Raw genomic sequence first — 144,179 nt, forward strand, 5'->3', positions numbered from 1 at the left:
AAAATGCCATCCCTCAAGTACAATTTAGACCACATCATTCTGTAGTCCTCATATTCCTTCCTCATATTTTCTGCATGTCTAGAACTACTGGACAAACACATCCCGAGTTGTTTAAATACATCACCTTGCTCAATTGCTTGTTTCCACTCTTCCTCCTTTATCGCACCTACACATTATTCAGTCACATTTGCTACTAGACACTCCTTATTCCCATGCTCTTCCTTCCATTGCAATGGTAATCGAGATAAACAATCTGCATTCCTATTCCTATTACCAGGAACATATTTTAGTTCAAAATTATACCTTTTCAAGTGATAAATCCAGTTAGCAATTCTTAGGGTAGCTGTTTCAGCCCCTTGCGTGGTGAATATTTCAACCAAGGGTTTGTGGTTGGTATATAATTCAAAAACTGTTCCCCAAATATATGTTTCAAAATAGTTTATCCCCCACCAACAAGCCAATGCCTCTCTCTTGATTACTGAATATATTGTTTCAGCACCTTTTAATGTTTGTGACGCAAATGCTACCACTCGCTCGTGTCCATTCTTCTTTTACATCAATACAGCACCCAATCTGTATGCACTCGCGTCAACTACAACTATGGTTTTGTTTTTTAGGATCAAAAGGTTTTAGGGCCACCGCCTGCACGATTTCATTCTTAATTCCCTCAAATGCTAGCTGACATTCAGTTTTCATACCCTTTTTTATTACATTTCTTAAAACATGTATTTTGTCAGTGAAATTCTGTACAAACTTCAAATATTATGCTGCTAGACCAGGAAATGATTGAAGTTGCTCCTTATCCATTGGTGGGGGTGCACATTCAATTGCTTCAGTTAACTTAAGCTTGGGTTTCACTCCTTCCCTTGACAATGTCTATCCAAGATAATTCACTTGTGGCACTCCAAACTTGCAACAGTCAACCCAGCTTTTTCTAACTTAGCTAATACAGTATTCACTGTGGAATTGTAGTTTTTTGCATCTACAGCCCAGACCAAAATGTAATGCTGGAAGACTAGCACCCTTCAAAATGCTACTCATGACTATCTGGAACACAGCCGATGCTGACGCTAATCCGAACGGTTTACGTATAAATTGTAATGCACCCTCTGGTGTTATGAAAGATGTGAGTTGTTTAGACTCAGGATAGAGAAGTGTTGGATAAATCAATGGATGAAAAATACTTTGCATCCTTGACAGTAAAAAACATTTAATTTATGTGTGTTAGGGGATGCCGGTCGACCCATATGCATTGATTGAGGTCTCTCAAGTCAACGCACATGGGCAACTTCCCATTAGCTTTCTGCGCTAGTATAATGGGACTAAGCCAGTCCGAAGATTCTATGGGTTCTATTACACCAGCTGCACATAGACAATCCATTTCCTCCTTGAGCTGTGTTCTTAAAGCCAAAGGAATATTCCTTACTTTGTGTACTTTAGATAGACTATCAGATATTAGTACAATGCAATGCTCAATTTTTTCTAAGCAACCCCATTTTGTCAGCAAACATCTCGCTTTTCAGTTAGCTTTCTGTGCTTCTTCAGTAAGTAAAAAACCTGCTCGGGATGGTTAGGGTCAAGTATGATACCCAATGCTTTTTGGCCTTTCCACCCAGATAAAGCTCTCCCTTTTTGCAGCACATACACTCACCCATTCACATATCTGTCTTTGTACGCTAATTTACAATAAAATTAACCTAACAGGGGTAACACAATATTCTTCGGGCTAAGTATCAGGCAAACAGAAATTACATTTATCCAACTCCTCCCAAATATTTCTGTCAATTATAGTATATGGGGAGCATGAATCAGCCCATACATTGATATTGTTTCCATTGATTTTTTAAATGTTTTTTTGTAGGGCGATAGCCTTCCTTGATCTCCCCCCCAGTCTTCGTACACCGATAACACTTCTACTTTGCTGTTCCCTTCATCACTAGAATAATTATCACAGCATTCATTGACTACATTTACCACACGTTTGTTTCCCTTGCGATTATCAGATTTGCAGACCCAAGAGAGTGGTCTAATTTGTTTACATTTGAAACATTTTGCTCTTGTATCTAGACATGTCTCCGAATCTGCATTGTGTCTAGTACTTCCACACCTGCAATGTGTCCGTTTATCATTTAGTAAAATTGACTTATTATCCTCTGCAAAAACGTTTTTCCCTTTTGCTACATGTTTACTTTGTTGTGTTCACTATTCCCCTTGACTTGTTCCTCATTAAGTTCTTTGATATATCTCGTTGTGTTTTATATTCTTCATGCTATGTAAAGAGTTTTTTGTAAAGAGAGATCTTTTAATTCGAACAATCATTCTTGAATTTTTGTATTGAGGGTCCTGTTTATAAATTGATCTCTTAGAATTTCTTCATGTAAGTCCTTAAACTTACATGTAGAATCCAATGTCCTTAACACAGATACATATTGTTCTACACTTTCACCTGGCAATTGGGATCTAGAAAAAAACGCATGCCGCTCTACTACAATGCTAGTTTTTTTCCCAAGTTTATACTATAAAATGCTCATATTCATCTGTAATACCTTCCTCTGACACAGACACATCTTCTCCTTCACCATCTTGATTAGACGTGAGGGTGAGAGAAATGTTTTTCAAACCTTCCTTCCCTCAACGCACAAATTGTGTTTAAGAAGAGCTAACTTACATGATGCAATGTATGTTTTCCCCCAATAGCTTCTAGGTAAGTCTCAAAAGACTCTCGCCAATCCTCCCACAACAAAACTGGAGTACCTGGATTTTGTAGAAATTTTGGGGGTGCCATTATAGAAGTTATATATCCATAGTGGCACATGTACTAATATAGTATTAATATCATAAACTTACCAACTTAAATTACATAAACTTTTTGACCCACATTCATGTGTGACAAAATGTCATTACCACAGTACATTTTTTTTGAATAAAACAAACTAAAATAATTAAAGTAGTCATCGGTATCTGGAACTAGATGAAACGTTGTTTTCACGATGTTCACGCTGTCAGCAGTCATAAATGACGTGTTCGGTAATATGTTCCTTTATCGATGCGCAGAACATGAGTTCTACTTCCTGGTTTGTAAAGGGGAATCCAGCAACAGTTGCTAAGTGACAACTCATAACAATGTAACTACCACTGTGGTATCGCTCGTAGCCAATCACAATAGTTCCAAGATGGTGTGCGTACAATGTTCACTTCCTCGCGATGGGCCGCTTCACCCTCTGACTTCCTGAGCCATCCGATGAGTCTAACACAACAAGAAACACGCGCTCCTTTCGGCACACTGGCTTCATGAGTGAGCTTGTCACAATTACGAGTTATTCAATGCAGCGATTCTCAAGATGCGTACCGCACATTTCGAAAGCAGCATTACTGTGCGATGAATCTAACAATATATTGCGCGTAGAAGATAGCGTACAAATACACATGCTGCTTATTTTCACACAAGGCGTTGTTGAAACAGTCCTTGCGCATTAACACACGCGTTGCTTATCATAGAATTCAGCGTTGTCAAGACTCGCTGTTTACTTCCAAATGAAACATCATCGTGGCTCGTGGCTTCAGGCGCAGTGCACAGGCTTGTTTAATACGTTTACCCTGTTCTAAGTTGATGCTTCTTTCCTGCACTGTCACAAGCATACCATGCATAGTAATAATAAACTCACCACAGATCACGCTCCCTTAGTCTTCCATCAGGTTTTCAACATAGGTGTATCCTAACGATCCATCTGATACATGAAGTGAGAACCAAGGGTTGTCCGCAAAATGAAAATTCAAGAAATCCAGGCTAACTTGACAGTGTCCTTAATTCAGGATCCCATTCTCGTCACCACTTTTAAGACCTCTGGACACAGTAGATGAACAAGAATACTTTAATAGGATCTGCAGTAACAACCCCTGATACACGTCCTCTCTTCTCAGCAACTGCCTGCTTCTGCTACTGGAACCCACACTCTAGAATCCAACAAAGAAGCATTCAGTTGCAATTGCAAAAGAGCAATTGATTTGCCACATTTCACAGTTTACCTGAGGTGGGATAATACATTCCTCATGAACCATGAGAGTTACATGTGGACACACAACAGCCATGGAACCTCTCTCTTGCACACAGTTGCATTGCCCTGGATCTTTACACCATTTAAAGGCACACACAGTGGCTTTGCCTGTCTTAACAGGTGTGACTAGGGAGTTGCATTGCACATGTGCCATGATGTATGGTGCAAGTATGAGGCACAAGCCTCATACATATCGCCTTCTCTCAGTTGGCAGACACAGAGGTGGCTATTTTTGTCATATATTGTTAACTGTCAGTAGGTCTGTTATGTACCTCAGCTGTACTTACCAGCAAGTAGACCATTCCATATTGCCCATTTTAAAAGTGCTCATTGATGAGGGAGAACCTGAAGATGTAGGCATCATGAGCACTCCCAGGGTACTTGGCCCGCACATTTGTAAAACATCCCCAGATGGTTCACAATTGCCTGGACGTTGATGGGGTATGAGTGCTCTGTTCTACAAAACAGATGTGATGTTGCGGCATGAGGAACAAGTTGCACATGTGTGCAGTCCATAGCCCCCAAGACATGTGGAAACCCTGCAATGGCCTAAAAGCCTTGCTTGGTGTCCAGCTGCTGTTGTTGTGTCTTGGGGAAAAGGAGGTACTGGGTTGTGAGGCTGATTATTACATCCGGGTTGTAGGGTAGGAATGCAGAAAAAGATGGCTGCAATATTCCTGCTAGTCTGGCTGTTGTGTTCTGGAATGAACCAGATGGCAGCATGTGGAGGACTGCCATCAGCTTGACCTGTGGAGGGATGTTGGTTGGCTTGGCATTTGGAGGTTGCAGCCTTTGCTCAATCTGGTTGAGCTGTTGAATGATGGATTCCCTCCTGAGTCTATAATATGTGATGACCACATTCTCCTTGGGGTCAATGAGGGAAATCCGCTGGCGGAAGACATGCTCCCTTCTCCTGCGCTGCCTGCTTTGGGGTAGTGGTCTCCTCAGAACTCCCAGCTGAGAATGTGCACATCCACTGCATAGTTGAGCTTGTCAAACTGATTTGTGTGTGTTGTGTTTATGTACTAGAGCCACTGTTTAATTTCTGATGCCTGGGTTGCCGCTGTGCAGGAATTATGACGTATTTTAGGCTCTGTGTGCCACTTTCCGACGATGCATAACTTTTTCAGAAAACCATAAATATCACTACGTCAGTTTTACAATAGAATTTACAAGGGCATTCCTACCTTGTATATTTTAAGATCTGTGTGGGGCAGTGGTTCTGGTGCAGGTATTTTTCGACGCAGGCCTAGAAAACAGATGCATTGTGCTTCATGTGTTGCCTTGCAAATATGGAGTACTGCCTGCACTGCAGTCACATAAAAAATAATGATGCAACGGGTGTGCAAGGCTCTCATAAATATGCCCCTTAGTGTATCAAATGAAAAGTTGAAATTTGGGTATATACCTGGAATTGAGGTAGATTTGTGGCGGCATTGTGGCAGATCCATGGATCTATAAAATTAATATAAAAAAGAGACTGTATTGTATTTATAGGTTTACATAAGTCACCTTAATTGCTACTTTTAAAATGTATAAATGAATAAATGCGTTAATTAAATGTATTTATAAACTTGTAACAATGTATATGATAGGCCTGTCATCCTTAGAGTGGCCTTCCCCAAACTTTTTGCCCATTTGACTCATCTTTTTGCTGAATTTGTTTTTTGGCCTTAAGACTCTGAGCACTGTACTGAGGTGCATGTGCTTCTTGCCTAAACATGGTAACATTGATGTATACACAATTGGCTTATTTAATTTACTTATAAGTCCATTGTAAAGTGGTATGCCGGATACCCGGGGCCTGTACAATAAATGCTACTACTGGACCTGCACCACTGCTTGTGGCACCCGCACAAGTAGCCCTTTAAATGTATCTCAGGCCTGCCACTGCAGAGCCTATGTTGCAGTTTTACTGCCACTTCGACTTGACATTTATTACCCTTTGCCAAGCCTTAAGGTTCCCTTTCATTAAACATAAGTCACCCCTAAGGAATGCCCTAGGTAGCCCAGAGGGCAGTCTGATGTGTAAGTAAAAGGAAGGGCATGTACTTTTAAGTATTGAATGTCCTAGTAGTGAAAAGTACCTAAATTTGTTTTTCACACCATGAGGCCTACTCTTCTCATAGGTTAACATTGGGAATTCTCTCTAACACTTTTAAGCTGTAATTCCTGAATAAGAAGAAGTAGCAATGTCTTGCTTCATATCATTAGAATGGTAATGATAAATCCTCTGTACTGGTAAAGTTGGTTTTAACATTACTGTTTTAGAAATGCCACTTTTAGAAACTGGATAATTCTATGCTCTTACAGTTCTGTTTGCCTGCAGCCTGCCTCCATTACAAGTCTGGGGTGGGTGACAGCTACACTTTGTGCATTCCCTATAGACAGCTACAAACACAGGAAGGTTAGGTGTGTCTGAACACTTATCTGCATTCTTTTTTTTTTAATTCTCAGTTTTTATTTATTATCTTGAGTAGCAATCATATAAGCTTTAAAATGTTTTTGTTCAATAAATTTTATTGAGAAAATAAGCAGTTACAGAATATATAGTGAAGACACACTAAATGGCACATTGTGTAACCTTGTACGACCTCAAATATAAACATGTGAGATTTATCGTAGGTAAGTACAATAGTGCAAGAACTGCTTTTGGTATATCATTTGTCAAGCATGGTGGTAAAGTAGAGAGGTACTTTCAGAGTATATCTTAAAGTAGTTGGGAGCTGAGTGTGGGATCTCCTAATGAGATGAAAATTGAGGTCTTGAGTGTGCTCAAGATGAACTCAGGGGAAAGAGAAAGAGAGGCAACAGAAAAGATGGGGGAGAGGTTAAAGAGAGAAAGGCGATGGAGGGGGCTGAGTCAACAGGGTCTGCAGTAAGGGTAGGTCTACTAAGCGTATATTGGTGATTTAGTTCTGTCTTGGTGTGTGAGTGGGATTGTGCAAGTGAGAGGGATGTTGTGGCCATGGGGGATCCACTTTTTGTAGGAATAAGTGAAGTGCATTTCATAGGTAGCACATGTGTGATGTGTTATGTAGTTTCTTGTACATTACATGTCTGTGCTCCTAGTAGCAATATAGGCCCTCATTCTGACCCTGGCGGTCGGCGGAGAGACGGCGGTCGGACCGCGAACAGACCGGCGGTATTAAAAATGGCATTCTGACCGCGGCGGTCCCCGCCGCGACCGACCGCTACTTCTCCACTCCGACCGCCGCGGCGGTCATGACCGCGGGGCTGGAGTTTGCGCACTCCGTCCCGGCGGTCGTCCCAAGACCGCCAAGGGTATTATGACCCTGCCTACCGCCGCGGTTTCTTGCGGGCGGGAACCGCCGTGCGAACCATGGCGGTAAGCACTATCGGGGCCAGGGAATTCCTTCCCTGGCACTGATAGGGGTCTCCCCCACCCCCCACTACCCACCCGAGTCCTCCCCCCACACCCTCCACCCCCCTGCCACCCCCCAGAGGTGGTACGAACCCCCTCCCCACCCCCACCCCGACATGCACATACATGTACCGCGACATGCACACACCCCCAACATGCACATATACACACCCCCTACACACACATACACAACGGGGACACATACCCGCACACATACATGCCGACATGCGCACCTGCCGAACAGCACACATTACCCATAGACACAGCAGCACCCCCCGCCCGCATACACGCACTCACACACCCCCTCTACACACTCACACGCACACCCCCATGCACGCCCACATCACACAACACCCCCCCACCCCCTCCCCTCACGGACGATCAACTTACCTTGTGCGTTGGTCCTCCGGGAGGCGACGGGAGCCATAGGGACGTGACCGCCAACAGAAGACCGCCAACAGAAGACCGCCACACAGAAATGTGGGTCGTAATTCTGTGGGCGGTGTTCTGCTGGCGTGGCGGTGGAGGTTGACCAGTCTCCACTTTCCCGCCGACCGCCAGTGTGGCTGCTGGCGGTTTTCCGGCGGAACGCTCCCAGCGGTCAGAATGCGCACAGCGGCACACCGCCGCGGTCGGCGGTCTTCACCGCGGCGGTAACTCAGCGGTCTTGCGAAAAGACCGCCAAGGTCAGAATGAGGGCCATAGTGTCCTACCATTTGTTGAAGGAGATTTCTGTGGTGGATTTCCACTCTAACAGGACTGTTTTGGAGCCTTGGGGAAACATTCGATCTAGTAGCAGTGAATCATGTGTGGGAGATCGGTGTTAATTGGGTGTGCCGCAAGGCCTAGAGTCGAAGTTACAAAGGATGGTGTGAGTTGAATTTTAAAGATGACATGGATCATCTGGTGAATTTTGATTCAGAGAGGTTTAACCAAAACCATAAAAACATATGCTCCAGAGTGCCGGAGGAGTTCTCACAGGCCAGCAATTATCTGATTGTAAGATCCCAAGTTTGTGCAATCTGGATGGAGTCCAGTATGTTTTGTGAATCACCCAAAATCTAGACTGCCCTATTGCAGGTGTAATTTTAGCCAGAAAAGGTGAGTGCCAGATTCTATTCCAGGTAGCGTCCGAAAAGTGTGATGTGAGATCTTCTGATATGTACAGGGACCAGTTCTTTTCCAAATTCTTGAGTAGGTGTATTTTAGGGGTGGTCAAGTTATTTATAGATATGTAATGTGGAATGGCTCAGCCTTTTAAGATTTTCAAGTAGATCCGGAGTATGTGGTTTCAGTAACGGTCTAATGGCTCTTTTAATTTTTAGAGAATTATAGAATTTGATTGGGGAAAGGTTGTGTTGTGCACTCAGGCCAGAAAATGGAAAGGGGTTCATGGACGTGCTTGTCTCCAACATAGTTGATACCCCTTCGGACCACTGTTCCCAGAACACAGTTCTACCGTCTAGCTTGATTTCGTGGTTGTGCCATAAGGAGGCTAAAGTGGAGTCAGTGAGATGGTTGTTGAGAGAGTTATTGATTTGCAGGAGGGCTGAGACTGTGTCAGCGATTATGGGGAGCGAGTGAGCCGTGGGTAGTTTCTAAAGATTTCTGATGGTGAGGGTGGAGCTCACAGGGATGGGATGTAGTAAGTGGGATTTAATTTTGAGCCATGTTGGGGTGTGGTCGTCTGCCTCTCTGCACCACCAGTATCCCTGAGCCGATAAAAAATCTTGTTGCTGTTTGTAAAAATCAGGCATATTCAGGACTCCCCTGTTCTTGTTCAATTTAAGTGTTGGGCTAACAATATTAGCTCTTTTCCCTTTGAAAGGAAATCTGAAATATGCTTGTCCATGGCTTTAAATAAGGTGGTGGAGAGGTTAAGAGGAAGCATACTCAAGAGGAAGTTGATTAGCAGTGCGATCATCATTTTCAAGGTTTCGGTCCTAACCCTCCAAGTTATGTGTTTGGGGGACCACGAATTTAGCAGGTCTTTAGTTTTGGTAAGTGTTTTATTTTTGTTAATCATGAGGGAGGATTATAGATCCTTCCCAAACCAGATGGCAAGGTATTTAAGTGCAACTGTTTGCCATTTCAGATCAGAGTTGCCCAGAATCGAGGGGGTACAGAGAATGTTCATGGGGAAGATCTCTGTTTTGGCACGATTAAGTGTATAGCCAGAAACTCAAGAATATTTTAAGATTTCAGACATAATGTGAGGAATTGCTGTGTCTGTGTCCATATGGAAGAAATCATCACCTAGGTGGAATTTCCCTAGCACCTGACTAAGAAAATCCAGGAGACTTTATCAAGGTATTTTTCCATGTTGAGTGCCATCTCAGCAATTGGTAAGTGCGATGATCAAGCCTTTTCAAGAGCATGGCAGAAGACTTGGATGTTTTCTCATAGTTAATCTGCCTTTCAAGAATCCAGCTTAGGACATGGCGATAAGTTCTGAAATCACTTTCTCTAGTTTTCGTCCCGGAACTTTGGCGTATAATTAGCAGTCGATATTGATTAATGATGTCTTCTAGAGAAAGGAGTGGAAGGGTACAAGAATTCAGGTATGAAACACATTTCTCTGAGTTGACTGTTGCATTTTGGGTGTATAGATCAGAGTAAAATGTGTGAAAAACCTCCAGGATCTCCTCTGGGGCAGTGAGAGTTATGATGGATTTGTTTTTGATGGTTGATATGATGGTTCTGGTTTTAGAGTATTTCAGATAGTTAGCTAAGGCCTTTTCAGCTCTATTTCTATTGGTCAGTTTCTATGCATTGGATAGCTCCACCCACTTCTGCTCTCTTTTGCTTTGTATTTGATTATATTTGTATTGTACATTAAAGATATTGTGGAAGCAGCAAAGTGTTTGATGGATTATTTGAAGATTTTAATCTCTGATTCGTTTGAGTCAAGACGTTTATGCAGGGATTTACTCCTGGCTGCTAATATGTTAATCAGGGTGCCTTTCAAGACATCCCACCTGGTCATGTCTGAGGTATCCCCGGTTTGTTTTCTTCTAGAAAGTGGCATATTGCTATACTGATCTCGGTTTTGGAGTTCTCCTCCTCCAGGTCGAATTTGGGAGTTTTTCACTACCAGGGCATAAGTCGCCATATTTTCTACAAGAGTTTGGTATCTGTGAGGGTGAGATCTAGTGATATACAAGTGTGGTCACTGATTACTAAAGGTCTGATTTTTGGGGTTTAAGATGAGCGAACAAGGGATTTGTCTACTAGGATGTAATCAATTCCAGTAATGGTATGATGGGGAGAGGAGTAAAACATGTAGTTGCTACCAGAGGAGTTGAAAAACCTCCAGATGTCTACCAGTTTGTCGTTTTTGCCGAAAAGTTTCATTTGTTTATGAGATCTGCTGCCAGGGAATTTGTGGGAGGAGAGTTTATTGAAGATGCCATACACTGGTAGATCAACTCCTCTTCCCTCCCCCACAATGATGCCTATGTTCTCTGTGATTTCTGAGATATGTTTGTCTAGTCCTTTACAAAAGTTGACCGAATTATCTTTTGGTGCATAGATGTTCACAATGGCAAGTTCTCTGGCAGCCTTCTACTGGTAGGGTCTTCAAGCTCTGAGATTTCCTTTGCCATTTGCTTCATTGAATTATATGAGTGATCCATATGTTTTAGGGTTGAGGATTTACAGGGGCATATTTATACTCCGTCTGCGCCAACTGTGCGTCAAAATTTTTGACGCACAATCAGCGCAAATGTTGCCCCGTATTTAAACTTTGGCGCCTGAGCCCGCGGACGACAAAATTCCGCCGTGTGCGTCATTTTTTGGATTCGGCAACCCGCCTTGCGTTAATTATATGCAAAGTAGGCGTTCCCGTCCAAAAAATGGCTTAAACGGCCGTGCGCCGTATTTATGCTTTCGGGCAAAAACGACGCACGGCCGGGAGGCGGAGTCAGAAAATTACGCAAAGCCCGATTTGCGTCAAAAATTAACACCTGGGTCAGGGCAGCCGTTAAAACACACAGAACAAACAGCAGAGCAGCAGAGCAGCAACAGGGAGCCATCGAGGTGATTCTAATCCAGCATGCACGCAGACGCAGAGCCCAGTAACAACAACAGCAGCTACAACAACAACAGCAGGGACCCCAAAGGCAGCGCAGAAGGCAGGAGAGGATATTCCGCCCAAGAACAACCCTTCAGGGCCTCAGGGAACACAACATCATCCAGAGGTACCGGTTGAACTGGCAGGCCATTCAGCATCTGCTGCGAAACATTGAACAGCAGTTGGCCCCCACTTTGGTGACACCCCGCACCATCCCAACAGAAACAAAGCTGCTTGCCGTACTTCATATGCTGGCAAGTGGCTCTTTTCAAACAACTGGTGCCCTGGTTGGCGGAATATCACAACCATCATTCTCCGCCTTTTTGCCCAAAGTACTGGATGCCATCATTCGACTGACACCCCGCCACATCTGCTTCCCTAACACACTGCAGAAGCAGCAGGAAACTAAACAGGGGTTCTACGCAATCAGTGGCTTCCCACACGTCCTTGGTGCAATCGACTGCACACATGTACGCCTTGTGCCACCTGCTGCAACTGAACACCTCTACCGCAACAGGAAGCACACACATTCCATCAACGTGCAGGCCAAAGTCGATCACCAAGGATTGATCACCAACATCGTGGCTAAATATCCTGGGAGTGTACATGACTCCTTCATCTTCCGTCACTGCACCATCAATCAACACTTCCAGGATGGATGGTATGGCAATGGACTACTTGTTGGTAAGTACAAAAACCTACATATATATACACTGCACAGCAACCCTCTAGGACACACAACACATACACCACAACAGCAACATGTCAACAGGAACACACTGAGGTCCTGACATCACTAGCCATGTTTCTTAAGTCACCATTGAACCTGTCACACATCGGATTTCACTGTACAGCCTAATGTGAAGACATTAATGAGTGTGGTTACCTAAATGTCACCTTGCAAATTGTAAGTGTCCCAATGACCTTTACATTGATACATTGCCTAAGTCTAAAGGTATGGGATGTCCAAGGTACTTTGATATGAACGTGTTAACAACACTTTCAATTTTAACTCTGCATGGAACTATCATCTCACCCCGAGTGAAGACACACGGACACCTGTATCACAAGTCACAATGCTAGGGAGGGCACACTGTACTGAAAATCCCAAAACACACTGCTGATAAACGGTTAGCGGACAAACACTTGTTCAGCCAAGGAAACAACACAATGCAGATGGTATAGCCTACAAACATAGGATGTCACATTAGTACACAAAAAAAATATTGCCATCTACATCAACATGATCCCATTCATTTTCTCTTGCAGCTGATCAGGGGTATGGCATCCAGCCATGGATTATGACACCATTTGGCAACCCGAGTACAGCTGCAGAGCGTGCATACAACGAGGCCCATAGGAGGACACGCAGCATTGTCGAGCGGACCTTCGGCATCCTCAAGTCAAGGTTCCGCTGCCTCGACATCACTGGTGGTAGCCTCCTATATTCCCCCGAGATGGTCTGTAGGATCATCCTCACATGTGCAATATTGCACAACATTTGTGTCAGAAGAAACATTCCCCTCCTGGAACCAGAGCCACACATGCCTGAAGAGGAGGAAGAGGAGGATGATGGCCTGCAACAGGAGGGGGAGCTACAGAACACAGCTACTGGTATACGCAGGCGGCAACAGATTGTAAATAATTTCTTCTGAATATGATCACCTTCACCACTTTAGTTAACTAATGTAAATAAACACCTATTATAATCACCATATCATGGTCTGGCTATTCCTTTTTACACACCTTCATCTCTACTTATCAGAATAAGTGTTGCCTCATGGAGCATTGCTGAGATACTGAGTAGGACACGGAACATCCCAGAGCTTATGTGATGCCTAACATACAATGGTCACATACACACACACTCTTAATGATATATATCATGTACATATCTCCTTTGAAGGCCTGTAGCAGAGGACCGCAACTATTTCACACATACATGTTGAAAGCAAGGTTCAACGCAGCATATGGCACACAACTATGACACCATCACTCAATAAGGGGAAAACAAGCCTCATTCATGAGGCAGTCAATGTGCTTTGGCATCACTAACAGGAATGTCTGACAAGACCCTTGACAGCAGTTAGTCCAACTGCATCCAATATTTGCAAGGAATATCTGTGACTAGAGTTCCATAGAAGCAGAACATAGACAGCAACAGTGCCACACATATGACATGCATTGCGCACATGACATTCCATGTACATGTCAGCCCATTTCCGAACTCATCACACACCCATGCACCTGCTCACAACCCACCTGTCGGAAGAGGTCCCTGGAATACAAAGATATGTACCCTGATAATACCTCCTCTACAAACACAGACCAACATTAGCAAACCAGTGTGCTACACCCTTTACTAAGGTATGCCATTGTCAAAGAACATCTGCCTGCATGGACGTCAGGTCAATTTATACACTGTCTTCTAGTTTCAAAGCCCTGTTAGCACATGTAGATTACTTCCCCTTGTGAAACTGTCTGTTGGCCTTTAGAATGCAAGTCTCACCTACAGGACTGGTGAGAAACAGATGCAGCCCACACCTGTGAATACCTCCATGCACACCACCCATTACAAAAAGCACTGCCCCTGATGATGCCTGGAACAGCATAGTAGTAGCCATTATGTCAAATACATTGTCAACCATTGATAGTAATTAAGCCGTGTAACACAGCCCTTGGGTTCATTTGTCACCTTCAAAAACACAGGACATACACAGATTGACATGTCAACTGTCTAGTTTGTCCTGCAAACAGTCTCAGTCAGACCACTGATTATGTAACTTGTCCAGTAGCTGGCTCCTGAATCATCTTGCATTCTGTCAGCCTGACTGGCAACTGTCTGTGCGTCACACTAAAGTATCCCTGTGTCTACATATGTACCACACTTGCGTTGGCAAACCTGCCATTCATCAGGGGGCATTGGGCATGGGCTTCTACCATGCATACACAAATACATTGTATAGCATCATCTGCCTATTAACTGTACCATTTGAGTTAAATCCTCTTGGAAATGCAAAATTCATGGCCCATCCCTTTTCTGGGTTGCATTTATGCATGAATGACAAAGTGTGACAGTGTCCCAGGGTCATAGGCAGGGCTTGGGTACGGGGCTTTTAGCACAACCAGCAACCTCTGATAATGTACATGACTAATACACAAATGTCAGAACCATGACAGTTCACACACAGCATCACAGTGCGCACAACATAGTGATGGGCCGTGTGTGCTGAATAGCTGCTAGAATAAACAGCACAGAGCCTATGATGTTCCCAGGTGCAGTGGGAATTGCAGAGGCCAACCTGTGTACAAATGTTGTAATGACACCTGCCGGAACATGACAATTGAGACATTATCTCACTCAGCACACCAAGGTTGCCCTGTTGACTCTCTCATTACACGTCATTAGTGACAGGGTGGGACCATCCACATATTGGTTTACATGTCCACATCTACTTTACTCACATTGATCAACAAAGGATACTCAGTAGTTACAGGAATAGCTGCCACTGACTCATGATGAGTCCTGGTCCGAACTGTGACAAATTACATCCCAAAAAATCTACAGGATCATCATTGGAGCACACACATGAACAAGACACCTATGTGCAAATGATCACTGGAAATATGTGGACACGTGCTGTCTTGTATGCTGGTCCACCACAGCCACTTGATAGTTGGGGCTTACTTCTATGGCCTCAACTGTGGTGGCATCATACATATGGGATTGACCCTTGTCTGTCTGTGCAAACAACATGGTACCCACTTCCTCAATGCATGTGTATGGCTCACTGTGGGATTCATCAACTAGTGCTTAGGAAGCTCTTACCAATACTCTAGGACATAGGATGTAGAAATTGTGGACCTTTGACATGAACATGTGTCTGCCATCCATCTGGTGCCTGCTATGTCACATGTGGTGACCCTAAAACTTGGAAGTATACTTTGCGGGTGTTGTTACATGTATGACTAACACATGCCCTTGCTCATTCCAATTTTTACTTGCATCTTAGGGTTGGACACATGGACGTCACATTCATACAACCAAATGTACAATAATGCTTCATGTGATGTACACACACACCTGGTCAACCAACAAATTAGTTGTCAAAGCACACACTTTGAGCTAAAGGCAATTAGGTATTGTGCATATGTTCGTCACATTGCTATCCTCTCCTTATGGCAAACATGCACAATTTGTGCCATACATATATGTGGGCCACACATATGACCATCTATGACGTCAGCCAACTGTAAACATACTGTGAAGGGTGTAGTGGATGATGTTCCGCTGCAGTATGATGTCACACATGTCAACATACACCATCAACACCATACTGTCTTCAATTAGCCAATCTCTGATGTGTTCCAAATGTAAATTAACCAAAAAACATGTAAAAATGCCCCAAACCAGTTAATGCACTTAAATTTTGACGTCCCTAGCGGTGTGCGTCATTTTTTGTTGCACAAAACTGTATTTGCGTCGTTTTTTTTGACACACAGGAGTGAAATATAGCCCGCATCCAGATATTTGTACAGTCCATGTATCATTATGTGGATGCGGGTTAATATTCACGTCTGTGCGTAAAAAAAAATGACGCAAATACAGTTTTGTGCAACAAAAAATGACGCATAACGCAAAAAAGGCAGGACTTTTCATTCAGGAAGTGATGTAATAGGATATCCTGTTTACAGATCTTGTACAGTGGGTGTACTTTCACTTTCACTTTGCAGTCTATGATCCTTCTAGACTGTGTGGCTGTGTAGAGAGTGTTGTCCAGAGATTTTGTGCTGTATTTGTCCTGTGTGCTATCTGTAAAGTCCTTTTGTGAAATAAATTTTGTTTGTGTATACTGTAGTACTGTGTTTTGTCTACATTTGTCCATGTATCTTGTGTATTTCTTGTTTGTGGGAGTCTGTTGTGGGTAGTGTTAATTTGGGGATAGTTGGGCTCTTTTAGTGTTTAGGTTGACTTTTCTTTCAGTCTTTTTACCCATACTTTCACCCATTTCCCCTTTCTATTTCTTTTACCCTTATTCCTTCTCTTGAATTAGAAGTATGTCTGGTAGGCCACGTCTTGGCAGGATGGGGGAAGAGGAGTTGGGTGGCTTCATCTGGCTGGTGACACATTTCTTGCCGCTCATGATCCAGGCAGGGGGCAGGGTCATACAGGGCTACCCGACAGAGGCGCGCAGAATCCGGTGGGGAAAGGTTCTGCATCACCTGCAGCGTGTGTATGCCAGCCAGAGGAGTGACCACCAGCTGAAGCACCGGTGGGTTGACCTCATCACCAGGGAGCAGGATCTCTTGGACCACCTGGGAATCATGATTGGTGGCACTGTTGGTGAGTACGACTATTGTTATTGTGCACAAATGAATGCTGTGTTGTGACATCAGTGGATTAGTGCAATGTCTGCCAGCTAACTTGATGACTGTGTGTAATTTTGGGGACATATAAGGGGATCATTGATTCACTATGGCAAGGATCACAATTGCTAGCTGTCAGGTAACACGTTCTCAGCAAACTTACAGGTAACTTTACCATGAAGGAAATTGGTGTGGCCTTTCTATCAGCACAGCTAACAAAATAGGAGCCAATCATGTCTATATAGAGTATTATTGACAGAGAAGTACAGATGTACCAACATTTAGGCCAACTATGTTGACGCAAATTGCTGGACTGACTTTAGAATTACTACATGATGCTGAAAATGAGTGCTGCCTTCTCGACAATTTATAATAGCAAAGTGGCTCAAACATTGGTCTCATGTGAGTCTGGTGAGTGTGGAAGGAAAGCGTTCACAGAAGTACTATGAATGTGTGGGATTATTGTGTTTCTTAATCTTTTAGGATAAATGTCAGTTCATGATTTGAATACATCGTGTAAAGGTGTAAGGTGCCCTCAGCTAACATCGTAAGATGTTTGTTGGAATTGGTTGAGCCACAATCCAAATATGGATGGCAGACCAAGTGTATGCACATGGCTTTACATCTTCATGGTTGGTGCAAATCACCATAGCTGGGCCACATCAACTGACTATACTGTAACAACAGGATGGCTTACAGGAATCCCTGCCCCTCCCTCTGTACATTGGGCCTATGTGCACTAAATGTGTCATGGCCACAAGGCATGTTTGACTGGTAATGCAGTCCTCAAGTAACCAGGCGTTGGATGTTTCTCTTGGATGCACATGATGAGACGATTACACTCCATATTTTTTCGTGCTCACCAATTATGGGTCAAGTTTGCAACCACATGATAGTTAGGGCCAATGTATGAGTGCAGATATGACTGTAACTGTCACAAGGAGACCTATGCTATGTACAAGTTGGGCGTGAAATATCAGATGCAGTACCATCATGTCTGAATGGCTGCCTTTTACTTATTCAGCCTACACATTGTAAATGATACTGAAAATGTTGCACTGTGCACAGATTTTGAGCACATTTCTTCCTTCCATACCTTACAGGTGGACCGGTGCCCTACACTGTGGGAGAGGTGGCCACATTTGAGGACCCCGACCACTACAGTAAGTGTTGATATGTCTGTTATGTGTTGTGTTTGCTGGTTATGGACTCGTGTGAGTTGGACGCATAGCAAGGTGTGAAGCTGTGGGCAAGTTTTTCACTTGTTCCATGAGTGGGAATGCAGTTTTCACATGTTTTGAGTTAGCCAATGCGTATCCAATGGTATCATGTAGGGATTGTAGGACATCTCCGTAGGCCCCACTGTGAGTACAGGGGATAGTCATGTCTCTGACACTTGTATCACGAAGAGTCGCAATGGAAGTCAGCCCCTATTTAGTCAGCCTGTCAGACCCACATTCTCTAAGATTGGTGGAGCTAATAGCTTCCCAATAGATATCTGCTTCACTATTTACCTACGTAAGTTTGAAACAGTAGGTAGAACCTTTTAGCATCATGTACTTCCACATGTAGTGCATCAAGTCTGTGGAACCTGAGTGTAATGGCCTAGGTGTGCATGCAATTCATGATCATGGGTGTTCTAGCAACTCTGTGTCTGATGTAAGTCAGGCCTCACTGGAAGTATATGTTGTGTACTAAGTTCTGATTTTCCTGACATGTCTGACCCTATGAGTGCTCTAGGGTTTGCTGACTCCAAAATGTAGATAGACCTTACCTGTGGTGTGTCTGTAGAGACAAACATGTGTGGATTAGCCTATACACTCCTCAGTGTACATGTTGTTGGCAAATTATAGTTGTATATCCACCGCCCCCCCTCAAACACGGCCATGGGTTTGTGAATGGGGTACCTAGTATTGATGCTACCAGTATGTTACACATACCTGTGAATAAGTGACGGTTTGGTTGCATACTAGTATACACACTCAGGTTTGGCACTTGGTACCATATTGGAAAGTCCAGTTACAACTTGCAGACCATGTGGCTTTAGTTTTGCTTTCCGTACACTGACATTTGTAGCCCAGCTCTAGGTGGAGGATATGCAGCATGATTCTTAGATGTTAACTGTCAGAACTCAGATTGCAAGTCAAGGACAGTTGTTACCCATCTTGTGGGTTATGAATGTGCTTTGTGTGATGTGACCTTTGTTGTCTGGCCTGCCATGTACTTCCTCAGGGACATTCGATGCTCTGTATTGTGATATGAGCTGTTAGAAGTACAGTAGATGTAATGTCTGATTAACTTGCTGTGCTGTTTCACACAATGCAATTACTAATGTGGCATATCTGCATTTGTCTTCACAGCAGCTAACATGACTCCAGACCAGGTCCGTGAATTTCAGCGTCGGGCCATGCGATACCAGCACATCCTGCTGGTGGAGTCGGGGTTCCGGAGGATGGCCCGGCGATATCGCCATGAACGTGCCTCCGGGGCATGTCGAGCCTTCCCACAGGGTGGGCCTACTGTGCCCACCACAGCCAACACAGAAACAACCACCAATGAGAGCCAGGTGGCCCTACCCACAGCTGCCTCTGTTCAATCTACATCTGCTGGACTTCCTGGCCCCAGCATTGCCACCGGTGCAGGACAGCCCACACAGACCTCCTCCACCAGTACCCAGACTGCCACTGCTCCAGCTGTTGACCCTGCCACCTTCAATAGACTTGAAAACAAGATGGACAAAGTGCTGCGCAAGGTGAGCCACCTGAGCCGGGACGTGCAGCACATTAAACGGCGGGTCAAGGATATCAAGAGGACCCTCCGGAGGGCCAACCTCTAAACAGTTGAATAGATGGACATGATGCCCTCCTCTCCCTCCTCTTTCCTTGTTCTTATTCTTAGTGGGCTTAGGGGGCTTAGTGTTAGGTTAGTATAGGTTGTTAGTTTAGTCAGTGTTAGTGGGTGGGGGGTAGGGGGTCCTGCTTGTTTCTTTTTTGACTTATTACATGTGTGGGTGGGTGGGTGGGGTGCTATGTTGGGGTTCTTGTGTGTAAAAATAAATCAAAAAAAGCAAAAAACATAAAAAAACAATTTACCCAAAAAATATATATTTGTTTCGGATAGTTTAGTATGTGTTTAGGTTAGTATGTGTTGTCCTCAATGTGTCCCGTCTCATAAGGGGGGTGGGGGGTAGATGTTTAGAATGTTTCGTTACATGTGATAAGTAAGTGTAGCTTAGGTTAGTTAGGGACAGTTGTGGGTAATGAGTAGTCAGGCTAGATTAGGGTGGTAAGATTTTTCCCTCAGTTTCCTCATCTATGGTTAGCTTTTAATAAATATTTGGTTACCCCTTTATAGTATGTGTTGAATGGTACTTCGTGGGTTTGGATTCCGTGTACATCTCTTTTGTACTATAACATCTGTGTCCAATGCTACAAACAAATCCCAACTGAGCTGTACGATTCGCAGCTAACCCAGAGCTACCTTGCAAAGTGTCTACCCTTTGTTGCAACCACCAATCACAGTTAATATGGATGACAATGTGTTTCTGTTGATAAGTGTGTTTTCAAAGTCACTAACAGTGCTTCCAGACTTGATATTGGGGAAACAGTTTTAGGTCTGACTGCAGTGTGATGATCATGCACACCCTTATAAGATGAGTTCTCATTGGCAATCCTGTATTCTTGTCTTCATGACCCTCATACATCATTTGTGACACAGTTCGGCATGATTACCTATTTGTACGTTAACTCAGACACCTTCATTTGTGCAGTTTTTTTAGTGTTTACTTAGATTAGTATGGCATGTTTATTGTGTTATTTTTGCACGTTGACAACATTTAGCGGCCACTATTTGATGACTTAGTTATCCCCTGAGGAAGCATTCTTCTGTCCAACACAGCATGGTGGTCTATGGTTTCTCACTTCATCAGATTATTCCCTCAGGATGGGCAGAGTATGATGCAATCATGGTTACTGTGCAGATTTCTCTAACTACATAATATCTGGACAGTTGTATTGACAAGCTACGTTATTTGACAGTCGGGACATTTCCATTATTTATGGCGCAGTTGATATGTCACATTACCCAGAGACAGATTTGTTGTGTAAGTGCTATTTATTGAAAAGTGCTGTAGTGCTATATGTACATTGTCCATGGCTGTGAGTCCATTATAGTGATATCTTCCATTGTGATTCAACACAAGGGTTTACCAAAATGCTTTTGTCATGCTGGGGTTGCTGTTTCAGACAGTGCAGAGGGACAGACTTAGCCAATGAGTAGGAGAGAGACAATCACTGGGCTGGGTGACAAGATATACAGGGGCATATTTATACTCTGTTTGCACCGAATTAGTGTCATTTTTTTTTACTCTAATTCGGTGCAAAACTAACTCCATATTAGACCTATCTAGCACCAAGGCCCTGATTTAAAAAATTTTTGCACTGCATTAACGTCATTTTATGACACAAAAGTGGCACAAACTTACAAAATATTGGCCCTTATTTATACTTTTTGCTGCAAAACTGCACTAACTCAGTTTTGCACCAAAAAGTTTAGCACCGGCTTGCACCATTTCTGTGCACCAGCCGGGCACCATATTTATGGAATGGTGCAAGCTGGTGCAAAGGGTAGGCTAGAGTTTTAGAAAATGACTTTAGTCAGGTGGGGCTGGCAGTATAAAAGAAGAGGGTTTAGCACCAAAAAATGGCTTTAGGCAGGTTAGAGTAAAAAAAAATGACTCTTACCAGATTAGCGTCATTTTATGGTGCTAAACCTACTATGCCACATGACTCCTGCCTTAGAAAAGGCAGGAGTCATGCCCACCACCCCAGTGGCCAGCACAGAGGACAGGGGTCCCCTGGGCATGGCCATTGCACCCGGTGCCATGTATGGGGGCCCATTTCAGGGCCCCCTATGGCACTTTCAAAAATAAAATGCACTTACCTGTACTTACCTGGGATGGGGTCCCCCATCCTCGCAGTCCCTCTAGTGTGGGTGGGGGTGCCCCTAGGGCCTAGGGAGGGCACCTCTGGGCTTATTCCATGGTGTTCCACCATGGAAATAGGGCCACAGGTCCCCTAACACCTGCCCTGACCCAGGTCTTAAAAAATGGGGCAAAGCAAGCTTTGCCCCATTTTTTGGCCCCTCCTCCCTCCCTTGCACCATTTTTACATGGGAGTATAAATATGGTGTTAAGGCCATAGAGTAATTTTTTTGCACGGGAACGCCTACCTTGCATCTCATTAAGGCAAGGTAGGTTTCCACTTCCAAAAAATGACTTTAACTCCATAAATTTGGTGCTAGACGGGTCTAGCACCAAAGTATAAATATGGAGTTAGTTTTGCACCGAATTAGAGTAAAAAAAAAATGACGCTAATTCAGTGCAAACAGAGTATAAATATGCCCCTTAGCGTCAAAAAATGATGTTAATCTGGTCAGAATCATTTATTTTGACTCAAAACTGCCTAACGTCATTTTTTTTTAAGCTACCCTACCCTTTGCACCGGCTTGCACTATTCCATAAATATGGTGCCCAGCTGGTGCTAAAAAATGGTGCAAGCCGGTGCAAAACTTTTTGGGGCAAAACTGCCTTAGTGCAGTTTTGCACCAAAAAGTATAAATTAGGCCCACAGTGGTTTGCAGAACAGTGCTTGAGTACAGTTGTTGAAAGACTGGCAAGTTTCAAAGCCAGGTCCTTGGTAAATGTCGGCCATGTGGCAGGGACTAGTGCTTCCGGGTTATTTTCCTTGTGAATGTGATCTGTTCCATGTCTTCTTCTTCTGATGTGTGTGTTGCCTGCTTTGTCCTTGTTGTTGTTGGTTGTGAAGGGGCAACACACACCTCAGTGTTAGAAGACGTGGAGTCAGACATCCTGGTTGCTGCTCCCTGTGAAGGTCTTAAGGGCAGTACTGCTGCAAGGAGGGCCTGCTGGTTCTTGAGAATAGCAGCCACATCACGATGGTAGGCAGCCAGGTCGGCCCTAGGGGTTCAATGTTGCATTCGTGCACGCGTTGATAGGATTGCTGTTGTAGGTGTTGGGTCAACTGTATTACAGCTGTGCTGATTTCCTTCTGGGTTTTCTGCAGTTCCTGCAAGATAGATGCTAGGGCTTGCATAGCTGCTGCCTGATCTGCAGATGACATCATGCATGAACGCACCCCCTCAAGGCTGGCTGCCATATTTTGCATCCCCACCTGCACCTCCTTGGCCAGCTCCCGCTGTACTCCAACTACAGTTCTCTAAAAGCTGGTGCCAGTGTCGTCTGAGTCCTCAGCTGTATTGGAGCTGGCAGGTCTTTCAATTGGGGTGGTGGGTGGATCCTCTGCGATGGCCGCTTGTTCTGTGCTCCTCCTTGTGACTGAAGGTGGGATCTGGAGGGTTTCAAGGATCTTTTGGATAGTCTCCTGGGGAATGTTTATCGGCTCGTCATCCATGTCATCAGGGAAATCTGGGACAGGCATATCGGCAGGAGATCCATCTTCCTCTGCAGTGAAACAGGGTAAAATTAGTGTGTCTGTGTTGTGACAATTTTGACGTGACGTGCCTGCCTTTTGATGAATTCACTTTGTGATCTTGTTTGGTGTTAATATCTGCACTCCTTCAGATGGGCATTGTTTCAGGCCTATGGCCCACCTGTGTGTCACATGTATGTTATTGAGTTATCAGACTTGTCAGCCTCATCGCCTCTAGGTGTTGCTTTATGCCAAATAGAGAATTGCCACCTTCTTGTCCTACTCGACCCTCCGTGTACATCCATTCTCATGGTGAGACCTTTTACTGGCTGTGGGTGTTCTTATGGCCCTGGCAGCACACTTAACAATCTGGACCTGCCCCAATCCCTGATCGTTCACATCGACTTAAATGTAATTGACATGTGGCATATCCTAAGCATGGCAATGTTATGATCTGATATGGATGTTGACATTGTTAATGGGTCGTGCTGATTTGGGGTAATGTGTGTTACATTTTTGGATTGCCCTGATAGTCGTATCAGTGTCCTATTTCGTCCTCTGACTGTGCAGATGTATTTCAGTGACCAGTTACATGTGTCCCCTCCTCAATGCTGTTGTCTGAGCAGTATGACATTTGTGATGTTGCCTTTTTACCCAGGCACAGGATGGACCCTGACATATGCAGCATAGGTGTGTCCTTAGTGCTGTGTCGCTCCTATTGTTGTTTACTTTGGCTGATGTTTGTGACAACTATGGGCATTGACATTTGAGTGTACTGGGGCCTTTGTCTTGTTTCAGGAGATTGTTGCAGATGTCATCCTCACCCCCTAATTTAGGTATGTATGTTCCATGGGAAGGTTACTGCCATTGGCTGCTTGAGCTGCACACAGAGCAGAGGTGGTAGTGGCAACTGTTGTCGCAGTTACATTGCAGTTGTCGGTTTGGCTAGAGGATTGCTATTAGGGCCCTAGTTAATGTAGGAGGTATGTTGGCTGACGAGTGCCAGGATGTCAGTTTGACGTAGTGGCCTTCCCTCCTGTCGTGGCTTTCCCTTTGCTCCATCGTTGGCATGACAGCATGACCCCATGGGACTGTTGTTGGTGTTGTGTAATGGTGTGCCCCAGGTCTTCTCAGAACGGGCCATGCCACCCTGCCGTGCCCCTTTACCCTTGCCACTCCATGTATATGATGACTTACATGCAATGTGTAGTAGGTATTTCCCCCCCCCCCGGTTGCAGTTGACATTAGTGCATTTCAATTCCCCATGCGACTTACCCTGCATGTGCGTTGTCTCCTAGTAGTCTGAGCTGTCCTGTCCTTGAATCCCTGTGACGATCTCCTCAGGGATGACGGCTGCGACCATCTCCTCCATGTGGTCCAGGGCCTCCTGGTCTGCTGGACTCCCTCCTTCAGTCTGCAGTGCTGCCTTCCTGTTCCTGGCCATCTTTTCCTTGGTCCTGCGTTTGCAGTCATGCCAGCGTTTATTGCACTCGATTACTGTTCTGCGTACTTCAGCCACACTGTTAATCTTGTCGTCAATTTGTTGCCATATAGCCTCTCTCCTACTGATTGGCAACTTTGAGGTGACAAACATTTGGTGCTGGTGTTCCGATACCTCTTTAACCAGGATTTCCTGCTCCTCTGCACTGAAGCGACACTTTCTTTTCTTCTTAAAAGTGTCCTGGTTCTTGTGTGGGTCCTCCTGGCTGGTTCCTGGTCTGCTGTCATCTTCCTGGGGTCTGTAGTGGTATCTGGGATCCATTTTGGCTCTCCTCTGGTGAACTGGCAGTGTTTGTGTTTTTTTTTACGCTAAAAAACGGCGCATATCCGGTTTGCAGTGTCGTAAATCGACCCACAGGCATTTCCGCCGCGTTAACGTCGTTTTCCTTTATGACTTGATGCCGCGGTGTGCGTCAAAAATAATGACTCCCACCTGTTGTTTGCGCCGCCGTGCGTCAAAGTATAAATATGACGCCCGCACAGCGCACCAAAATGGCGTTAGCCGGCGGTAATATTTTTGACGCAAAATTGCGCCGGCGCAGTTTTGCATCAAAAAGTATAAATATGGGCCACAGTCTTTTATGGAACTGATTCCAGACTCAGCTTTAGTGAGTCTGTCTGAAAGGCCCTTCAGATCATCGCAAATGTCTTGGTGCATGGCATCAGTACTGTTTTTAGTATCTGGCGGCAAGTCATGTAGATCTCCAAGGCATTGTATGGTGACTTCAATGTTGGCATACATGTCCCCTTTGCTCCTGATCAGAGATTCTGGCACTGGGGGGGTCTGGTTTGGGGCATTTATGTAGACCTTTATTGTCTTTGGACTTTTTTTTTGGTCTTTCGATTCTCTTTCTTTGTGATCAGCCATCATGGGTCGAAGGAAGGTGAACTACACAGAATATGAGTGTATTAGCTTAAATTCAGAGCCCATGTGTCCACGAGTGAGTGTGCATCATGCATTTGCTTGTGTGAGAAGCAGAAGGTCTGTGCTTTAGCAGGTTGCCAACTTCATGTGGGTAAAAGCAAAAAGAACAAATGATGAATGGAATGCTGAACAATGCAAACATTCTGGGTTTAATCCATCATTTTTTTGCCCACAACCCCACCCCAGTTTGGACCCAGACATATGTAAACCAGTCTTAACCCTGTTCCCCATGGGAAAAGTCCAGCTCAACCTGCCAAGCCAGGTCCTCCCTGGATGAGAAGCTAGCACCTGGGACCAGTTTCAGGGTATCACCCTTCAACAGCCAGGCTAACTTGAATCCAATGGTGCAGTGAACACAGGACCCACGTCTGGGCATACCTTTCCCACTTAGGGTGACAAAAAAAAAAAAGAACACATGATAGATAGAATGCTGAACAATGCAGACATTCAACCCCAGTCACAAAGATCTGTGTTTGAACCATCATTTTCTTTCCCACCACACCACCCCAGTTTGGATCTAGCTGTATACAAATCAGTCTTGACCTTGTTCCCCATGGGAACAGTCTAGCCCGAACTGCCAAGACAAGTCCTCCTTGGACGGGAAACAATCATCCTAAAACTGGTTTTAGGATATCTCCCTTTGTCAGCCAAGCTAGCTTGAATCCAGTGGCGCAGTGAGCACAGGACCCACATCTGGGCATACCCTTTGCACTTGGGGTGACAAAAGCAAAAAGAGCAAATGATGGATGGAATGCTGAACAATGCAAACATTCACCCCCAGGCACAAAGATCTGGATTTAATCCATCAGATTTTTGCTACGAATGCCATTCTAATTTGGACCCAGCCATATGCAAATCAGTCTTGACCCTGTTCCCCATGGGAACAGTCCACCCAGCACTGCCAAGCCAGGCCTTCCCTGCACTGGAAACAAGCATCCTGAGACTGGTTTCGGTGTATCACCTCTCCTCAGCCAGGCTAGTTTTACTCCAGTGGCATGGGGAGCAAGGTACCCATGTCTGCGTATATCTGTCCCACTTAGGGCAATAATTGCAAAAAGAAAAAGTGATGGATGGATTGCTAAATAATGTCAAACATTCATCCCCCATACAGAAATCTGGGCCTAAATCCATAGTTATTTTTACTACCCATGCCCCTCCAGCTTGGACACACCCATATGTTAAACAGTTTTGACCCTGTTCCCCATAGGGACAGTCCAGCCTGAACTACCAAGCCAGGGCTTTCCTGGATTGGAAACAAGCATCCTGAGACCAGTTTTGTGTTATCATCACTACTCAGCCAGGTTAGCTTGACTCTAGTGGCATGGGGAGCACGGGACCCACATCTGGGCATACCTATCCTACTTAGGGCAACAATTGCAAAAACAACAAGTGATGAATGGAATGCTGAACAGTGTCAAACATTCTCCCCCAGTACATAGATATTGGCCTAAATCCATCGTTTTTTTGCTACCCATGCCATTCTAGTTTGCACCCAGCCATATGCAAATCAGTCTTGACCCTGTTCCCCATGGGGGAACCGTTTTCAGGGTATCCATGAGGAACAGCATCAAGACTGATTTGCATATGGGTGGGTCCAAACTGGGGTGGCATAGCGAGTAAAATAATTGATGGATTAAACCCAGATCCATGTTTGTTGGTTCTGTATTCCGTCCATCGTTTGAGTTTGTTTGGTTTTGTTGCCATCTTGAAGTTAGGCATCACGTGAGGTACAGCCTGGTGAATGTAGATTGGTCTTAGTGCACTGCAGACAAGGCCTTGGATCCCTGAGAGGGCAGCGCATCAATGTCAGTGTAAGTTGGCAGCGCCAGAAAGCGGATGTGAGGTCCTGGTGTACTAAGGTGAGATGAAGGTTGGGCAGCAGTGACAAAGGGTCTGCTGAGGCCAGGCAGGCTGCTCGATGGATGCTTGTGGTCGTGCTTAGCGGATGAGAGCGCTTGACACAGGTCACAGTGAATGTTCGAGTGATGGACCCCTTTTTTAGGAAATGTAATTGACTGTCCATACAAATCATTGAAGGCTTACAGAGGAGTGCTGCTGTGACAGGACTAACCTGCAAGCGAGGGCCTTGCAGCATTTACGTTTCACTTAATTATTGCTGGCCTCATGATGTTATGGAAGTGTGGCCATGAGGTGCACAATAGTGTCAAGCATCGCCTCAGGGATCCGACACCATGAAGGTGATCGTTTTCTGTGACTGTAATTAGACCGCCTGTAGGTCAGCGCGCCAAGCTGGGGAGGAAAAGCAGTGGGGTGGTGTTCATCGATGAGACGGTTGCCATCTTGAGGTGCCTCATTGCCAGTGGCCCAGAGATGAGGGTTGGGTTCACAGGCAATATTGAGGGCATCTTTTTGTCTGAGGTGCTGCTGAGGGTAGTCTGCAGTGTGTAGCCGATGACATCACACTTCTTCTGTCAGGATGGGTGAGCTGGGTGCATGATGAGAATGGATGGAATATGGAGCCAGTAGTTCAGGAAGCCATCACTCTCGGGTGCAAGCCACGCTCCCCACTCATCTGCATTCTGATGGTTACTCCTGGGCAGGAAGGGATGACACACCTGAATAGACAGTGCCTCTCCCCATACAAAGGGCTGATTGCACCCTAATAAAAGTCTGGAGCCAGAACTGGGAGGAAAAAACCTCTCTTCACTTCAAATACACTTCTTTGAGGTCACCCCCAACCAGAAACGCACAACTGGGGTCATGTACTGGGTCTCCAACCCCACCAAATCTGACACTTCTGGACCTACAAATGGACTCTGTTAGAAAGACTGCTGTGCTGCATCAAGGACCGTCACTCTGCTGGACTGCTGACCTGGAATGACTGCTTTTCTACTGTAATGCCCTGCTGCTCTCTGACCCGTCTGAGGGAGAGCTGGACTCTGCCTTGCACCCCAAGTGATCCCCAAGGGCTTGTTGGCTTGCTTCCTGTTACTTGAGACTCAGGGATATCTACCTCTGTTCCTGTACCTGGTTCACTGGAAAAGGTTCTACTCCTGCAACAGCTGTGATGCTTCGGTTCTACCTCTCGCAGTAGGTGATGCGTCGACTCCCACTGGAGCACATGCACCTGCAAGAGGTAGAACCAAAGCATTATTGCTGTTGCAGGAGTAGAACTGGTGCATCTCATTTGTAGCCAGTGCTTCGCCATCACATCGTTGTGGCATCGCCAGCACTTGGTGAGTAAAACTGACGCATCATGTGACTGCGATTAGGCTTAAGGTGCTTTGCTCAGCGCGCCCTCTGTGAGTCCTGTAGTCGACCTCTGCCCCATCACAGGTGGCCTGAACTCTTGACTTTGTCCCGGTCTAGCACGACCAGATAACCCCTATTGGAGCTTATTGCTTCTAAGTGCTGGCACACTTTTATTTCTTTAAAAATTCACAACTCAACTTCTACTTATTGGATTTTTGTCTTACTTTATATGTAAAATTATTGTCTATTTGTCTAACCTGGTGTGGTGTATTTTTGTGGTGTTTTCATTGTGTTACTGTGTGGTGTGTTCCACAAATACTTTATACATTGCCTCTTTAGATATGCCTGACTGCTCTATGTCATGCAACCAAAGGGTGAGCACAGTTATCTTTTAGTGTGTATCTGACTTACCTCGGCTAGGATTGTGGTTACTGCTTGTACAGGGTGCATACTCCGACAACCAGAAACCCGATTTTCAACAGTATATCACTACATTGAACTTACAGGTTAACTTGTAATACAATTTATATAAAAACAGTGAAATCCTTTAAAAAGCCAAAGGCTACAGGGACGTTATAGCCAGGAAATAGCATTAAAAACATATAAATTCACTGAAAAAACAAGGTTTACAGGGATGTTATAGTTAAGCTCAAATTTTACACACTCAAACCATAGAAATTCAGTAGTTATAGTTATCTGAGCTAACTATAACTTACACCCCCAAAATTCACTGATTATGACCTCACGTATTGTTGTGGGTTCATTTTCACTCTGCCTGGGCACACATATTTTAGCTTAGCTTAGGCCTGCGGCTTGTGTCCTTTCACCTACATATGTGCTCTGATTTCATTTATTCAGTTTTATTCATTTTTAGCTAGCCTGTTTTCAGCTGGGAAGTTTTTATTTTCTAATCAGCTGTAACTCTGATTCTGCAAATGCATTATTATTATTCTGTGCACAACATTTCACCATGTACCTCTGTCCAAGGCTGACAAGAACAGTACACGATAATCCAGATAACAATTGTCGCCACAAGTGTATGTAAACAGCCTGACACATAGGCAGAAGCCCACGTCAGGCCTTTTCACAGAACAGAAATGTGTTTCATATAAAAACACTGTACAGTCCAAGGGACAACAGGGAAGTCATTCAAGCTGGGATTCCACTCAAGCTGCATGCCATTTCAATGCTGATCTCAGCCCTGTCTCTGCAACCACCCCAGGAGATGAAGAGGAGACTCCAGTCTTCCAGGTAATGTGACTAAGTACGGACAGATTCAGCTATCACTACTATGCTCTCGCTTAGGAGTTAGGGGTTAGGTAGAATTTATCTGTCTATGTTATTCCAATATGTTGGGACTGTTTATTTCCTTGTCGCTAGTCACCACCATTCTAATCCTGTTATGTCTCATTACCCTAATAATTACAACTCACACATTTTATCATAGACTGCAGTCTTTTCAATAACAGTATTGAAAACCATCCTGTATCTCTTTCTTTGTCCAATGTGTGTATATGAGACCTTTTGCTAATGAGATAAAGGGGTGAGACTTGTCGACCACAACTTTCCCTCAGAACCACAGAGTGCCTTGTTTCAGGCTTCCACAAATCACTTTTTTCTTCCAGGTGTTGGTGAGGTGCTGTAAGGGTTGGGCAGACAGCTGCCAGGACGGTGTGGGATTGACTCACAAATGGTGATGCTGCTGCCCCGAATCCAGCAGTCTCATTCCAATAATGAGAGTCCTACAACAATATTACATCACTAATTACATGTGAGTTATTGCGGTGTTTCTACTAATCCTTTACTTTCAGCACTGTTACTTCACATTAGATAATAGTGTGCAATTTGATTTTTAATTTACTTCATCATTGTATTCATAGCAAGTTGTACCTTTTTTAAGTGCAATCCACAATGTCTCTTCCTTCACAAATACGATGTTTAGTTCCCAATCCAATTTTAACTGCTTGACATGCTTTCAGCCCCATAAACAAAAATTATACACACACCAGACCGGACCCTGCAATATCCATTAAAAATCAAGTTGCACACTATCAACTAAGGTGAAGTAACTATGCTGAAAATAAACAATTAGTAGAAACACCGCAATGACTCACAGGTGCAAAATCTGCAAACTACCAATCCTATAATGCTGCATATAAATTATGACGTTAGGAGCAAACGAGTAACAGCAGACCAAACCACCTGGAAGAAGACAAGATGCAGCATTTTTCTCTTTGGATTGGTCTTAAACCTGACGCTGCACCAGCAGAAAGAGAGCATCGCTGGTTTAGACCAATTTGCTTATACACATATAAGTATATATCTATATATATATATATATATATATATACATATATATATATATATATATATATATATATATATACAGTCACTACCCAATGTCGCAAATGCTGAATTGCCAATGTGGGGTGGCACATGGTGTAGCCCCTGGGTAATAATCCGAAACCAAACTCCACAAAAGAGAGTCACACACACACACGCACACACACACACACTTGAAAAGAATATCTAAATGTAATTAATACCAAATTTCTCCAGCCCCTGCTACGCACTTTGACCAACATGCCTTGCTCACGCATGGGGGATTCGAAATACCAAGCTACATATATAAAAAACCAAGATGGAATACAAAAATCAACAAAGGAGTAGCTGGGCTCACTTAAGCTTATGCTTGATCTGTAATATGTTTTGATATTTTTATGTTTTGTTATATCCTAATGTTTTCTCACTCCATTAATACTATGGGACTGTTAGCTGCTTTCAGGTGTACTGCTACTATTATATATGCATTCTGACATATGTACTTAGTGTTTAACTTAATGTAGTTTTGTTTTGTGGCAAAACTGTACCTTGTGACTATGAAACAATAGGATTTAGTTTTCATGTTTCATTAGTTTACCCTTTTGAGTCTACAGTCTAAGATGACAGCAACTAATTGTGATTTATGATGGTCAATGCTAGCCCTTTGTTGATTTTCGTTTTCTTCCTTTTTGAAACTCTGGGCTTTGTATATTTAGGACCTGATTTAGATCTTTGCAGTAATGGTCCCGCTGTCAATTATCCATTGGATTACCCGTCCGCCTGCTAGGTGGTCTGTCCTCTCTATTTAAATGTTGGTGGGTCCATAGATGAAAGATCTCTGCCAAACCACCATGATTCTTCACCCTCATCGACTGCACCATGGGCAAAAGCAGTTGGCAGCAGGACACCAGCCACTTTTACTGTTGAGCTAATCATGAAATGCCTTTCTGCTGATGTAACTTTGGGGGCTAAAATGCCACACCTGAGTTTGAAGATTGGGAGTGATAAAAGGGCAAAACTCAATTTGTTTTGAGTTTTTTAATTTCCTGCTGCCATGAACCCGGTCATGCAAGTCTAGCCGTTGCTGCTGCTCCTGAATCAAGATGAAAATCCACTCCGTCATCATTGTAATACACAGTAAGTCAGTGTTTCACCTGTCATCCCTGGAACTGTTGCTGTACATTAGCACTGGACTCGAGCACGTGTAACATCTACTTCAAAGCAGTAGTACAATGATGTGCAACGCATATGTGTGCGATGTCATAATTAGAAAAATGTTTAAAAACACACCTCGAGATAAAACTAACCCGCACCAGTCTTGCAGTAACTGCCTTCATAGCAGTGGACACCTACACAAAAAGTCACAGCAATCCCAAATAAAAATGTGTCCATATAGGTGTGTGCAATACTTTCCCATAGACTACCAAATCATATGCGTAAACAGTATACCCAATAGGACCTACTCAGATCCATGATACGGTAGCAATTGTACTACAAAATTCTACAAGTGGGAGTACACAGAATGTATAACCAATCTTACCTCTCAACTGCAAACATGTCAGAGATGCATGAAGGTTACAAGTCCCCTTGGTTAGTGCAATTTATGAAAACCATGAGATGCCATTTAACTGTAAAAGGTTATGTTCCCTGTGTAATGCGTATGTACATTTTATTGACACATCATGTCAAAATAAACACACATGCATTCTTCAGTCACAATATCAGAAACATATACAATTTTGGTGTAAGTGTCCAGTAGCATGATGAATGTTTGCACCAAAATTAACCTTTCCATCACAAATGTACAACACTAATGTATGCATTTTTAAAAATAACTAAAATATACAATCTGTGCTTGTCACTGTAACAACTGAGAGTAAGTGCATGACACAGTAGCAGAAATAACATTAACAGGACACAATTAGTAACAATCAGAAAATAAGGCCAAGGCAAAGCTATGGTATTGTAAAGTTTTGTGTAAATTACAAAACAAATGCTCTGGGGTCTTGAGTCCACAGTTTGGATTGCAAGCACATAACTTGCCTCCTATATGCACTGCCAGATTAAACCTTCTCTGGAAGGGGAATCTATGGGGAAGTGAGCAGGCACCTTAATGATCTTACCTGAGGGGGATCCTTGGGTTTGGGAGGGGTGGGTTTGGATTTGGGAAGGGTGGGCGTGGATTTGGGACTGGTGGGTTTGGATTTAGGAGGGGTAGGTTTGGATTTGGGAGGGGTGGGTTGGGATGTGGAAAGCTTGGGTTTGAATTTGAAAGGGGTGGTTCGGGATGTGGAAGGGATGGATTGGGCGTGGAAAGGGTGAACCGGGGCATGAAAGGGGTACCAAGATGTTTGGGTGAGGTGGTCTGGGATGACGAAGGGGTCAGGGCGAGGTCAAACTTTAGGTCCTTCTTAGGAAAACAGATAGAGTGTTTGTGAGGGATTTGGGTTGGGAGATAGAGGGAATGCGAGTGGCAGTGTCTGTTGAGCATGTGTCTGTTGATGGTGAGGATGCCTGAGGGTCTGGTGTATGTATGTGGTGTATATTTTGGTTTGTGGTTTTTACTGGATGTCTTGTATGGGTGAGTGTGAGCATTTGTGTACAGTATGTGTGTGTGTGTGCGCGTATGTGTTTGCTCTGGAGGTGGTGTGCGTGGTTGTGGTGCCTGTGGATGTGCTGGTGCATATGTGTGACATGGGGGTGTGCTGTCTGTGGGTGTGAGGTTTGTATTGTGTTGGGTGTGGGGTCTGTGGGTGTTCTGGTGGTAGATGTGGTGTCTGCGGGTGTGCTGGTGGTGAGTGTGGATGTGCATGTTGGGGTTGGTGTGGGGTTTGTGGGTATGCGTGTGGTTGTGGTGGCATGTGTAGTGTCTGCTTGGGTATGTGTGTCTGTGTTTCATGCTGTGTTTGTATTTATGTGAGGATGTGCTGTTTGTGTGTGTTTGAGTGGGTGCATGTAAAGGTGTGTGTGTGCCCTGGATAGGGCTGTGAAGAGAGATTTGGGATGGGGAATGGCATGGAGTCAGAGCACATTATGGGGGTGGGTGGAAGGCTGTGGTTAATGAGGAGGCCAGACCCTAGAATGACCCCGGTAGACCAGACGTGGCACTGTGACTGCCATGCTGGTAAGCTAGCATCTATCTTGGCCATGCTGCAAAGGTGACACTACCCCTTTTAGGAGAGAGGCTACATCCAACTGCGTAAGGGAGAGTGAAGATGTAAATGTGAGCGGCAGATGGCAATGTAGGTAGAATAGTCACACTAGGGTGCGCCACCACTATAGACTCATCATCTGTGGAGGCCCCCGAAGATGATCTGGATTTGCTTGTAGCCTCTGTGCCAGTTCCCCCACCCTCAGTGGCACTGGGTCCCTCGGTGTCAGTGGTGACTACACCGGGACCACAGTGCCCAGCTTTGTTCTGATGTGGCAGCTGTCATCTTCACCTTGCTCAGATGATTCTGTAAAAAAAGATCCAACAGTTTGAGTGTATTTGGGATAAATAGATTTGAGCATGAACTTTGCTCACAAACCTTTTGCCAAGTCTACATATGAAACTAGCTTCAATGTACTTAAAATTGGCTTCTTAATCATCAATATCTCATGCCAGTAGAGAAGAATTCCAGAAACCATTTGCTTGCAGTCTAGAAATTCCCCATGCTAGCTCCCATATTGTGTACGCCTTTTGTCTCTTACCCATTTGTATTTCTCTGCATGACAAATGGCTTTGACAGCATAAATAAATACATAGCCTGGATACATTCCTAAAGCACTTCATTACAGAGCAAACACATTTCCACACATCCAAAAGAGACATGTTTTGTGTATGATAGTGACTCATCAAGATGGGATACTCCATCATCTATGTGATGGAACATTCCATCTGCAATCGTCCTTTTAAGTATCACTTTGCTCACCATTATTGCTTTCTCATCTGGACATAACTAAGGACACTTACATGTCATTTGGGGTACGTGTAACTCTGTCACCAATATGGACACAATCCTGTCTGTTTCAATCAATACATTCTGGCATGATAATTCATGTTGGTTAACACAGAATGGCGTATATGCACATTTGAGAAGAACTGAAGCTTCATGACAATCTGCTGCTGTCTACATGAAATGAACTGAATTTTGCTTTTGAAGCATTATTCTAACACATTTCAGATATGAAATAATGCCATTGTAGACATGTCGCTAGTCCTTTTGGTGCAGATGCTCATGATAATATTTACATTGTACCAACTTAACAATGTAAAGTCTTAAACATGAACTGTCTCCTAAGTGCTTACTATGCCATATCAGGAGGAATATCACAGCATCACACCTGACCCAATCCTCAAATGGGGCATGTTTGGTACAAATGGCCCTCAGAACAAGGAGAAAATGCAGGTACCTCTTTTTTGGCATGCAGCCATGTGTCTGCTCAAAACAGTACTTGGCTTGTGATGAAGAGCCTAGTAACAACCTTTAGCACAAAAAATACACCAAACATAGCATCAGACACCATCTGAAAAACTTACACATCCAGAAATCTTTGTCTACATTGGATATGTATCAACAACGTTGCTGTAAGTAAAAAAGGTTATGAACACAAATCGATAACAAGGCCCAAAGGTAAGGTGACAGGAAGTTAAGATACAATGCTGCTGTTTCCCTTAAATATCCAAAAGAATTGAAGTAGCTGCCTCACTCACTATTAGTGGCATGCTTTATCATTGGCACCTATCCACACCCTGGTAGGAAGATACCACCAGGACGGACTCAACATAGGTTAAAAAGGATAAACAACAAGATTAGCTACATACAATAACTCACCTCCTTGATGCAGCTGTTGAGCCCTCGAATGCCCTTTAAGCTCCGGGTACGCCACTACAAGGATATGAGCCATTAGGGGAGTCAGGGTGCAGCACATGCGATTGCCTCCTTGGGAGGCTTGCCAAGCTGGACTTCTGCTTACATCCTGGTCCAGCATCAGTGGTCCACCCACCTTTTCCTGCAATGCTGGCTGTGCCACTTAAAGACCCCAAGGGTCCATACCTTCTTTGCGATGGCCTTCCACAATTCCCATTTCTGGTGGGCATTAACCTGTATGGCTGAGAACAAAATACAACAAAAGATGTTTTTCAGTGATTTTGTTTGCATGGAGTGCAGTGATAACATTTTTTTGCATCTCTCACATCCTTTCACGGAAGAGTCAGTACAGAATATCTACAAACATTTCAAAGTTCATAAGGCAGACTAATTTGCAGTGATCTGTGGAGTAGCCTCAACACTTCCTTTCTCCTCATGTTACCAATCCAAGACACAAACATCATCTAAGCTAGGGATAAGAAACTTTTCATGTAGTGAGACCCACTCCAGATTAGTCAAACTCACCGTAAGCTACTAAAGTCTAAATAACCTGTAAATTATTTGTACATAACCACATTCATAGCTACATGTTCTTCATGCCTGACCTTCTAAGAGTCAGATACTATGGTCTCCAGCACATACAGTGACAAAGGCAATATGGGAGGGCTACCTATGTCAGTGAAAGTATGGATTTGGGTGATATATGAACAAGTGTATGTTGCAATGGGTCATACTTGTATGGCTAATTGAGAGCCTGTGTCATTTAGACTGTCAGCACAGGAAATACCTTTCCCCATATGTGGCATCATGACATGTTTAAACCATGAAGATACTTCTATTCCAAAATATGAGCTGTACATTCACTTGACAGAACAGCATCAGACAACTCTATAACTTTAGAGGTGCTACTTGGACTTTACATTTCTTTCTATTCAATGTGGACTGTATGTTTCCACTTAAACTAGTGGTGCAGTGCCTACCAGCCAGTGGAATTAAGGTACCTGCAGTTTGGCTAACTAAACCTGGAATTGTGAGTAACATGCACTGAAAACTGAGCTAATTCTTTCAGCTGACTTTTCTTTTAAATTCACAGACATATTTAACACTCTCAAACAACTCCTTGTACCCAGCTAAATCATTCAGTTCACTACAAACCAATCACAACACTTCACTCATGAACAAAAGGGACCGAATAGCCTGTGGGCAAAGAGGGAACAAGTTAATTTGGCAAACATTTCCCATTCAAACATCTACCTGTTCCTCTGGTGTCTCATACAGCTGGCTGTACAGGGACAAGGGAGAAGGCCGGGGCCTTGTCACCTGGTTTGCTTGGCACCCTGGCTCTCAGAGGTTGTTAACAGAAGAAAACAAATGAGGTCTTGTTGTCTTCAGTTTTAGGAGGCAAGTGATCTATTTTCAATATCTTATCACAACCGGAGAGTTAAGGGAGATTAGAAACATGTATTAGGCAGGAATCAACCCATATTAGCTCCCTACATCTAAAGCCAGTCAACACAAAAAAGTATGGGGTTCACCAATAATATGGAGCTAAAGTCACGAGAAATTATCTGTGGGCTCCTAGACCTCGCTGGGTGTCAAAAAGTGGAGTGTGAGTGCTGTGGGATAGTGGTGAGTGAGGGGAGGGGGTATTTCCTTTACGGACTAGGTGGCCTCACACACTATATAGTGTCATGCTTCATCATTTGACCACCTAGCCCCACCCAGGTAGGACAGTGCCACCTCGGCGGACTCAACCTCACCGTTAAAGGAACGGGAGGGAGTGCGTAAATATATTTTTATCTGGAGTTAGTGGGATCCAGCTAAGCTAAGGGAAGATAAAAACACCTAGGCAGTTACCAGTGTGTGATCTTCACTTTTAATAGTGGTGTCCGCTGGTGTATTAAAAACAAGGATGGGACACCTCGGTAAGAGTAAGAACTCACTGGGTCACCTATCTAAAAATTGGCCAACATGTTTCTGCCCTCTTCTATGAGCCAAGGAAGGTCTGGGGGCATTCTTCAGGGCTTAGGATCCCTAAACATCATGCAAAGTGCAGATAGACAATCCACCCTTAATACGGGGGTGGGAAGGAATTTGGAACAATTGAAGGGGCCTACCTGTGGCAAGGAACTACCTCGCGGAGGCCTGAAGGAATAAAAAAGTGGGTAACGTTATATCAACAACACAACACAGCAAAACACACAATAAGGAGTGCCACAGCAAGCCAAAGTCATGCAGTAAATGCAGTGAAACATATATCTACCGATAAAATAATACCTTACCCCAATGTCTGGCCTCAGATTTCAGGAGGGGGAGTGTCCCCTTATAGTCACACTCTGGGGGGAAGGAAAATAAAGACATAGGAAGGGATGGTGGTTACTATCAGAAAATAAAACCTTAGTCCGAGGGAAACCCCAAGGGCAGAGATTACTACAGTCAAAAATGCCAAAGGGATAACAATTGGTACCCTCATAGCTAAGGAGGGACTGTAGAGAGGGAAATCCTCACCCAGAGTAAGGCTAGGGTCAGGGTATGGTGTCTAAAGTAAGGTACACAGAATGAAGGTACTGCAATGAGGCGGAATACATTTAGCCAAGTTGCAGAAAAGGTCAACAAATGCAGGAAAATACAAAAATGCACACACTATTAGTAGCAACACACACACTCTGTTCCAGTCAACCTAAAAGTATTATCTGTGACGTGGCAGGAGATCTAGTGAACGATTGAAGAGTGGCCGGAGAGTAAGTGCTCCTGCACTTACTACGTCAAAGGAGGCGCTCACTGTGCGCCTAAACCGACCCCTCGCTAGACCGCTTGAGGTATGTGGTCCAGCGTGGGGGTGGTATAAATAGTATGAATGGTGAAGAGCTGATTGAACTCCCCTGCACGTCCTGTGCCGGGACAGCTGAAGCCGGTTATCCAGAACAGGCAGGAAGGGCGCATATCTGGGTGACGCGGCTGTGCACTAAGGACGCTGGGAATTGGAGTTCCCAGCGTCCGGTGTGGCTGGCGCGAGCGACGCAGCGCTGAATGAGCGATAAGGAGGCTGGGGAATGTAGTCCCCAGTCTCAAAACAGCTTCCAGACGCAGATCGCGTCGAAGCTAAGCAAACTCTGTGGCCCCGGTGAAGGGCAGATGTGAAGCGGAAGGGAGGTGGGGGTAGGGAAAAAGAGGAAGAGGGGGGGAAGGGGAATATGCAAGGGGATACTAAAGCCAGAAAACAAAAAACAAAAAACACCAGAATGGAGACAGAACGAAATTTAGAACAATAAAAAAAATACATGAAAGAATAAAAGAATAAAAGGATTGAAGAAAGATTGAGGATGAAAAAGTGAGAAAAATGAAACGAAGATGAAATTAAACAAAAGAGAGAAAGGGGCAACATCAGGGAAAACACAGGGGAGAAAGAGAGGAAAAGTAGAAGAGTAGGGGGTTATTAGGTGGGGTATGTAGATGGAGGGAGAGGGGAAGGGGGAAGGAGGGAAAAGGAGAGGGGCCGAGTGGGGGGAGGAGGGGTGGGTGGTTTGGGTTTAGGTTAGCCCGGGGACAGGGAGAAGGAAAAGGTGGGAATGGGAACAGGCAAAGAGAGAGAAGGCAAAAAGGGTGGGGCGGGGTGGTGAGGGGAGGGAGGGGAGGAGGGAAGGAGTAAGGGGGTTGGGGGGGCTAGAGGAAGGGGGACCTAAGAGAAGTGCAGACTTTCAGCCGATATTCAGGCGAGTGAAAGAGCCACTAAGCCTGCAGCTGGTTGGGGCTGACTGTGTTAATACTAGTAAGAGTAGTGAGGGTGTGGTCCTTTATTGAGTGAGGACCAAGGTCATTCAAACCGCTAGTGTCTGTGTGTAGTCTCCAGACCCAGCTTTGTTCATAGTAGAGTAACTTCTGTGGCATATTCTTGGTTGTAGGTGACAATTGTTCTAACACAGTCCATCTCATGTCGTCTGGGGAATGGTTTTTGGCGACATAGTGGCTTGTCAGTTTTGTGGCGTCCCATTTACACCTTATAGTGCTCCTGTGTTTACAAATGCGGGTGCTGACCTTTCTTGTTGTCATCCCGATGTACTTGAGCTCACAAGGGCACTTAATCATGTGGACTACATTTTTGCTATTGCAATTTGTGAGTGCCTTTAGTATCCACTGTGTTTTTAGACCGCGTTCTACAGTGGAGGACTTCTGTGTGAATTTACACACACTGCAGTTGCCACAAGGGTGGTGGCCGGCTGGTGGTGGTAGGTGCCAGAGGGTCAGCTGTCTAGTAGAGAATTTATTATTGGGTCTGGTGTGAACTATCATATCACGTATGTTGGTGGCTCTTTTAAATGCGTGTAGTGGTTGTTGGAGAGGGAGACTGCCTGATATCAAGATCTCCCAATCATCTCTGATGATCTTCTGGATCTTATTAGATAGTGGATTGAACGTAGTTACACACACTATCTGTTCCATCTTAGGTTTGCTGATCCGGGGTAGCAATAGCTGGTCTCTGTTGTTGTTTCGTGCTTTTTTATAAGCTCTCCTAACAAGGTATGCAGGATACTCTCTTTCTTGTAGTTTCGTGGACAAGTTACTAGCGTGTTTATTATAGTCCGAGATATTTGAGCAGTTACGTCGTAGACGTAGAAACTGCCCCACGGGTAGATTCTCCCTTAGGGATCTCGGGTGATAGCTCTTAAATTGTAGTAAATTGTTCCGGTCTGTAGGTTTGTGGTAGACCTCAGTTACCAGTGAACCATTGCTTTCACGCATTAGGAGATCCAAAAACGGCAGTTGGTCATTGCCTATGGTCATTGTAAATTTAAAAAACGGATTTGCCGTGTTGAGCCAGGCTATGAATGTGTGCGCTTCTTCTCTGGATCCTGCCCAGATGAGCAGAATATCATCAATGTACCGTTTCCATAGTTTGATCTGCTCCAGGTAGGGATTTTCTTCATGGAGTACTACCTGTCTCTCAAAGTTGTCTACATATAGACAGGCCAAGCTAGGGGCAAAGGTGCTACCCATAGAGGTCCCCTGTATCTGAAGGTAGAACTGTTTTTCAAATTCGAAGTAGTTCCTTGTCAAAGCCAGGTGTGCTAAGTCCAGTATGAACTCAGACGGTGTCCGTGAGTCACTCCTGTTAGCTTCCAAGAGCTTGCATAGAACCCCTAGGGTTGCTTCCTGGGGGATATTGGTGTAGAATGACTCAACATCCAACGTAAATAGAAGTTCAGTGTTTCTGTCAAAGGGCATTGATTCTAGGAGAACCAAGGCATCCGTAGTGTCTTTCAGGTAAGTGGGGATCTGCTTCACTAATGGTTGAAGGAAGACATTGCAGAACTGGGACAGTGGTTCAAGAATAGAGCCAATCTCGGACACAAATGGGCCTACCGGGAGGGGGGATCTTCCCTTTGTGTATTTTAGGAAGTATGTAGAAGCACGGTATCTTCGGATTGGATTGTGTCAGAAATGCTGCCTCGTGTCTGGTCAACCAGTCATTTTCGATTCCTCTATTAACTAAGAAGGAAATTTCTTCCCGCATGTCCGTGGTAGGATCTCGAGATAAGAGTTTATAATGATGTGCATTGCCTAATAGGCGCTGGCACTCGTCTTTGTACATTGTCACTGGTAGAACTACCGTTGCCCCACCTTTGTTGGCTGGTTTTATGATAATGGAGGGGTCTGAAGTTAGACGTTTTAATGCTGTCAGTTTGTCTGAACTCATGTTGTGAAAGGTATCATTCACAGACCCAACGAGCCCATTGATTTTGCGGGACACCGATTTCTCGAAGGGTAATACTTCGGGAGGCATTTGTCCAGTTGTTGGGCAAAAGGTGCATTTAGGAGGTAGGCCTGTGTTGCGGTCTGATTCAACAAAATTCTTTCAAGGAAAAAGTTTTTGAGGGGGATTTTGCTGGATAATTCGGCAATTTGTGTTCTGGTCTTGAAGAGATCTACTTTTGGGGTAGGGACAAAGTTGAGGCCTTTGTTTAGTGCCTTAGACTCAAGAGGGTCAATAGTTCTATTGCTTAAATTCACAATATTGTCCCTTCCCTTAGTTATCTCAGAGATTGCTATGTTTTGCTTGTTCCCGGAGTGTTCTCTTGCTGAGACTCAGGTTGTTCGTCTCTTGGTTTCCAATGTACCCCTTTCCCCTCCCTTTGCCTCTGTTGAAAAAAAGGGGGAGGCTGATCAGGGAAAGACCATGGTCCTGAGCTTTGAAAATAGGGGGTGGGGGGTTGAAAGTTAGTAGGGGGTCCATACTGAGCTGGCCAGCCCCATTGTTGACTCATGGGAGGGGGGTACGAGGGCATCATGGGTGGGTAATTCTATCTCCTCGGTATTGGCCGCGGTGCCCACGGCGCTGTCGTGTCTGAACTGACGAGTCACTGTTAGAGGAATTATCTGACATGTTACCTTTCAACACATATTCAGGATTCGTGTATGGGTACACTTTCTCTTGCGAGAATCGTTTCAGGTCTTTCTGGAATTTAGAGATTTTTTGCTGGGTGAGATATTCCCTATATTCATTCATGTTCTTATTAGTTTCTTCCATCTTTTTCCTAAAGGAAAGAATGCTAACGCCTGTTTTTAGATTGTTCTCACTAGTTTGAATCTGTATCAAGAGTGCTTCAGACAATCTGGTCGCTGTTTTAATTATCAGTATCAGCCAGTCTCGTGTGCACTTCCATGCAATCAGAGCCCAGTCTTTTCTGAATTCTAGGTCCTCCAGGTACAATACAATAACCATGTACAAGTACACGACGTACGCGTTCCACAAAGGAGACAGCCATTGGTTTTGTGTGTAGACAGCATACACATTTACCTCTGGCAGTGCCCGTCATGGAGTATTCCCACCACTGTGTGCTCAACTTCTACCGACAGCTGTCGGATATCCAATGTCCTGATGGCATGGTCAGGTAGTCGCCATTTTAGGACTTGTAGCTGTGTATTTTCAAATTGTTTGTGGGTCACCAGCAGTCAAAACTTTGCGTACATATCTCAGATACATATAACAATGTTTTTGGCAATACATGGCACACAAAACAGTGAACCGTTACTGTGTTGACATTGATAGTGCTGTGATGTATGTAATACTTCCGTTGACTGTAATTTTAAAAGAAAAAATATATTAAGGTGCAAATAATACATTTCAAATGTATTATTCACACGTTATTTGTAAAAAATATCAGACATATTAAAAAATATCGATTTGCAGTAGCAAAGATTATGGTAACATATGTGACACAATAAGATCACTAAGCTAACGTAGTCATGAGATGTGTGCTGATTGTGAAAGTCTTGTGTGACAATTTTTATTGAGAGCAGGTTTTTCTTACATGCATATATATGAACCCAGGGATAGGTAGAAGAAGGCTTCCTCAAGTCTTCAGACCATTTCTAGACCTTGCCACCATGTAGGAAAGGGACATTATCAAAACGTTTAGAATAAGTAGGCAAACTATACTGGACTTGTAGCAGCAGTTGGCTTCTACCCAGTGCACACACACACACCTTTACATGCACCCACTCAAACACACACAAACAGCATATCCTCACGTAAACCAAAACACAGCAAGAAACACAGACACACACAACCACTCAGATACTACACATGCCACCACAACCACACGTATACCCACAAACCCCACACCAATCCCAAAACACACATCCACACTCACCACCAGCACACCTGCAGACACCACATTCACCACCAGAACACACGCAGACCCCACACCCAACACAACACAAACACCACACCCACAGACACCACACCCACCATGTCACACACATGCACCAGCACATCCACAGGCACCGCAACCACACACAGCACCTCCACAGCAAACACATCCACACATGCCTCCCAATAGGAACACAACAGCAGTGACACAAATAGTGAAACTCATGGCAGTATTTAATTTTGTGACCACTGTCTCTTTTCAATACACTGTGGCAGTATCTGAAGGCATGTCACAGCTAACTTTCAGTAGGATGCTATAAGACGTCCTTGTTTCAATGATGAGACATATTAACAGCTTCATCCAGTATCCAAGAACTCAGGATTTGGCCAATGTGAAGGGAGAATTCTATGATTTGAGTGGCTTACCACATGTAGATGGAGCACTTAATGGTGCACATATTGCCTTGGTGCCACCACATGCCAGGGAACAGGTCTTCGGCAATCGGAAGGACTTCATTTCATCAATGTACAGGTTGTCTGCTTACCGGATTTATACACCTCAAGTGTGTGTGCCCGCTTTCCTTAGTCAAAACATAATTCTTTTGTACTACGGAACAACACCATACCCTTGCAAATGTGACAACTTGGACCTGAGATGGCCTGGCTTGTTAGTAAGTAAAATATGACTTGAGTATCATTTGCTTTAATCCTAGTCCAGAATTGTATGGTGGCCTGGTATGATTTTAATCTATCAATGTATTGCTTCCATGCACGAGACTCAGCGTATCCTAACCGACCGTGGATGGTGGCACAACTGAGGAATCCCACAACAACAGGGGAAGTCTGCTTCAATGAGACCTATGGAAGGACATAGAGGCCAGTGGAGTGGGCATTTGGGCTCCTGAAGGCCAGATTCAGGTGTCTGGACAAGACCCGTGGAGCCCTGCTCTACTCCCCTGATAAGCTGTGCCAAGTCACGGTTGCCTGCTGAATGCTGCACAACATTACTCTGCAACGGAACATCCCAATCATCACAGAGGATGGAGACGGTGAACAGCCACCGAGTGAGAATGTCAAAATTACCAATGAAGATGACAGAGGTGAAGAGGAAGGAATTGACCCACGTAAAGATGTCATTGACCATTTCTTCACCTGAGTGTATGTGTACCCTTACATTTTGTGACATCCAATGTCAGAACAACTTGTGACATAGGGAACATATTTGTCTGTGATGGTAATGTGGTAGGAATGGTCATTTAAGGAACGTCCCAGTCAAAGATGTTTGTGGATCAGAGTTTTCCTACCTTAACTACTACGTTTATTGACACAGCGTAACTTTTCTTGTGCTAAGAATATGTGTACTCTTAACATATCATTTAAGTCCAATTGTATGTATGGAATCATTAATTTTCCCTTGTTATTCTGTTTCAGGGCCCTTCACCATGTCATCTTCATTTGGACATTCCATAGTTGTGACATTTACAGTGCTATTTTGCTGTTGGAACGTACAAAGTGAACATGGTTTGATTCTGGGGCAGACACCCATGTGGGATGAACAGATCCCGTACACAGGCAACTTGCACTGTGATGGAATGGAAGTTCTTGAGATTGCACCAGACCTGTTTTCTATGGGATGTTGCCACTGAGGCAATATGTGTTGCTTAACTTTATCTAACCACATGGGAATGTCATGCTATAGCATACTGGTCTTCCTTCACATTGGCTAAATCCTCAATTTGTGTTCAGTGTAGGAAGCTGGTGAAATGTCTCTGCATAGTTGAAAGAATTTTTTCAGCACACCTGTGCATGGTGGTTGTGACATTGCCCAAAATACTGTTACAGTGTCCTGAAATGGTCATGTGGCCTCAAATTGTTTTACTTCCATGATGTAGACTATTGGTGTTATTGAAGTAGGGCTCCTATTGTGCGGGCAGGATATCTGGCTCCAGGTTAGGTCATGCATCAATATTAGTTGGCCTATTTAATTTCATTTTATGCATTATTCCCTTTCTTCCATGGTTCCAAGGTTCTGGAAGGTCAACTTCTAAATGGCACAGACTGTTTGGCTTCTGCATGGATTGTGAAATTCATATTTGTGTCACAAACGTATTACCTAGAAATGTATAACATTCAGATTTCACTGTTTTTTTTTCCATCTTTTTTTGACATGGGAAACACATTACCTAGTTGGTATCTCTCATTTGTTTTAGTTTCATATTATTTGACAGATTTGAAAAAATGATGGTGTACAGAAGACATAGAAAAGGAATTACCACACTTTGGTTAACATGCATTTATTTTGAACAACAAGGTGAGTGCAATAGCTGTGAAACCAGAATGAAAAAGAACAAGAAAAAAACTAAAGTCCATCATGGTGGATGAAACCCTATTTGTTGAGCACAAATTGTTTGGAGTACAATCTACAAAATACTTCTCTTCTCAGAAAAGGTAAATGTGTGCATGCATTAGCCACACAGAGTGAATAGTAGAGACACACCTTAAGAAATTAGGTCTGTCATCTCTTAGAGGTGGTAGTGGAGGTCTTGCCATTCTCTCCTGGTGGTCCGTATGAATGTCCCCTCCTGGGTGGGGGAGACAGGTGCAGGGACTTGGGTGGGTGGCCCAGTGACCTCCATTGTCAGGGCCTCCCTGTCTGTGGCTGCAGAAGGTGTATTGTGTCCAGATGTAGAAGGACTGGCAGACAAGAGTAGATGGTACAGGTAAAACCCTGCACATGTGATGGTAAATGTCAAATATCACCCCAGTCAAGGAGCACAAATTTGAGTTGTGATTCTGTAGCTCTTGAATGTGCTCCACTTATACCTGCATAAGGTCCAGGATCTCTGTTAGGACCTGACCCATCACATCTTGAGACTGTTGTATTACTCCCAAGACTTGGTCAACGGTGGTCTGGGTGACAATAATGCCAGTGTCCTCACTTTCCTGGCCTACTGATTCCCTCTCCTAATGCCTTCCCCCTCTACCCTGTGTCTTTGGGACAGTGTGGTCCATCCCACTGGGTCCTGGCACAACAGGGGTGGTTTGTTACTCAATATTAGCCAGGACAGGGGGGCACAAGATGGAAGATGTGATTCTCTGGACACAGGAAGTAGAGGTGTCCATATGTGTAGTTGTTGTATCAGCTGACGTGGGAGGTGTAGGTGTGGACCAAGTGAGACTCACTGGGGCTGTCTGCCCAGACAGACCAGTTGGACCAGGCATCACCTCATCATCTGGACTTGCAGGAGTGGTGTCCTCACTGAAGGCTTGCCTGCCCTGGAGTGGAATTGTCTTCAGTTGCTGACTGTGGTCCACTGGCCCTGGGTGTTGGTCCTAAAATGAATTTCAAAATAAAAAGACATTAAGGATATGTATTAAACCTCATATCTGTCTTCATCTCCAGATGACGCAACCCTAAGAAAAATAATAATTAATGGGATGTTGAGGCCTTTGTTTGATTTTTCACTTTTCTTTCATGCAGGTTAATGTACACAGAGGCCCACTTCAGTAACAAAGATGGAGAGGTGTTCTGAAATGCAAAATGTAAAATAGAGAGTGTACATTAAATGTATCAGACATGCAACCTGTTAGAAATGGGGTCTTTGGTTGACAGTCAGGTTACCCCCTGTTCAAGCAAGGACCCTCACTCTAGTCAGGGTAAAAGAGAATCACCCTCAGCTAACCCCTGCTTACCCCCTTGGCAGAGCAGTAGGCTTAACTTCAGAGTGCTAGGTGTAAAGTATTTGTACCAACATACACAGTAACTTAATGAAAACACTACAAAATGACACAACACCAGTTTAGAACAATAGGAAATATTTATCTAAACAAAACAAGACCAAAACGACAAAAATCCAACATACACAAGTCAAGTTATGAATTTTTAAAGATTAAACTCAAAAATAGCGCTTAGAAACAAACACAGAGTCAAGTAGACCCCCAAGTACAGTACCTTTGGTGAAGAGTGAAAACAAGCTGATGCGTGAAGTCGGGGATCGCGGGGTCTCTGCGAAACGTTGAATCCGCGCACTTCGAGCGGCGTCGGTCACGACGTGGTGCGGTGACTTCCACGGAGTCACGGACTTCAGCAGCATCGGGCCTGCGAAGAGCATCGCGTTCCAGCGAAGGTCACGGCGTCGGGTGCAGGCGGTGTCACCAGATTCAGCAGCGGAGTTGGTCCGAAGTCGTCCAAAGTCGATTTCCTTGGATTTCCACCAGCTTTCCTTTCAAGGGCCCAGGGACTGGATAGGGCACCACTTGTCAGAGCAGGAGTCTCTCCAGAGACTCCAGGTGCTGGCAGAGAGAAGTCTTTGCTGTCCCTGAGACTTCAAAAAACAGGAGGCAAGCTCTAAATCAAGCCCTTGGAGATTTCTTCACAAGATGGAAGGCACACAAAGTCCAGTCTTTGCCCTCTTACTCTGACAGAAGCAGCACTGCAGGAATGCTCCACAAAGCACAGTCACAGGCAGGGCAGCACTTCTTACTCAGCTATTCAGCTCTTCTCCAGGCAGAGGTTCCTCTTGGTTCCAGAAGTGTTTCTAAAGTCTGTAGATTTGGGTGCCCTTCTTATACCCATTTTAGTCTTTGAAGTCACCTTTCTTCAAAGGGGACTCACACCTACTTGTGAAATCCTGCCTTGCCCAAGCAAGGCCTCAGACACACACCAGGGGGTTGGAGTCTGCATTGTCAGAGGCAGGCACAGTCCTTTCAGATGAGAGTGACCACTCCACCCCTCCCTCCTAGCAGAGATGGCTAATCAGGAAATGCAGGTTACACCCCAGCTCCGTTTGTGTCACTGTCTAGGGTGAGGTGAAAAACAACCCAACTGTCAAACTGACCCAGACAGGGAATCCACAAACAAGGCAGAGTCACAGAATGGTTTAAGCAAGAAAATGCTCACTTTCTAAAAGTGGCATTTTCAAACAACCAATCTTAAAATCAACTTTACTAAAAGATGTATTTTTAAATTGGGAGTTCAGGGACCCCAAACTCCACATGTCCATCTACTCTCTAGGGGAATCTACACTTTAATCATATTTAAAGGTAGCCCCCATATTATCCTATGAGAGAGACAGGCCTTGCAACAGTGAAAAAACGAAGTTGGCAGTATTTCACTGTCAGGACACATAAACCACATTACTATGGGGGTCATTCTGACCCCGGTGGTCAGAGACCGCCGGGGCCAGGGTCGGCGGGAGCACCGCCGACAGACCGGTGGTGCCCCGCAGGGCATTCTGACCGCGGCGGTTCGGCCGCGGTCAGATGCGGGAAACCGGCGGTCTCCCGCCGGTTTCCCGCTGCCCTGCAGAATCCTCCATGGCGGCGGAGCGTGCTCCGCCGCCATGGGGATTCTGACACCCCCTACCTCCATCCTGTTCCTGGCGGGTCTCCCGCCAGGAACAGGATGGCGGTAGGGGGTGCCGCGGGGCCCCTGGGGGCCCCACAAAGTATTTCAGTGTCTGCTTTGCAGACACTGAAATACGCGTCGGGTGCCACTGCACCCGTCGCACCTTCCCACTACGCCGGCTCAATTCTGAGCCGGCGTCCTCGTGGGAAGGTTGATTTGCCCTGGGCTGGCGGGCGGCCTTTTGGCGGCCGCCCGCCAGCCCAGGGCAAATCCCAAAATACCCTCAGCGGTCTTTCGACCGCGGAGCGGTATTTTGGTGGGGGAAGTCTGGCGGGCGGCCTCCGCCGCCCGCCGGACTTAGAATCACCCCCTATATGTCCTACCTTATCTATACACTGCACCCTGCCCTTGGGGCTACCTAGGGCCTACCTTAGGGGTGTCTTATATGTAAGAAAAGGGAAGGTTTAGGCCTGGCAAGTGGGTACACTTGCCAAGTCGAATTTACAGTGTGAAAATACACACACAGACACTGCAGTGGCAGGTCTGAGACATGATTACAGGGTTACTTATGTGGGTGGCACAACCAGTGCTGCAGGCCCACTAGTAACATTTGATTTACAGGCCCTGGGCACCTCTAGTGCACTTTACTAGGGACTTAACAGTAAAACAAATATGCCAATCATGGAGAACCAATTACGTACACATTTTAAACAGGAGCACTTGCACTTTAGCACTGGTTACGGATTCCTATCAAGCCTTCAGGATGTAGGATATGCAAGACCTTCTCTTCCCAGACAAAGAGTTGTAATGGGGGCTGGGAGAACAACCACAAGTCCTCTGGGCCTCCAGATGATGCTTGGAGGCCAGGGAACAGAATCTCCCCCCAAAGTCCAGGACTCAAAAAGGTGCCCGTAGTGACCAGAACCGTGGCGGTTACCCTACTCCAGAAGAAGTCCATTGTAACATGAAAAAATTCTGATTGAGAGATGGGGGAACACCTGACTAGTTGAATCAGCTGTGCTGGATGAACCAGAATGTTGTTTTTCCTCTTATCATAACTCTGAGAAGGATAATCCAAATAACACCAGGGCCAGCTTGTTTGCTCTGTTTATTTGGCTTCTTGAATGAGAAACAATGTGCCCATTACATCTTTACAACTAAATGAACATCTTCTCAGTTAAGAATAGACATCTGAAGCAGCTTTATCACAAAGAAAAGAGAATCTGTGCTCTCTGAGCCATTCCTTAAGTTCAAAGGGCACAAAGGTTAGTTGTTTGCTGTCTGTTCTCCAATTCCTTAAGCAATTTCCTTTGTCCTGTCTTCAATCCAGGTAATCGAGGAAATATGTGTTGATGTTATTTCCTGTCTCTGTAACTTGCTCCTAAATGTATTTCACCTGGAAGCTTACTTCCCATTAATACTTGCTGAGAGCAGCAATTGAAAGGTGCATCTGTGCATGTACAGCAGCTAGAGCTGAGAAGTTATTTGTTTGTTCCTGATGAATGGAGTGGAGAGCAAAGATGTCATAAAGCATTATTGATGGTGTCTGGGTGAGTTAATGCTTAGACAGGTTACTTTCCTTATTGGGCTGCTCAGCATTTTGATCCCATTTGATCCCATTCTAGTTGTTGCTTCTGATTAAAGGGGTGCTCTTTCACAGCTAATACAGATGTCTCTTTAGTTGGAGCTGTTCGGGAGGCAAAGCCTGGACTGCCATCCCATATCTTTGCCAGAGACAGGATCGAAGTAGAAGTAAGTTGGTGTGATAGACTGTGTCACTCTTGGCCTGTGACATAACTGTCATTGAGAAATGCTGTTCCACCTTTGAGCTGAGAGGTCAATGAGGATTTGAAGTGGTTGTGACGGGCCAATGTTTTTGCTCTGTAATGTAACATAGGAGGCAAAAATTATGGGTTTGGATGCTATTCAGGTGATTTCAAGTAGTTTAGACTATTTCCAAGCATTCCTCCCATCACCTTTTGTGTGTTTGATGTTATGTCCTATGTCAGTGGTTCCCAAACTGTGTGCCGCAGCACCACGGTGCTCTGTCAAAGCTAGCCAGGGGAGCCGCGAGCACACCACGGACCCAGCAAACTGTGACAGTGCACCTCAATCTTGAACTGCATCATACATTACATTTACAACAACTGAACTAATCAAGAGCATAACCTATGTAACTGGAAGAAAACCTGTGTAGTAGGGCAACACTTTATAATGCACACACTTTGCAGTTTCTGTTGGAGGAGTGTATTAGTGAGGCAAAGTGGGAATGTACAGACATATGTACATTTTTAGCGCTTGTAATCGTTTTGGGTCTCCCAAGGCTCTACCTGTGGTGAATGTGTGCGTATTGGGTGTGTACTGTGAAAGGAAAAATTAAATGCGACTTTGATTAGCCATGTTGGCTCATTATATTCCATTCAAAATTCTCTTGAGCATTTCATAACCCGGTGTAAGCAAGATGTGAGAGCAGCATCCCTGTCCTGCCCATCTGCTGCAAGGCACGCCCAGCAGTCAATGCAGAGGGGCACCAATCTGTTTATGTTCAGATCTGCAAATACCTATCAAGCCCCACCTGTTTTGCCGTACAATGCAGAGTGAATTCATAGGTAGTGTTTGCTGAGCCATAATGTCTGCCCTTCTAGCATGCTGATAGCGTTTCTATCCACTTCACTGCTTCCGCCTTTCAGTAAGAGTTGCCTGTGCACACCTACTTTGTGTCTGTACAAGCCCCTCCCCAACCTCCGCTTTCAGCAGGGGCAGCTCCTTTGCTATGGCGAACGAGCGCCCCCCCTCCCCGGCAAGGAACCAGGAGATGAAAAAAGAAACAATAGTTTTCTATTGTTTAATTTTTCATCTGCTGGCTCAGCCAGCATTGCAGGGGAGGGGCGTGGCAGGGCTGGGCCACGAGAAAGGGTGTGTGAGGGGGTGGGGGAGAGTGCACTAAGTACACATGTGTGTTTGGCCGGCCGTATGAGGCTGGCCAAACACACATGCACGCTTAGGTTTCTCCAACCCGGCTGCATACACAGCTGGGCTGGAGAAACAGCACAGATCCCAGGCTTGTGTCTTAGAAGCAGTCACTGCCACTCAGACCAATCCTGATGCTGCTTACATGCCATGTTTAGCATGCAAGCAGCACCAGGATTGCTGGGTAACCTGTGCTGGTGTCCCAGTGAATGCTGGGACACCACATGGAAGGAAGAGGAGCGCGAGGCAGCAGGACACGGTAGTAAGGTACATTTTTTAAAACAAAATTATTTCTCCCCCCTCCGTCTCCATCCCCTTTCTCCCACACCCCCATATCCCCTCCACCCTTCCCCTTGAGATTTGCAGCAGTGGCCGCTGGCTTCCAGTCTTTACTCGCCAGAATTAGGAGTTGCACAACACTATTGTACAGCGAGAACTGGGGGTCTTTGAAGACCCCAGTTTAATGAAATGTTCGTACATGCCCAATGCCGCAGAACAATGGTCTGATCAAGCGCAAATATGGTAAGGGAATTTCACAATTACCTGTTATGTGCCAGATCTTTGCTCTCCCATATTCCCATATCTAACATTAGTGAGTCTTTTTACCCATATTTTTCAGCTGGTCCATTGTATGGAGCTGCCTTTCTACAGCCTGCACTCATTGTGTATTTTCCCACACAATCCTTTCCAATGCTTTCCGCCGCATTTCACCACCTCATACTGCAGCATGTATTTTCGTCTCTCAAAAACAATCTCTGTCTAGGGCCATGGCTTACATGTTTTCTACTTCTGCTGCTGAGTTTGCGCTGAGTGTCCATAGCTCCAATTGGGAAACCTGAGCTGTCATCTAACGTCGCAAAAGTCTTCTCTACACCAGTGAGGTCCTCAGTTAATGCGGCTTCTCCTCTCAGCATTATCAGCCTAAACAAAGTGTGCACGTTTTTCCTTCCTACCCTATGCTCTGTGCTGAGCCACTAGGCTCTGCTATGTGACAGCTGCTGGTGCCCCTTTCATTTTCCCTTTCCACTCCCCTTGTTTTCTCGTGTTGCAAACATGATCATTCTGCCTAGTTACTTGATGTGTGTTGGGAAGGCACTTTTCCTAATCCCACTCCCTCTTAACAAGCACAGACAAACATTAATTTGGGCAAATCCTTATCCTTTGAGTAATTTTTTGCATTATGTCTGTTTCTGTTTTTGTAAAGCACAGTGGTTGGTTTGACAGTGCGACTTAGCACTTTGTTGTATATTTGTAAACAAAACGCATGATTTGCTATCATTACTTTTCTGTGGTTTTAATTGTAAAGTGGTGTATTTATTTGTGGCATCATAGCATGTGCTTTTTATTTTCATTGAGCAAGCAGCCATTGTTCAAAGGAATCATTATCGAGTTCTGCTGGTTACTAAATTAGATTCAAGAAATTCCTTGGTGGACTGAGGTGTGTGTGGTGGTGTCTTGTAGCTATAAATTATCTTTTGAATCTTTTGACAGCCTCATTATATTGAGCCAATGAAGATCAGAATAATGCTGTGTAGATGTATGCATGGATCACCCAGTATCACAACATTTCATGGACAATAGTCTTAAAGGCGAATAACTGTCTCTCAGATTCCTGTAGTATTCTTTAGTATTTTGTACACCCTTGATTCTATATGCAGACCCCCCAGTGCTGAAGAACTTCCCTTGTATCATTTCTGTCTATATTTTTATTTTGTTACAAGTATATTAATAATACTTCATCATCTTCATCCCAATTATTTTCAGGGGGAGAAAATGGAAGTACTTCTGAGGCTAGGGTTACATCCCCCCCCGCCAAACAAAAGTAACATTATGGGGAGCTGTGGCCAGTGGCCAATAGGTCAAAGGATCAGCAAGTCAAAAAAGTTTGGGAACTCTAAGTGGCCAAAGGTTTGCTGCAATGTTGGTCCCTTACTTGCTGTGCCAAAGGACCCAAGCTATATCTCACTGATGAGGCTGAAGAAGACTGAAAATGGTTTGGGGTTGCTTCTGTTCCCTTCTGGAGAGGCCTTGCATGGCAGTTTGCGATGGACTGTTCTCATGAGGAACAGGGTCGGAACCGATTTACCTAAAGAGGGCTTCTGCCTAGAGTGGCACTGTGAGTGGGATGGATTGGAAGGCTATCAAGAGCAATTGGCCATTGGTTTAGATTACTTGCAAGCATTCCTGTGATCCTCTTTTATGTGTTCAAAATGTGTTACTGCCTTCTGAGAAAGGAGGCCATTCACCTAAGTTTTCATTCTTTGGTGGATGTGAAGTGGCAGTCTTTCTTCTTCGAATTAATGGTAAGGTTGGCTTCAGCTGGGTTGATAAGCTACCTACATCTCATGGAGGTTTTGGAAAGGTGAGATGAGGCTTGTGGGTATTTGGGCAGCTCTTCAGCCCTGGTGGTAGCTGTTGTGGTAGGAGGTGAACAAACCTTTGGTAGGGAAGGGTGCTTGTACTTTGAATACTCAAATTAGTGGAGGTCGTGGAGGATGGCATGTCACATTGGTTTCCTTTACATGGTCAACTAAATTGGTTAGGGCCAGAGACTGCTGAGGCAGCGGGTGAGAGGAGAGGTTCACCTGGGATTTGAGATAGAGGATGACATTTTGCTATCATTAGGAATTTCAAATATGTATTGTGATTATCGTAGATCTCGAAATGATAATTTAGTCAATGAAGGGAGGCATGGTAATGGGGATAAAGCTGGTGAAGCTTTTTCATTTAGCATGAATGAGAAGTGACTCGACTATATCAATTGCTACTATTTAAAGTACAAGCTTTTAGGGATGTATTGTTCTAAGTGCTTAGGCTTCAAGAGGAATCACAGGTTACTAGAGACATTGAGTTAGAGGTGAAATGGTTGATGTGTTTCAATCAATCAATCAATCAATCAAATGATTAGGATTTGTAAAGTGCAGCTAATCACCTGACAGGAAAAGCAAGAAGAAGGCACACAAAAAATGGTGGGAAAAGCAAGGAGGAAGCAGTGAAAACAAGGGAAAAGAAAGGAGAAGTCACACAAATAAGGGGGAAAAAGCAAGGAAGAAAGCAGTGAGAACGAGGGAAAAGCAAGGAGAAGGCACTCAAAAAACTGAGGAAAAACAAGGAGACAACTATGAAAATGAGAGAAAAGCAAGGATAAGGCAAGCTAAAAAAAGGGGGAAGAGCAAGGAGAAAGCAGTGAAAACTAGAGAAAAGCAAAGAGAAGGAACAGAAAAAACTATGAAAATAGCAAGGACAAAGCAGTGAGAATGAAGGAAAAGCAAGGAGGAGGCACCCAAAAAAACAATCAAAAAGCAAGGAGAAAGCAGTGAAAACGAGAGAAAAGCAAGCAGAAGGCACTCAGAAAATAGGGTAAAAAGCAAGAAGAAAGCGGTGAGAATGAGGGAAAAGCAAGTAGAGGCACACAAAAAAATGGGTGAAAGCAAGGAGAAAGCAGTGAAAATGAGGGAAAAAGGCAGGCACACAAAAAGTGGAGGAAAAAACAAGGAGAAAGCAGTGAAAACAAGGAAAAAGCAAGAAGAGGGCACACAAAAAACAAGGAGAAAGCAGTGAAAACAAAGAAAAAGCAAGAAGAGGGCACACAAAAAACAAGGGGGAGCAAGGATAAAGCAGTGAGAATGAAAGAAGAGCAACGAGAAGGCTCTAAAAAAAGGGGGAAAAGCAAGGAGAGGACAGGAGCAAGAGGGTGTAGCAGCACATGGAGAGCTAGGCCTGGGACCCTTATTCCTCCTTGCAATATCTAGAGATAACATTCTATAAAATATGAACGCCAAGGATGTCCTAAAATGTAATTGTAGGATCATGTTATTTCCATAATGCAGTGGTTCTCAAACTTTTTTGGCCCGCGACTCCTTTGACCTATTGGCTGCTGGGCACGGATCCCCATTATGTTAATTTTTTTGTCGTGTGGAGGGATGTAAGTCCGACCTCAGGAGTACTTCCATTTTTCTCCATTAAAATAATTGGGATGAAGACATTAAAATGTGATAATTATAGCTGTTACAAAATAAAAATATAGCCAGGAAAAATGCAAGGTAAGCTTTTCAGCACTGGGGCTCTGCATATCGAATCATGGGTGTACAAAATACTAAACAACACCAGAGGAATCTGAGAGACAAGTCACACCTTTAAGACTATTGTCCATGGAATTCTGGGATACTTGGTGATCCATACATACATCTACACAGCATTATTCCAATCTTCCTTGGCTCGAAATAATTAGGTGGCCAAAAGATCCAAAAGATAATTTATAGATCCAAGACGCCACCACACAGACATCAAAGCACCAAGGAAGTTCTTGAAGTTAATTTAGGAACCAGCAGGTCTCGATAAAGATTCCTTTACTCAATGGTTTCTTTCTCAATGAAAAATGAAAACGCATGCTATAATGCCAATAATAACACACCGCTTTGCAATTAAAACCACAGAAAAGTAATGATAGCAAATCATGTGTACAGAATGTGTTTTGTTTCACATATACAACAAAGTGCTATGTTGCAGTGTCAAACTAACTACCGCGGTTTAGAAAAACTGAAGCAAACTTAATGCAAACAATTATGCAAAAGAAAAGGCTTAAAACTCATAGTGAAATTAATGTTTTTCTGTGCTTGTTGAGAGAGAGTGGGCTTAGGAAAAGGGACTTCCTAACATACATTAAGTAACTGGCCAGAATGATCATGTTTTCAACTCTAGTAAATAAGGGGAGTTGAAATAGAAAGTGAAAGGCGCACAAACAGCTGTTATATAACAGAGCCTGGTGGCTTAGCACAGAGCATAGAGTATGAAGGAAAAATGCGCAGACTTTGTTTAGGCTGATAATGCTGAGAAGAGAAGTCGCATTAATTGGGCACCTCACTGGCGTAGGGAGAAGACTTTTGCAATGTTAGATCACACCTCAGTCTGCCCAACTGGAGCTAACGCCACTCAGGGAAAACTTATTAGCAGAAGTAGAAAACATGTGAGCCAGGGCCCCAGACAATGATTGTTTTTGAGAGATTAAAATACATGCTGCAGTGTGAGGTGCCGAAATGCGGAGGAAAGCATTGGAAAGGATTGTGTGGGAAACTGTTGTGGCTTGCTGACCTCTAAAGGGGTGAAGTGGTTGCGGCACACTTTATTAATATTTATTAATATTTAACAATATAAATACAATTAATATAAAAATTTAAATCTCCACCGTTGCCGCCATGCAGCTCCTCTTTCCCTTGTCGTCACTCCAGGCTGCAGGCACAGGCTCCCAGCCTGGCCTGTGGCCAATCCTGATGCTGCTCAAAGCAGCGTTAGGATTGGCTGGGAGCACCCAGTCTGGGCATTCTCACACAGACTGGGAGCCTGTGCCTGCTCTCTCCCGCCCGGCAACACAGTGCACACTGCGCATGTGTGTTTGGCCAGCCTGAGACAGCAGGCCAAACACACATGCACTCTGAAGGGAGTGCACAGTGTACACCCCTCACAGCTCGTCACCCCCATGCCCTGGCCTTTTCACAATGAAAGGATAATAAACATAGTTTATTATCCTTTGATTGTGAAAGGATTGCAGCTTCTGCTGCTGCCGACGGGGGGGCGATGCTCCTCCACCCTAATGGGGGAGCGTCCACTGGTGGGAAAATCAAGAACAAGTGTAGGATGTAGATCCATACAATGGAACAGGTGGAAAATATGGGTAAAAAGACTCACTAATGTTAGATATGGGAATATGGGAGAGCAAAGATCTGGTACGTAACTGATAACTGAGAAATTTCCTTACCATGTTTGCTCTTGATCAGACCATTGTTATGCGGCAGTGGGCAACTTCTAATGCTGGCGAGTGAAGAAAAAGCAGAGGTCGGTGAGGGGCTTGTAGAGACATAAAGTAGGTGTGCACAGACAGCTCTTACTGAAAGGGGGAAGCAGTAAGGTATGCAGAAATGCTATCCGCGTGCTAGGAGGGCAGACATGGGTCAGCAAATACCCATGAAATCACTCTACATCATACAGCAAAAAGGGTGGGGCTGGATTGGTACTCATAGATCTTCACAGAAACAGATTGGTTCCCATCTGCAATGTCTGCTGGGCGGGTCTTGCAGAAGATGGGCGGGGCAGGGACACTGCTCTCTCATTTCTCTTACGCCGGATTATAAAATGCTCAAGAGAATTTTGAATGGGAATATAATGAGCCAGCATGGCTAATAGAAGTCACATTTAATTTTCTATTCTACAGTACACACTAAATTCGTGTACATTCTGCACAGGTAGTATCTTGTGAGACCGATTACAGATTAGGAGAGCTAAAACTTTACATATGTCTGTATATTCCCCCTTTGCCACACTAATCTACTTATCCAACAGAAAGTGCAATGTGTGTACATTATTAAGTGTTGCCCTGCTGCTCATTTTCTTCCAGTTACATAGGTTATGCCCTTGATTAGTTCAATTGTTGTAACTGTGATATGTGATGCAGCCAGGGTTGAAGTGCACAGTCAGTTTGCTGTGTGCTTGGTGTGCTCACGGTGATGAGGTGCATAGATAGGGAACCACTGGATGAATCGTGCTTATTTGTCTAATATGTCTAGTTTTATTTTATTCATGTTCTGATCATATCAGCATTAGACCTTATTGTTTTAAAAAGTGCATGAAAAGTGAATAGCATATGCCAGTTACTGATGTCCTGTGGTGAGGATAGTTTTACAACCTTTGATTGTAGCAAGGCTCATAGGCCAAACTCTGCAGGAGGACATAAAATAGCAACAGAAAAATATGCTCATAAAATACCAAAAATAAAAGAATTTAAAGCAGAAATCAAGCAGCAGTTAACACAATAAGTGACCAAATTAATATAAAACTGGTTGGGCCTTTTAAAAAAATTACTGAGAAAAAACAGCAAAATCAGAGCAAAACAAAACAAAAGTAGTTTGAGCTCACCAGCTCTGAAAAATGTCAGTTGTAATGGATTGGCTTCTAAAAGTGGTGGGCCTTGCTTCAAAAATTCTTCTAGCTACTATTACAAAATCTGTAAATGAATGCAGAGGGAAAAATTTACAAATTAATGTTTTGGCAGGCAGAACTTTTCAAGGCACCTGCCCAAAATAATGTTAGAAAAGATGGTGGTTAGGTATTTGGATAACATGTCGTGTTTTTAATATCAGGAGAGAGAAATATCTTAGGAAATATTGTGATACAAAATTACAGTGATGCAGAAATATTGTTCAGATACTATTGCTTGTATAATTGTTATTACTTTTTTAAAATATGGTTTGTAATTTTAAGTGATTTTCAATTTCAAAATGAATGCTAATAGTAATGCATAATGTAGTAGTGGGTTGTTGGATTTGTAGGGGATGGAGTGGGAAGTTAATTATATAACTTAATAATTTAATAATTTTTAAGTAAGTATGTGACTTTTTTAATTATTTTTTATTTGGCAGTACAGTGTCATAGTAAACAAATAGTCATTAGTACATATCACAAATGCATAGATGCATGATAATGTATTCATCAGAAATATTTCAGATGTACTTAAGATGCTGTGTAAAAGCCAGAAAGAGAAGCATACAAAAATAAACCTTTGACAGGCCTAGTTGCCCTAGACACTGTCCTCATTTCCTTAGAGTCTCCTTATCCAAGGTTTCCATATATTACCAAATGCCTTTATATTACCAGTCCTCTTTGCAAACAGCTTCACTCATTCCTGGACCTTGTTCATTTTCTCACACCAATCTGTGAAACAGAGAATAAGGTCAGACCTTCATCTTTGGTGAATCACTGATCTATCCAGCAACAGAGCAATATAGAAGAGCTTCTGAAATCTTATTGGTAAACATGGCATTAGGAATAAGCCTATAAAAGCCAGTGCTGGATTTTGCGGGAGATAGATCCCCAGCAATGTTTTAAAAAACCTATAAATCCCTTCCCAAAAGCTCCTGTGCTTAATGCAAAGCTAGAATAGGTAGACCCAACCTCCTCCACCCACCAATTCTGCATCTAAAGCATTGATTGGGAAGCGCTGACTCAATTTGTGCAAAAATTGGGAAGCCCAATAAACCAACAGTTTTGCAAAATGCCGCAACTTGCAAAAATCCCACCCCCCAAAGGTTGAGAAGTTAAAGTGATTGATTCTTAAACAATCACCTTTAGATATTAACACATTCTCTTCCCTGAGCCATATTGCCAAGATCTGTGCATGCAAGTCTACTTTTTCACAAGATGGCAAGCATCGAGTCCGCAGCCTTATATTCGCAAGGCTCGAATTATTCATCAAATTCAAAACTAACTCTTTATTGGATACCAGATCTTTAGAATCAATCTTTTACAACACACGGAGTAGAGAACTGTAATCTTTTATCATTTGCCACAATCAGCTTTACCTCACCCCAAGTTTTCCACATGACGTTCTGTAGGAAATCACTCATTTTCACAAATCCATTCCTGCCCCATCCGGCTGGGGTAAAAAAATCTGTAAATGGACCTCCCTCTAAGTCTCAGTAGCTCAAAGGAGTTTTGGAATTCACATAAAGAATATCAAAACGCTTATAAAACTGTTCTCTTTTCTTACAATGCCCTTGCTGAGTCTTATATTACATTTTTTACATATATTTAACAACTACTGGCAACATTTCTAATTTGATATTATTCAAGCATTCTGAAGGTTGCCTCATGGAGGGCTCACCTAATAAAATCTAAACATATACTGTGCAAAATGTGCAAAATAATACATCTTCAGGAAAGGGAGGGCAAACCCTACTTCCTCCATAATGTGGTATAAAGTGTGTAGAGCAATCCTTGAACTAGCTTTATTTCCCAAAAGAGAAGACATCAGTGAATTTTTTTTTGTAAACAAAAATTAGAATTGCTAGTACATGGTGCTGTGGCAAAAAAAAAAGAACAATGGGAGGACTGCAATCCTAATTAAGCCAACCTGGCCCAACAACATAGTAGGAAACGATATCCACTTAGTACACAAATGTTTAGCCTTATTCAAAAGAGTTCTATAATTCAAATCATATATATCATTCACATCTTCCATAAATAGACCCCCAAGCACTGCTTAGGATGGATGTGAACACAATCTCTTCAGAACGAATTCCTCAGTGATACAATTACACAGAATTACATCCGTCTTTGCTCTATTTATCTTATATCCTCCCAGCATTTGAAATGCTGTAAGAATATTGAGAACCCTTCTCTATTTTCTCAATGGGCAACCAAAAGCACCATGTCATCAGCATACAATTTCATCTTGGCCATAAAAGATACCAGTGCTTGAATCGTTAAATCATTTCAAATTGCTATTGCTAACGGCTCAATAAAGAAAGCAAAAAGCAGTGGTAAGAGTGGGAAGCCCTGCCTTGTTCCCTGCAAAACCCTTATGGAACCTATCTCAGGGTAGGAGGGCGGTAAGAAGTGGGATCAGTTAGATTCTTCCCCTTTTTGAGAAAGCTAATGATATTCCCTTTCTCAAACAACAGAGGGGACAAACACCCCTTAAAAATAAAATTGTCAACCTCCAATAAATAAGGATTTAAACTGCTGAGAAAATCTTATAACATTTGCAGTGAATCCGTTGGGGCCACACAACTTACCCTCAGGTAACATACCTATTACCTCCTCCTCCTCTGGTTCAGTTTGTGAAACAAAGTTATCTATCAGCCTACTATCTGCCTCTAAAAGAAAAAAAAGTTAAACCCAGACAAATTAACAGCTGGCCGTCGATCTAAGAAAACATTATTAATGTCTTCATCCGACATGCAATGTCTTCCCATTCTGGGACATTTAACTTCTTTAATTGTATCGCACGTAGACTACCCCCACACCTGACAAGCCAAAGACTTCCCCACAAAATTGCTTTCTTTATAGATATTTTGGCCATAGTTATTGTTTTGTACATAACTTCTAGTGTGATAGTAATCTCTGAGGGCCTTTGTTTTTTCCAGCATCTTCCAATGACTATTTGAGGTGTTCTGCAAACTCCTTCTATCCTCATGATTAATCAGATTCTCCACAATTTTCTTTTCATCCCACAAAGCCTTATACCGAGCTGTATCCCTGGAAAAAGCAAAGGCATGCAAGGAATGCCAAGCGTGTCAGAACTCTTCCTTTCCTCAAAAACTCTCTATCTCAATTTTGCAAGGCCCAAACCAATTCTCGTCCTCTCAATAGCCTTTATTAAATACCCATCCCAGGTTTGTAGGGCCAAACTTCTTTGTACTCATTTCTAATTCAGAGCAGAATGATCAGAGACACCATTGGGCAGCATATCAAACTTTTAAACCCCACCATAGGTGAAATTAAAAAGTAATCCAAACAGGCAGCTGTTTTAAACCTAGCTGAAAAACAGGATTAGCCAATCTCCATTGGTCAATCAGCCCCCAGGTCCTCCTGATTTCTCTAAAAAGCTTTGCCATTTTGGACTTCAGCTGTGCCTTTTTACTAGAGAAGGATTTGAAGTCTGGCTGTTGTAAATAATTAAAGTTTCCCCTAATGATCAATTCTCCCTCAACATCAACTAGTGACAAAAGTAGTTTACTAAGTGTTGAAAGATCATCTTCAACTAGAATAGATTTACCAAATGCCAGTGATTGATCAATCGTGCAGTCTACCCAGCACCACCTCTGAACTAAATCTAATTGCCACCTATGAACCCATGGGCGAACATGTTTGCCAATATACGTAGCTACCTCTCTGTAGGCCACTTGCACAGAAGACAAGAATCTAAGTGAGCCCATGTTTTAAACATTTAAAACTTAGGTATTCTGTATGAGTAATACGGGCCTCTGGCAAGAAAATCACTGTGGGTTTATGATATTTCGTCCAAATTTCCACGTTGTTCAATCCATGCACATTAAGGGAGAACACCTTCACCATCCCTTCTTGTTGAAATGACACAGAGCAAAACAAAATCCCAGATTCACAAACTCTGAATGACAATTCATCTTGTCAAAAGACCTAAAAAAGTAAATGAAACTCTATGAAAATATAAAGGGCAAAACTGCAGCATGCGAGCAAGTGCAATTAAATACAAAATATGCAAAGACACATAAACCACTCAGCACCTTTCTTTGTACATAAAACACACCTTACCCCAAGTAGCACACTAGCCCCATTAAAGCACAACACAAAAGTGCATAACCTGGCCAGCGTATAAATGTTTGACTGGATTTCCTTAATCCTGGCATCTCTACTTGGCCTGCCTAATGTGCCCAGCAACGCCTCAGACTATTGGAAATGTATTCTTCTGATAAATTACAGCAAAACTGACAAATCCTTTACACTACACCTACTTTTTCTCAATGCAACCCCACAACCGTAAGCATCCCCCAACTGCACATCCCCATGCCCCCGGCTACTCCAAGTCACAGCAGGAGGCCCACCATTCCACCCAACATGGCTCCTCTTCCCCTGCCAATTGACACCATAACATGGAGACTCCATAAATCATGGAGACAGCATTCAAGAAACTTGTTATCAGTAGAGTTATCACAAACATCAACCCAGTTCAGTTTACCCCACCTTGCTTAATTTCTGCCAGAAACAACTTCTCTGAGCAAAAACATGAATGGAACCCTTGAACAGTACTTTGAGTTTAGCTATTTGTATCAGAGATGCGTCAGCAACTGCAGATTGAAATAAAGTAATCATATTTTAAAATCCTCTGTGCCGTTGGGCCGTATCAATTGTCATATTCAAAACAATCTTAAAAGTAAACTTATTGTGTGCCGAAAAAATCCTTCCTCCTATAGCCTTGTCCATAATTCTCTCTTTCAGTCTAAAATCCACAAAATTAACCAAACTAGTGCAGGGGTGGCTTGCATTCCAAGAAATCTGAGAAGGAACTTTTCGGGCTCGTATAATAGTCAAATCCTCTGGGGACTCAGGTAAAACATATGAACGTATTAAATAGTGAACTAGAGCCACCATGACAGAGCTTTCCTCTTTTAGCCGATCACAATGCCGCCATTCTGCCTGTTTGTGGTCAGCGAAGTGGGCGAGGCCGGTGGGAGGGCCACCCTGCACGGTTATCTCATCAATAATTTGACTGCTAATGTTACATTGATATTATTAATTACATGGGTACTGTAATATCTGGGGTAATTAGCAGTGCTTGGCAAGGGCACAGGTTATAGTTACTTTAGGGTGTGAGTTGTAGTTACTTGAGATAACCATAACTATAACTTCTGAATTTCTATAGCTTTTGTGCAGGTAAAATCAGAACCTAACTTTAACGTCTCTGTAACCTTTGTTTTTTTCAGTGAATTTCAATGTTTTTTTAACGGAAAGTAATTGTAATTACTTTACGTTAATACAACCACCGACGTGCAAGCCCGTTGACCATGGATGGCCAACCCCCTATAAGGACTAAACCACACGCCACACACAGCCTTCCGCTGTCCGTGGTGGGGGTTGGCCACACCTGCCGCCTTACCCTGTATGCACCCAACCCTGCACCACGCACAAACTTCGGGTGTGGCCAGGCACGTCAGGAGAGCCCATACAAGCACCCAACCACTGACACACCTAGACTGCGACCCTCATCCCTCACTGGGAAGGTCAATGGCCTTAACAACTTGCCCACAGGTGACTCCTTAATGTGCAGTTCCCAAAAATATCTGTGACATTTGACCCAAAGATTTTAATGGGAAAAAGACATAAATGTTCCATCACTAGGAACGTTTAACATTCAAAACACTAGTAACTAAACAGACACAGTGCCATAAGAAACCAGGATTTGAACCCTCAACCTAGTGGGTGACAGTCAAAGATCTTTACCAGAAGGCCACAAGTGACTCTGTTTTGGTGTGCATTAAAATATAACTATAACATTAGAACCAAACATTGGGCTAGTGTGACAATTTAAAGTCATTGTGTGAGAGACTATTGCAAACAAATCTCTCTCTCTCTCTTCCATCCCAGGATGGATGAACAGAAACAAAGTGACAGGACAATGTGGGGAGCCTGAGGGCCCCAAGGTCTCAGCTGGCTTCCCACCTCCTGTAGGAGCCAGCATTGCTCCCGCACACAGGGAGCTGCTAGAAATGCAGCTCCCTGCATACAAGAGCAATCCTTTCATCTCTTTCCTTGCCTGCATGACAGCAGGCAGGGAAACAGATGAAAACTCTGCTCCCGCTTGCTGAGAGCGGGGTTAATGCTTGCTTTTGCCTGGTGGGAGGTTTCACAGCTCCAACCAAGCAAAACTAAACAGCTATCTCCTGAGGGTGGGCACTTTGGGAGATAGCAGGAGCTGGCCCTGGGAGTTGATGGTCCCCAGGGACATTATTGGCTCCAGGAGGGGAGCAGTGTGCCCCCCTGCTTTAATTGGCATGGGCCTGTCTTGAGGAGGTAGTAGTCCCCAGGGTCGTTTATAGCTAGGGGTGATGCAGCCCTGCTCCCGCTTGAAAAAATGTAAATGACCCTGGGAAGGTGGTGGTCTTCGGGCATAGGGGGTTTGTGGGGTCCCAAGGGCTTCAAACAGCCCCCTGAGGGGGGTCTGTTTGATCCACCGCCACTAACTAAATAAAGCCCCGGGGAGGTAGGAGTCCCTAGGGGTCATTAGTGCCCATGGAGATGGGTCTGCGCCTCCCCCTTCAAAAGGAATATTAAGTCCAGGGGAGGTGGTGGTCCCTGGGGTTCTAAAAAGCCTTAGAAGGGGGGTCCCATGAAGTCCTTTCTTTTATATTATTTATTTGGTTGTGCCCCTGGAACGTGGTCCACCTGGGGACTTTCTTTGAAAACTTTTTACAATGTATTTAATGTTTTCACTAATTTGTGAATTTGCTGCAGATTTGTAGAAAAAAATGTTTAAAAAATGCTTTTTTGTCTTGGCTGGGTGCCGCGGGGACCATAGCTTTAAGGCTAGGGGGTTAGGGTATTTACACTCTGTCCCCTTTTCTTTATTTTGTATGTTTTTCTTTGGGACTCAGCTGAGTCTGAGTCCCAAGATGGCTGCCAACACTTTCTGGTTGAAGCGTTGGCAGCCAATCAAATCTCTGCACACAGAGCGCAACATCCTATGATTCTGGGCAAATCTCTTAATCTCTCCGTGCCGTGGACAGCGCCTACAGACCCTCATGGGTGGTAATACGAGCTATATAAATCTACATTTCATTTTCATTTAATTTCATGCAGTGCTATATATGAACTATTTTACATCACTCATACGATGTTCTATGACATCATTGATAATATCACTGCAACATCTGATATAACATAATTGATAACAGCACTGCACGGCAGGGTGCAATTATAGTTACTCTAGGGCATAAAAAAGTGAATCCACCTCATGTTCTTCCTGGAAAGGTTCAGGATGATCTGTCAAGTGGGGGGCGAGAAAAAAGGAAGTTGTCAAAACATCATTTCCCATGTTAATTTCCTGTCGGAAATTTTGGGAATCGGTCCAGAAAATTCGACTGAGAAGAAGTGCACCAAATTTGGCAGAACATTAGAACTTTACTTAGAAAGCATTATTTGGTGTAAATCCTTTCAGCCGTTTTGAGAAATTTGCATATAAAGAGGTACTCTTTTCATGAATTGGTTAAAAAAATAGGTACATCTTGACGGTTTGTCTGGGAGAGTCCCGCTTGAGTCCCACAGTCCCCTAAAGGTACTCCTTCCATTCTGTGAATGTTGAAAACAATGGGGCTGATTTAAGAGTACATAGCGCCTCCTTGCACCACATTAGTGTCCTTTTTTTACGCTAAATGTGGAACAACGAGGCCAAAATCGGTGCATCAAATTTACAAAGTGGCGCTATGCATGCATTGCGCCACTTTGTAACACTTTGCTCTACATCATGCTTGTACCAGGCATAATGGATGCAAAGGGGGCGTTCCCCCATTAGGGTGGCCAAAAAAATGCTGCAAGGAAATCTAAGAGATTTCCTTGCACCATTTTTCTCTGCACTTTTGACACCTGCTCAGAGCAGCCATTAAAAAGGTGGCATGCCATTGAATACAATGGATTCCTATGAACTATACAGAAGAAGCACTTACATTTTGGCACTACTCCTGCAGAGTACATCAATAGAGTAAAAAAAAAATGCTATTGACCTCTACCATCCTTTCATGTCTCTCTCAGCATATCTGCTGCCCGATTGCAATGCAATATGGCAGCAGAAATGCCCACTAGACACCAGGGACATTTTTTATTTTTGTTTATTGTCATGAGGGGAGCAACCCCTTGGTCAAGTGTTGCTCCCTATGGGGGCAAATTAAGTTAAGGCCATTTCTGCCCCCCTGGGGGCAGATCGGCCTACTATAATTAGGCTGATCTGCCCCCAAGGGGGGGCAGAAACCCCTAGACACCAGGGATATATTTTTGTTTTTGTTTACTTTATATTTGTATGTGTAGGAGCGACCCCTTAGACAAGGGTCACTCCCCTGGGGGGCAAATTGTATTTAGGCCATTTCTGCCCCCCTATTTTTATTAGGCCAATCTGTCCCCAAGGGGGTCAGAAACCACGAGACACCAGGGATTCTTTTTTTGTCAGTTTCACCTGAGGGGAGTGACCCCTTAGGGAAGGGTTGCTCCCCGGGGGGGGGGCAAATTTGTTTTAGGCTATTTCGGCCCCCCTTGGGGGCAGCTCGGTCTATTGCAATTAGGCCAATCTGCCCTCGGAGGGGCAGAAACCCCTAGACACCAGGGATCTTTTTTTTGTTTTATATGTGGGGAGCGCCCCCTTAGGCAAGGGTTGTTCCCCTGGGGGGCAAATTGTCTTTAGACCATTTCTGCCCCCCCTTGGGGACAGATCGGCCTATTTTTATTATGCCAATCTACCCCAAAGGGGGCAAAAACCACTTGACACCAGAGATTTTTATTTTTTTGCGTCAATTTCATACAAGAGGAGCGACCCCTTAGGCAAGGGTCGCTCTCCTGGGGGCCAAATTTATCTAAGCCATATCTGCTCCCCTGGGGGGCTGATCTGCCTATTTCTATTAGGCCGATCTGCCCCGGGGGGAAGAAACCACTTAGGCACCAGGGATTGGTGTGTGTGTTTTGTTTGGGGGGCAGCCCCTTGGGCAAGGGTCGCTCCCCATGGGGGCACATTACTGTTGGGCATATCTGCCCCCCTGGGGTGCAGATAGGCCTATTTTTGGAAGGCCCATCTGCCCCCAAGGGGGGCAGAAATCCCACCAGAGACCAGGGAAGATTTTCTTTCAAAATAAGAGGGTGGGGGTATGGCCATACCCCCACCCCAAATAAATGGGGCCAAAGTTGTTCTGCCCAACAGTGGGCAGATGGGGCAATTACCCCCGATCCACAACCCAGGGGGGCAGAAAGTCTACTAGATGCCAGGGAATTTTAAAAAACTAAAAATAGTTAGGTGGTGGCTACCAACCAGTATGGGCATGGTTATGCCCCCACCCCAACTGAAGGGGGTAACAGTCTTTCAGCTCTCTCTCCACAAATTAAAACATCTTATCCCACGGCAAGCAAGAGGACATTTGATTATTTTGGGTTTTGGTTTTACATTTGGGCCATAAGAGCTTGGCTAACTCTAAAATCGTCCCACTTGGAATGGTGAGGTATGCACTTTTTGGACTTTGGGACGCTGCCATGTAGAAAACTCCACAAGACCTGGACACATCTGAAAACTAAACATCTGGGTGAGTCCACGGTGGTGTGCTTCACATGCACTCGCACCATTTTCTTACCCACAATGGCCTGCAAACCTCCAACTTTGCTAGAAATCACACAGTTTTTCCACATTTTTGTGATGGAACCTTCTGGAATCTGCAGGAATCCACAAAATCCCTACCACCCAGCATTGTCTCATCTATATCAATAAAAATTCTGCCCCACTTGTCAGCCTAAAGAACGAGTTACTTACCTTCGGTAACAACTTTTCTGGTGGATACATTAGCTACCTGTGGATTCCTCACCTAATGAATTCTCCCATTGCGCCAGCATTCGACGGAAATCTTCTTCCTAGCTTCTGCACGTCGACGAGGACGTCACATTTGCCCACGCAACGCCGTCTGACGTCATACAGGCAATAAGAGGTCCTCGCGGAAGTGCCGACGTCAGTACCACCATTTTTTACGTGCCTGAGAATAATAATCCATTGAGATGAAAGAACAATAGCAATATTTAATGACATTGCAAACAACACATCATTGTGAGAAGTCGGTCTACAAATTTATTTATTTTTTAATTTTATTTTTTAAAACAAGTAAATAAATATATAAACTATATATAAATATATATACACATATATACATAACCTATACCAATCCTCAAAACCAAGTGGAGCACACTCAAGAATTACTTGGTTAGACCAAACAGGCAACGGGGAGGCGGGTGGGACCGTGAGGAATCCACAGGTAGCTAATGTATCCACCAGAAAAGTCGTTACGAAGGTAAGTAACTCATTCTTCTGATGGATACAACTACCTGTGGATTCCTCACCTAATGAATAGAGTCCCAAAGCAGTACCGCACTCGGTGGTGGGTGCCTGAATGGTCAAACCAAGAAATCCTGCAGCACTGACCGTGCAAAATGGCCGTCCCTTCTGACCTCAGAGTAACAGTAATGTTTTGCAAAAGTGTGAATGGACGACCAAGTTGCGGCCTTGCAGATGTCGACCACAGGAACACCTCTGGCCAAGGCCGAAGTGGCCGACTTAGCTCTGGTGGAATGAGCTCTAATACCATCAGGAGGATCCTTCTTTGCTAAAGAGTAACACATTTTAATGCAAAGAACAACCCACGTTGGAGAGTGTTCTCTTGTGGACTGCCTTTCCTCTCCTCTTTCCCACCGATGAAAAGCTGATCCTCCAGCCTGAACTCCTTTGTCCTGTCTATGTAAAAGCTTAGCGCCCTCTTTGGGTCCAAGCGGTGTAGTCTCTCTTCTTCCTTTGAAGGATGAGGCGGAGGATAAAACGTGGACAGAGTAACTGTTTGGGTCAAATGAAAGGGTGAAACAACCTTCGGAAGGAAAGTAGCCTTGGTCCTCAACACCACCTTATCCCCATAAAAAGTTGTATAAGGAGGTTTTACCGATAAAGCCTGCAACTCACTCACTCTCCTTGCAGAAGTTATAGCAACCAGGAAAACTGTTTTAAGAACTAACAATCTTAAGGGGCAAGAATGCATAGGCTCAAAAGGGGACCCCATAAGGAAAGTTAGGACCAAGGACAAATCCCATTGAGGCATAACGAAAGGATTTGGAGGAAATTTATTCATAAGGCCCTTCAAGAATCTAAGTGCTATAGGAGATTTAAATAACGAAGGCTGGTCTGGAAGACAAATGAAGGCTGACAAAGCAGACAAGTAACCCTTAACAGTAGCCACTGTACAACCCCTCTGTGCTAAAGACAAAGCAAAAGATAAAACGTCTGACAAATGAGCACGTAAGGGATCAATCTGTCTCTCTCCACACCATACCACAAATTTAGACCACCTATTAGCGTAGATAGATTTAGTGGAGTGTCGCCTGTCCGCTAAGATAACATCCACTACATCAGGCGGGAGAGAAAAGGAACTCAGGTTGCCCCGCTCAATCTCCAGGCATGAATGTGCAGATTCTGGAGGTTGGGGTGTAAAACCTGCCCCTGCGACTGCGAGAGGAGGTCTGCCCTGAGAGGGAGACGGAGCGGAGGGCACAGTGAGAGTTGGAGAAGGTCGGAATACCACACCCTCCTTGGCCTTGGCCAATCTGGAACAATTAAGATTACCTGGGCCCGGTCTTGGCGAATTTTCCTCAACACTCGAGGAATCAAGGGTATGGGGGAAACGCGTAAAGCAACTGGTCGCACCAGGTCCTCTGAAACGCGTCCCCCAACGCTCCTGGCACCGGATACTGGAGGCTGCAGAATAACGGGCAGTGCGAGTTCTCCCAGGTGGCAAACAGATCTATCCGAGGAAACCCCCACATCTGGAAGATTAAACGGACTTGATCTGGATGGAGACGCCACTCGTGGTCGGCCAAGAAATGGCGACTGAGATTGTCCGCACGCACATTCAAGACTCCGGCCAGATGATTTGCTACCAAGCAAATCTGATGGTCCTTTGCCCAGGACCATAGTCGAAGAGCTTCTCTGCAGAGAAGGTACGACCCCACTCCTCCCTGTTTGTTTATATACCACATCGCGGTAGTATTGCCCGTCAGGACCTGAACCGACTGACCGCAAAGGGATGGGAGGAAGGCCTTGAGAGCCAGCCGTACAGCCCGTAACTCTAACAGATTGATATGAAACATCTGTTCCTCTGGAGACCAAAGCCCTTTGATCTCCAGGTCCCCCAGATGAGCTCCCCACCCTAGAGTGGAAGCATCCGTTATGACCGTGGTCACTGGTGGAGGCTGCGTGAACGGCCTTCCCTGGGAAAGATTGTCGTCCGCAATCCACCACTTCAAATCCGTGGCAGCATCTCTGGAGACCTTGACAGAACCTTTGAGATCTCCTTTGTGTTGAGACCACTGCCTTCGGAGGCACCACTGAAGAGCCCTCATGTGCCAGCGAGCATGCGTGACCAACAGTATGCAGGAGGCAAACAGACCGAGCAGACGTAGGACCTTGAGGACTGGAATGACCGCTCCACTTTGAAACATTGGAACCAACGCCTGAATGTCTTGCATCCGCTGAGGCGGAGGAAAGGCTTGATTCAATGTTGTATCCAGTACTGCCCCTATGAACAGAAGGTGCTGAGAGGGCTCTAGGTGAGATTTGGGCACGTTCACCGAAAAGCCCAAGTCGAACAACAACTGGGTTGTCGACTGCAGATGGTGCAACACAAGCTCCGGGGACTTGGCTTTGATCAACCAGTCGTCCAGGTAAGGGAATACCGCTATCCCCCTCCTTCTGAGCTCTGCCGCAACCACTGACATCACCTTCGTGAAGACTCGAGGTGCTGAAGTAAGACCAAACGGGAGGACCGCAAACTGATAGTGCTGCGACCCTACCACAAACCGGAGATACTTCCTGTGCGACTTGAGTATCGGGATATGAAAATAAGCATCCTGCAAGTCGACAGACACCATCCAATCTCCCTTGTTCAACGCCAAAAGCACCTGAGCTAGGGTCAGCATCTTGAACTTTTCCTGTTTGAGGAACCAATTCAAAATCTTCAGGTCCAGGATTGGTCTCAACCGACCATCCTTCTTGGGAATCAGGAAGTACCTTGAATAACAACCTTGACCCTTTTCCTTCTCTGGAACCAACTCCACCGCGCCCTTTAAAAGGAGGACTTGAACCTCCTGTTCTAACAACAGGAGGTGTTCTTCTGAACAATAAGATGGGCGGGGCGGGATGGGGGGCGGAAACTCCCGAAAGGGAAGGGTGTAGCCTTTTCTCACAATGCTGGTAACCCAGGCGTCTGATGTGATGACCTCCCACTTGTGAAGAAAATACAGTAACCTTCCCCCTACAGGAGAGGAGTGAGTGGGAATTGGTGGAAGCCTAAGGCTGCTTCCCCTGCTGCACCCCTCCAGAGGAAGAGGAAGAGGCAGAGTGCTGCTGAGAGGCTCCCCTGGTACGGACCCTACCCCTCCCTCTAAAAGATCTATAGGAGAGAGAAGAGGTAGGCTGCTGGAATTTCCCTCGAAAGGAGGAGGAGGATGAGCCACGACCAAATCCTCGAAACCTCCTAAAAAATATGGAGGAGGCAGAAGAAGTGGCTTGCAATCCTAACGACTTGGCCGTGGCCCTGCTCTCCTTAAACCTCTCCAAGGCCGAATCTGCCTTGGCACCAAAGAGCTTGTCCCCATCAAAAGGGAGGTCCAGCAGGGTCGACTGTACATCCGATGAAAACCCTGAGTTACGAAGCCAAGCCTGCCTTCTCGTAACTACAGCCGTGCCCATCGCTCTAGCCACAGAGTCAGTTGTATCCAACCCAGATTGGATAACCTGGGTTGCAGCAGCTTGAGCGTCCGACACAACATTCAACAGCCCTTGAGGAACCTCTGTATGCATAGATGTAATTTCGTCCATCAGAGCATAAATGTACCTCCCTAAAATACACGTAGCTTTGGTGGACTTTAATGCCATGCTACATGACGAGAACACCTTTTTGGATTGCATGTCCATCTTCTTGGAGTCTCTATCCGATGGCACAGATGGAAAAGACCCAGGTGCAGACCTTGCCGAGCAGGAAGCCTGGACCACCAAGCTTTCAGGCGTTGGGTGTCTGGTAAGAAAGCCAGGGTCAGCCGGTGCAGCCCGATATCTCCTGGCCACAGACCTATTGACAGCCGAAGAAGACACCGGCTTCTTCCAGACCTCCAACACAGGTTCCAGCAGCGCCTCGTTGAACGGCAAAAGAGGTTCTGCTGATGTAGAGGCCGGATGCAACACCTCTGTCAGCAGATTCTGCTTCGCCTCAGTCACCGGCAAAGGCAGTTCCAAGAAGTTAGCTGCCTTCCTTATAACAGCATGAAAAGTGGCCGCCTCTTCTGTATACTCCCCCGGAGATGACAAGTCCCACTCAGGGGAGGTATCAAGGCCACTAGCCGTGTCCAGCCCATGAAGACCCTCACCAGAGTCCTCAATCTCTCCTTCCTCCAGGTTCTGCTGATACTCCTGTTCTTCCAGGAGACGGAGAGCACGTCTCCTTGAGTGCAGCCTCTCCTCAATCCTCAGCGTCGACATGGCGTCAGCAGATGTCGTAGAACGATGCCGATCTCCGGATCTGTCCGACGTCGGGTCAACAGGCGCCACAGGCAGCTTCGGCGCCGAACCAGGAGTCGGATGGAGAGAAGGCTTCTTCGGAGTCGCAGAAGGCCTAGACGGCGTCACTGGCCGAAACACCGAAGCCGCTGGAGTCGAAACTCCCGGAGCCGAAGTCTCTGGAGCCACCGGAGCCGACACCGGCGCCGATCCCACGTTCCCCAGGGGGAGAAAGGGCATAAAGGGTGCTGGTCGCAGTGGAGCCGGAGCACCCATGTTAAAAGCCAAAGGACCCGAAGGCCCAGCCGGTGCGCCACCTGGAGCCATCTGCTGAAAGATGGAAAACATTGCATTTAAAAATGCGGTATTATCGGCTCCAGGGTCCGGAAAAGCCGGATACTGGGGTGCCTGGATCGAAGGCGACACCGACGCTGGCCTCGACATCTGCAACGTCGGAGAGAACATTTGAGACTGTGGAACCTCAAATACTGAAGGCGGTTGGCCCAAAGACCCGGGCAAAGTCGGTGAGGCTGGAGAAGGCAACGGCGTCGACGGATGGGAGTGACTGTGGGACTGACCTCCCAAGTCTTCCGACTCCGAGTCGATGGCGATGGAGTCCCGATGACGCCGATGAGACTTCGGTGACGAGGATTTTCGATGGTGTCTCTTCTCCTTTTTCTTCGACTTCGCCATAAAAAGCTTGGCCTCACGCTCCTTCAGGGCCTTCGGATTCATATGCTGACATGAATCACACCTGCCAACATCATGATCGGAACTTAGACACCACAAACAGTCAGAATGTGGGTCCGTTACCGACATTTTGCCCCCACACTCACGACAGGGCTTAAAACCTGACTTCCTCTGAGACATGGTAACCTCAGAGAAAAAAGCACAGCCAAAAAACACACTGTAACTGTGGAACAGCAACAGTAGCTCCCTCGAAGATAACCGTTTCGAATGGCACGGAAAAAAGGGAACTGACGTCGGTACGTAGGTGAGGACCTCTTATTGCCTGTATGACGTCAGACGGCGTCGCGTGGGCAAATGTGACGTCCTCGTCGACGTGCAGAATCTAGGAAGAAGATTTCCGTTGAATGCTGGCGCAATGGGAGAATTCTTTAGGTGAGGAATCCACAGGTAGTTGTATCCATCAGAAAATGTTTTTTTCCAAACTGCCCTTTTGGACCTGCTTTAGTTTCCCCTCACTTTCGATATGTTTTTGGCTCTTCCCTGTCACAGGCACTCGCTCCACCTACACAAGTGAGGTATCATTTTTACCGGGAGACTGAGGGGAACGTTGGGTGGTAGGAATTTTGTCCCGGATGCGGTGATCCCACACAGAAATGTGGGAAAAATTAGATTTTTTAGCTAAATTTGAGGTCTGCTGAGGATTGTGGGGGATCCACAGACGCTACTCCCTGGACTCCCTGATGTATCTAGTTTTCAGAAATGTTTGGGTTTGGTAGGTTTCCCTATATGTCTGCTGAGCCCACCAAAAACACAGGTGCCCCCCGCAAAAACATGTACTTTTGCATTTGATAATTTTAATGTGTCCAGATAGTGTTTTGGGGCATTTCCTTTGGCTGGCAGTAGGTCTACCCACACAAGTGAGCTACCATTTTTATCGAGAGACTTGGTTGAACACTGGGTGGAAGGAAATTTGTGGCTCCTCTCAGATTCCAGAACTATCACCGAAAAAGTGTTTTTCAGCCGGATTTTGAGGTTTGCAAAGGATTCTGGGTAACAGAACCTGGTGAGAGCCCCACAAATCACCCCATCCTGGATTCCCCTTGGTGTCTAGTTTTCAAAAATGCACAGGTTTGGTAGGTTTCCCCAGGTGCCAGCTGAGCTAGAGGCCAAAATCCACAGCTTGGCACTTTGCAAAAAACAGCTCTGTTTTCTTTAGGGAAATGTGATGTGTCCACCTTGTGTTTTGGGGCATTTCCTGTTGCGGGCATTAGACCTACCCACACACGGGAGGTACCGTTTTTATTGGGAGACTTGGGGGACGCTGGGTGGAAGGAAATTTGTGGGTCCTCTCAGATTCCAGAACTTTCTGTTACCGAAATATGAGGAAAAAGTGTTTTTTGGCCAAAGTTTGAGGTTTGCCAAGGATTCTGGGTAACAGAACCTGGTGATATCCCCACAAGTCACCCCATCCTGGATTCCCCTAGGTGTCTAGTTTTCGAGAATGCACATGTTTGATAGGTTTTCCTAGGTGCTGGCTGAGCTAGAGATCAAAATCCACAGCTAGACACTTTCCAAAAAACACGTCAGTTTTCAATGTAAAAATGTGATGTGTCCATGTTGCGTTTCCTGTCGCGGGCGTTACGCCTACCCATGCAAGTGAGGTACCATTTTTATTGGGAGACTTGAGGAAACACAGAATAGCAGAACAAGTGTTATTGCCCCTTGTCCTTCTCTACATTTTTTCCTTCCAAATGTAAGACAGTGTGTAAAAAAGACGTCTATTTGAGAAATGCCTGTAATTCACATGCTAGTATGAGGACCTCGGAATTCAGAGATGTGAAAATAGCCACTGCTTCTCAGCACCTTATCTTGTGCCCATTTTGGAAATAGAAAGGTTTTCTTGATACCTATTTTTCACTCTTTATATTTCAGCAAATGAATTGCTATATACCTGGTATGGAATGAAAACCCATTGCAAGGTGCACCTCATTTATTGGCTCTGGGTACCTACAGTTCTTGATGAACCTACAAGACCTATATATATCCTCACAACCAGAAGAGTCCAGCAGATATAACAGTATATTGCTTTCAAAAATGTGACACCGCAGGAAAAAGTTACAGAGTAAAACGCAGAGAGAAATGGTTGTTTTTTTCACCTCAATTTCAATATGTTATTATTTTAGCTGTTATTTTCTATAGGGAAACCTTGTAGGATCTACAAAAATAATTCCTTGCTGAATTCAGAATGTCATCTACTTTTCAGAAATGTTTTGCTTTCAGGGATCAAGGATTGGTTTCACACCCATTTCTGTCAGTAACTGGAAGGAGGCTAAAAGCACAAAAAATAGTAAAAATGGGGCATGTCCCAGTAAAATGCCAAAATTGTGTTGAAAAATGTGGTTTTCTGATTCAAGTCGGGTATGTTCTTGAAAGCTGGGAAGCTGGTGATTTTAGCACTGCAAACCCTTTGTTGATGTCATTTTCAGGGAAAAAAACACAAGCCTTCTTTGCTACACTTTTTTCCCATTTATTTTTTAAAAAACAAACTTTTCGCTGTATTTTGGCTAATTTCTTGGTCTCCTTCAGGGGAATCCACAAACTCTGGGTCCCTTTAGAATCCCAAAATGTTGGAAAACAAAGACACAATTTTGGCATAGGTAGCTTCTGTGGACAAAAGGTTATGAGGGCCTAAGCGCGAACTGCTCCAAATAGCCATAAAAAGGCCTGGCACCAGAGGGCGAAAAGGTCTGGCAGTGAAGGGGTTAATAATTGTATTCTATAGCACATAAATAAACATATTTTGGAAGTCTGTGGTAACTGCGGAGTTTTATATGATGTAATCGTAGGAAAAAAAGAGATGTTTTCTAGTTTGATTCTTCATTTTATTTGGCAGCTCCAGCAGATGACAATGCCTCGCAGTATTGCTGAGATAAAAGACAGAGGTTATGTAGAAAACATGGGTTTGTAGCACAAGAATAGATTCTATGAGGAGTCATATGAAAATATAGTGTTAGATCCTCTAGGGAACCTCTTCGTTTTATCTGAACGTTATATGGAACAAAATAACTATATTTTTTTAAAGTTTCATATGTGAGCTATGGTGTTCCGTAAAGATGAAATCATACGAAAATTACATGATTATTTCAAGATTGACTCCTCGTTGTGTGCCTCATGATACTGTTTAGATAAAAGACATAAGGCCTCGATCTTTAGCACAAGAATTTATTCTGTAAGAAATTGTGTAACAATTCAGTTTTTCATTCCTGAAAAACTTTTTTTTTATTGTTAAGTGCATGCTAATGACCCAGAAGTGGTTGGTTCCACTTCCTGAGTTGGACAGCATGGTCTAGAATAGGTAGAACTTTGGTGAGGTATTTTAGAAGTGGAGAAAATGGTAATGGACTGTTACCTATAGTGGTTGGATCAGGGAATGAACTTTGAAGAACAAGGTAAGAAATGAAGATTGGGCATGTTGGCAGGTTACAGTGACACTTTGTCTTGTGTAAATTGTAAATCAGTCTATTTGGTTTTGATTCTAGATACCCTTATCAAGAGAGATAAAGATACTAGAGCAAGGTACTCAAGACAGTTGACTTGTTATTTATACACATAAGGTGGGTTAACGAGTGACATATTGTTTGATGTTGAATGCAAAACTAATCAGTGATATTAGTCAATCTTACTTTTTTTTTAACTGTTTTCATTTGGAAGATCAAATTAAAGAGCAGAGTGACTAAGGGGGTCATTATGAGTTAGGCAGTCTGAGGACTGCCAAACCGGTGGTGGCGGTTGAACCACCACAATCTTGGTGGTCTGACCGCCATATTACAACCCTGGATCACAGATCCCGACAAGTTGGCAGTGGTCATAGTCGTGATCAGTCATGGCGGTGCCCATGGTGGCAACGCTGTGCTGATCACAACACCACTTTCCCCCAGCCGTTACATGGTGGTTTCACCGCCAAGGAAAGGCTAGGGGAAAGCCAGTGCTAGGATCCCCAGGGAGAAGCCTGCACTGCCCCTTCCCATGGCATGGACAGTGGAGGGCCCCCCCGCCAGCACCCTCAGAAGGTGCACTGTCAACTATGCAGACACTGGCATGCTGAGCGTGCTGGTGTGTGGCGGCATTGGCCTCGGCTCCCTTAAGAGAGCCGAGGCCAATGATGCTGCACTGTTTCCGCCGGGCTGACCACCAGAAATGTCATAATGCGATGTTTCCGCTGGTCGGCCCAGTGGAAACGTTGTAATACAAGGGGGATTAGGCCGCTGGTATGACAGTAGCCTCACCCCTGCTTGTTTGGCGGTCCAACGGTCTGGCTGCCAAACTCGTAAAATCCCCTATGTATTTTTAAATTGAATGTTGGCAGGAAGTAGAGTCATTTGATGTATGAACTGATCTCTGGTTGAAAAGGTATACATTCTATATACATATATTTTGAAGTTCTTTGCAACACTAGATTAATTCTGAGATCTCAAAACTAGTCAGGTACATTAATCCATTTTTACTTTTATTACAGACATCTTCATTTGGAAGATTACATTATTGGGCTGAGTGACTAACTGTTGGATATCTGAGGTGAGTAGGTGAGAGTCATTGTGTTGGACCTGTCCCTTGTTGCTGGGTCACCCCAATCTTTTTGCCTTTCTCCTCTTTTTCTGACCTTCTTTTTGTTGGCTTTAGGATTCCGGGCATTTTACCACTTCTAATCAGTGCTAAAGTGCATGTGCTCTCACTCCTAAAGCATGGCATGACTGACTTACACATGGTGTTCATATTTGATTTACCTGCAGGTCCCTTGTAAAGTGGTATACCATATACCCAGAACCTGTAAATTAAATGCTACTAGTGGCCCTGCAGCACTGATTGCATCTCCCCCAGAAGTAGCCTTTCAAACCTCTTTCTGCCACTGCAGGGCCTGCGTGTTGAGTTTACTGACATCTTGACTTAGCATTTAAAATAACTTGCCAAACCCTAAACTCCAGTTTTCTTATACTTATGTCACTTCCTTAGGTAGGCCCTAGGTATGGACAGGTTGCTGTGTAAGTAAAAGGTAAGACATGTACTCTTATGGTTTGCATGTCCTAGTAGTGACAAACAGCCTATTTTATTTTTCACTACTGTGAGACATTGGGAATTCCCAAAGGAAAGGAGTAGTGTTGCAATGTTTGGTATGCTTGGAATGGTAGTGAAAAATCCTGCTTACTGGTGTAGTTGAACTTTATGTTGCTATTTTAGAAATACTACTTTTAGAAAGTGGGCATTTCTCTGTGCTTATAACTCTATGTGCTTTGCAGGCTGACTCCAATCCACATCTAGGGCTGAGTGACAGCTACATTTGGTGCATACTTCCCAGACAGCCATATCACAGGGTGGGCTGGATGTGACAGGGGATACGTCTGCACTCATCTGCAGTTTACATTTAAAAAAGCTGTGTCCTGTCCTCACACAAAGAATGGATTTGCCCCCTACGGATGTCTGGAGCCAGGGCTGAGTTGAAAGGAGTTTGTGGTGCACTTGAAAGGGTTCCTTTGAATTCATCCATAGATCAAAGACATTTTGAGTATAAGGACAGAGGCTCTGACCCCATGATTTTAGACACTACATGGGACTTGTAACCAGACGCTGTTGGCTCTACATGCTACACATTGTCAGAGGACTTCCAGGAGGAACCACCATTTGAACTACCTGCTTTGTTGTGATGGCCTGCTGCCTACTAATAGCTGGGACGTGAAAGGGACTGCTACTTTGAAACTGGACATAATGTGCTGGCCTGCTGCCCGCCTCCCTGCCCTTGTAGCCTGCCAGTGTTCACCAGGGACAGTTGGCCTGCCCTTTCCCTGTTCTGGTGAAGGACTTTTAATGATTTTAGGAGGACCCGTGCGTCCTGCCACCTGCAACACCTCCTTCATGACTACAGAGTGACCTGTGTGGTGGAAACTGGTGTGTCACGTTGGCAAGGAGCTGCTGGCCTGAGCCCCCGTGTTTTTTGAAGTCTTAACAGGCGGGTGCTGATGATCTGATTACTACAGACCCCAGCAACTGTTGTAGGGAGGATTCTGTGCTTTTGCGAATCAAGCTCAGCACATCCCCCAAGGCTGTGGTGGCGGCTCACAGTGTGGCTTTCTTTGTTCTATGAGATGTGTACCCCAGGCCAGTGACGAATGAAGCACTTGTTGTCTCTGCCCACCTTCTGCCAGGGGCAACACAGCCAATGCCAGCCCCGCTCCTCGCCCTGGAGGACGGAGGGCTTTGATATCCAGGCCTGGTGGACTGTGTACTGAGAAGAAAGTACAGTGTTCCTGACTTGTGAGGTCCTTTTTCTGAGCAGCATGCCTGCCGGTGGCAAGGATTTTCTTAATTCTCCAGGAGTGCCTTGAATCGCACAGGTGCCTGCCACCACCCTGCTTGAGAGGATGGAAAGCAAGGACCTCCGAGGTCCTGCACAAGTCTCCCCAGCCTCCTTCATGGACACCCTGTGGTTCCTGCAGCTGCACCACGCATTAGCAGGCAGCTGTTTTTTCCACTTTGCACACAGGAGTCTAAGAAAAGTCTCCCCTCTGACCCTGCAGTATGTGGGTGCCCTTGCCCTCAAGCTGCAGCTTGGGGCATTTTGTTCCGGGGTGATCTTATCCTTGCGGGGCGAGTCCTCTACAGAGTCCCCCATCAAAGCCTTGCAGGAGCCCCACACTAGCGAAATTAGCATATAAAGCCTAAGAAGAGTGCAGGCCCAGCTGTGACTGGCATCTTAGGTTCTAAATACATTTATTTCAGTAGGACACAAAAGGTACTGCATTTAGCAGAGTAGGAGCACAGGTGTGTACCAGGGCCCTATGATGGTGATTTGTGTGTTTTCTAAACCAAGTTGGATCGCTTACACTAATGTGGTAATTTATGTATCTTTTTTCTATAACCTGATGCATTTCATGCCATAAGTCTGTACTGGTGTTATGATGCATATCATGGTGATTCTTACATTGTCAGGATAACGAGTAACATTTAAAAATGTGCATGACATTTAGTTTAAGCGAGGTCATTGATGCCATAAATGCTATCAAGAGTGGGAAAGCACCAGGCCCAGACGACGTACCAATTGATATTTTCAAGTCTAACATTTCACTATGGGGCCCTTTATTGACGCAGGTTCTATGAGCATGCTGCGCCACAACCTTTATCCCGACCTGGGCAGAGTCTATCATTGTCCCAATATTTAAGAAAGGTGACCGTCAAAATCCGGCATGTTATAGACCGATCTCACTCCTCAACACACTTGCAAAGATTGCAGGACGTATAATTTTAAATAGGCTGCGGGAGTGGACGGAAGCTAATAACATATTAACAGATTTATAATATGGCTTTAGGTCTGGGATAGGGACTGTGGAACAGGCCTTGTACTTAGATATCTTGATCGGCAAATATACGAAGGCCAAGTCAGGAAATTTATATCTCGTATTTGTTGATCTGACCTTTGGCGTTTGACTGTGTAATTCACAGTAAACTATGGTCCATTTTGCTGCATATGGGGGTAGACAACACTATAGTTCACTTCATTAGGGAACTATATTCCGGAGCTAAAGCAAGGGTACGCTTTGGGTCTCAGGGGGAGTGTACCTCGTCTTTCCCTGTAAATCAAGGGGTACGTCAAGGCTGTGTTTTAGCACCTCTCTTGTTCTCCGTATAAATCAATAAACTAGAGGTTGTCTTATCCACAGCATGTAGAGATTTTCCACAAGTTGGTTCTCGACAGATCCAAGCACTTATGGATGCTGATGATGCTGTCCTTATGGCACGCACTCCAGCAGCCTTACAGCGTTTATTGACAACTTTTGCCAATTATATGGAAGATCTAGGCCTCAAAATCAATCATTCTAAAACTTACATGATAAACTGTGGTATAAAATCTGTGAAAAAACCTCGTGTCAAATTAAAGGGCGTCAAATTAGTCGACACAGAATCCTTTTCATACCTAGGAATTATGTTTGACAACAAAGGTACCTTGTCGCAAGCAATTAGTTCCAGGAAACTACACTTTGCAAAAACCCTTATGGCTATAAAACAAAATTCTAAAAAAATTGGAAGGGCTACCCCAAAAGATATGATGACTATCTATAAGGTGAAATGTGTCTCTGTTGCACTGTATGGGACAGGTCTATGGGGACATAGGAAATGTAATGCTTTGCAGATAGTAGAAAATGATTTCCTAAAGTCCATTTTAAGCGTGCAAAAATCCACCCCAACCTTGGCGTGCCATTCAGATTTGGGGGTAACATACATTACAGATCTAGTAAAAGTGCAACCAATCTTACTCTGGTACAAAGTGTGGACCTCTGAATTTGCAACTCTGAATAGGGCCATCATAGAGGTTACCCAAACACTAAGGGCCTCATTATGACCCTGGCGGTAGAGAACCGCCAGGGCCAACGGGGGCGGGAGCACCGCCGACAGGCCGGCGGTGCTCCCTTGGGCATTCTGACTGCGGCGCTTTGGCCGCGGTCAGAAAGGGAAAACCGGCGGTCTCCCGCCGGTTTTCCACTGCCCCTAAGAATCCTCCAAGGCGGTGCAGCTCGCTGCGCCGCCGAGGGGATTCTGACAATCCTTACCGCCATCCTGTTCCTGGCGGCTCGCCCGCCAGGAACAGGATGGCGGTAAGGATTGCGTGGGGCCCCCAATGGCATGGGCACTGCAGGGGCCCCCGTAAGAGGGCCCCGCTAGTATTTCACTGTCTGCGTAGCAGACAGTGAAATACGCGACGGGTGCAGTAGCACCCGTTGCACCTTCCCACTCCGCCGGCTCGATTACGAGCCGGCATCCTCGTGGGAAGGGAGTTTTTCCCTGGGCTGGCGGGCGGTCTTTTGGAGACCGCCCGCCAGCCCAGGGAAAAACTCATAATACCCTCCGCGGTCTTCTGACCGCGGAGCGGTATTATGGAGGGCGGCATCCTGGCGGGCGGCCTCCGCCGCCCGCCAGGGTCGTAATGAGGCCCTAAGTCACTCGTTGCTAATCCCCTGGCTGGAGTATATAAAGAACTTCTTCAGGGACTTAGGCTACCCTGAGTATTACCCCAAAAAAGATGGATATACATTCTAAGAAAGCCTTGAAAAAAATGTGTCTTACTTACATGGCTGATTGGAGGTGGGCTACCGAGTCAACAAAACCTAGTGTGAGGAGAATTATTTTGATGCAGCAATCCGATGGTATGGAACCACACCTGAAATATGTAAGTCACCCGAAGTACAATGCATGTAGTCCTATTTTGCACATTATATTCAGATTTAAGGAAAGTGTTCGGGATACCATTTTGAAAATCCCTGCAAATCAAACAGTGAGGCCCTGCTTTTCTCTATCTGCTGACTCTTCCATCAGTTCAAATTTGCAATGGTTTAGCTATTTTCTTGTGTGCAGTTATGAAGGCTAGATCGCACCTTTAAGGCAAAACTGAGGCAGATTCTATGTAGAATGATTTTAGTAACTTTATTAGTTTTCTATTTAAAAAAAATATATATATATTTGACAACATCGCTTCTCACCTAGTTTTATTGTTTTTAATGAATTATTGATCTTAAACTTTCTTAGTGAATTTCATGACATAATGCTACATATTTTATCTATGTATTGTTAAGAGGAAGTTGATTGGTGCTCTGTGTATTTTTATTTGCTTTTATGATTGTGTTAAACAATCGAATAAAGTATTTTGGAACTTGGCATGACATGCATGTGACTCGTGTTGTTTTGGTCTGTGATATATATATATATATATATATATATATATATATATATATATGTGTAGGCACATTTTTATATAATCTTGTGTGGTGTCTCTTGTAGTGTGTTCATTGTGTTACTGGTGTGAGTGTGTTGTGCAAACACTTTTCACATTTCCTCCAATGATAAGCCTGCCTGCTCTGAGCCAAGCTACCAGAGGGTGAGCACAGGTTATCTTTGGAGTGTAACTTACTTGCCCTAACTAGAGTAGGCTCCTGCTGACTTAGGTGCATACCCTAGCCACCAAGAAACACCATTTATAACACATTGGATATGGAAATTGATTTCCTAATAAACAAGATATATTTCATTTGTAGGTAAGTATGTAGGAGCTCAGAACGGTCCTTTACTTTTTACAACCAAAGAATTAAAACATAAATGAGGTAAAATGTATGCTACATATTGAGAGAAAACAATGAATTCTGAGGCAGAGAGTCAAACTGAAATTTATAAAAAATATAGAGGGGTGATAAGAGTGCTACATGCCTCACCAGAAAATCAGCACTAGAAAGATTTTGAGGACATAGGGATTAACTTAGCTTAAATGTGATTTGACTCAAGAGTAATATTAACCTGATAGGATATGGTTGGACTATATTATAAAATTAATATCATGAAAGTAATATTTTCACTTGTACATTTTTGTACCAATTTTGATCAGAGATGAGACACAGAAATATTTACCTGTCTTCTCTCAAGGTAAATGAGAATGAAACCCAGGAGGTACATCACTTTTGAAATACAAATTATCTTAACTGAGATTGTGTTGAATAATTCTTTAAATACGGTTAAGTAATTACAAAAGGCCCGAGGGCCTGCTCACAAAACTTTTCAGTACTCCAACAAGTGTAAAAGAGAAACTTATGCGAGGATTATCAGTAAAGTATTTTGTTATACCTGTGATATAAATGATTGGTTGTTATAAAGGAACTATTTGGTTGATGCAAAGGAGTGATGTTAGTTTAAATGAAAAGATAATATGATGTTTTAATGTTAATGTTGATAATGGTATTTTACATGAGTTAATGCGAGTATAATTAGTTAGATGTCATATTGTTAGCTTCTGTTCCTTCTTTATTTTCTTGAACAGCCGTGCAGAAGCAATTATTCATGAAACATGTTACCTGTTAATAATTGTTCTCTATGAAGAATAAATGTCATATATGTTTTTTCATGAAGAATCATTTTGAATTGAACATATATCTGCTACAATAAAAAGAAATTTCTAAAACTGAACATTCATATGTGACAATAAAGGGGAAGTTCTAGAAAATATTCACCACAGTTCAAGGACTATATATTTTCTCTCAGATAATCATATCTATCTCTCTATCTATCGATCTATCTATCTATCTATCTATCTATCTATCTATCTATCTATCTATCTATCTATATACACACACACATGTATATATATATATATATATATATATATATATATATATATCGCTGGAAAAATAGCAGTACTCTGCAATGATCACAACGTGCACTCCAGCAGTGTGTGCTCAATAGTAGACTTTATTGCAATTTCATAACACAGCAAATGGATGCAGTCACCCTGTGTGTTTTGGCGCTCCTGTCACCTTGATCACGGGTAACGCAACATCAGAATGTAAAGCTTTTAACAAAGGACACATATGCCTCCTGATAAAGGTACATTCTGTGGCAGCCATCCGATCATGACTAAATTACAAAGCAAAAAACTGGCAGATATGTATTATTGCAATAGTGACAGTCAGATAAACACCATAGATTGAAAACCTCACATAAATAATAAGTAAATCTCATATACCTAAAAAAAGGGAGGACGTGTAACCTATCCCAACTTGTATTGTGCTATATGGAAGGGGCACTACATCAATTAGACATAGCAAATATCACGAACAATGAACAATTGAGATGTATAGGTATGAGGAGGGGCACCTTGACCAATCCGCAAAATCAAGGATAAGGGCTGCGGCCACTCATTGGTGATGGCAAAAAACTCCTGAGAGTTAGAAAAAGAGTCAAAGTGAATTGCCCATATGCAGCCCAAGTAGGCAACTTTTTAAAACATTGTTCTACGGACAATGAGCAACCGGGATGTATAGGCATAGTAGCACAGGGTACCCAAACTGGAACGCAGTCTTTTGATGAAAGGGAAATGACCCAGATCTCCTAAGATTTAAAGGGGAACAAACTGTATTGCCAAGTGAATTGCCTTCACATTGCCCAAGTGGACATTGAAACACAAGTTACCCCACAACAAATTATCATATATGTGATCATACATGTTTTAAAGAAACAGAAGGACATATATTTGTGTCACTGAAAATAGTACAACAGAAAACAAATAATAATCAGAGAAAGAAATGGATAATATAACATCATTAGGGAATTCACATATTACTCTGTAATGTCCCACTAAACAAATTAGTATCCAAGAACTGATGAAAAACAGATCATAAGGGCCAAAGTTCATGTTGTCCATCAAATAATGACATCTCTAAGGGTCCAAGATAATTGGAAAATACAGGCATCAAAGCACTGATTATGGACATAAGGGCCCAGGAGATCTTGCAAATTAAATTATTGTTACTGTACCAAGTAGTTCTGGAAACTCATCAGTAACTTACAAAAGAAAGTAAACACAACGTCTCCCACATTTTTCAAATTGTTGAAGAAGATGTGAGACCATGCTTTCCCACAAGCAGGATAACTACAGGGAAAAGAACAATATGTACAAACGATGCAACCCAAGCATATGTGTAGTGAACAACAAATGTGTACATAGCATTGAATATAACAAGGTAAAATCATTTATGTTGCAAAACCCCAACCGGGAATGAAAGCAGCTGCTGTCCAGAAGGGGCAGGACAACATAATTCAGTTCTTTAAAGTAACTGTAACATGCGCCCTAAGTTAACTATAATTCGTGCCCATGCCATGCACAATTTGTTCTTCAATAATTTGACTGTTAATGTTTCATTTATATTTTTAATGTCTATAGAACTTGTCATGAGTGCTGTAATAGGTGGGGTAGTTAGCAGTGCATGGCGAGGGCGTGAGTTAAAGTTACCTTAGGGTGCGAGTTATAGTAGCTTGAAATAACTCTAACAGCTGAATTTCTATGGTTTTGTGCGAGTAAATTCAGAACCCAACTATTACATCACTGCAACCTTTGTTTTTTTAAGTGAATTTCTACGTTTTGTAAATTATATTTCCTAACTATAATGACTCTGTAACCTTTGTTTTTTTCTGTGAGTTGCTATTTTTTTTTTTATGTAAAGACATTTTATTTACTATACATTAATCCAAAAATGTGCTATGTTTTTTTTAAATGTGAAGTCATTTTATTTACTATACATAATCCAACACCGTGCGTGCTGAGGTTTGGCCGCAGGTCCTGGTCTGTGGCCAAGCACTGCAGCCAAACCCCTATAACCACCCACCCTGCGCCATCCATGGCTGAGGTTAGCAGTAGTTCCTCCCGTTGTGATGAATGTTTTGTAATGCCTTGCGTTGTAGTGTCCAGCATGGTACTGATGTACAACCTAGTCACAGACTTTGTGAGGGAGTGAATAATTCAATGCATCTTAATGACATTTCAGATAAATATCTTTGCAAATGACACTGCCATCATTGCAATTCCTAGTAAGTAGCAAGGGAAAGGAAGTAATCTCTCACTTCCTTGCAATTTGCAAATACAGTTATCTTTGTTTAGGAAGCTCACCAGCTACCCTTGTCAGTGAGTTACCGTTTGTACATTAGAAGTTGAATGTGAAGTACATCTTTCAGTGTGAAAATGGCAGCTGTTGGTATCAGAGCAGACAGCAATCTCACAAACTGAAATAATCTTCCACTGATCTTCTTTGCACATTGTGTTCTTTGCCACTTTTTCTTTTGAAGGAAAGAGGTTGCAATACTGGCACCTTACAAATGTGAATGCAGAGTTAAAGTCATGCTCATTGTGCCTAAATTCAATCTCATTGCAAAAGGAGGGTCCTGCTTTTCTAGGCAGCCCCATCCCTCTATTATCTGATACTTGCTCCCTCCGGCCTTTAACTCTCTCTCTTTTTCGCTGACAATCTTTTAAAAAAGTTAAAGAATGGTCATTTTAGATAGGTGGTATTTAGACAAGTTTAGTCAAGAGCGCTGTAGATTTTTTTTTCTATCAGTCCGCAAGATAGAAGTCTGCTGATTTGCAGAAGGAATCCTTCTTCACGGATACTGATCAGGCAAAATGTGGTAAAAATGTGCAACCAGCCTCTTCCTACTGTGTCTGGTTGACTTATCTTATACCGAAAAACAAAGAAAACCGTATGCTCACTAGGGACCTTGTGTGTCCATAAAAGAAAAGACTACAATGGTGCATAATAACAACAAAATGTCATGGAAATCAAACAGAAATTATTTTTGTGATTCAATAATCTCATATATTTACAAATATTACTATTTATAATGCTGTTGTGTCTGTTCTCCCATTAACGACACTACACCGATAATGAAGTCTCTATTAAATCCCCATTTTTTTCTTCATCTTCCACTGCTTTTTTTAAATACCCAATCTTGTTCAACTTTCCCTGGTTCCTCTCCATTATACTAGAATTACTTCCTCAGCTTTGTGTTCTCAACCAAGTTCTGTAACTCTAAGTTGGCTACCGCTATGGGTTCATGCTATCAAAGTGTAGTCCTCTTTCTTGGTTTTTATTTTATCATAGCCACTGCTATTTAAAAACTCAACTGTGATGTATTTGCAGATCTGCCTCTTTCCCACATTGTTGGTTTCTTGTTGATGGAGATGGTCCACGCACCTCCTAGCATTGCGGGTTACTGCAACTTTATTTTGTTTCACTCTACTTCTCCACCACTCGGCAGCCAGTTCAAGTATGTTACCTCCATGAAGGGTTTCTTTGACTCACACCTGGCACTCCATGCATTGCCTTGGTGCTTAACTGAAATTGGTTTAACCATAGCTTTTTTCCCTTATTCATCCTGCCCTTCTTGGACCAGCGCTTAAACTGAGGAAAAACACTTCCCAATTTCAGGTATCTATTTGTGTATGGTCCTGAGATTCCTTCTCACTGGGAGTAAGTTAACATGCCTGTAATTTAACATGCCCATTACTTCTTCCCTTTTTTCTTCATAGATCTCCCAGAACAATCTTTGGCATCCCCTGCCTGTATGTGCTGATTTTGTTACATGCTCTCAAGTAAGTGTTTGTATACTATGACGATGGAATATATATAATGTGCCTGTGTATATATTATTTAATTTGTTTCCTTTTTTCTATGTTACCTCTCCCCTCTTTTTGCTCCCAAATTACATAGAGAGCTTTCTCTGGCACATGTATAAGAGAAGTCCTAATGGTGATCCCTCGTTAATAGGGATTGAAATGCTCTCAACTAATCAGGCAAGCCCAATGAAATTTGTATCTTAATTGTCTTCTGAGCCGTCCATTAGGAAAGATTTATGATACACAATTATTTCTCTATATCACATGATTTTGTCACTTTTCTGAGCACAAACCACGGATACTTTTGCACCTCACTGTACATTGTGATTTATTGTTGGATGAAAATTAGGTAAATTCACATGATAATTTAATTCTAACAAATAATGACTATTGTATATCCATGGCATTTTGTTGTTATTCGGAACCATTGTTCCCTCTTTTTTGGTTGAAATGTCTGCAAAGTGGGAAAAACTCGTCTGGTGACATCACAAACGTTGTTAAACTAATTGCTGTGATAGAAGCTTGCTAAAATTGCATTTGGCCCATCGTCTCTTGCTGACATTGAGCAATCTAAGATACTTCTAAATACTGCTGATTACATAAATGGTGACTACACCATTCCATCACCCTGTTTTCATTCCTGCAGAGCATTTCGCACGTTTGAAGGCGGTGTTAAGGTATATGGCAAAGTGAAATAATACTTATTACTTGAAATTCTCCTTATAATTGGTAAGTCTGTGAAAAGAAAGCCAGAGCAATCGTGCCATGCAAATGTCATTTTGAAATCGTGGAGTGAATGCAGACATCGCCAGCAGAAAAGGGCATTGGACTCGCTGCCACTGCTAATTCATTGTTTCTGTTGAAAGATTGTTCCTTCTCCTTGTATTTTTTGGGCGGTGCTCAAGACAGTGATGAAAGGAAAAGCATTTTTTTACGATCGTAAATTTACACTGCGATCACAGGGGATTGAAACAAGAGATTGGACGGCTAGGAACACTTCATAAATCCTGGGGGGATGGTAAAACACATTTTCAGTTTCTAATGGCTACTCATATATCTAGACCACAGCATTTGCAGATTTGTTCAGCAGGAAGAAAATAAATCCTTGCTGTTTTGCCAAGGTGCGTTTTATGTGCTCAGAATTCATTCCCCTACTTGCTGCGGCTCAACATTATTGAACTGAACAAGCTTGAAAAACAAGTCTCACTACTATGAATAAAACGGATCGTTCACTAGCTACAAAATAAACCGAATTCTCTGAAATTCTGCCTGAAAGTCTACGCACTTCCTTTCCGAAAGCTTCTATGTACTTCACTTCACCTCTCCTAGAGGGTGAGATGCCCACAGTAACGCAATTAATTCTCGATTTTCTGTAACCAGCTAAAAAGAGATTACATGTAACACTTTTTAGGGAGCCGTCAAATGCCACTGCCCATGGTAGTATGGTCGAGAGGAGTCAACCCACAGTGAGATTCACAAATCTGCAATGAATGATCGGAGAAAAAAGCCCCTCGATGTAAATGTGTGTCTTTCTTTAATTTTATTTGTGAATTCTCGATGTATTTGCAATCTGAGGTGCACTGTACACTACACAAACAAAACAGAGGGTGTTTTAAATATGTCTTAAAATAGCTTTTGTACTGGAAGACTACACTTTCTGTACAAAACTCATGCTAGACATCACATAGCCATCTTTGCACTATGATTTCTGTGTGGTGTTAGGCAGCCTAATCATGTACCATTGCTCGGGAAGAGAAAAGCTGTGCCATATTCTAGAAGGTATAGTGCAGTCCTGCTCTCTCAGGCAAATTAGCTCTGCAATTTTGCTTGCTGTGCTGCATTGTCTGACATATTAGTAAATCTGCCCCAATGTTTCAGAATTGTGCACTTTATTAGCCATGCAAATATAGCAATAACGTCTGCAGTTTTAAGAATATATTTTATGCATGGGCATACATCACAAATACAACAAACATGGACTTGGTGATGGATATTCCATCCACCGAAATCGAAATCCCTTAGGGGCAGATTTAAGAGCCCCTAGTGCCTCCTTGTTCCACATTAGCGTAATTTTTTTGATGCTAATGTGGCCCAACGAGGCCAAAATTGTTGTGCCAAATTTACAAAGTGGCACAATGCATGCATTGCGCCACTCTGCAACCCTTTGCGCTACATTATGCCTGCACCAAGCATAATGTATGCAAAGGGGACATTCCCCCATTAGGGGGGCAGAAAAATTGGTGTAAAGAAATGTAAAAGATTTTGTTGCATCATTTATTTCGACACTTTTAAGGCCGGCTCAGAGCAAGTGTTAAAAGGAGGCACACCATTGTTTTCAATGGGTCTCAATGGGCTTTGCAGGATTAGAGTCAACATTTTTGATTAGAGTCAACATTTTTAATGCTAATCCTGCAAAGATCTGAACTAGCCACAAAGGTTTTTTACGCTAATTCCCCTAACTACCGCCAAGGTGCATTGTATCGTAGATACAGCTCACACTGGGTGGCATTCGGGGAGCGGTCAGGTGCGCCAGAAAAGTGGCTCCGCAATGGGTGCAGTGCCACTTTTCTTAAATCAGGGCCTTAATGTATTGTTCTTGTGTATGATATAGTTAGAGAAGACCTTGCAGTTGAACAAAGTGCGAACTATTGAGATGCCAATAACATGGCCTGGAGCCTATTTCGTAGGACCCACGCTTTCCATTTTATATTTGAATTTTACTTTGCATCTTTTTTTAATGGTGACTTTTTACATACTTTTCTACTAATACGAGAATGTGGTGCATCTGCATTTATTCTTGATAAGCATTGTCGCCCTGTAGTTTGCACATTTAGTCTAGGGTTGTACAAGCAGAATGGGATGCCCTTGTTTTCTCTTTCTGCGCTCGTTAGGAGACAACCTGTTTATGCCAGACAAACCAAAGTAGCCTTTCTGCACCTCTGTCGCAGTGCGATAAGGGCAATGTTCAATCTTATATACCAGTCTGTGTAGATGCGGCACTGGGCTTTTGCAGGTGCATGCATGGTCCTGGCCGTAGTTGTCTTCAGATAATGCAGTGATACAGCCCTGCATATGCCAACAACAGATGCACCTCAGGTCGGGCTGGGAATAGTCACAGCCATTGCTGTCCTGATCAAACCAGAAGTAGGTGCAGCCCCATTCATCCCTTGAATGGTCCTATGGCCAAAATGTGCTTGTAGCCAACAAGCTATTGCAGCCCTTCTCTATGTCTAAGGCAATCATGCAGTGGCATCTCACATTTGGGCCTATGGCAATCACAAGTTGCAGCCTTTGGCTAGGCGTGCCGCAGTCAAATAGTTGCAGCTCCGACTGGTCTGATGATGAGCACAGCATTGTGGTTCACCCTAGGAACCATAATGAGATCCAGGGAGGCCCACAGGACACATGTGTTCTCCCTACTTTTCAACATTTGCATTTAGTTATTACTTGACATTCGTATGCACTGGACCTCTTTCCTCCTGGACAGCCTCTTCATATGCAGGGCCAGGCGGGATCCTTTCCTCTTTCAGCAGGCAGGCAGGAAGGTTTCTATGTGCTTCAGGTTAGATCCACACTTTTTCCAGTACAATGAACAGACTACAGGTGGAATAGAACACTCCTTTTCATTATGGAAACAAAGTGGGGTGGTTTGAATCTCACTAATGTATTATACAGTAGCAGTCACTATACATTTTGACACCGTTTGACAATTTTTTGTGCTGATCTGTCGAGTAGGGGCCACAAAAAAGGGGCAGTGCCCCAGCATGTTCATTTCCAGTGTTAGTTCTAGTAGGAACTTTGTTATCCGATATAAAAAAGTGGCTGAATGGAATTACAGCAAATTTGTCAAAAAATTTAACTTTTTCAGAAAGCATGCTTCTTGTGATTGGGGTAAATCAGTTCAGCCATTTTTGAGAAATTTGTGTATAAAGAAGTGCTTGAATTAGGCTTGAAGAGATTATACATTTTGGTAATCTGGACGGTTCTTCCTGCGGTAGTCCTGGCATAGCAGACATTTTTAAAATAGGGCCCTCTGGTTTATTGAAGAAGCTTTTTCTCTCATTGGCCATTTTGGCCCTCTGATTGGTTGAAGATGCTTTTTCTCTTGTTGGCCATTTTGGTGTCCTGGTGCACATGTTGCACGTGGCACTAAGCAGCCTGTTTGTGCACTGGAGCAGTGGAATGACAGCAGCAGCAGGCCAGTTTCATTTCTGGCATTAGGCAAGACCTTTTGATTTTAGTACAAAAATATACCTACTGGGGTTTTTAGCCAGCTCTCTTCATCCACTGATCTTTTCTGTGCTGTTAAAATGTGTCTTCTGACCACTATAGCATAAAACATGGGCTAGTCTGCTTCAGCCATTGTCTCACTATACTGTGAGTGACTGCATTCTACCCCTTCACAATGAGCACACGCACATACAAAGCAGTTCCCTTCAGTCCGGGGACTACTATGGCAATGTGAACTTTCTGAGAGATGAAAAAGTATTTAACTTTTTTTCCAATTTATTTTAATAATGATGAGGGCCTGTCAGGTCCTTTATCAATGTTTTATAAAAACTATGGCAAACCAAAACAAGCATTGACAAAGCAAAACAAAGACTACACCCCATTGGATGACATTTTTTTAAAAGATATTCTGGGCTCAATATTTATTTAAGATCACATTTCTAAATGCAATATTTTGACATACAATGCATAGGAACACCATGTTTGATAATTACTTAGTATCTGACTCAAACTGTTGTCAATGTAGCGACAAGCAGCGTGTTTGGTTTACTTTTTTGAGTTGTGAGCCAGATTTGCAAATCTTGATTAGGTATTTGCAATCACAACTTTGTGGAATTAAAAAAAATTCTGTTGCAACTTCCAAACCTGACTGAGTTGGAATTTGCCATCCTATCACCCATTATTGGTTTGGGCAAAGAAAACTTCTTTGTATCTTTAATTCGCAAACACTCATTGAATTCTGAAAATGTAATGGAAAAAATGTGCCTTTCCACAAAAAGTATAAACCCTGTTTTTTAACTGCCGCTACCTGACCCAGGACTACGGGCACCATACCTCGCAGCGGCAGGAGCCGCTTGCTGCCTGCAGTGGGTGTGCGCAATTGGGCGCATAAATTAGATGCCACCTCTCTGCAGCGGGGGAGACTTTACCCGGTCCAGGGCTATGGGCCCCAGATCCCGCTTGCTGCCTCCAGTCGATGTGCGCCATTGGGTGCATACATTGGACACCACTTCCCTGCAGCCTGGGAGACTCTACCCTTCCCAGGACTACGGGCCCAGACCTCAAAGTGGCAGGAGCAGCTTACTGCCTGCAGTGGGTGCATGCCATTGGGTGCATAAATTAGACACCACCTCCCTGCAGCACAGGGCATGCTTGGCTGTGCCTGGGCAAGGCCAGGAGCAGGCCCGATGACACCTGTTGGAGTCCAGAGGAGGCTCGACGGAGCCGCTCCCCTTGATGCCCGCTTTTCAAGGTTCTGTGCCTACTTTCAAGCCCTATTCTCATTAGGTCGAACTTTTGTTTATTGCTTGCGTGGCTGTGCACTTCTACCTGGAAAAGATTGTTTTTTGCATTCTGTAATTCAACAGGTGGCTCATGTTGGTTAGGCACAATCAAGGCCCAACCTTGAAAGGGTCTGCAGCCAAGAAAACTGGTACATTGGATAGCTTCATCAAAAAGGCGGTGGGTGCTCTTGATAAAAAAATCCTCTTGGTAACAAGATTCCTTTCATTAGTTTTGACATAGCCTGAGGCCTACTAAATACAATCCAATTGCCCGGGGCGGGTTTGTGGGGCAAGAGCATAACTTGGACTACCCTTCCAGGGGCAATGAGATGTCCATCCAACGACTACTAAGGAAAAGCAGAAAAGAGGCTTGACTCACAAAAAAATGTGCTACTTCTCAAAAGCATATTATGGATTGTGAAGTTTTCACGGAGTATAATGGTGCTTCCTGCCCTTGATTCACTTACAAACTCACCCAGACGGTGCACTGAACAGGGTGAACACCCCAAAAAACCCTGTGATCAACAACGAAGTTGCTGATAAAGTACAATTTGTATACTCAGGCACACATCCAGCTAATATTCATTCACAGTCTTATATAATTTGTAATATGTAACCAGTATTTATTAAATAATATTCATTCCTTCCTGATAAGTCTTCCAATGTGATTCATGTTATGGCTTCTCAATGTTCAAATCAAGCCTTTACGGCATCCACACCAAGCCAAATCTTGTAAAGTAATTCGTATTATAACTTCTCAAGGTCCAAAACAAGCCTTTACAGCATCCACACCAAGCCAACACGTCTTTCGTCAGGGATATCTCCCACCAGACTTCATCAGGGCTGTAATTATACATAACATAACACAAAGCTTAATACATCATGTTCATATTATTACTGTTCTTAACCCTCCCTGTGGTGCTTAGTGAAGAACAATAAATCATAAGCAATATTCTTTCTTATCTGTGAATAGTGTGATTATTATATTTATATTTTATTAATTTTTATAGATTATGTGTTATCTTTTGTTATATGCTAAGTACCTTGTTCCCGTATTGCAATTCACCCTGTGTACATGCACACACATGTGGATATTTCCATTGTTTGTCTACAGTATGAACTGACCTTCTCTTGTTATTAGATCACCTGTTTTCAATCACTTCAATAGTTTATCTGACCATAAGCTCCCTCTTCATATGATGTTAGCCACCATAACTTGTGTTTTTTATTATGCTCCGTTTCTGTAATTATAAATGATCAGGGAGCCTCCGTTTTGTTTTTATTTGTTGCTCCTTGCTATTCTATGTAGATTATTTAAACACTAAAATAAATAAATACTACTATTACCGGTGAACAACTTGGTTTTTCACATGACAGTGTTAACGCGTCCCTTTATGATATTTTATTACACATCAGGACTCGTTTTAGGCCAATGAATCTTTTGACCCAGTTGAAAGACACCTTAGGACAAGATAGCTAATCAATATATCAATCATTACATCAATAATGTCATCAATATTTATCATGACAATGTATTTCACTTTAATCAAAGTCATTAATGAATTCAAAGACGCTACCATGACCTTTCAGCCATGAATAACCACACTTCGTTTAGTAGAATTTTATGAGTTGTATTCCCTATTAATTACAGTCTAATAGCAAATGCGTTAATCTCAACACCAAGAAACATAATAGCATAGTCATGATATGGCAACTTTGATAAGCTTTCATTAAAGCGAGAATTACAAACATCAGAACATAACACGGAGTGAACATAGATCAATTTAGCAGAGTGTCAATAACGCATCAGTTCAACAAAGCATAATCTTGGTCGTTTGTCTATTTGCGTCAGTTTGATGAACACCTGTCCTAACCACTGATTAGCATTCGCATGTTGGGCTTCATGCAAAATAATTTAGAACACCAATTTGGAAAACATCTAGCTAAGGTCTCTGTCAAAAGCAAGCAGTTGGTACCTAGAAAGGAAAAGCAAACAGACAAATTACAATTGCATTGTCATAATTACCCTCCAAAGTTTAGGTCAGCGCACAGGTTCAGTATTCGTCCTCAGGACTTCAGTCAAATCGCCATCAGTAAAAACTCAGCTCCGGGGCAAAAGGGCACTTCCCTCATAAGGAGGAAAAGTAAAAATGGACAAAACTAAGGGTGAGGATTGTTTAATAAAATATCAAGTCACCAAACAGAGTGACAGAGTTTCTGGATAAAATCAATAGCATTCCCTACCTAATTCTAAATGACTCCACGTGACATGAGTTTTTATTCCTTTTTCGTTGTACATTCCCCCAAAATTCTATTGGATATTTTCTATACCCCACTATCTTTAACCTATCATAGAACACATTAGGTAATCTTACTTTTCACCCCATATTATTTTACAAGTTTTTGTTTGGTCTTCGTAATTGACGTCTTCAGAGGTGGTACGTCCGGTGTGATTTCATCCTTCTGTAATTCTTTGCACATCTTTTGGTCAGCAGTTCCATTGTCTTCACCGGTTTGAATGACCTTGTACATTACATTAATCTACATTGTTTCAATTCATTTTTAACATTTAGTCTGTGGACGAGGGGAGATGGTGAGAATGGATCTAACATGGTTACATTCATCTTCTAAGTTGAAGAAAAAGAATAAACAGGGTCATGGCCCCTTGTGAGTCAGCACACTGGAAAATAGAAATATGCATTTAATATGAGAGCCAGGCAGCTAAGCTCTGGCTCATGCTAACTTAAAGCCTATGAGGTTTTCAGTACAGATTTAATAATGCAAATGTTAGTGTAAACTTATTTAAACATAATATAATCACTTTGGTCATTATTATTAGTCTATGCATACATTGGTGGCCACTCATCGTGGTCACAATTCAAGCACACGTCTAAGCATAATTACTATTATTATAGTTTCTATGTGACAGCATCACACCTTAATTCATAAACAGTTCATGTTAATATAGATTATATAAGCTACGCTCTCTCAGTCCCTCCTCTGATGACGTTCGTCATCACAAACCTTTCCTTTAACCTTTCACTTTAATTTTTCACTTTACGCATAATGCGCATTTCAACATCTTGTCCCTTGTGGGAACTCTCCTAAATTTCATTAAACATTTTCTCCCTTTCACTTTCCTCATTCCTTTTGCTTCTCTTTGTCCAATTTCTTTTGATTTTATCATTTATTTTGCATGCTCCCCATAATCCTAATAGACAGGCCAGATCGATTAATAGACCCCCTAATATTTTTGCAAGTACCCCATTCCAAATATTGCTAAACCAGTTCCCTACTCTGGCAATTCCTTTTCCCAATTTTTCCCACACTCCGGGTTCCTTCAAATCCTTCAGATCTGCACTATCTTTAGTTAGGTTAGTAAGCATACCTCTAATCTTTTTACTATTATCCGGTATAAATGAGCAGCAATGACGCTCGTTGAGCATCTTGCAGACTCCGCCACTCTTTGCTAAAAGAATGTCTAAAGCAAGCCGATTTTGAAGAGTCATAGCTCTTTCTGTAGCAAGTTCAGTATCCATCAGGAGTATAGCCCCTGTAAAATTTGTCAGCATGTTATCCACAATAGTAGACAACTTTTGAATCTTTATGAAGTTTAAGATAACCCCTACTGAAGGAATTATGGCTCCAAATATGTCTCCAACGACAGCAGCCGCTGTCTCTCGTTTTTGTCTAGCATGTTGTAATTCAGACTTTTTAGGTATTTGCTTTAAGTCATCAATCTGATAAATCTTTGGGAAAACTATTCCCAAATAACATGTCCCATACCATCCTTTAGGAAGACGGTAATAAGCATTAAGTCCACAGATGTAATAGATCCCAGGGATCGCTGGATCTTGTCCATTTAACATGAATGTCCATTTACTCTGAAACAAAAACACGTGTCTGCATTCACTCGTTCCCACAAATAAAGTGTCATGTTCAGATTTCGGCCTATATATACAAAGCCTTCCTACATGTAATGCATCTATAGCTAGTTTGCCTTGTGTCTTTATTGCAGTGTAAGCATAATCATTTGCATATGTGCGTTTCTCTAGCCCCTTTTCTAATCTTTCTTTTAATGCTTTGCGTCTATCATCAGTGTGATCTAAAAAGCTTTTCTCTACAGGTGTCAATAAGCAAGTCAGATTGTTGCGGTGTGCATAAGCTGTCCAAAATGTAAGCGTTGGTTCAAAGAAACCTCTCACTAATTTTATACTATGGGGGTCATTACAACATTGGCGGTAAAAGCCGCTTACCGCCGTGCAGAAGACCGCCAATACACCGCGGCGGCGGCAGAAGACCGCCACAGCTATTATGACACACATCACAGAATCCGCCGAAATTCAGACACCCACACAAGTCCGCCACACCAAAGGTCAGCGATAAATATGCGGAAATAAATCTTCCACCTCCACGCCAACAGAAACACGCCCATGCGATTACGACCCACGAATCCACGTGGTGGTCTTTCAACTGCGGTATTCCATTGGCGGTACACACCGCCGCGCTCAAAATACACACACCTCTCCAAAACACCGCCACATAGGACAATTCAAAATACACACACCTGATACACATACAAACACCACTCCCACACATCCAATACAATATAAAACACACACTCACATCACCCACAAACCCCTACGACCACAAATTAGAGACGAAGGCCAGAGAGAGACAGCACAGAATAGATAACACCATCACACAGAGGCACACTACACCATCACCCACACAACATCCACGCACAAAACACCACATACCACTACACTCACCACACCCATCAACACATACACCACCCCACACATCACACACACCACCCCATATCAGGCCAAAGAGAGCCCCGCTTCTCCGAGGAGGAGCTCATGGTCATGGTGGAGGAAATCATCAGGGTAGAGCCACTGCTATTTGGCGCACAGGTACAGTACACATCCATAGCCAGGAAGATGGAGCTACGGCAAAGAATAGTCGACAGGGTCAACGCTGTGGGACAGCACCCAAGAAATAGGGAGGACACCAGGAAGAGGTGGAACGACCTACGGGGGAAGGTGCATTCAACGGTATCCAGGCACCACATCGCGGTACAGCGGACTGGCGGCAGACCCCCACCTCCTCCCCCACAACTAACAACATGGGAGGAGCAAGTCTTGTCCATCTTGCATCCTGAGGGCCTTGTATCAGTCGTCGGAGGAACGGACACTGGTAAGTCTAATCTTCACTATCATATCCCCCACCCTACCTGCATGCTATCACACACCCCCATCCTCACACCCTCCCCTATCCCCCTAACTCCTCACTAATCTACCCATAACACCAACCACCCATCCCAACCCCAAGACCTGCATGACACAACTAAGCATGGACACCCATCACTAAAGCATGCCCACTGCACAGACCCACAACACCCCCAAACCATCACCACACAAGCCCCCACACAGGAATGCCTGCACTGGGGTTCACGCACACCCATCCATTGCACACCATGAAACACACACATGCAATAATCATGTTCTCATACCCCTGCAGGAACCTGAAGGACCGTCACCACACCAGAGGGTCCAGACAACACCACTCCACCCCCAGAAGAGGCCCACAGTGACGACAGCAGCTCTGCCCTACTGGATCTTGATGACCAGCCCGGACCATCGTGGGCCTCAGGACAGTCGGTTCCCCTTGCCCAGCCACAGCCGAACACCGAACTGCCACCCTCTGGGAACACCAGCACAGCACCCACCCAGCGGACCCATACCTCCCTACCCAGGACAGGTCAATCAGCGGTGTGTCCACCACTACAGGGCACCCAGGCTAACCCACCACCCCAACAACAACAGGGACCTGGGGGCAGTGGTAGTGGGCACACGGTCCAGGGGACGGAGGCACAGGAACACAGGGGAACTGGGAGGGCTGCTGTGTGACAGAGGGAGGACAGGCCAAGGGAACCCACTCTCCACGAGGCCCTATCCTCCATCATGGGAGCATACCACCACTCCCAGGAGACGATGGCAACGGTCCTGGACAAGTTGCAGGAGACCCTGTGCCTGCAGGAGGAGCAGTATTTGGGGTTCAGGGAGGAGCTCAGGACCATCGGCTCCGCCCTGGGCACCATCGTAGGGTTGCTGACGGACATTCAAAAGACCTTGAGGGACACCGTGGCACTCCAAGGGGCCCCTGACACTAGCCAGGACGACGAACTGCCCACCACCTCCGCCGGCGCTAGTGGACAGGACGCCCCGCCACAGGACCACCACACCAGCACCCCACCCCCTGCAGACAGACAACCACCACATAAGCGGGCCCTGAGATCCAGGAACAGGAAAGAGCAAGATGGCAAGACCCCCACCAGGAAATAAGACTACCTTGATTGTCCCCCCACTGTCCCACTTTGTTACCCTGTCCAGATTGGAACTGCCCCAGCTCCACTTCCAATGGCCAGATGTGCAATGTATCTGTGAGACTAATAGACTGGACTCTGCCATGGACATTATTCCACCATGACCTCTCCCCATTTAACAACCCCCCTACATTTTTATGCACTTCAATAAACACCCTTGAAACCTCAATAATATTGGAGTCAGTCAATGATTGTGAACTTTGTATTGTCAATTACAGTGTTAAAAAAGGTTAGCCATTGGAAGGTCAACATACCAATGTCACACATCACAAGCCTTTCAAGGGTGCAAGCTGTTGACACGTAGGTCAACACATTAGTGAAAATGAAATGGAAGGGGACAACTCAGTTAACAAATAGGGAGTGAAATGTAGGTACAGGATAGAGGTAGACGTGTGAAATGTAATATAATGTGAAACATGAAATTGTACTCACCTGTGTCTCATTGAAAATATTGCTGTATGACTGACTCCCTGTTGTCGTTTTCATCTTCATCAGCTTCCTCCTCATCACTGTCCACAGGCTCCCCAGGCTCCCCCGCTGCAACAACACCGTCATCTGGATCATCCTCCTGCAGAAAAGGCACCTGGCGTCGCAATGCCAAGTTATGGAGCATGGAGCAGGCGATGATGATGTCGCACACCTTCTTCGGTGAGTAGAATAGGGACCCACTTGTCATATGGAGGCACCTGAACCTGGCCTTCAGGAGGCAGAAGGTCCGCTCGATTACCCTCCTAGTCCGCCCATGGGCCTCATTGTAGCGTTCCTCTGCCCTGGTCCTGGGATTCCTCACTGGGGTCAGTAGCCAGGACAGGTTGGGGTAACCAGAGTCCCCCAATAGCCATACACGGTGCCTCTGGAGTTCACCCATCATATCAGGGATGCTGCTATTCCACAGGATGTAGGCGTCATGCACTGAGCCAGGGAACATTGCATTTACCTGCGAGATGTACTGGTCTGCCAAACAGACCATCTGGACATTCATCGAATGATAACTCTTCCGGTTCCTGTACACCTGTTCATTCCTGCGGGGGGGACCAGAGCTACATGGATCCCATCAATGGCACCTATGACGTTGGGGATATCTCCGAGGGCATAGAAGTCACCTTTCACTGTAGGCAAATCCGCCACCTCAGGGAAAATGATGTATCTCCTTACGTGTTTCAGCAGGGCAGCCAACACTCTGGACAAGACGTTGGAAAACATAGGCTGGGACATCCCTGATGCCATGGCCACTGTTGTCTGAAAAGACCCACTTGCTAAGAAATGGAGCACTGACAGCACCTGCACGTCAGGGGGTATTCCAGTCGGATGGCGGATTGGTGACATCAGGTCAGGCTCCAACTGGGTACATAGTTCCCGGATTGTGGCACGGTCAAACCGGTAGGTCACGATGACATGTCGCTCTTCCATTGTCAACAGGTCCACCAGCGGTCGATACACCGGCGGATTCTGCCATCTTCCAATATGTCCCAACTGACGGTGCCTAAGAAGGACAACAGCGAAAAAACTGTCAGCATTCCTCCAGGTATGTACCCACAGTCATACACAAGACTACACCAGACAATTAACCCATCCGGGAAAGGTTTGAGTGTAGGCCTCGGTATGTGTGACGCAGTAGTAAATGAAGCCATGTGGGCCCCTGAAATGGCGGTTGCCTGACCTCTAAAATGTGACAATGGAATTGTGGGGTAACTGCGCTGGCGTTGCACACCGTCGCGGTAGGCGGTCGTACAGCGCGGCACAATGCTGCATTGGTTAACATTGGACCCTATGGGTCCCATGAGCCAATGAACAGGTGTGCTGGCGGTGATGATGCGCACCGCCACGGACGTCACCGCCGCGGACGTCACCACCATTTTCTATCTGTTCAATCACTAGATACCTGACCTTTGACAGGAGAGGACCTACACTGCTAGTGCTGCTGTGACCTTGGTCTGGAAGCGACGATGGCTGCTGCGTCTGGGGAAAGGGCCCTTGCCTTCACTGCACAGGAGTTGGAGAAACTTGTGGATGGGGTCCTCCCCCAGTATACGCTACTCTATGGTCCTCCAGACCAACAGGTTAGTACACAGGGAGCACGTTGTATGGGCTAGGCCTGGGTGGAGAGGGCTGGGTGGATGAGGGAAGGGGGCAGAGTACATAGAACTGTCATGCATGGGGATGAATGGGCCACAGGGATAGAGGTGGGAGGGGGCCAATTACAACGACAGTGCAGTAGGTAATGACTGTTCCTCTTTCCTTGTGCATGTCATGTAGGTCAGCGCCCACCAGAAGAGGGACATTTGGCGTGCCATCGCCAAGGAGGTCCGGACCCTGGGGGCTCACCATAGATGGGGCACCCACTGCCGGAAGAGATGGGAGGACATTCCCCGCTGCAGCAAGAAGACGGCGGAGGCTCAGCTGGGGATGGCCTCCCAACGTGGGAGGGGTGCCCGTCGCACCATGACCCCCCTGATGTTCCGGATCCTGGCGGTGGCCTACCCGGAGTTGGATGGGCGCTTAAGGACATCACAGCAGACACAAGGGGGTGAGTTCAACCTCATGCTGTGGAGCTGTCTGGGTGGGGGTGGTGGGCTGTGGGGTCCCTACGCCAGGGCGAGTTAGGTAGGCAAGGCCCCTCCGTTATGTAGGCCATGTGGCACTCTACCCCAGCTCAAAAAAAAGGCAAATTGATGTATAGTTGCCCCTTTGCCATCCATGTGGGCAGATGTCTACCATTGCCATGTAGGCTATTTCCCAGGAATTGCATGTGCAGAGGGCAGGAGCACGGCGTAATGCAGGGGGCTGCTGCGTTTGTCTTGTCCGCCAACGGTAGCGGTATGCCATGCACTAAAACTCTCTTTCTTCTGTCTCCACCCTTTTTCTGCTCTCCCTGTCCTTCTGTACATCAGCATCATCAGGCGGAGGTACAGTGGCACTGGAGCACGAGGGAGCTGCATCCCACATGGCCATGGAGGGCCACACCACAGACTCTGATTTCACCAGTGGGACGGAGGGCGAGGGGAGCTTCACGTCGGCCACAGGATCACCAAACAGCGACACAGACTTGTCTGCCGATGGGAGCTCCCCTGTGGTGGCGGCACCATCTGAGCGCCCCACTTCTACAGGTACAGCCGCCACCTCCCCTACCAGCACCGCCCTCCCAGCAGCCCCTCATCGTTCGCCCCGTGCCCGCTCACCCAGGAGGGTGGGCATCACCTTCGCCCCAGGCACCTCAGGCCCTGCCCCTGTCACCCCTGCTGCCCTCAGGGAGGAGGCCTTTGACCTCCTCAGGTCACTCACTGTTGGGCAGCCTACCATTGTGAATGCCATCCAGGGTGTAGAACGAGAGTTGAAACACGGTAATGCATTCCTGGAAGGCATTCATTCTGGTCAGGCTGTCCTTCAGCGAACCCTGCAATCTCTGGCCTCAGCACTGATGGCAGCCATTGTCCCTGTGTCCAGCCTCCCCCCTTCAACTTCCTCCACCCAGACCCAATCCCCTGTACCCCAGCCCATCCCAAGCACACCTACAGACCAGCATGCACACAAGTCAACACCCAAAAGTAGCTCAAGCAAACATAGGCACCACACTCACCACAAGCACTCACACAAGCATCAGACCCATACAGACACAGCAACATCCACTGTCTCCACTGTGTCCCCCTCCACCTCTTCTCCCTCCTTCCTCCCAGTCTCGTCTACACACACACCTGCATGCACCACATCTACAGGCACCAGGACACCCAGCACCACAAGCCACTCACCTGCACTCACCACCTCCACTGCCATATACACGTCCCCTGTGTCCTCTCCCAGTGTGTCTGTGACGCCCCCTCCCAAAGTACACAAACGCTGGCAATCACTCACCCAACATCCATCCACCTCACGACAGCCTCCAGTATCTGCACCTGCACCCAAAACACCTAACGTGACACCTCCTACAACCACCTCCTCTGCCTCCACTCCCAGAGCCCCTCCAACTACCCATCCCAGTGTACGTCAGAAACTGTCCCTATGTCAAATTGACCTTTTTGCCCCCACCCCCCCCTCCAATTCATCAGTCCCGTCATAGCACCTCAGCCAAAATGCCTCCAGTACCAGTGGTGCGTGTTCCAGGTTTTTGGAGTGCCCCGTCCACCAGGGCAGGCAGTAGGACCCGGAGCCAAGGCACTGTCAGTCCACCCCCTGTGAAGGCTCCGAAATTGGAGATTGAACGACGGGACCGTGTCAAGACTCCTGGTGGTACAAACAGTGAAATGGGATCCAAGGCGATTGGTGAGTCTTCTGTAACTCAAGCGAAGGTGGGGAAGGTCCTGAGGAAGTCTCCCCAACCTGTTGTGAGTGTCACGGCGGAGAAGTGCGCCATAATTTCCGGCGGTCCAGACACAACCGCCAGCACCCTCGTTACTGGTCAGGAGACCACCGCCAGAGTCATAGCCCAGGAGGGCTCAAGTATCGTTACTGGTCCAGAGACCACCGCCAGAGTCATAGCCCAGGAGGGCTCAAGTATCGTTACTGGTCAGGAGACCACCGCAACCGCCAGAGTCATAGCCCAGGAGGGCTCAAGTATCGTCATTGGTCCAGAGACCACCGCCAGAGTCATAGCCCAGGAGGGCTCAAGTATCGTCACTGGTCCAGAGACCACCGCCAGAGTCATAGCCCAGGAGGGCTCAAGTATTGTTACTGGTCAGGAGACCACCGCAACGGCCGGAGACACAGCCCAGGAGGGTCCAGAATCTCACAGCCCCGCTGGGCAATGATGGAACGTCATGCCCCACACCAATGTCCAGTGTGGAGATCGTCATGCCACACACCAATGTCCAGTGTGGAGATCGTCATGCCACACACCAATGTCCAGTGTGGAGATCGTCATGCCACACACCAATGTCAGTATCTGAACCGCCATCTTAGGCTACCGCTGAACAGTCCATAGGCAGCCATGGCAAAGCACCGCTGAACAAGGCCAAGACCGCTATGGTGAAGACCGCTGAACAGAGCAAAGACCGCCATGGCAAAGCACCGCTGAACAGTCCATAGGCAGCCATGGCAAAGCACCGCTGAACAAGGCCAAGACCGCCATGGTGAAGACCGCTGAACAGGGCAAAGGCTGCCATGGCAAAGCACCGCTGAACAGTCCATAGGCAGCCATGGCAAAGCACCGCTGAACAAGGCCAAGACCGCCATGGTGAAGACCGCTGAACAGGGCAAAGACCGTGTGGGTATGAATAGTCCGGCACATCAGGCACCGCTCTCCCATGTGCAGCTGGGACAGTGACAGGACAGGTACTTTCACGGGGAGACTCATCCAGTCTGGGCACCAGTCCCCCTCCAGAACCAGTGGAGACCTGCATCTACCTGAGAGACTGTGGATTTGCACTCCCCAGGATATGGCAGTGGGCAATCCACCCACTGTAGAGACTTGAGAGACTGTGGCTTTGCACTCCTCAGGATATGACAGTGGGCAACCCACCCACTGTAGAGACTTGAGAGACTGTGGCTTTGCACTCCCCAGGATAAAGAAGTGGGCAACCCACCCACTGTAGAGACTTGAGAGACTGTGGCTTTGCACTCCCCAGGATGGCACAGTGGGCAACCCACCCACTGTAGAGACTTTAGAGACTGTGGCTTTGCACTCTCCAGGATACATCAATGGGCATGGAGCCCCGTCGTGGATCTGGCTTCGCATTCATGTGGCTGAGGTGCCCCCCCTTCCCTTCCCCCTGAGGTGCCTGTAGTGTTTCTATCTGATGCCCAGACAGCGTTCTCTCGGATTTTGGTCAGGTATCTATTGTGGGCGTCGCCCATGCATTTTTGGACTGTTGGTGCACGGACATTGTTGTGTACATATCTGCACTACTTCTTGTTTGGTACATTTATTTTTGACAGATTTCGTGATATATATCCGTATATTTTTTAATGAGTAGTATATTGGCACAATACAAAGTTTGGCCGCTATTCGCTTTGTCATTGCATTCTTCCGGGGGGGTTGTGGGTTGTTACTGTGATTTTTGTGACTGCATTGGTGTGTATGTTGTAATATGCGAGGGTGGAGGTGGGGGTGTTTGGTGGGTGTCCCCGTAACTTTTGCCTCCCCCCTCCCCCGTGTCGTAGGTGCAGTACTCACCGGTATGTTCTGCGCCTACGTCGCTGCTGGTCGTAGATGAGCAGGAATGCAAGGGCAGGTAAGATTTGTAGTTCCGGGTCCATGGAGTCCTCGTTCCTCGTGCGATGTGTTGAGGTGAGCGTTTTCCCATAGCAAAAGCTGTTTCCGCCGTGTTTTTATCCACGGTGAATCCACCCCGGAAAAGGTGGCGGATTGGTGTGTTGTGATAGTGTGGGCGGTACATTGTCTTCCACCTGTCTGTTGGCGGTGACCGTCGCGCTGTTTGTCTGTACCGCCCTGGCGGGCGATGTGTTAAAGTGGCTGTCTTTGTTGGCGGTTTCCGCCAGGGTCGTAATTCCATTTTTTTGTCCGCCGGCCTGTTTGCGGTATTACCGCAGCTTTAACAACGTCCGCCAGGGTTGTAATGACCACCTATGTTCCTTAGCTAGCTTGTTCAGAAACTCAATCACAGGCACAAAAGAAAACACAATATCCAGATTTGAATAAAAATATTGCACATGCTCCTGATTATAGAATCTTGTTAATAGCAAGCTACAACTTATCCCGTATGTTAGTGGAAGGCTATGGTAAGTGACCCCTTCTTGCACTGATGAAGGAATCTTTGTGCACACATAACAGTTTTTCGCATCCATGGTCTCAACATACTTCTTCAGCAAGCGATAGAAGACATTAGTGAAAAGGTCCCCCTTTGAGTTAGTTCCCTCATGCAAGTGTTTAGCATCCTGTTCAAATTTTTCCCACGGTGAAGTGTCATGGTCTCAGGTTCTGAAGCATTGTTAGTCCCTTTCTTATCCAACCACGGCATTCCCACAATCACTCCCACAATTATTATTGCACACACAATACCTAATATAAGACTCAACCAACCACACACCTTACCCTTCTTGTTACTACCTCTATTATAAGCCATGTCTGTAAAGAATCAGATGGCAGAACAATAATCTACTTGAGGACGAATTAAACTCTTTTCTATTTTTTTTCTCTTAATGCAAAGGTCTCTTTCTCTCTTCTGTGTGTATTTACAGGGTTTCACTCACTCCAGGACCCCTTTGTCAAATCAGGTTAGCAGCTTGTCATAATCAAGCATACCCAAAGCTGGTGCTCTGCACATGACTCTCTCAATTCATGAATGACTCAAGCTCTTCCTTTGATAAAGCTATAGTATATGGCTCATCCTTAATCTCTTTGCCTGTCAACTTTATCAATGGTTTTGAGACAATCAAGAAGTTGGGTATCCACTGGCGACAGTAGCCCACCATTCCTAAAAACATCCTGACATCTCTCTTGGTTGTCGGAGGGTTCATTTGCAAAATAGCAGTCACCCTTTCCTTCGATATTCTCCTGGACCCTTTCTCAATCAAGTGTCCTAAGTATTTTACCTCTTTCTGACAGTACTGCAGCTTCTTTGGCGACACTTTATGTCCGTTCTTTCCCAAATGATTCAGGAAGGCGATTGTATCATATTTACAGTCATCTTTTGTCCTGGACGCAACCAGCAAATCGTCAATATACTGCACTAGAGTTGAATTGAAAGGCAGTACTAGGGACCAAAAGACCGCGGGGGCCATTCTGACTTTCCCGCTGGGCCGGCGGGCACCCGCCGGCCCAGCGGGAAAGGGCCTGCAACACAGAAGACGGTTCCGAATGGAGCCGGCAGTGTTGCAGGTGTGCGACGGGTGCAGTAGCACCCGTCGCGATTTTCACTATCTGCTATGCAGACAGGGAAAATCATGCTGGGGCCCTGTCAGGGGGCCCCTGCAATGCCCATGCCAGTGGCATGGACAGTGCAGGGGCCCCCAGGGGCCCCACGACACCCGTTCCCGCCATCCTGTTCCTGGCGGTAAAAACCGCCAGAAACAGGCTTGCTGGAAGGGGGTCGGAATCCCCATGGCAGCGCTGCTTGCAGCGCCGCCATGGAGGTTCAGCCCAGCCAGGGGAAATCCGGGCAATGAAGCACCGCCAGCCTGTTGGCGGTGCTTCCGTTGCCCGCGGCCCTGGAGGTCTTGGACTGCCAGGGTCGGAATGAGGGCCTAAGTCCTTTTTCAATATCTGATTGAAGATGGACGGTGATTCAGAAAACCATTGAGGAATTCTGCACCAACTGTACACCTTGTCCAGGAATTTGAAACTGAATAAAAACTGGCTATCTTCATGACGAGATATTGAAAAGAAAGCTTGGGACAGGTCTACAACGGTGAACCATTCTGCACCACACGGAACCTGAAACATAATCACTGCTGGATTTGGCACTATGGGGCAACACTTCACCACAATCTCGTTTATTTTTCTCAAGTCCTGCACAATTCGAACCTTTCCACAAGGCTTTTTCAGACCAATTATCGGTGAATTTCATGGGCTGCTCAATACTTCCTTCAGGACGCCCTGTTTCACAAAGTCCGCAATTATTTGTGCCACTTGGATAAGAACATCTTGTGCCATGTGATATTGTGGCACCTGGGGAAACACTGCATTTGGCTTCACTTGTCCTTTAACTGGTTCTACTCCTTTTATCAGTCCCACTTCTTTTCCTGTCAAATCCCACACTTTCTCTGTCACCGTTCCCTGTAACTCGGCAGGTAGGTCAATCACTGTAAGCATCGGGAACAATGTAATCAAAGGGTAATCTTCATTTGTAGTTCCTATCTCTAACTCTGCGAACTGACCAGCATCTCCTTCATCATCACTGTTTGTCTGCACCTCAATTCTATCATTGGAACATGTAATTGAACATTTCGTCTTGCACAGTAAGTCCCTTCCCAGTAGGGATACCGGACTCGAGTCGCAGACTACAAACTTATGTAGTCCCTGGAAGTTGCCGATCTCAACTTGTACTGGATCTGTAATCGGATTTGTCAGGTACTGGTTTGCTACTCCGACCACCCTTATGGTACGCCCTGAAAGTGGTAATTTCGGAACCTCTGCACTTCTGACTGTAGAGCGTGTAGCTCCGGTATCAACCAAGAATGAAACCTTGTGACCCATTACCTTTCCTTCTACATAGGGTCCCCTCTGATCTACTTCTAAGGATGCTGCAAGCCTGCACTCTTCGCTGTCTGAGCTGTCATCCGACCATTCTTCATTCATTCCATCTTCACCTCGCAATGGGAACTGTTGTACAGTATTATTTTGACTCATCACCTCACCTGTGACCTGCTGAGGAAGCATCACCTGTTGCTGTCCCATCGGAGCCATTGGTAATTGCATTTGCTGTCTGGGTACCATGGGAACCTGCTGTTGTACTTGCTGCATTTGTGCTGGCTGAACACGCAGCATTTGCATTTGCTGCATGGGCTGTAACCCCTGCATCTGTACCATGTTATTTTGAAAACTCGGGTTTTGATTTCTCAATTTTGGACCTCTCATATTTTGTAATATACCAACATTAGGGCTTTGTTGAACGACACCATCCTGCACCACATTCGGGCATTCCCACTTCCAATGCCCCACACCCCCGCACGCGTGACATGGTGACATCTTTTTCATCCCTTGCACGTCCTTTTAAACCACCACAGTATTCAAGTCTGGACCGCGATTCACAAAACCTCGACCTCTTGGTTCTGCCTGAAACACGCCATTCCCTTGCGGTTGCTGCTGTATCATTTGTTGAATTCCATTTCCCTGCATTCCTGCCTGCGCTGCCTTTATCTGCATCACTTTCTCCTTCAACTTTTTATGCTTCAGCTCAATTTCATCACTACAGTATTTTGCATACTGCAACACCTCATCAATCGGCTTCGCTTGGCAACAGATCAAATGAATCTTAATCATCTGGCTAACCTCTGGTCTCAGCCCTTCAACAAATCTGAACACGAGATGATTCATGTCTTTCGGCTCAATGGTCTCAGTACCACTGTAATGTTTGAATGCCTTTAACAATCTCTCATAGTAAGCATGTATGGATTCCCTAACCTCCTGTGAGGTCCGGTCGATTTTCTGCCAATCAGTCACTTTCGGCGACACTTTCTGCTTCAAAAACTCAATCACCTTATGATAGTACTTCATCACTTCCTCAGAGGGTGCTCCATTCACCTTATCCCTTGCCGGCTCCTTCGTCGGCCAGTCTACCCCTCTCTTGCACTCAAGCCATAGGTCGGGCGGAACAATAATCTTAAAAAAGGTATTCAAGTCTTCCCAGAGACATTTTGCAAGCTTCACAAACCTATCTGTTTGCTGGTACCCCTCAATCGGTTTCTCCCTCAACCTGGGATAATCATTAGTAAAAGATAGGATGTCTCCTCGGGACCATGGTACATGAATTAAGACCCCACCAGCTGTTTCTCTCATTGGTAGTATCTTTACTGATTCCGAGGCCGGTGTGGTTTTGGCTTTACTAGCTCCTGGGCTGTCATCTTTCTCCTTATCTCTTTTCTTAGCCCATCTGCCTTCCCACTTTTCTAACGCTCCCCAGATTTGCGCACTTTGCAGTTTTTCTTTTAAATGCGCTTTCAAAGTCTTTTGAATCAAAGTCTAACCTGTAACTTCTTTTCAAATGTTTAGTGTTTTCAATATCAATGTTTTACTTGTCTGCCAGGTTCGCTAATTTCTGATGTACTTTGCCTACTTCTTTAGTAATCTTAGGGCACAGGTATCTCAACTCTGCTTCTGTGTATGACTCTAGCCTGTTCACCCCCATTGTTCCTTCCACTAATTCAGCAGCTTCCACGCCCAGTCTCACAAAGTTCAGATAATCATCTCTCTCTGACCTTTCTGGTTCTACTGCCGTTACTGTAGTCTTTTGCGTAGTATAGGTCCTTTCTAACTACTCATTCAACTGTTGTTCCGTAAAACCTTACAGTGAAATGTTCCCGCATGCATCATCAGCGACTGTGAAGCGTTCGTACTTATTGTTTGTGGGGTTAACACCCCTAGCCCTGCCTGTCTTATTGCTTCCAATGGTGCTTCAACTGGGCTAAGGTCTATTAAGGACCTTGGTTTTTCAACCTCTTGTTCTCCTGGGGCCAATAACTGATGGGTTCCTATGGACCCTCCTCTGAGCACATCTTGGGCCATTACTCCCTGATCACACACACCAGGCTTACCTTGTGCATACAACGGCACCGGTGGACCAACAGTAATTGGCAATGATATTGCAGCTGGTGTCTGACCTGGTCCCAAACCTCGTGGAGCAGCGACTCCAAAGGTCTGATCTAGTGAAGCCGGGGCAGGTATTAATGGAGGTCCAGCTGCTTGGTTATATCCCTGTATCAGTTGTGGCTGCGGCTGAGGCAGCAATTGCGGGGTTGACTCAATCTACACTAACCTCGATTTTGTATCTATCGGGTCAGGCGGCACTATCAGATTTGTAGTAGTCTCTAGTACTGGGACGTCTGGATATATTCTCTGTATCTGCGGTGGAGGTTGCAACTGTATCTGCATATCTGGCGCAGTGGGTACACTGACACCATTCTGTATCACAGCCGTATCACTAGTCTGTGCTGTATCAGTAACTCCCTTCTCCTGCGTCTGGTTCCCAGGACCCGTACTAGTGCTCGGGACATTATCGCTTACCGCATAAGGTGGCGGGCGATCATGTAATACCCGATCCATAAGTTCTTCATTGTCTGAATCATCTTCTTCTTCCCAAGATCTCTTAGTTTCTTTAGGCTTTCTAGAGTCTTTGTCTGTTTTACAGGTGACTTTCTTTCCCTGCGTCTCATTTCCCTGCGTCTCATCTCCCTGTGAATAATTTTAATCCATCAACTATTCCCCGTCTCCACATTTTGCTTACATTATCCCATCTAGCTTCCGCATAAGTCTTTTCTGCCCTTTTTATTCTTCTTTGGAATTTCTATTGTATCTCTTTAAGGGCCAGTAAATCCCAAATCGCTAAAGCCTCATATTGAGCTGGCCTCGGAGGTGGTTTCTGTACACTTACCATCCACCTCAGATTTTCTAGCACTCTCGTATTGAACGTCCCATGTTCTGGGAACGCCAAACATCCCTCCTTTTCTGTCAATTGGCGCCACTGTTTCATCCATAAACAAGGTGCGACACCCTTTTCCTCCATAACTATATAAGCCGGAGTTCCCTCAGGCGGTCTAGGCTCCCCTTCACTCGCCATAATGTATGCATCTCCATTCAGAGCACTCTTAAAAGCCTTGACAAAATTCATTTTTACGTTTTCTCTTATTTGTATTTAATCAGAAAGTGACTTTAGTTCCCAGGACACTCTTCACCCACCTTCCTCAACCTATTGCCTCTCACGGACGGCAGCCAATCCGTGCGCGACCCCTCTCGACAACTGACCTATCTCAGCGCGGTACCACTGATGTCACACTCACACACTGTCTTGCGGCCCGTCCCCCCCTCACTAGATTCACACCAAACTAATGCAAAATTACTGCGAGCACCTTTAACAACAACACAAATTTGCCGGTTTACTACAGGAAGGGTAACACATTTGCTTCAGAACTTTACAGAGATTTCACTTGAAGCCTCGGACGGTACTCTCTCCTTCTCGGTTCCCGCATCCGCAAGCAGAATTCGACCCACAAATCCTACTCTCGACTTGTCAATGGTTCGTTCTAGTGCACTTTAGATCTTGCCAAATCTCCATCGAAGGTTTCACACATACAATTTGACTCAAACTCGACTTGTCAACCACGCCCAATTGACCTATTAAACTGCACAAATTACAACATAAACCCAAGTGTCTCCCACACTTGTCAATATACTCCGGAGCCTTAGACCACAACGGGTCCGTACATGAACAACCAACCACGTGGATAATTTTTGGAGCACAAAGCGCCACACTCATATGAAGTACGCCGACTTCCCTACTCTCATACTCCGGAGTACGCCCACTCCTACTAAAACACCATTACCTGGCCTAGATACACACAAACTTCACAATTCACCTGCAAAATGCATAAGCTGAGCAAGCGGAAATCCTACACCACACATGCTATGACGCCGACAACATTCCCAACTCACTTAGGCAGGCTCCGAGATCCTGGGAAAGTCATGGTGAATTTAGAAACACATCATACCTCCAATTTGCATTATCTCAGAAAAACAATTTAAACAATTATTCTCCGTCCTAGGGCCTCAAAGGGCCAAACCATCGCTCTGCTACCAGAACTGTTAACGTGTCCCTTTATGATATTTTATTACACATCAGGACTCGTTTTAGGCCAATGAATCTTTTGACCCAGTTGGTAGACACCTTAGGACGAGATAGCTAATCAATATATCAATCAATACATCAATAATGTCATCAATATTTATCACGACAATGTATTTCACTTTAGTCAAAGTCATTAATCAATTCAAAGACGCTACCGTGACCTTTCAGCCATGAATAACCACACCTTGTTTAGTAGAATTTTATGAATTTTATTCCCTATTAATTACAGTCTAATAGCAAATGCGTTAATCTCAACACCAATAAACATAATAGCATAGTCATGATATGGCAACTTTGATAAGCTTTCAATAAAGCGAGAATTACAAACATCAGAACATAACACGGAGTGAACATAGATCAATTTAGCAGAGTGTCAATAACGCATCAGTTCAACAAAGCATAATCTTGGTCGTTTGTCTATTTGCGTCAGTTTGATGAACACCTGTCCTAACCACTGATTAGCATTCGCATGTTGGGCTTCATGCAAAATAATTTAGAACACCAATTTGGAAAACATCTAGCTAAGGTCTCCGTCAAAAGCAAGCAGTTGGTACCTAGAAAGGAAAAGCAAACAGACAAATTACAATTGCATTGTCATAATTACCCTCCAAAGTTTAGGTCAGCGCACAGGTTCAGTATTCGTCCTCAGGACTTCAGTCAAATCGCCATGAGTCAAAACTCAGCTCCGGGGCAAAAGGGCACTTCCATCATAAGGAGGAAAAGTATAAATGGACAAAACTAAGGGTGAGGATGGTTTAATAAAATATCAAGTCAACAAACAGAGTGACAGAGTTTATGGATACAATCAATAGCATTCCCTAACTAATTCTAAATGACTCCACGTGACATGAGTTTTTATTCCTTTTTCGTTGTACATTCCCCCAAAATTCTATTGGATATTTTCTATACCCCACTATCTTTAACCTATCATAGAACACATTAGGTAATCTTACTTTTCACCCCATATTATTTTACAAGTTTTTGATTGGTCTTCGTAATTGACGTCTTCAGAGGTGGTACGTCCAGTGTGATTTCATCCTTCTGTAATTCTTTGCACATCTTTTGGTCAGCAGTTCCATTGTCTTCACCGGTTTGAATGACCTCGTACATTACATTAATCTACATTGTTTCAATTCATTTTTAACATTTAGGGGGTCATTCTGACCCTGGCGGTCATTGACTGCCAGGGCCAACGACCGCGGAAGCACCGCCAACAGGCTGGCGGTGCTTCCTGGCCAATTCTGACCGCGGCGGTAAAGCCGCGGTCAGAAAAGGGAAACCGGCGGTTTCCCGCCGGTTTTCCCCTGGCGCCATGGGTATTCCGACCCCCTTCCTGCCATCCTGTTCCTGGCTGTTCTTACCGCCAGGAACAGGATGGAGGGAACGGGTGTCGTGGGGCCCCTGGGGGCCCCTGCACTGCCCATGCCAATGGCATGGGAAGTGCAGGGGCCCCCTAACAGGGCCCCATAAAGATTTTCAGTGTCTGCTGTGCAGACACTGAAAATCGCGACAGGTGCCACTGCACCCGTCGAACCCCTTCAACTCCGCCGGCTTCATTCGGAGCCGGCTTCATTGTTGAAGGGGCTTTCCCGCTGGGCCGGTGGGCGGCCTTCTGGCGGTCGCCCGCCGGCCCAGCGGGAAAGTCAGAATGACTGCTGCGGTCAATTGACCGCGGTACGGTCTTTTGGCGGTTCCCGCCAGGCGGGCGTCTTACGCCGCCCGCCGGGGTCGGAATGACCCCCTTAGTCTGTGGACGAGGGGAGATGGTGAGAATGGATCTAACATGGTTACATTCATCTTCTAAGTCGAAGAAAAAGAATAAACAGGGTCATGGCCCCTTGTGAGTCAGCACACTGGAAAATAGAAAAATGCATTTAATATGAGAGCCAGGCAGCTAAGCTCCGGCTCATGCTAACTTAAAGCCTATGAGGTTTTCAGTACAGATTTAATAACGCAAATGTTAGTGTAAACTTATTTAAACATAATATAATCACTTTGGTCATTATTATTAGTCTATGTATACATTGGTGACAACTCATCGTGGTCACAATTCAAGCACACGTCTAAGCATAATTACTATTATTATAGTTTCTATGTGACAGCATCACACCTTAATTCATAAACAGTTCATGTTAATATAGATTATATAAGCTACGCTCTCTCAGTCCCTCCTCTGATGATGTTCGTCATCACAAACCTTTCCTTTAACCTTTCACTTTAATTTGTCACTTTACGCATAATGCGCATTTCAACATCTTGTCCCTTGTGGGAACTCTCCTAAATTTCATTAAACATTTTCTCCCTTTCACTTTCCTCATTCCTTTTGCTTCTCTTTGTCCAATTTCTTTTGATTTTATCATTTATTTTGCATGCTCCCCATAATCCTAATAGACAGGCCAGATCGATTAATAGACCCCCTAATATTTTTGCAAGTACCCCATTCCAAATATTGCTAAACCAGCTCCCTACTCTGGCAATTCCTTTTCCCAATTTTTCCCACACTCCGGGTTCCTTCAAATCCTTCAGATCTGCACTATCTTTAGTAAGGTTAGTAAGCATACCTCTAATCTTTTTACTATTATCTGGTATAAATCAGCAGCAATGACGCTCGTTGAGCATCTTGCAGACTCCGCCACTCTTTGCTAAAAGAATGTCTAGAGCAAGCCGATTTTGAAGAGTCATAGCTCTTTCTGTAGCAAGTTCAGTATCAATCAGCAGTATAGCCCCTGTAAAATTTGTCAGCATGTTATCCACAATAGTAGACAACTTTTGAATCTTTATGGAGTTTAAGATAACCCCTACTGAAGGAATTATGGCTCCAAATATGTCTCCAACGACAGCAGCCGCTGTCTCTCGTTTTTGTCTAGCATGTTGTAATTCAGACGTTTTTGGTATTTGCTTTAAGTCATCAATCTGATAAATCTTTGGGAAAACTATTCCCAAATAACATGTCCCATACCATCCTTTAGGAAGACGGTAATAAGCATTAAGTCCACAGATGTAATAGATCCCAGGGATCGCTGGATCTTGTCCATTTAACATGAATGTCCATTTACTCTGAAACAAAAACACGTGTCTGCATTCACTCGTTCCCACAAATAAAGTTTCATGTTCAGATTTCGGCCCATATATACAAAGCCTTCCTACATGTAATGCATCTATAGCTAGTTTGCCTTGTGTCTTTATTGCAGTGTAAGCATAATCATTTGCATATGTGCGTTTCTCTAGCCCCTTTTCTAATCTTTCTTTTAATGCTTTGCGTCTATCATCAGTGTGATCTAAAAAGCTTTTCTCTACAGGTGTCAATAAGCAAGTCAGATTGTTGCGGTGTGCATAAGCTGTCCCAAATGTAAGCATTGGTTCAAAGAAACCTCTCACTAATTTTATACTATGTTCCTTAGCTAGCTTGTTCAGAAACTCAATCACAGGCACAAAAAAAACACAACATCCAGATTTGAATAAAAATATTGCACATGCTCCTGATTATAGAATCTTGTTAATAGCAAGCTACAACTTATCCCGTATGTTAGTGGAAGGCTATGGTAAGTGACCCCTTCTTGCACTGATGAAGGAATCTTTGTGCACACATAACAGTTTTTCGCATCCATGGTCTCAACATACTCATTCAGCAAGCGATAGAAGACATTAGTGGAAAGGTCCCCCTTTGAGTTAGTTCCCTCATGCAAGTGTTGAGCATCCTGCTCAAACCTTTCCCATGGTGTAAGTGTCATAGTCTCAGGTTCTGAAGCATTGTTAGTCACTTTCTTATCCAACCACGGCATTCCCACAATCACTCCCACAATTATTATTGCACACACAATACCTAATATACGACTCAACCTACCACACACCTTACCCTTCTTGTTACTACCTCTATTATAAGCCATGTCTGTAAAGAATCAGATAGCAGAACAATAATCTACTTGAGGACGAATTAAACTCTTTTCTTTTTTTTTTCTCTTAATGCAAAGGTCTCTTTCTCTCTTCTGTGTGTATTTACAGCGTTTCACTCACTCCAGGACCCCTTTGTCAAATCAGGTTAGCAGCTTGTCATAATCAAGCATACCCAAAGCTGGTGCTCTGCACATGCACTCTCTCAATTCCATGAATGACTCAAGCTCTTCCTTTGATAAAGCTATAGTATATGGCTCATCCTTAATGTCTTTGCCTGTCTGCTTTATCAATGGTTTTGAGACAATCGAGAAGTTGGGTATCCACTGGCGACAGTAGCCCACCATTCCTAAAAACATCCTGACATCTCTCTTGGTTGTCGAAGGGTTAATTTGCAAAATAGCAGTCACCCTTTCCTTCGATATTCTCCTGGACCCTTTCTCAATCAAGTGTCCTAAGTATTTTACCTCTTTCTGACAGTACTGCAGCTTCTTTGGCGACACTTTATGTCCGTTCTTTCCCAAATGATTCAGTAAGGCGATTGTATCATATTTACAATCATCTTTTGTCCTGGACGCAATCAGCAAATCGTCAATATACTGCACTAGAGTTGAATTGAAAGGTAGTACTAGGGACTCTAAGTCCTTTTTCAATATCTGATTGAAGATGGACGGTGAATCAGAAAACCCTTGAGGAATTCTGCACCAACTGTACACCTTGTCCAGGAATTTGAAACTGAATAAAAACTGGCTATCTTCATGAAGAGGTATCGAAAAGAAAGCTTGGGACAGGTCTACAACGGTGAACCATTCAGCACCACACGGAACCTGAAACATAATCACTGCTGGATTTGGCACTATGGGGCAACACTTCACCACAATCTTGTTTATTTTTCTCAAGTCCTACACAATTCGAACCTTTCCACAAGGCTTTTTCAGACCCATTATCGGTGAATTACATGGGCTGCTCAATACTTCCTTCAGGACGCCCTGTTTCACAAAGTCCGCAATTATTTGTGCCACTTGGATAAGAACATCTTGTGCCATGTGATATTGTGGCACCTGGGGAAACACTGCATTTGGCTTCACTTGTACTTTAACTGGTTCTACTCCTTTTATCAGTCCCACTTCTTTTCCTGTCAAATCCCACACTTTCCCTGTCACCGTTCCCTGTAACTCGGCAGGTAGGTCAATCACTGTAAGCATCGGGAACAATGTAATCAAAGGGTAATCTTCATTTGTAGTTCCTGTCTCTAACTCTGCGAACTGGCCAGCATCTCCTTCATCATCACTGTTTGTCTGCACCTCAATTTTATCATTGGAACATGTAATTGAACATTTCGTCTTGCACAGTAAGTCCCTTCCCAGTAGGGATACCGGACTTGAGTCGCAGACTACAAACTTATGTAGTCCCTGGAAGTTGCCGATCTCAATTGTACTGGATCTGTAATCGGATTTGTCAGGTACTGGTTTGCTACTCCGACCACCCTTATGGTACGCCCTGAAAGTTGTAATTTCGGAACCTCTGCACTTCTGACTGTAGAGCGTGTAGCTCCGGTATCAACCAAGAATGAAACCTTGTGACCCATTAACTTTCCTTCTACATAGGGTCCCCTCTGATCTACTTCTAAGGACGCTGCAAGCCTGCACTCTTCGCTGTCTGAGCTGTCATCCGACCATTCTTCATTCATACATCTTCACCTCGCAATGGGAACTGTTGTACTGTATTATTTTGACTCATCACCTGACCTGTGACCTGCTGAGGAAGCATCACCTGTTGCTGTCCCATCGGAGCCATTGGTAATTGCATTTGCTATCTGGGTACCATGGGAACCTGCTGTTGTACTTGCTGCATTTGTGCTGGCTGAACACGCTGCATTTGCATTTGCTGCATGGGCTGTAACCCCTGCATCTGTACCATGTTATTTTGAAAACTCGGGTTTTGATTTCTCAATTTTGGACCTCTCATATTTTGTAATGTACCAACATTAGGGCTTTGTTGAACGACACCATCCTGCACCACATTCGGGCATTCCCGCTTCCAATGCCCCACGCCCCTGCACGCGTGACATGGTGACATCTTTTTCATCCCTTGCACGTCCTTTTGAACCACCACAGTATTCAAGTCTGGACCGCGATTCACAAAACCTCGACCTCTTGGTTGTGCCTGAAACACGCCATTCCCTTGCGGTTGCTGCTGTATCATTTGTTGAATTCCATTTCCCTGCATTCCTGCCTGCGCTGCCCTTATCTGCATCACCATCACTTTCTCCTTTCAAATTTTTATGCTTCAGCTCAATTTCATCACTACAGTATTTTGCATACTGCAACACCTCATCAATCGGCTTCGCTTGCCAACAGATCAAATGATTCTTAATCATCTGGCTAACCTCTGGTCTCAGCCCTTCAACAAATCTGAACACGAGATGATTCATGTCTTTCGGCTCAATGGTCTCAGTACCACTGTAATGTTTGAATGCCTTTAACAATCTCTCATAGTAAGCATGTATGGATTCCTTAACCTCCTGCGAGGTCCGGTCTATTTTCTGTCAATCAGTCACTTTCGGCGACACTTTCTGGTTCAAAAAATCAATCACCTTATGATAGTACTTCATCACTTCCTCCGAGGGTGCTCCAGTCACCTTATCCCTTGCCGGCTCCTTCATCGGCCAGTCTACCCCTCTCTTGCACTCGAGCCATAAGTCGGGCGGAACAATAATCTCAAAAAAGGTATTCAAGTCTTCCCAGAGACATTTTGCAAGCTTCACAAACCTATCTGTTTGCTGGTACCACTCAGTCGGTTTCTCCCTCAACCTGGGATAATCATTAGTAAAAGAGAGGATGTCTCCTCTGGACCATGGTACATGAATTAAGACCCCACCAGCTGTTTCCCTCATTGGTAGTATCTTTACTGATTCCGTGTCTGGTGTGGTTTTGGCTTTACTAGCTCCTGGGCTGTCATCTTTCTCCTTATCTCTTTTCTTAGCCCATCTGCCTTCCCACTTTTCTAACGCTCCCCAGATTTGCACACTTTGCAGTATTTCTTTTAAATGCGCTTTCAAAGTCTTTTGAATCAAAGTCTAACCTGTAACTTCTTTTCAAATGTTTAGTGTTTTCAATATCAATGTTTTACTTGTCTGCCAGGTTCGCTAATTTCTGATGTACTTTGCCTGCTTCTTTAGTAATCTTAGGGCACAGGTATCTCAACTCTGCTTCTGTGTATGACTCTAGCCTGTTCACCCCCATTGTTCCTTCCACTAATTCAGCAGCTTCCACGCCCAGTCTCACAAAGTTCAGATGATCATCTCTCTCTGACCTTTCTGGTTCTACTGCTGTTACTGTAGTCTTTTGCGTAGTATAGGTCCTTTCTAACTACTCATTCAACTGTTGTACCATAAAACCTTGCAGTGAAATGTTCCCCGCATGCATCATCGGCGACTGTGAAGCGGTCGTACTTATTGTTTGTGGGGTTAACACCCCTAGCCCTGCCTGTCTTATTGCTTCCAATGGTGCTTCAACTGGGCTAAGGTCTATTAAGGACCTTGGTTTTTCAACCGCTTGTTCTCCTGGGGCCAATAACTGAGGGGTTCCTATGGATCCTCCTCTGAGCACATCTTGGGCCATTACTCCCTGATCACATACACCAGGCTTACCTTGTGCATACAACGGAACCGGTGGCCAAACAGTAATTGGCAATGATATTGCAGCTGGTGTCTGACCTAGTCCCAAACCTCGTGGAGCAGCGACTCCAAAGGTCTGATCTAGTGAAGCCGGGGCAGGTATTAATGGAGGTCCAGTTGCTGGGTTATATCCCGGTATCAGTTGTGGCTGCGGCTGAGGCAGCAATTGCGGGGTTGACTCAATCTGCACTAACCTCGATTTTGTATCTATCGGGTCAGGCGGCACTATCAGATTTGTAGTAGTCTCTAATACTGGGACGTCTGGATATATTCTCTGTATCTGCGGTGGAGGGTGCAACTGTATCTGCATGTCTGGCGCAGTGGGTACACTGACACCATTCTGTATCACAGCCGTATCACTAGTCTGTGCTGTATCAGTAACTCCCTTCTCCTACGTCTGGTTCCCAGGACCCGTACTAGTGCTCGGGACATTATCGCTTACCGGATAAGGTGGCGGGCGATCATGTAATACCCGATCCATAAATTCTTCATCGTCTGAATCATCTTCTTCTTCCCAAGATCTCTTCGTTTCTTTAGGCTTACTAGAGTCTTTGTCTGTTTTACAGGTGGCTTTCTTTCCCTGCGTCTCATTTCCCTGCGTCTCATCTCCCTGTGAATAATTTTAATCCATCAACTATTCCCCGTCTCCACATTTTGCTTACATTATCCCATCTAGCTTCCGCATAAGTCTTTTCTGCCCTTTTTACTCTTCTTTGGAATTTCTCTTGTCTCTGTTTAAGGGCCATTAAATCCCAAATCGCTAAAGCCTCATATTGAGCTGGCCTCGGAGATGGTTTCTGTACACTTAACATCCACCTCAGATTTTCTAGCACTCTCGTATTGAACGTCCCATGTTCTGGGAACGCCAAACATCCCTCCTTTTCTGTCAATTGGCGCCACTGTTTCATCCATAAACAAGGTGCGACACCCTTTTCCTCCATAACTATATAAGCCGGAGTTCCCTCAGGCGGTCTAGGCTCCCCTTCACTCGCCATAATGTATGCATCTCCTTTCAGAGCACTCTTAAAAGCCTTGACAAAATTCATTTTTACGTTTTCTCTTATTTGTATTTAATCAGAAAGTGACTTTAGTTCCCAGGACACTCTTCACCCACCTTCCTCAACCTATTGCCTCTCACGGACGGCAGCCAATCCGGGCGCGACCCCTCTCGACAACTGACCTATCTCAGGGCGGTACCACTGACGTCACACTCACACACTGTCTTGCGGCCCGTCCCCCCTCACTAGATTCACACCAAACTAATGCAAAATTACTGCGAGCACCTTTAACAACAACACAAATTTGCCGGTTTACTACAGGAAGGGTAACACATTTGCTTCAGAACTTTACAGAGATTTCACTTGAAGCCTCGGACGGTACTCTCTCCTTCTCGGTTCCCGCATCCGCAAGCAGAATTCGACCCGCAAATCCTACTCTCGACTTGTCAATGGTTCGTTCTAGTGCACTTTAGAACTTGCCAAATCTCCATCGAAGGTTTCACACATACAATTTGACTCAAACTCGACTTGTCAACCACGCCCAATTGACCTATTAAACCGCACAAATTACAACATAAACCCAAGTGTCTCCCACACTTGTCAATATACTCTGGAGCCTTAGACCACAATGGGTCCGTACATGAACAACCAACCACGTGGATAATTTTTTGAGCACAAAGCGCCACACTCATATGAAGTACGCCGACTTCCCTACTCTCATACTCCGGAGTACGCCCACTCCTACTAAAACACCATTACCTGGCCTAGATACACACAAACTTTACAATTCACCTGCAAAATGCATAAGCTGAGCAAGCGCAAATCCTACACCACACATGCTATGACGCCGAGAACATTCCCAACTCACTTAGGCAGGCTCCGAGATCCTGGGAAAGTCATGGTGAATTTAGAAACACATCATACTATCAATTTGCATTATCTCAGAAAAACAATTGAAACAATTATTCTCCGTCCTAGGGCCTCAAAGGGCCAAACCATCGCTCTGCTACCAGAACTGTTAACGTGTCCCTTTATGATATTTTATTGCACATCAGGACTCGTTTTAGGCCAATGAATCTTTCGACCCAGTTGGTAGACACCTTAGGACGAGAAAGCTAATCAATATATCAATCAATACATCAATAATGTCATCATTATTTATCACGACAATGTATTTCACTTTAGTCAAAGTCATTAATCAATTCAAGGACGCTACCGTGACCTTTCAGCCATGAATAACCACACCTCGTTTAGTAGAATTTTATGAATTTTATTCCCTATTAATTACAGTCTAATAGCAAATGCGTTAATCTCAACACCAATAAACATAATAGCATAGTCATGATATGGCAACTTTGATAAGCTTTCAATAAAGCGAGAATTACAAAAAACAGAACATAACACGGAGTGAACATAGATCAATTTATCAGAGTGTCAATAACGCATCAGTTCAACAAAGCGTAATCTTGGTCGTTTGTCTATTTGCGTCAGTTTGATGAACACCTGTCCTAACCACTGATTAGCATTCGCATGTTGGGCTTCATGCAAAATAATTTAGAACACCAATTTGGAAAACATCTAGCTAAGGTCTCTGTCAAAAGCAAGCAGTTGGTACCTAGAAAGGAAAAGCAAACAGACAAATTACAATTGCATTGTCATAATTACCCTCCAAAGTTTAGGTCAGCGCACAGGTTCAGTATTCGTCCTCAGGACTTCAGTCAAATCGCCATGAGTCAAAACTCAGCTCCGGGGCAAAAGGGCACTTCCATCATAAGAAGGAAAAGTATAAATGGACAAAACTAAGGGTGAGGATGGTTTAATAAAATATCAAGTCACCAAACAGAGTGACAGAGTTTCTGGATACAATCAATAGCATTCCCTACCTAATTCTAAATAACTCCACGTGACATAAGTTTTTATTCCTTTTTCGTTGTACATTCCCCCAAAATTCTATTGGATATTTTCTATACCCCACTATCTTTAACCTATCATAGAACACATTAGGTAATCTTACTTTTCACCCCATATTATTTTACAAGTTTTTGATTGGTCTTCGTAATTGACGTCTTCAGAGGTGGTACGTCCAGTGTGATTTCATCCTTCTGTAATTCTTTGCACATCTTTTGGTCAGCAGTTCCATTGTCTTCACCAGTTTGAATGACCTCGTACATTACATTAATCTACATTGTTTCAATTCATTTTTAACATTTAGGGGGTCATTCTGACCCTGGCCGTCATTGACCGCCAGGGCCAACGACCGCGGAAGCACCGCCAACAGGTGCTTCCTGGCCAATTCTGACCGCAGCGGTAAAGCCGCGGTCAGAAAAGGGAAACTGGCGGTTTTCCGCCGGTTTTCCCCTGGCCAAAGGAATCCTCCATGGCGGCGCTGCTTGGAGTGCCGCCATGGGGATTCCGACCCCCTTCCCGCCATCCTGTTCCTGGCGGTTCTTACCGCCAGGAACAGGATGGCGGGAACGGGTGTTGTGGGGCCCCTGGGGGCCCCTGCACTGCCCATGCCACTGGCATGGGCAGTGCAGGGGCCCCCTAACAGGGCCCCATAAAGATTTTCAGTGTCTGCTGTGCAGACACTGAAAATCGCGACTGGTGCCACTGCACCCGTCGCACCCCTTCAACTCCGCCGGCTCCATTCGGAGCCGGCTTCATTGTTGAAGGGGCTTTCCCGCTGGGCCGGCGGGCGGCCTTCTGGCGGTCGCCCGCCGGCCCATCGGGAAAGTCAGAATGACTGCCACGGTCATTTGACCGCGGTACGGTCTTTTGGCGGTTCCGGCCAGGCGGGCGTCTTCCGCCGCCCGCCGGGGTCGGAATGACCCCCTTAGTCTGTGGACGAGGGGAGATGGTGAGAATGGATCTAACATGGTTACATTCATCTTCTAAGTCGAAGAAAAAGAATAAACAGGGTCATGGCCCCTTGTGAGTCAGCACACTGGAAAATAGAAAAATGCATTTAATATGAGAGCCAGGCAGCTAAGCTCCGGCTCATGCTAACTTAAAGCCTATGAGGTTTTCAGTACAGATTTATTAACGCAAATGTTAGTGTAAACTTATTTAAACATAATATAATCACTTTGGTCATTATTATTAGTCTATGTATACATTGGTGGCCACTCATCGTGGTCACAATTCAAGCACACGTCTAAGCATAATTACTATTATTATAGTTTCTATGTGACAGCATCACACCTTAATTCATAAACAGTTCATGTTAATATAGATTATATAAGCTACGCTCTCTCAGTCCCTCCTCTGATGATGTTCGTCATCACAAACCTTTCCTTTAACCTTTCACTTTAATTTGTCACTTTACACATAATGCGCATTTCAACATCTTGTCCCTTGTGGGAACTCTCCTAAATTTCATTAAACATTTTCTCCCTTTCACTTTCCTCATTCCTTTTGCTTCTCTTTGTCCAATTTCTTTTGATTTTATCATTTATTTTGCATGCTCCCCATAATCCTAATAGACAGGCCAGATCGATTAATAGACCCCCTAATATTTTTGCAAGTACCCCATTCCAAATATTGCTAAACCAGCTCCCTACTCTGGCAATTCCTTTTCCCAATTTTTCCCACACTCCGGGTTCCTTCAAATCCTTCAGATCTGTACTATCTTTAGTAAGGTTAGTAAGCATACCTCTAATCTTTTTACTATTATCCGGTATAAATGAGCAGCAATGACGCTCGTTGAGCATCTTGCAGACTCCGCCTCTCTTTGCTAAAAGAATGTCTAAAGCAAGCCGATTTTGAAGAGTCATAGCTCTTTCTGTAGCAAGTTCAGTATCAATCAGCAGTATAGCCCCTGTAAAATTTATCAGCATGTTATCCACAATAGTAGACAACTTTTGAATCTTTATGGAGTTTAAGATAACCCCTACTGAAGGAATTATGGCTCCAAATATGTCTCCAACGACAGCAGCCGCTGTCTCTCGTTTTTGTCTAGCATGTTGTAATTCAGACGTTTTAGGTATTTGCTTTAAGTCATCAATCTGATAAATCTTTGGGAAAACTATTCCCAAATAACATGTCCCATACCATCCTTTAGGAAGACGGTAATAAGCATTAAGTCCACAGATGTAATAGATCCCAGGGATCGCTGGATCTTGTCCATTTAACATGAATGTCCATTTACTCTGAAACAAAAACACGTGTCTGCATTCACTCGTTCCCACAAATAAAGTTTCATGTTCAGATTTCGGCCCATATATACACAAAGCCTTCCTACATGTAATGCATCTATAGCTAGTTTGCCTTGTGTCTTTATTGCAGTGTAAGCATAATCATTTGCATATGTGCGTTTCTCTAGCCCCTTTTCTAATCTTTCTTTTAATGCTTTGCGTCTATCATCAGTGTGATCTAAAAAACTTTTCTCTACAGGTGTCCATAAGCAAGTCAGATTGTTGCGGTGTGCATAAGCTGTCCCAAATGTAAGCATTGGTTCAAAGAAACCTCTCACTAATTTTATACCATGTTCCTTAGCTAGCTTGTTCAGAAACTCAATCACAGGCACACAAAAAAACACAACATCCAGATTTGAATAAAAATATTGCACATGCTCCTGATTATAGAATCTTGTTAATAGCAAGCTACAACTTATCCCGTATGTTAGTGGAAGGGTATGGTAAGTGACCCCTTCTTGCACTGATGAAGGAATCTTTGTGCACACATAACAGTTTTTCGCATCCATGGTCTCAACATACTCATTCAGCAAGCGATAGAAGACATTAGTGGAAAGGTCCCCGTTTGAGTTAGTTCCCTCATGCAAGTGTTTAGCATCCTGCTCAAACCTTTCCCACGGTGTAAGTGTCATAGTCTCAGGTTCTGAAGCATTGTTAGTCACTTTCTTATCCAACCACGGCATTCCCACAATCACTCCCACAATTATTATTGCACACACAATACCTAATATACGACTCAACCAACCACACACCTTACCCTTCTTGTTACTACCTCTATTATAAGCCATGTCTGTAAAGAATCAGATAGCAGAACAATAATCTACTTGAGGACGAATTAAACTCTTTTCTTTTTTTTTTCTCTTAATGCAAAGGTCTCTTTCTCTCTTCTGTGTGTATTTACAGCGTTTCACTCACTCCAGGACCCCTTTGTCAAATCAGGTTAGCAGCTTGTCATAATCAAGCATACCCAAAGCTGGTGCTCTGCACATGCACTCTCTCAATTCCATGAATAACTCAAGCTCTTCCTTTGATAAAGCTATAGTATATGGCTCATCCTTAATCTCTTTGCCTGTCAGCTTTATCAATGGTTTTGAGACAATCGAGAAGTTGGGTATCCACTGGCGACAGTAGCCCACCATTCCTAAAAACATCCTGACATCTCTCTTGGTTGTCGGAGGGTTCATTTGCAAAATAGCAGTCACCCTTTCCTTCGATATTCTCCTGGACCCTTTCTCAATCAAGTGTCCTAAGTATTTTACCTCTTTCTGACAGTACTGCAGCTTCTTTGGTGACACTTTGGGGGTGATTCTGACTGTGGCGGGCGGCCGAGGCCGCCCGCCACAGTCCCGCCGACAAATGACCGCACCGCGGTCAAAAGACCGCGGCGGCCATTCTTACATTTCCGCTGGGCCGGCGGGCGCTCTCCAAAAGAGCTCCCGCCGACCCAGCGGAAATGCCCCTGAAACGAGGATGCCGGCTCCGAATGGAGCCGGCGGAGTTGCAGGGGTGCGACGGGTGCAGTTGCACCCGTCGCGTATTTCAGTGTCTGCTTTGCAGACACTGAAATACTTTGCGGGGCCCTCTTATGGGGGCCCCTGCAGTGCCCATGCCATTGGCATGGGCACTGCAGGGGCCCCCAGGGGCCCCGCCGCACTCCCTACCGCCATCCTGTTCCTGGCGGGAGACCTTGTAATAACGGAATATTGTCAAGCGTGGTCAATGGAAAGAATGCTTGACAGCGTTACTTAATGAATACTTGATCAAGAAATGTATAAGTATTTAATTCCTTCGTCCATTGTATGCTCTATGAGTAGAAAAGCTATGTTCAAGGGTTAATTGTCCCCCTTGAATAAGGGAAGAAAAACTATCGAAAATATCAGGAGACCAATTTATAGTTAGTAGATGTACCACCACCAAGTAAGTGCTTCTTTGGGTACTTTTTGTAGGCCTCTTGGTACCTTTGCCTTGAGGCGATTAGCATAACGTTCTGCACGGCGCTATCTAGCGCGGTTTTTCCTTTACTTTGGCGGTTACTTATACAGCCTCTGTATCCGTTGCAGTTTTGAGGTTTTCATTGAAGAGACCGAGACCGCGCTATACAGCGCGGTATACCAGAGTTCCGGCCGCCTTTTGGTTGCGGACCGGATCAGAGTGGAGACGAGTTTGATCTCCATTTACTTCACGTTCTGCCCTGACTTTGGCTACACCCGGCTTCGGGCTTGAGCAGGGTCAGGACTAGTTTGACGACCTGCCTCTTATTAATATCAGACGCACTCACCGATGCGTCCCATCTACTAACTATAAATTGGTATCCTGATATTTTCGATAGTTTTTCTTCCCTTATTCAAGGGGGACAATTAACCCTTGAACATAGCTTTTCTACTCATAGAGCATACAATGGACGAAGGAATTAACTACTTATACATTTCCTGATCAAGTATTCATTAAGTAACGCTGTCAAGCATTCTTTCCATTGACCACGCTTGACAATATTCCGTTATTACAAGTAATGTTCATATTAAACTAGATGGGATATTGATTATGCTTTGACTATTACATGCGTGAACACCTTATCTCACCAGTGCTATCTTATTACTTTCCTGATTCGAGTTGCACAGCCTTATGTCACTATGATATGACTTATGATTGCGTCTAAGACAGGAGAAAGGGTTTGTTGTACTTTGCTTGTCATCATCTTTGCATATTTCTTTGATAAACACCTCGACAACGAACTACACTAATATGTGTTGTCAGGTCTGTTTACTTTCAATTTTAATTTTTATGCTTATGTATATACCTAGACCAGAGTGGATTGCTTCAAATAGATGCTCACCCTGATGAGGCCCTGCATTTAATTTTTGTGGGTAAGCATTGTGATATACATGCATAGGAATTTTATACCATTTCACTTGTTGGATGTTAAAGCGCATGGCACCTTAGGGGTTTCTCACGAGTGTATGGGGTATTATTCCCCGCCGCACTCCCTACCGCCATCCTGTTCCTGGCGGGAGACCCGCCAGGAACAGGATGGCGGTAGGGGGTGTCAGAATCCCCATGGCGGCGGAGCGCGCTCCGCCGCCATGGAGGATTCTCCCGAGCAGCGGAAAGTCGGCGGGAGACCGCCGACTTTCCGTTTCTGACCGCGGCTGAACCGCCGCGGTCAGAATGCTCGAGGGAGCACCGCCAGCCTGTTGGCGGTGCTCCCGTGGTCGGTGACCCTGGCGGTCACCGGCCGCCAGGGTCAGAATGACCCCCTTTATGTCCGTTCTTTCCCAAATGATTCAGTAAGGCGATTGTATCATATTTACAATCATCTTTTGTCCTGGACGCAATCAGCAAATCGTCAATATACTGCACTAGAGTTGAATTGAAAGGCAGTACTAGGGACTCTAAGTCCTTTTTCAATATCTGATTGAAGATGGACGGTGAATCAGAAAACCCTTGAGGAATTCTGCACCAACTGTACATCTTGTCCAGGAATTTGAAACTGAATAAAAACTGGCTATCTTCATGAAGAGGTATCGAAAAGAAAGCTTGGGACAGGTCTACAACGGTGAACCATTCAGCACCACACGGAACCTGAAACATAATCACTGCTGGATTTGGCACTATGGGGCAACACTTCACCACAATCTCGTTTATTTTTCTCAAGTCCTACACAATTCGAACCTTTCCACAAGGCTTTTTCAGACCCATTATCGGTGAATTACATGGGCTGCTCAATACTTCCTTCAGGACGCCCTGTTTCACAAAGTCCGCAATTATTTGTGCCACTTGGATAAGAACATCTTGTGCCATGTGATATTGTGGCACCTGGGGAAACATTGCATTTGGCTTCACTTGTACTTTAACTGGTTCTACTCCTTTTATCAGTCCCACTTCTTTTCCTGTCAAATCCCACACTTTCTCTGTCACCGTTCCCTGTAACTCGGCAGGTAGGTCAATCACTGTAAGCATCGGGAACAATGTAATCAAAGGGTAATCTTCATTTGTAGTTCCTGTCTCTAACTCTGCGAACTGGCCAGCATCTCCTTCATCATCTCTGTTTGTCTGCACCTCAATTTTATCATTGGAACATGTAATTGAACATTTCGTCTTGCACAGTAAGTCCCTTCCCAGTAGGGATACCGGACTTAAGTCGCAGACTACAAACTTATGTAGTCCCTGGAAGTTGCCGATCTCAATTGTACTGGATCTGTAATCGGATTTGTCAGGTACTGGTTTGCTACTCCGACCACCCTTATGGTACGCCCTGAAAGTGGTAATTTCGGAACCTCTGCACTTCTGACTGTAGAGCGTGTAGCTCCGGTATCAACCAAGAATGAAACCTTGTGACCCATTACCTTTCCTTCTACATAGGGTCCCCTCTGATCTACTTCTAAGGACGCTGCAAGCCTGCACTCTTCGCTGTCTGAGCTGTCATCCGACCATTCTTCATTCATTTCATCTTCACCTCGCAATGGGAACTGTTGTACTGTATTATTTTGACTCATCACCTGACCTGTGACCTGCTGAGGAAGCATCACCTGTTGCTGTCCCATCGGAGCCATTGGTAATTGCATTTGCTGTCTGGGTACCATGGGACAAATCAAAAATTGCACACACGATTCCAAAAAGAGAGTTCCTTTTAGACCAAAAGGTTCTGCATTCCAAGGGAACCAAATTTTTCTTTTGAAGCACGAGCCCTCACTCACCTACCGGTGACATGCTTCATCATAGGGCTGTGCTCCTCGTCAGGCTGGCGCTGCAATGCCTGACGGGCCCCACATGGGGGCTCTTTGCCAGAGATCTTTTGGAAGAAAATGTACAGCCGGTCAAAAAAATATTCGAGGATTGTTATGATAATGGTTAAAAATACCTAGAGGTAGGATATGATCATAAATTTAATTCAATATAGGTACCTCTGGCAAGATTAAAAACAATAGATAGGGAAATAGTAAAATAATGTCTACACTCCCCATAAAAAAAGAATTTCCTATTACAGCTACTAACTCTCACATTGGGGGTAGTAGGAACAAAACAAGTAGACACAGGATCCCCTGTGTTACTCTACATCATAGGTCAACATGTTTCTCGCTAATTTATAGTCAATAAATGATCTTACGCGATTCGTCAGGACCTTAAAGACGTACCTAATCCTTTAAACACTTGGACCTCCCATGTTAGGGAGAACAAAGCCTATAAGAGTAAAAGAAACACGTGTCAAAAGAAATAGTTGTTGGCAAAAGTAACATGTGCTCGATGACTGGAAATAATACCCCATACACTCGTGAGAAACCCCTAAGGTGCCATGCGCTTTAACATCCAACAAGTGAAATGGTATAAAATTCCTATGCATGTATATCACAATGCTTACCCACAAAAATTAAATGCAGGGCCTCATCAGGGTGAGCATCTATTTGAAGCAATCCACTCTGGTCTAGGTATATACATAAGCATAAAAATTAAAATTGAAAGTAAACAGACCTGACAACACATATTAGTGTAGTTCGTTGTCGAGGTGTTTATCAAAGAAATATGCAAAGATGATGACAAGCAAAGTACAACAAACCCTTTCTCCTGTCTTAGACGCAATCATAAGTCATATCATAGTGACATAAGGCTGTGCAACTCGAATCAGGAAAGTAATAAGATAGCACTGGTGAGATAAGGTGTTCACGCATGTAATAGTCAAAGCATAATCAATATCCCATCTAGTTTAATATGAACATTACTTGTAATAACGGAATATTGTCAAGCGTGGTCAATGGAAAGAATGCTTGACAGCGTTACTTAATGAATACTTGATCAGAAAATGTATAAGTAGTTAATTCCTTCGTCCATTGTATGCTCTATGAGTAGAAAAGCTATGTTCAAGGGTTAATTGTCCCCCTTGAATAAGGGAAGAAAAACTATCGAAAATATCAGGATACCAATTTATAGTTAGTAGATGGGACGCATCGGTGAGTGCGTCTGATATTAATAAGAGGCAGGTCGTCAAACTAGTCCTGACCCTGCTCAAGCCCGAAGCCGGGTGTAGCCAAAGTCAGGGCAGAACGTGAAGTAAATGGAGATCAAACTCGTCTCCACTCTGATCCGGTCCGCAACCAAAAGGCGGCCGGAACTCTGGTATACCGCGCTGTATAGCGCGGTCTCGGTCTCTTCAATGAAAACCTCAAAACTGCAACGGATACAGAGGCTGTATAAGTAACCGCCAAAGTAAAGGAAAAACCGCGCTAGATAGCGCCGTGCAGAACGTTATGCTAATCGCCTCAAGGCAAAGGTACCAAGAGGCCTACAAAAAGTACCCAAAGAAGCACTTACTTGGTGGTGGTACATCTACTAACTATAAATTGGTCTCCTGATATTTTCGATAGTTTTTCTTCCCTTATTCAAGGGGGACAATTAACCCTTGAACATAGCTTTTCTACTCATAGAGCATACAATGGACGAAGGAATTAAATACTTATACATTTCTTGATCAAGTATTCATTAAGTAACGCTGTCAAGCATTCTTTCCATTGACCACGCTTGACAATATTCCGTTATTACAAGTAATGTTCATATTAAACTAGATGGGATATTGATTATGCTTTGACTATTACATGCGTGAACACCTTATCTCACCAGTGCTATCTTATTACTTTCCTGATTCGAGTTGCACAGCCTTATGTCACTATGATATGACTTATGATTGCGTCTAAGACAGGAGAAAGGGTTTGTTGTACTTTGCTTGTCATCATCTTTGCATATTTCTTTGATAAACACCTCGACAACGAACTACACTAATATGTGTTGTCAGGTCTGTTTACTTTCAATTTTAATTTTTATGCTTATGTATATACCTAGACCAGAGTGGATTGCTTCAAATAGATGCTCACCCCGATGAGGCCCTGCATTTAATTTTTGTGGGTAAGCATTGTGATATACATGCATAGGAATTTTATACCATTTCACTTGTTGGATGTTAAAGCGCATGGCACCTTAGGGGTTTCTCACGAGTGTATGGGGTATTATTTCCAGTCATCGAGCACATGTTACTTTTGCCAACAACTATTTCTTTTGACACGTGTTTCTTTTACTCTTATAGGCTTTGTTCTCCCTAACATGGGAGGTCCAAGTGTTTAAAGGATTAGGTACGTCTTTAAGGTCCTGACGAATCGCGTAAGATCATTTATTGACTATAAATTAGCGAGAAACATGTTGACCTATGATGTAGAGTAACACAGGGGATCCTGTGTCTACTTGTTTTGTTCCTACTACCCCCAATGTGAGAGTTAGTAGCTGTAATAGGAAATTCTTTTTTTATGGGGAGTGTAGACATTATTTTACTATTTCCCTATCTATTGTTTTTAATCTTGCCAGAGGTACCTATATTGAATTAAATTTATGATCATATCCTACCTCTAGGTATTTTTAAACATTATCATACCAATCCTCGAATATTTTTTTGACCGGCTGTACATTTTCTTCCAAAAGATCTCCGGCAAAGAGCCCCCATGTGGGGCCCGTCAGGCATTGCAGCGCCAGCCTGACGAGGAGCACAGCCCTATGATGAAGCATGTCACCGGTAGGTGAGTGAGGGCTCGTGCTTCAAAAGAAAAATTTGTTTCCCTTGGTATGCAGAACCTTTTGGTCTAAAAGGAACTCTCTTTTTGGAATCGTGTGTGCAATTTTTGATTTGTACTGTTCTGGGAGCTTCACACACGGGACCAGGAGCCCTGTCTCCAAATTTCCCATTTTTTGGCCCCCTCTTTTGTTGTTTTTTTTATGGGTACCATGGGAACCTGCTGTTGTACTTGCTGCATTTGTGCTGGCTGAACACGCTGCATTTGAATTTGCTGCATGGGCTGTAACCCCTGCATCTGTACCATGTTATTTTGAAAAATCGGGTTTTGATTTCTCAATTTTGGACCTCTCATATTTTGTAATGTACCAACATTAGGGCTTTGTTGAACGACACCATTCTGCACCACATTCAGGCATTCCCGCTTCCAATGCCCCACGCCCCTGCACGCGTGACATGGTGACATCTTTTTCATCCCTTGCACGTCCTTTTGAACCACCACAGTATTCAAGTCTGGACCGCGATTCACAAAACCTCGACCTCTTGGTTGTGCCTGAAACACGCCATTCCCTTGCGGTTGCTGCTGTATCATTTGTTGAATTCCATTTCCCTGCATTCCTGCCTGCGCTGCCCTTATCTGCATCACCATCACTTTCTCCTTTCAAATTTTTATGCTTCAGCTCAATTTCATCACTACAGTATTTTGCATACTGCAACACCTCATCAATCGGCTTCGCTTGCCAACAGATCAAATGATTCTTAATCATCTGGCTAACCTCTGGTCTCAGCCCTTCAACAAATCTGAACACGAGATGATTCATGTCTTTCGGCTCAATGGTCTCAGTACCACTGTAATGTTTGAATGCCTTTAACAATCTCTCATAGTAAGCATGTATGGATTCCTTAACCTCCTGCGAGGTCCGGTCTATTTTCTGCCAATCAGTCACTTTCGGCGACACTTTCTGCTTCAAAAAATCAATCACCTTATGATAGTACTTCATCACTTCCTCCGAGGGTGCTCCAGTCACCTTATCCCTTGCCGGCTCCTTCGTCGGCCAGTCTACCCCTCTCTTGCACTCGAGCCATAAGTCGGGTGGAACAATAATCTCAAAAAAGGTATTCAAGTCTTCCCAGAGACATTTTGCAAGCTTCACAAACCTATCTGTTTGCTGGTACCACTCAGTCGGTTTCTCCCTCAACCTGGGATAATCATTAGTAAAAGAGAGGATGTCTCCTCGGGACCATGGTACATGAATTAAGACCCCACCAGCTGTTTCCCTCATTGGTAGTATCTTTACTGATTCCGTGTCTGGTGTGGTTTTGGCTTTACTAGCTCCTGGGCTGTCACCTTTCTCCTTATCTCTTTTCTTAGCCCATCTGCCTTCCCACTTTTCAAACGCTCCCCAGATTTGCACACTTTGCAGTATTTCTTTTAAATGCGCTTTCAAAGTCTTTTGAATCAAAGTCTAACCTGTAACTTCTTTTTAAATGTTTAGTGTTTTCAATATCAATGTTTTACTTGTCTGCCAGGTTCGCTAATTTCTGATGTACTTTGCCTACTTCTTTAGTAATCTTAGGGCACAGGTATCTCAACTCTGCTTCTGTGTATGACTCTAGCCTGTTCACCCCCATTGTTCCTTCCACTAATTCAGCAGCTTCCACGCCCAGTCTCACAAAGTTCAGATGATCATCTCTCTCTGACCTTTCTGGTTCTACTGCTGTTACTGTAGTCTTTTGCGTAGTATAGGTCCTTTCTAACTACTCATTCAACTGTTGTACCATAAAACCTTGCAGTGAAATGTTCCCCGCATGCATCATCGGCGACTGTGAAGCGTTCGTACTTATTGTTTGTGGGGTTAACACCCCTAGCCCTGCCTGTCTTATTGCTTCCAATGGTGCTTCAACTGGGATAAGGTCTATTAAGGACCTTGGTTTTTCAACCGCTTGTTCTCCTGGGGCCAATAACTGAGGGGTTCCTATGGACCCTCCTCTGAGCACATCTTGGGCCATTACTCCCTGATCACATACACCAGGCTTACCTTGTGCATACAACGGAACCGGTGGCCAAACAGTAATTGGCAATGATATTGCAGCTGGTGTCTGACCTGGTCCCAAACCTCGTGGAGCAGCGACTCCAAAGGTCTGATCTAGTGAAGCCGGGGCAGGTATTATTGGAGGTCCAGCTGCTGGGTTATATCCCGGTATCAGTTGTGGCTGCGGCTGAGGCAGCAATTGCGGGGTTGACTCAATCTGCACTAACCTCGATTGTGTATCTATCGGGTCAGGCGGCACTATCAGATTTGTAGTAGTCTCTAGTACTGGGACGTCTGGATATATTCTCTGTATCTGCGGTGGAGGGTGCAACTGTATCTGCATGTCTGGCGCAGTGGGTACACTGACACCATTCTGTATCACAGCCGTATCACTAGTCTGTGCTGTATCAGTAACTCCCTTCTCCTGCGTCTGGTTCCCAGGACCCGTACTAGTGCTCGGGACATTATCGCTTACCGGATAAGGTGGTGGGCGATCATGTAATACCCGATCCATAAATTCTTCATCGTCTGATTAATCTTCTTCTTCCCAAGATCTCTTAGTTTTTTTAGGCTTACTAGAGTCTTTGTCTGTTTTACAGGTGGCTTTCTTTCCCTGCGTCTCATTTCCCTGCGTCTCATCTCCCTGTGAATAATTTTAATCCATCAACTATTCCCCGTCTCCACATTTTGCTTACATTATCCCATCTAGCTTCCGCATAAGTCTTTTCTGCCCTTTTTATTCTTCTTTGGAATTTCTCTTGTCTCTGTTTAAGGGCCATTAAATCCCAAATCGCTAAAGCCTCATATTGAGCTGGCCTCGGAGGTGGTTTCTGTACACTTAACATCCACCTCAGATTTTCTAGCACTCTCGTATTGAACGTCCCATGTTCTGGGAACGCCAAACATCCCTCCTTTTCTGTCAATTTGTGCCACTGTTTCATCCATAAACAAGGTGCGACACCCTTTTCCTCCATAACTATATAAGCCGGAGTTCCCTCAGGCGGTCTAGGCTCCCCTTCACTCGCCATAATGTATGCATCTCCTTTCAGAGCACTCTTAAAAGCCTTGACAAAATTCATTTTTACGTTTTCTCTTATTTGTATTTAATCAGAAAGTGACTTTAGTTCCCAGGACACTCTTCACCCACCTTCCTCAACCTATTGCCTCTCACGGACGGCAGCCAATCCGTGCGCGACCCCTCTCGACAACTGACCTATCTCAGGGCGGTACCACTGACGTCACACTCACACACTGTCTTGCGGCCCGTCCCCCCCTGACTAGATTCACACCAAACTAATGCAAAATTACTGCGAGCACCTTTAACAACAAAACAAATTTGCCAGTTTACTACAGGAAGGGTAACACATTTGCTTCAGAACTTTACAGAGATTTCACTTGAAGCCTCGGACGGTACTCTCTCCTTCTCGGTTCCCGCATCCGCAAGCAGAATTCGACCCGCAAATCCTACTCTCGACTTGTCAATGGTTCGTTCTAGTGCACTTTAGAACTTGCCAAATCTCCATCGAAGGTTTCACACATACAATTTGACTCAAACTCGACTTGTCAACCACGCCCAATTGACCTATTAAACCGCACAAATTACAACATAAACCCAAGTGTCTCCCACACTTGTCAATATACTCCGGAGCCTTAGACCACAACGGGTCCGTACATGAACAACCAACCACGTGGATAATTTTTTGAGCACAAAGCGCCACACTCATATGAAGTACGCCGACTTCCCTACTCTCATACTCCGGAGTACGCCCACTCCTACTAAAACACCATTACCTGGCCTAGATACACACAAACTTCACAATTCACCTGCAAAATGCATAAGCTGAGCAAGCGCAAATCCTACACCACACATGCTATGACGCCGAGAACATTCCCAACTCACTTAGGCAGGCTCCGAGATCCTGGGAAAGTCATGGTGAATTTAGAAACACATCATACCTCCAATTTGCATTATATCAGAAAAACAATTGAAACAATTATTCTCCGTTCTAGGGCCTCAAAGGGCCAAACCATCGCTCTTCTACCAGAACTGTTAACGTGTCCCTTTATGATATTTTATTACACATCAGGACTCGTTTTAGGCCAATGAATCTTTTGACCCAGCTGGTAGACGCCTTAGGACGAGATAGCTAATCAATATATCAATGAATACATCAATAATGTCATCAATATTTATGACGACAATGTATTTCACTTTAGTCAAAGTCATTAATCAATTCAAAGACGCTACCGTGACCTTTCAGCCATGAATAACCATACCTCGTTTAGTAGAATTTTATGAATTTTATTCCCTATTAATTACAGTCTAATAGCAAATGCGTTAATCTCAACACCAATAAACATAATAGCATAGTCATGATATGGCAACTTTGATAAGCTTTCAATAAAGCGAGAATTACAAACATCAGAACATAACACGGAGTGAACATAGATCAATTTAGCAGAGTGTCAATAACGCATCAGTTCAACAAAGCATAATCTTGGTCGTTTGTCTATTTGCGTCAGTTTGATGAACACCTGTCCTAACCACTGATTAGCATTCGCATGTTGGGCTTCATGCAAAATAATTTAGAACACCAATTTGGAAAATATCTAGCTAAGGTCTCTGTCAAAAGCAAGCAGTTGGTACCTAGAAAGGAAAAGCAAACAGACAAATTACAATTGCATTGTCATAATTACCCTACAAAGTTTAGGTCAGCGCACAGGTTCAGTATTCGTCCTCAGGACTTCAGTCAAATCGCCATGAGTCAAAACTCAGCTCCGGGGCAAAAGGGCACTTCCATCATAAGGAGGAAAAGTATAAATGGACAAAACTAAGGGTGAGGATGGTTTAATAAAATATCAAGTCACCAAACAGAGTGACAGAGTTTCTGGATACAATCAATAGCATTCCCTACCTAATTCTAAATGACTCCACGTGACATGAGTTTTTATTCCTTTTTCGTTGTACATTCCCCCAAAATTCTATTGGCTATTTTCTATACCCCACTATCTTTAACCTATCATAGAACACATTAGGTAATCTTACTTTTCACCCCATATTATTTTACAAGTTTTTGATTGGTCTTCGTAATTGACGTCTTCAGAGGTGGTACGTCCAGTGTGATTTCATCCTTCTGTAATTCTTTGCACATCTTTTGGTCAGCAGTTCCATTGTCTTCACCGGTTTGAATGACCTTGTACATTACATTAATCTACATTGTTTCAATTCATTTTTAACATTTAGGGGGTCATTCTAACCCTGGCGGTCATTGACCGCCAGGGCCAACGACCGCGGAAGCACCGCCAACAGGCTGGCGGTGCTTCCTGGCCAATTCTGACCGCAGCGGTAAAGCCGCGGTCAGAAAAGGGAAACTGGCGGTTTGCCGCCGGTTTTCCCCTGGCCAAAGGAATCCTCCATGGATTCCAACCCCCTTCCCGCCATCCTGTTCCTGGCAGTTCTTACCGCTAGGAACAGGATGGCGGGAACGGGTGTCGTGGGGCCCCTGGGGGCCCCTGCACTGCCCATGCCACTGGCCACTGGCATGGGCAGTGCAGGGGCCCCCTAACAGGGCCCCATAAAGATTTTCAGTGTCTGATGTGCAGACACTGAAAATCGCGACGGGTGCCACTGCACCCGTCGCACCCCTTCAACTCCGCCGGCTCCATTCGGAGCTGGCTTCATTGTTGAAAGGGCTTTCCCGCTGGGCCGGCGGGCGGCCTTCTGGCGGTCGCCCACCGGCCCAGCGGGAAAGTCAGAATGACTGCCGCGGTCATTTGACCGCGGTACGGTCTTTTGGCGGTTCCCGCCAGGCGGGCGTCTTCCGCCGCCCGCCGGGGTCGGAATGACCCCCTTAGTCTGTGGACGAGGGGAGATGGTGAGAATGGATCTAACATGGTTGCATTCATCTTCTAAGTCGAAGAAAAAGAATAAACAGGGTCATGGCCCCTTGTGAGTCAGCACACTGGAAAATAGAAAAATGCATTTAATATGAGAGCCAGGCAGCTAAGCTCCGGCTCATGCTAACTTAAAGCCTATGAGGTTTTCAGTACAGACTTAATAACGCAAATGTTAGTGTAAACTTATTTAAACATAATATAATCACTTTGGTCATTATTATTAGTCTATGTATACATTGGTGGCCACTCATCGAGGTCACAATTCAAGCACACGTCTAAGCATAATTACTATTATTATAGTTTCTATGTGACAGCATCACACCTTAATTCATAAACAGTTCATGTTAATATAGATTATATAAGCTACGCTCTCTCAGTCCCTCCTCTGATGATGTTCGTCATCACAAACCTTTCCTTTAACCTTTCACTTTAATTTGTCACTTTACGCATAATGCGCATTTCAACATCTTGTCCCTTGTGGGAACTCTCCTAAATTTCATTAAACATTTTCTCCCTTTCACTTTCCTCATTCCTTTTGCTTCTCTTTGTCCAATTTCTTTTGATTTTATCATTTATTTTGCATGCTCCCCATAATCCTAATAGACAGGCCAGATCGATTAATAGACCCCCTAATATTTTTGCAAGTACCCCATTCCAAATATTGCTAAACCAGCTCCCTACTCTGGCAATTCCTTTTCCCAATTTTTCCCACACTCCGGGTTCCTTCAAATCCTTCAGATCTGCACTATCTTTAGTAAGGTTAGTAAGCATACCTCTAATCTTTTTACTATTATCCGGTATAAATGAGCAGCAATGACGCTCGTTGAGCATCTTGCAGACTCCGCCACTCTTTGCTAAAAGAATTTCTAAAGCAAGCCGATTTTGAAGAGTCATAGCTCTTTCTGTAGCAAGTTCAGTATCAATCAGCAGTATAGCCCCTGTAAAATTTGTCAGCATGTTATCCACAATAGTAGACAACTTTTGAATCTTTATGGAGTTTAAGATAACCCCTACTGAAGGAATTATGGCTCCAAATATGTCTCCAACGACAGCAGCCGCTGTCTCTCGTTTTTGTCTAGCATGTTGTAATTCAGACGTTTTAGGTATTTGCTTTAAGTCATCAATCTGATAAATCTTTGGGAAAACTATTCCCAAATAACATGTCCCATACCATCCTTTAGGAAGACGGTAATAAGCATTAAGTCCACAGATGTAATAGATACCAGGGTTCACTGGATCTTGTCCATTTAACATGAATGTCCATTTACTCTGAAACAAAAACACGTGTCTGCATTCACTCGTTCCCACAAATAAAGTTTCATGTTCAGATTTCGGCCCATATATACAAAGCCTTCCTACATGTAATGCATCTATAGCTAGTTTGCCTTGTGTCTTTCTTGCAGTGTAAGCATAATCATTTGCATATGTGCGTTTCTCTAGCCCCTTTTCTAATCTTTCTTTTAATGCTTTGCGTCTATCATCAGTGTGATCTAAAAAGCTTTTCTCTACAGGTGTCAATAAGCAAGTCAGATTGTTGCGGTGTGCATAAGCTGTCCCAAATGTAAGCATTGGTTCAAAGAAACCTCTCACTAATTTTATACTATGTTCCTTAGCTAGCTTGTTCAGAAACACAATCACAGGCACAAAAAAAAACACAACATCCAGATTTAAATAAAAATATTGCACATGCTCCTGATTATAGAATCTTGTTAATAGCAAGCTACAACTTATCCCGTATGTTAGTGGAAGGCTATGGTAAGTGACCCCTTCTTGCACTGATGAAGGAATCTTTGTGCACACATAACAGTTTTTCGCATCCATGGTCTCAACATACTCATTCAGCAAGCAATAGAAGACATTAGTGGAAAGGTCCCCCTTTGAGTTAGTTCCCTCATGCAAGTGTTTAGCATCCTGCTCAAACCTTTCCCACGGTGTAAGTGTCATAGTCTCAGGTTCTGAAGCATTGTTAGTCACTTTCTTATCCAACCACGGCATTCCCACAATCACTCCCACAATTATTATTGCACACACAATACCTAATATACGACTCAACCAACCACACACCTTACCCTTCTTGTTACTACCTCTATTATAAGCCATGTCTGCAAAGAATCAGATGGCAGAACAATAATCTAATTGAGGACGAATTAAACTCTTTTCTTTTTTTTTTCTCTTAATGCAAAGGTCTCTTTCTCTCTTCTGTGTGTATTTACAGCGTTTCACTCACTCCAGGACCCCTTTGTCAAATCAGGTTAGCAGCTTGTCATAATCAAGCATACCCAAAGCTGGTGCTCTGCACATGCACTCTCTCAATTCCATGAATGACTCAAGCTCTTCCTTTGATAAAGCTATAGTATATGGCTCATCCTTAATCTCTTTGCCTGTCAGCTTTATCAATGGTTTTGAGACAATCGAGAAGTTGGGTATCCACTGGCGACAGTAGCCCACCATTCCTAAAAACATCCTGACATCTCTCTTGGTTGTCGGAGGGTTCATTTGCAAAATAGCAGTCACCCTTTCCTTCGATATTCTCCTGGACCCTTTCTCAATCAAGTGTCCTAAGTATTTTACCTCTTTCTGACAGTACTGCAGCTTCTTTGGCGACACTTTATGTCCGTTCTTTCCCAAATGATTCAGTAAGGCGATTGTATCATATTTACAATCATCTTTTGTCCTGGACGCAATCAGCAAATCGCCAATATACTGCATTAGAGTTGAATTGAAATGCAGTACTAGGGACTCTAAGTCCTTTTTCAATATCTGATTGAAGATGGACGGTGATTCAGAAAACCCTTGAGGAATTCTGCACCAACTGTACACCTTGTCCAGGAATTTGAAACTGAATAAAAACTGGCTATCTTCATGAAGAGGTATCGAAAAGAAAGCTTGGGACAGGTCTACAACGGTGAACCATTCAGCACCACACGGAACCTGAAACATAATCACTGCTGGATTTGGCAGTATGGGGCAACTCTTCACCACAATCTTGTTTATTTTTCTCAAGTCCTGCACAATTCAAACCTTTCCACAAGGCTTTTTCAGACCCATTATCGGTGAATTACATGGGCTGCTCAATACTTCCTTCAGGACGCCCTGTTTCACAAAGTCCGCAATTATTTGTGCCACTTGGACAAGAACATCGTGTGCAATGTGATATTGTGGCACCTGGGGAAACACTGCATTTGGCTTCACTTGTACTTTAACTGGTTCTACTCCTTTTATCAGTCCCACTTATTTTCCTGTCAAATCCCACATTTTCTCTGTCACCGTTCCCTGTAACTCGGCAGGTAGGTCAATCACTGTAAGAATCGGGAACAATGTAATCAAAGGGTAATCTTCATTTGTAGTTCCTGTCTCTAACTCTGCGAACTGACCAGCATCTCCTTCATCATCACTGTTTGTCTGCACCTCAATTCTGTAATTGGAACATGTAATTGAACATTTCGTCTTGCACAG

The sequence above is a fragment of the Pleurodeles waltl genome, chromosome 5 (assembly GCF_031143425.1).
Source record: "Pleurodeles waltl isolate 20211129_DDA chromosome 5, aPleWal1.hap1.20221129, whole genome shotgun sequence".
In the NCBI taxonomy this organism is placed as follows: Eukaryota; Metazoa; Chordata; class Amphibia; order Caudata; family Salamandridae; genus Pleurodeles; species Pleurodeles waltl.